The following is a 144,179-nucleotide window of genomic DNA, read 5'->3' on the forward strand; positions in this document are numbered from 1 at the left end:
ACCGAAACACTAGAGGTGGAGGAGTGTCCATATTCACCAAGGATATTCACACCTCCAGGCTAGTTGCCCAACACAATGCATCCGAAATTCTCCAGGTGCAACTTACACTAGGTAAGAAAGCAATCTAAATTGTAGATTGCTACACGTCCCCCACCATGCCCCATGATTCTCACTACACCTTTCTAAATATACTGGAAAATATTAAGATACAACCAAACACCCTATTACTGGGTGATTTCAACTACCCTGCCATTAACTGGGAAAACTACTCATGTACCAACACCATTGCCCAACGGTTCTTGGAATTCATAAATTCCAATGCCCTGGATCAACTAATCTATAGTCCCACCAGGGGCTCCAATATCCTGGACCTGGTCATTACCAACACGGGAAATTGATGCTCCACACCAATGGTCACCCCCTCATTGGTTAGGTCTGACCATAAGCTAATCACCTTTGACATCCACATCCCACCCCCACCCCCCAGTAAGGAAACATCTGTAAAAAAACTTCTCCAAGGCAAACTTCATGCTACTCAAGTCAGAAGTGACAAACTTCATGACACCCATGCAGATGGGAACTGAAAGTTTGACTGCCGAATCCTACATTAAAGCACTGTATGAGCACATCCACTTGTGTATGAATCGTGCCATCACAAATAGAGACAATATGCTCTCCTCCAAAAAAATGAAGCCAATCTGGTGGTCCCCTGTCATAAACAAACTGTACAACAGAAGGAAGAAACTGTTGCAGAAAAGAGGAAAATCCCAAGATGCAAAAATCTCCCTTACAGCCTCAGTAAGAAGCTGAGATCCCTCATAAAATCCTCCAAAGCTAGCTATGAAAATAAAATTGCCAAAGATTCCAAAGACAACCACAAGGCATTCTATTGCTATGTCAAAAATCTAAATGGCAATGCTCAGATCTGCTCTGAGCTACAACAGAATGGCATTAAATATACTGATCCAAGGGCATTGCCAATATCCTGGTAGATTGATTCAGTGCCAACTTCACTCCCCTCTCACCCCCTAAAGGGGCCATCTCAATACCAAAAGATTGCCAAATTCTGGAAATCACGGCAACACAGGTAAAAAACGCACTCTCCAAAGCTAAGAATACAACATCCATGGGACCAGACGACATCCCGGGCTGTGTACTACATGAACTACAAAATGAACTGGCACCTCACTTAAGTGTCATGTTCAATCATAGCCTCACCTCAGGCTTCATGCCCACTGAGTGGTGCACAGCTACAGTTATCCCACTCCACAAGGGGGATCCACCTTGGATCCTGGGAACTACCGTCCCATCAGTCTGACGAGCCTGATCTGCAAGGCCGTGGAACGTATTATCATGGAACTTATAGACAAAGACATTGGCAACCTTCAAACACTGGACCCCACCCAGTTTGGGTTTGTGAAGCGTCGATCATGTCTCCTGAACCTGATTGACTTCTTCAAATCAGTCTCCAAAGCCATGGAGGAGAGTAAGGCAGTCCACACAGCTTATCTGGACTTTGCCAAGGCCTTCGACACCATGCCCAATTCTGGAATCATAGATAAACTTACTAAGCTGGGCATAAATCCCTACATCACTCGATGGGTTGCCAACTAGCTTACTGACAGAACCCACACTTAAAAGTAGCTGACTCCAAATCCAGCTCCAGACAAGTGCAGTACCTCAGGGTTCAGTCCTAGGACCGCTCTTGTTTGGCATCTACTTCTCTGAAGTACAGACCAGCACTAAGGAACTTTGGCTATCAAAGTTCGTAGATGACAGCAAACTGGGAGCCATTATTGAATCCCCAAATGATGTGGATATTATACAAAAGGGCCTTACAGAAACAGATGCTTGGTGCCAGAGCCATGGGCTCAGGCTCAGTGCCAAGAAGTGTGTAGTTATCCCCTTTGGGAAAAAACATGTACCCATGAATTACCACATAGGTGGCAGTACACTAAAAACTGAAAGTGTGATAACAGACTTAGAAACACAGGTGGACAGTGGTCTCACCTTCGATAACCACGTTGCCACAATAGTCTGGAAATACTGCTATGTGGGACACCTCATCACTAAGGGCTTTTCATCGAGAAAAAAGGAGGTCATTGTATATATAGTTACTGTGTGTGGGGGTGTGTGGGGGGCATAGCCCCCCACATAGTTCAGATAAATATTGTTTTCTGCAAAGAGTTAGTCATTTCAGTTATAAGTATCAATGTGTATGTTTGAAATGTATGAAGTATGGGGGGCTTTGCCCCCCCCACACCCCCTAACTATATATACTAACTCCAGGATTGCGCTACAGTTGGGAAAAGGGCATAATGTTTTTAATTTCATGTATCAGTGTTATGAGTTTCGATCAAATGGGTTTTAGGTGTTTTGAACTTTAGGTGTTTTGGTCTCAGTCAAATGAATGTTGATCAAATGAACTGTCGACCATGTGAAGTAGACCTATATATATATATATATATATAGATATATATATATATATATATATATATATATATATATATATATATATATATATATATGCATATATATATATATATATATTTATACACAGAGAGAGAGAGAGAGCGATAAGTCATGACTGTGTGTGGGTATATCATGATTTACCCATGGTTGGTGTGGTTTAATGATGATGGCAAAACCTGGATGATCAAACAAAGCATTCTTCCATGTTCTTCCTTGTTTACTGATGTACTGCACACACATATAAGACTTACATTCCCATGCTTGCATAATACATCAATACAGTGCAGAGAAGCAATGGAGGACACAGAATCTCCATTGCTGTTTTTTTTTTTTTTGCCAAGGTTTTGCTAGGGACAGTGCAGAAGTACAAGGGAAATCAGGAACATTTCTGGTTCTTTAGTTTTGCAGAAAGTACTTGATTCTTCCCACATTTTGGTCTGTCTCTCAGCATAAACCAATAGAAATTCCTGACGATAAATGGTACTTTTTCAATTGAATTATACCTGGCATTTTAACAGGGGTGTGTAAACTTTTTATATCCACTGTGTGTGTGTGTGTGTGTGTGTATATATATATATATATATATATATATATATATATATGTATATATATATATATATATATATATGTATATATATATATATATATATATATATATATATATATATATATATATATATGTGTGTGTGTGTGTATATATATATATATATATATATATATATATATATATGTGTGTGTGTGTGTGTATATATATATATATATATATATATATATATATATATATATATATATATATATATATATAGTTATGTTCTGTGCTGCGATAATGCTCTCGGGTTCGATTCTTGGCTGGCGTGCCTTCTGTGTGGAGTCTGCATGTCCGCCCTGTGGTCGAATTCACTTTAAAAAAGACAAGCAGGTAGGTGGGTGTGCCTTCCTTGAAGGTTGGGTGCCAGGCTGGCAACTCGCCACCGTAAAAATTCACTGCCAGCCATTAGCAGACCGGAGTTCTGCTGTGGTGACCCCTAACTGGGAAAAGCCGAAAGAAAGACATTTCTGATCTTATAAGCCTTATTTCTGTAGTTTGCAGTGTACTGAAGATGTTCTAGAATGTCACACAGAAAAGTCTGATGTCAGTAATCGAAGCATTCTAGAACTTGCAAAATAAGATTAGTACAAACCCCAAGATCTTGTTAAGTCAGGAGAATACACAAGCAACGAGTTCTGGGATCTTTCATTAAAGAAAAAAATATTTGTGCACAGAAAATTTAAATAGCAACATCTGACCTTCAAAGTAGAGATGAGCTCCATGGGTTTTGACATCTTCAATAAATTCAGACTGGATGGTATACTCTGTGATGTAATTATTGTGGTTGCTGGAAAAGAGTTTAAGGCTCACAAGAATATCATGTGTAGCTGCGGTTCTTATTTTAGGTTTGTTATAAACTTCACAAGTGAACATAACAAATTAAACATTTTAGAAATCTAGTAAAGCTGGAAGCTAAATAAAAATTAAATTAATCTGAGACAGTAGCTTTGCCTCACAGTAGCTTCCTTAACATGAACTATGCAAAAGATGGCAAACTATTTCTAAACTTTTTAAAATTATAAAATCCTGTTATGAATAACATGGGAAATGAAACATCTGAATGTGAACTTGAGACAGTTTTCTTTCTTTTTCCCCCCTGCTGTTTTTACTGAATGTGCATATGGATGCTATAAAATCAATTTTCTTGACAGTTTTCTGAATAACATTTCTTTGCGAAGTTATAAAGAAAACTTTAAGGAACAAATTATTTGTAAACCGTATAAATTAATATTTTTCAGGATTTTATTTCTTTCCATTTCCACACTGAATTCCATGACAAGGACTTTGTGGTGAAACACTTTATTTAGCTTAACAGACTTTAAAGAATCAGGCATCTGTAACCCTCAAATATGTTAGTTATCTAGAACATTTTTAATTTCCTCACATTTATTGATAATTTTGCAGGGAGAAATGATGGTTGCATGTAGTATGGAAAGACATACAGAGCTTATTTGACATGTAAGTGATCCAAATAAAGGGCAACAGATGGACTTCTGATTTGTAATTATCACTGGGCATAACAGACAAAGCATGAACAATGTAAACAAAAGGAGATTCAATTTAAAAGGATGTTTTGTAAAAAGCAAGACTAGAGGTTTTGGTAGAAGCGGTTTGCTGTCTAGAGATACCAGATTCAGCAAGCGTGGCCCTTAATAAGATGAACACCCTGTTCAAGCCCCCAGCTGAATGTAGTAAGTCATTAACGAAGCATCTCTGAACTGACTCTTATTGGATGTCCCAGACAGCAGTCTCACATGTCTGAATTCCACACCTAACCAGTGGCCTGCACACCAGAGAAACTTGCAGACCTCCTTGAATCTGTTTTTTAAGGAGGATCTTAATTAGATTCAGTCAGCAGTGTCTGCAGTGGTTTCCCATATAGCTTGTTACAGTTCTCACTGTGCTGAAGCTATAGCCAGGATCAGAGGCTTAGATATGTACCTTCATAGGTTCATAGACATTTACTAGTCTAACAACCACAAGGGCCTTTTTAAGATTAGCCCTGCATCCCAAATTTCTGACAAGTTATGATAATCTTGATTAGTGTAAACAGGAGCTTGGGAGATGAACCACTTACAGGCTGCCTGCGTCCATTTGAGACATAGGTGCCAAACCAGGGATGAATTTCTTGTTCCCCATCCAATTGTCCAAGTTATAATTGAATTGGGTTAGGGAGGAACTCTGCTTCACGTGGATGTTCCAGAGAAGGGATACTCTCTGGGATACATGCAGGTGTTCCTATTTATATCACAAGCATGGTTTAATTCTTTAAAATGGGTAATTCTGCTGCTGTTTGTTTTGTGGATATGGTTGGATTGTTTATTTTTAAGCCATAATCGAGTCTTGTGATGTTTTTGGTGTTTTGTAGCTATGCAAGAGGCCCATCAGGGTGGGGTCTGGCAATGCCTTGTGTGACAGACATAAATCTCTTCTCAACAGCCTGTAAGAGACAGAGTACAGGATAGGACTTTGAGGCAGTCTGCAAAGGACATGTTACTTACGCCCTGTATTCTTTTAGTGAGGAGCCTCTATGGATGTTCTAATTTTTGGATGTGCCTGTTTAGGTACATACCAAAAGGAGCCTTGTACTCAGTGATAGGTCTGATAAATGCCAAATACAGGGGAATGATGACTTCCTTGGACCTAGATGCCATACCTTTGTTTATAAGTTGCACAGCATAGAATAATTTCCTTACTACTGTAGACACACGATGGTCAACGACTAGATTACTGTCTGTGTGTGGCCCATCAAGTCCATGACTACTGGGCCAACTCTTATGGGAGTGTTGTCAGTATCATAGTTACCAGGGGTGGATGACTTCTTGAAGGATACTATTATGCATATCCTGGCATTTAGTTTTAGTCCATGGCTCTGATATCAGTTATTTGTATGTGTCAGCCCTTCCTGGAGAACATTTGTGTTAGTAGGGGATTCTATGACTGCTACTAATTTTCAATCATCTAAAAATTTAGTCAGCCAGAGGCCATTGACATTGGCTTTGACTTCAGAGAAATAAAAGTCAAAAAGTAGCAGTCCCAGGACCAATCCCTGAGGGATTCCGCTTGTCACTGGCCTCTTTGAAGAAGTGGACTCACCAATTACAACTTCCTGTGTTCTACCTGTGAGCCAATTAACTATCCACCAGGTTACATAAAAGTTTATAAGTAACCTATTTGAGTTTGTCAACAATACCCAAGTTGGGTATTGCATCAAATGCCTTGGCCTGGCCAGGGTTGGTAGTGTGAACCATTTTGCCCTTATCCATTGCTTTGGTGACATTCTCAAATAAGTTCACCAGGTTGAGTAGGCATGACCTGCCCCTGGCAAAGCCAAATTGTGTTGGGTCAAGTGTCTGGAGGTTTCCTATATCATTATTGATAATTCTCATGATAATTCTTTCCATGGCCCTGCATATGAGACTAATGAGTCGTATGGATCTGTAGTTCCCAGGGTCTGTAGATGGCTTTCCTTTGTGCAGAGGGATGGCTGTTGTCTATTCATGAGGTATGAAGCCTGTTTGGAGGATATATTTAATTGCAATTTCAGAGATCCTGATAGATCATGTTTCATGCTACTTAGAAGTCATCCTGGGATATTGTCTGGGCCCATTGATGTGGTGTCCTTGGTCTTAGAGATAACATTAAGGACCTGTTATCTACTAATAGCAGGGGGAATTATATCTGATGGTATTTCCTGAGGGAAGGTTGATGGGGGAGAGAGAGGAGTAAAGTTGGAGCTGAATTTGTTGGCCAATAGATTTGCTATATCTTCTTGCTCAGTATAGGTGGCTCCATTAACAATGAGCTCTGCACACAATTGTGTATTGCCTTTGAGATTTCGGTCATAGCTAAATAATGCCTTGTGGTTGCCCTTGGTCTGGGAGGCTAACTTTGCCTCAAATTTGGCTTTGGTAGACTTTATTTGCCCACTGAACTGTTAGTTTAGTTTGATGAGAGTGCTTTTATCCTGCTGGGTGCTTGACCTCCTAATTTTTGCCATGATTTTTTTTTCCTTCTGTTATACAATCTGCTGATTCTGTGATTTCACAAGGTTGCCTGTTTTTTGAGTTTTTTCTGTACTTCTTCCTGGTGGGTACTACTGCCTCTATACAGCTGTTAACATACTTGTATAGGGTTTCTGTGAACAGTTCCCCATAGGCAGCATTGTTCTCAGGCTTTATGGGGGCTTGACATTTTTCCAGGTTGTCACTTAATAGTAGGAAGTTAGCCTTAGACTAGTTTCTGAATAGTCTAGGGTTATCTAGGGTTCCCGATCTTATTTTACTTCAAAGAAGATCATTTTGCAGTCTCAACTTACCAGAGAAGACATTACACTAGGGGTGTGCAACACTGTCCCTTATTGTTGAGTATCAGATCCAGTATGTTTGTACCCCTGGTGGATATATTGACAATCTTGTTCAGGGAGTCTTTGTTGTTTAGACTCCTAACACTAAGCAGTAACACCTTTAGATTTTTTTGGTTTGCTATGTCGGGAGTACTTTCAGTTTGACATTGCCTAAAAAAGGCACTTTTGGGGAGGACGATTTTTTAGCTAATATTCAAAAGCCTAGAGAGGAGAGGTACAGACCATCCCTGGCAAAGCAGTGTGCTCTTTTGACCATCTCCTTCCTTGCTGACAAATATTGCATCCTATTAGAATGACACAAGGAACTTATTCAATTATTAAACTCTATAATCTTCTGTTCATACTGTGGCATCATCCTTGGAGAAGGTATAATGCTGCTGAATGCTAGGCTCATATCAAACTGGGACACATATTCTGAGAGCTCCACGTTGTCTCTATTCATATAGCCTAGGGAGGTACAGCTCAGGTCCCTTACACCCACATGGACTATGACTGAGTCATATTAGTACTTGCAGTCCAGTGACCTAACTGTGTGCATAATGTGGCTGATCCTGGCCCCTGATAAGCAACTGATTGTGTTTTTCTCCTTACTCAGCCTGGTGAGAGGAACATCATTCTGTCTCAAAATGGAACCTCCAATGACCAGAATGTTGGATTGTGTGGTGGCTTGCCTTATGGGCTTAGACGTAGAGGCTCCATGAGATGTGGCTGTATGTGTTGATTTGGGTATTGTTTTGAAAAGGTGCAGCTGCACTGAATGGATTGGCTGAGGGCCTCCTTTTTTAAGAGGGCTCTCAGAAAAAAAACATCCTGGTTGCCAGTTTCAAGAAGGTTGGTGGTTTTTGGCCAGGCCTCTTAGGATGCCATTGATTTTCTCTTGATGAGAAGCTGACACCCATTACTCTGAACAGTCTTTATAACATCCCTGATATCTCTCCTTCTTCTTCACTGAGTAATGCAGGTGTGAAATAGCAGAATCCACCTCACCTCTTGAGGAATATGCAGTGCTTAAGAATCACATGTCCCCCCCTTCTTCGCAAGCTGTGTCATGACATGATGAATCCACCATCTAAGCTTCCATACCTTTGACACCATTCTGAGACAAGTCTATATTAATTCAGTGAATGCTTAAAAAAGCGAACGCTGATTTATCAAACCCATGTAAGCAAAAGCTTACAATACCGAACACTTAGAACAGCGATTTTTTCCCAGGGAAAAAAATCACTGTTCCAAAAATGAAAAAAAAAACAAAATTTTAAAACATTACATAAAGTGGAGGGCTTCACCCCCACCCCCCCCGACATGAGGGGCTGTGCCACCCACACCCCCCTACTTAAATATACCAACTCCAAGATCGCACTACCGTGACGAAAATGCAAAATAATGAAGGCGGCCAAGCGATTTCTTTCCCAGGGAAAGAATTTGCTAATATGCCATTTCGGTATTTTGCCATTTCATGCTTTCAAGTTTGATCAAGATGCATTCGAATGAATGAGTCTTCAATCATATAATAGGGAACGTCTGAGGCTGCCTGTGGGAAAGGTAAGTTTTAAGGATGCAATAGCATGGAGAGTCATAGTTTTAGACGTGGCCACATTTTGGCCCCATTGTGGAGCTTACAGGTCCTGACTCTAGGAAGAGGTCTACTAATGGATTATTATATCACAGAAGAGCTCTTGGAAGAGTCTTAGAATATACTGCTGAAAGGGGCTAGTCTGTCCCATATTTGGAAAAGGGATGGACTTTTCATATTCCATTTGGGATGTTAGCAGTTTCAGCCATAACCCGCCATATGTCCAGTTCTAGATGGCAAACCGTCTTTTTCCCTTGATGCTGCAGGGTTCCAGGACAGTGTCACAGTCACTGGATATGATGGATATTGTCAGACATTAAAATTAACAACCCCACAGGAGATTCCTCCAATTTTCTCTGTATGATATCACTTCTGCTACAATGGGGTGCCATTTGGATTTTCTTCAATGCCCAGAGTATTTACAAAAGTGCTTGTCATAGTGCCAGAAACCTTGCAATAAAAGGTCCTACCTTTTTTCCTCTGTCTGAATGACTAGCTGCTTGTAGTCTTATCTAAGGACTCCATGGAATCATCCCTTTAGCTGACACATTGATGGCTGCAGTCCTGGAGGTGTGACCATATCCTAGGAGCCATTGTCTTTGTCTCCTTCTCGGAGCATAGCCTTCATAGCTGCAAAGATGGCCACTCTGTCAGCAATTTCTGCCCAGGAAAATGATCCACGAGGGTCATGACCTTTGTCTGGATAAGGATGCAGTGCAGGTTCCTGGATCTGATTCTACTATGTCTTATGGGTCTAATAGCAACCATTTTCATCATTCTAGATCTAATAGCAGTCATTGTTATCATATCATTATTTGAATACCTGAGGATGTGATGTTGCAGTGGGCTATGAAATGTCAGTGGCTGCAACACTGCCACACACTCACAGATCTCTTCCTGGTGACAACCTTATCAGTAGACCTTAGAGCAGTACCTCTTGGGGGGGGGGGGGGGCTTTTCTTCCTACTTCCTAAGCTGTTATATGATGATGGGTGCTTCTCTAGTAGGGTGGGCAGCCCACCTCTGTTCTCACATGGTTAAAGGTGTGCACTTTCCCCAGACAGGGGGCTCAATTTCAGCCATTTGAAGCTTTCAGCTGTCTTTCTGGCCTTGGAGACAAAGATTCTATTAGGCCTCCCTTCATTTGGTTAGACAACCAGTCTGACATATGGTATCTCAATAGGTTAAGGGACACAAAGTCAAACTCTCCATGCGGGGGAAGTAATGCTAATCTGTCAGTTGTTCACAGGCATAGGCACTTCACTCAGAAGTTTACTTCCCCATGGATGTGAGTGAGCTGATGCACTTCCTGAGCCATTTCTCCAGTCTTCTGCTAGTACTTCAGATTCATAAATGACATCTAGTCCTGAACTTCATGAAGTAGGGCACTCCAGATGTTGTGACTTACTTGCTTCTCAGAAATATGATTTTCCTCTTTTCTGCTCAATGACACAAGGAAAAGGTAAGATAATAATGAGTATTTTGTTGATCCTGTGGCAGACGAGGTTCCTGTAAGCCTTCCCAACATTGATAGTGAATCTGAACTTAATTAATTTATTGTTAGCTGCTAGACTAGGCCTATTTGTAGAGGGTACCTGAGGGTGAAGCACCCAGTAACAGCACTAAAAAAAAATTGTAAAAAAAATAAAATTCATAAGAAGCAACGCACATGAAAGTATAGTAAACTTGCTGTTACCGCAGTTATCTGAATGATCACTACTACAGTAGCCTAAGAGATATGGGTTATTTCCTGCTGAGGATATAACAGCCAGCTTCCAAAGCTTCAGGGCACCTTCCATGTTTCAAACCATTAATAAGCTCAAGCTGAGTTGAGTAAAAAGACAGGTTTGCATGTTAAGCCATTTAGAATTTTCATTCAACAGAGAAAGATATGCTAAAGCCCTGAGAAGGATGATGCTAGGAAAATAAAAACAATAAATGGCTAGACCTTGGCATTAAAACATACAAAAACAAGGTGGGTCAAGAGAGGGAGTGGCTACTGCAGCAGTGGTAATTCGAACATCTACTGTTACATTTACTTACACAATTGTACTATGCTCTTCATATAAATCATTGCTGCAGTAGCCTAAGCTACATGGGTAGATTACCATATTTATACTGACTGGGAGAAGGAAGGATGAGGGTTCACAACCCCCTAGAGAATGGTTCTAGCAAAGCCTGTCTTAGACCTGGAGGAGGAATCTAGTTTATAGTTCTTTGTAAAAGTGTACATAGAGGACCAAATTGCTGTTTTTGGAATGCTTCTAAAATACAACCCTTTCCAAAAAGTCACAGGTGAAACCAAGGCCTTGGTAAGATGAGCCTTGACCCTGCCTGGAATAGTTTTGTTATTTTAGGTACAACAAAATTTAATAGCATGAGACAACTATTTGGAAAAGTGGGAATTGACATAGGTTGCCCCCCACCACCATTTTTTTACCTTTTCAAGAAAGAACAACAGATCAGAGATCCTGCAAGATTTTGTTGTGTCACGATAGTACCTGAATTGTCTGTGAACATCTAAGGTATGAAAAATCCGTTCTCTCTCATATTAGGTTCTGGAAGGTAGAAAAGTAGATGGAAAACTTGGTAAAAGGTAAACTCAGATACCACTATTAGCATAAATAAAGTACTAGTTCTTAAAGAAAGTCTGTCTGTGTGGAAAATAAAATAAGGTTGACCTACCATAATAGCTTGCAAGTCAGTTACTCTTGAATTAGGTCAGAGCACTGCTTTCCATGTCAAGAACCTCAATACAGCCTGATGAGCTGATTTAAATAGAGCAAATGTTAGTTAAAACACAAAATTAAGGTCCCAGTGAAGAGCCATCTGAATTCTATGAGACTTTATATGCAAAACCTCCTTCAAAAACATTTTTGCTTGAGACTGCATTGAAAGAGGAGGATCCAGTAGCAGACATGCTGAAATGATCAATAAATGAACCTTGACTGAAGAGAAAGATAGGTCATGGGATAGTAACTCACACAAATAATAGAGAGCCAGAGAAGCATTGGCCCTAAATTGGACAGCCATGGTGGTGCAGTGGTTAACATTGCTGCCTCACAGCAAGAGGTTCTCTGGTTCAATCCTTGGCTGGGGTGCCTTCTGTGTGGAGTCTGCATGTCCTCCCTGTGGTCACATGGGTTTCCTCCAGGTGCTCTGGTTTCATTCCAAAGGCATGCTGTAGGTGGATTGGACACTCTAAATTGGCTGTTGTGTGTGTGCCTTCTATGGAAGGTTGGGTGCTGGGCTGGCAACTTGACACTATAAAACTTCACTGCCAATCAGGAACAGACAGGTGATCTGCTGTGGTGACCCCTAACTGGGAAAAGCTGAAAGCAGAAGCATTGGCCCTAAATAGGTGCTGGTTCTTTTTTTTTGTCACCAACTAGAAAACCTTTTTCCAGTTACTAATATATGGTTGACTAGTAGCAGGATTTGTTGCCTCCTTTAATGCCTGCTGGATATTCTTATAAAAAAGGTTCCTATAAGGTATAAAGATTTTGCCATCCAGGCAGTCAGTTCTAGTTGTTATGATTGGGATGTAACAAACACCTCTGCTCTTGTGAGTAGATCCAGTCTGTGAGGAACTGTGTTAACTGCCTCTGGCCATTTCAAATGAAGGGAGAGCCACTGTTGCTTGGGCCAGAAGGGAGTCACTACAATGATTACTGGACAGTGCTTCTGAATATTCAGAATAACTCTGAATGTTATTGGAAAGGGTGAAAAATTATAAGGAAAAGTCCTGTGTAAGAAAAAGAAAAAGCATCTGTATTCCAGGCATGGGCACCTGGAACAGAATTCCACCATCTGATAGTTGAGAATGGAGATAAAAATCTATCTGAGGTATTCCTCACAACTGGTTAATTCTTGGATGATATCCTAATACAATTTTTATTCATGAATGCCTGTCCCTATCCTGCTCAGCTTATCTGCCGCACATAAAAGAAGAGCTAAGACAAACCAATGAAGGGGAATACCTCAATAAGGAGGGAGAGACCCCCACTGCAAAAAAAATAAATAAATAACTTTGATGGATTTAGGGTTTACCATGGTGGAGAGAATATTGTAAATAGTCATACTGACTTATTAGACTGTCCTTAGTTCTAAGGGGTTTCACTGGTTTTGGAAACTCACTGCTATAGCTTTTTAAACATTTACTTACCAGCAGCTAGTTGGGTCTATTTATTTTGCCTTGAGAAAAGGTAGCGGGGGAGCATTAAATCTCTTGGCCATCTTGGAGAAGGAAGGCATAAAAAATGAGAGAACCCATTAATCAGCATATGTCTTATCATCCTTCTTAAGGATCTCTGCAGCAGATGGTCCAAAACTGTCTATCCAAGGGAGAAATCAGAACATCATTTTTAACATCTTCTGGAAGGTTTTGAGAACACAACCACGCAAACCACATAACAGTTTCAGTGGCAACAGCCTTGAAAGTGGCATCAACAAAATCTTAAGTATGTTTCAAGCAGTGGATAGCCACTTGAGAAAGAGAATAAACCAGATTACACAAAGCAGAATTTCTCTTCAGACGTGGGAACAGATGCCAAAAAACGTTAGTCTAATTCACAAAAGAAGCGCACAAGCATAAAAACAAGCTTGACAGCTGAGAACTGCAAAAACAAGTGTTGCCGAATACACTTCCCCCAGTCTATAAATAGCCTTCTCACTCTTTTAAAAAGGAGAGGGATTAGAGTTAACTAAATGTTTTACAGCAGTTAGGTTCAGAAAAGTAATAGCTTGGTTGATTGTATAAAACTTTAAAGAAAAAGGATTTTTACATTCTGTATGCTTTTCTAGGGGACAGCAGATTGGTTGTCAGACAAGATACAGGCTATGGGAAAAACATCCTCCCAAGCAGAAAGAACAGAAGGAGTAGGAGAAGGATCGTAATACTTTCTGAGGGACAGAAAAACATCACTGCTTTCCTGGTAAAAAATCTGTTTAATTCTGGAAACAGAAAAAGAGAATCCTTCAAAGAGACTGACCCAAACTCAGTCTCTTCAGCATCAAAATCAGAAAGCTGTGGAGACATAAAAACAAACTGTCCCTTCAAAATCATTTAGAAGTTTAATCTCTTGAATCTCTATTTCTCTTTTATCAGAAATAGCCATACAGGAAAGGTTAAGAGCCTGCATTAAACCCTAAACTAAGCCCTTCAAAAAAATAACTCCTGCCCAGAGAAACCAAGGCAGGAGAGGGGTTTAAGTTTGGCATAATGGTTAAAGTATTTTGCCTTACAAACACAAGGTGCAGGGTTTTTTCTCAAATGGGATAATTGGCTAGGCTTCAAATAGCCCACAACAGCAGTTAGCCTAGTACTGACCTATGTACCTATGAACCTATAAGGCATATGTTTAATTATTTATTTTTGACAGGAATTTCTGAAGAAACAAACCCAGTTTTGCCAACAAAGACCTCCCTAGGATAGTGTTCTCTGTACCTTCTTCCAGGACCAATAAGAGTTTTTCTTCCTTGCCCACCAAGGGGACTCAACAGTCACAGTGAATATGTATAACCCCTGGTCCATGTCGGTGTAGAGACTACATCAGCAGGACCCAAGGAAAAGATGACTGATCCATGGAGCCAGATTTGGCCACAGCAGTCACCCACCTGTGACTGAAGCACTTTAGCAGCCTGCTTTGTTGGCAAACACTGTTAAACAATGTTGTTCTTTTGTGGCTGGAAGAAGGAAAAACTGAGAAACTGGTAGGTTGTTCCATGGTTAAGCTGAAAGAGGTGACTGATTCATGTGGAAGCCTAGCAGCACTGGTCAGTAAAACAGGTAAGCATTAAAAAAGTAACATTGCCTTGCTAAAACACAGTAAAAAAACACTTAACACTCACCTGGCCCCAAAAGTAAAATAAATACATTTTTTCTGTAGAAAAAGTAGTGTAAAATAAGTTTTAGCAAACTTTACCAGAAAAGTAAAAAAAAAGGGATGCTGCTGTTTAAAAGTAATACAAAGTGACATAACAGTCATCAAAATACTTTTTTAAAGCATTAAAAATTAACATTTGCCAGAAAAAGTGCAGTTTCTGTCATAAAAAGATAAGTGGAAGTTTTTCCCCTGAAGGGAACTTATCTGTCTGTCAGTAGTACAGTGACAGATGACTGTTGATCTTCAAAAGCCTGCAGAGGAGCACTGTCTTCAGTGGCAGGAAATTTTTGAATGGCATGGCCCCAAAACTTATTTTTAAGTCAGCTCAACTCAAGCTGACTAACTCTTTTGACATGTAGCAGGTGCCTTGAAGCTTCAGAAACTGGCCACTTATATCCTAAGCAGGATATAACTCACATAGCTTAGGCTACTGCATCAGTGTTCCATATGAAGAACACAAATGCAATATTAATATAATAAAATATGCATTGGAAAGTAATGCAGATGAAATATACTGATATATATATATATATATATATATATATATATGTGTATATATATATATATATATATATATATATATATATATATATATATATATATATATATACATGGACGTCGTGTATGTGTGTGTGTGTGTGTGTGTGTGTGTGTGTGTGTGTGTGTGGGTAATGAAATATGAACAATAAGACATAAAATAAATTGCAGTGATTAAAGAAAAAAATATAGTCAGCTGAGAAATTGAATAAAACAATACGTTTTATTTAGATTTTTTGGCCAAGTTAGTCCCACTAGGCCTATGACTTATTTCAGGGGAGACCTGTAGTGGCATTTACACAAGAGGAAATTTGGCATAGGTACTGTGAACATTTCCTTGCTGTTTTCAGTAAGTGCAATGGGATTTTTTACATCCACCTGATTTACCACAACAGACGGATAGGGCCATGTCATTTGAAGGAACACACACACACACACACACACACACACACACACACACACACACACACACACACACACACACACACACACACACACACACACACACACAAATGCAGGACCCTCTTTATACTGTATTGCAGTATCAGTACTGGAAAAATAAATCAAATTTCCTGTTGTGGGAATAGAACCCTCAGTCTTCTAATCTTTCAGCATCAAAGATGTATATGCCAGCTGTTGACCACTGGCACAGCATATATATTAAATAATACAGATTAAGTGTATTACAAGGTACTGGTTGGCTACAGCTTGTGGTTTGAAGTCTGCTTATTAAGACAGTGTAAGACTATGTCAAAGGCTTTAGAGAGGTTCATAAATATTGCTGCTGCTGCCTGATGTCATTTATCATGATTTTTTAAGAAGGCAGTTTGAATGCTGTAGCCTGTTCCACATTGTAGGATTGTAAGAAGATTGTATTTATTCAGATAGTTAATCATTTGTGAATGACATGCTCCAGTAGTTTGGACAGTAGGTTTAGGGTGTTGACTAGTGTGTAGTTTAGCTATTACCTTTGCATGTAGGAGCTAGGAGCTTCAGGCTCTCATGTAGGAAAGATATCTGTTTTTTCATAAAGTTATAGTTTCTCTATAAAAACAATGCATATAATGAAGGGAAGAGCTTCTTTCTCATTTCAGTGTATATAAGAGCCATGTTATGTCCTAGTTAAGTCCCAGCATCTCTGACAGTGGTTCGTTATGCACAGGGGCAGAATTTTCTGATATCTAGTGTGATGACCCACCACTACCAACCAGTAAACAAGGAGTCTCAATCCTCGCCACTGGCAATGGGGGGGCATTCACTGAGAGGCTAACAGGTACACACCCAGTATTTCCAGATGCAGCTCTCTGCATCAAGTGCAATTTCCCTTAAGAGCACACAAAGACCACAGTCAGTACGGGGCTGGTTTCTCCCTCTTCCTCCAGATCCCCAGTAAGACTCCCCACTGAGACAGCTATAGAGTTGAGATCTCAGCTGAGTGACCAAGCCAAAACCTCCAGCACCCCTCTCTGTCCAACCTATGCTTCGTGTCCCCAGACTATAATGTAGTTACCACTGCCACCAGTCACTCCTTATCAGCTACTTTAGGGCCCTTAACAAAGGGCGTCCAGTCTTACTGTGTAATATTAATATTAACACAAATGGTAGTTTGACCAACAGCAAGGCTATTAGGACTGGCCCACACAGTGTCGCCAAATAAATATGCAAGTACTCTCAAAACTTAAACATCTATACACAGATCAGTCACAATGAAATGTTTAAATATATTTAATAATAAATAATAAAAGAACAAGATAATACTAAATATATATATTCACGGTGGCATCAGATTTCAAAATCACAGGAAATTGTTAAAATAACATTGCAGTACAGGCTCACACAAATAAAGAAAAACAAAATCTAAACTAAGCTTCGTTATATTCCTGACTGTATCTAAGAGAATTATACTATTACCTAGTAACTTAATATTAGAGCAAGGCAGATATGGTGAATGTTTTTTGTCAAGTCCAAGACAGAATGCAGAATGCTCTGTCTCAGTAACAGACTTCTCAAAATAATATCTAAAATATTACTACTGGGATAGCTTGCAGTTCTCATGCAAACCCCATTGCTAAAGCTGGCAGTATTTAGCACCTACCTGTAAAAATACTCATACAAGGGCTTTTGCTCAGATCTTTGGCAGATGCTGGAAGTCATAAAACAATTACATTCTTTCAATCTTCCAAAGTAGCAATTAGTTCACCCTAGAAACACTATAGAAAGCTTCCAAGTACAGACTTTGTGTCTCTAACTGCACTGAAACATCTTTATGGCATAGCCTATAAAGTATAAAATAAAACACTTGCTCAAGGTCAAAAACCAGGCACTTTGTTCGTATAAAAAGCACTATTCAAGTTCGAATAATGGTAATAGTTCAAGTCTATTCAGACTAGTCCATTCAAGGTAATTACCACAACAATGGTGGCAATACAGCACATAAGAGAACACAAATAAGTCCTCAGCAATGAAATTAGTATTCCAAACTTGTGTTTCAAAAAACTTCCTTTAAGCTATTATCAGGTTGCAAGGAGTCTCTTCAGACCATGTATAATGTCACCTTCAAATTAAGAGCTCAATACCATCTTATACACTGGAAATAGCAAATTCCTTTATTAACATACGTCCGGTAAGCACTTTTGACAAGCGGCTTTTTCAAACCATTAAAAATACAGAATTACAGAAGACACCTTATATATATTTAAACATAATTAGTTAATGGGCATAATCAACAATCAATTAACTACATAAATGAATATACTATATAATGTAGTAAAAGCATTGGTAAAACAAATCAATCAAAACGCTAAATAAACCATCAAAATGCATAAAAAATTATGTATTTATAAATACTTTATATAAAAAACTTTATAAAAAGAGAACTCTAACAAATTTATCTATAACTAATTCTCCTATTCTTAAGCGCTGGTTTTAATGGAATTTTGTCATTGAGACCAGGATAAGAATGTGCTTGTAACCTAATAATCCAGCTAGTTTCTATTTGTTCAGTATGATTTCTGAGGTCACCACCTCTAATACTGGGTACATTGACATACATAACTAGAAATCTTAAATGTATGTGTATCATCATTCTCTAAAACATGTTTTGAAAGTGCATTAATATTAGATTTAGTACGAATTTGGTATGAATGCTCCCTTATTCTATCCTTAAGCCTCCTGTCGGTTTTACCGACGTAGAAGGCAGGACAGGATAGGCATGTAGCAAGATAAACTACATTACAGTTTGCATTAATATTAAATGAAAACACTTTAGATGTAATAGGGTGTATAAACATGTTAATAACAGAAATATAAGAGCAGAAATTACATCTATTACATGGTTTAGTGCCAGTATAATCAATACTTCCAAAAGGAGGTTCCTGACCAGGAAAACATAAAAGTCTATGTAAATTCTTCTTGTTTCTAAAAAGAAACTGTGGCTGTTCACCAACAATCGCCTTGATAACCGTATCAACTGTTAAAATATTCCAATGTTTATAAAAAATCTCCTTAGTTTGTTGAATATCTTGTGTGTAAAATAATGATATTTTCTGTTGTTTCACTTTATTTAAAGGTATATCGGTCCTAGCAGCCCTATAAAATTCATTGCCTTGTTCTGAGAAGATGGGACATGCCCTATTTAATCTAAGGCTCTCAATGTACTGAAAACCAGCATCAATTTCTTTTGTTCTATACTTCCTATCTACCAGTCTTTCATGTAAATTCCCTAATTCTATTTCAAAGTTAGTCTGAGCAGAATTCAGCCTGGATGCACAAATTGCTTGTCCCTTTATGATGTTACTAAAGACATAGTTAGGGTGCATGCTATGCCTATGTAATAAAGTATTTTTGTGACACAATTTCCTATGGATGCCCGTGTTAAGTCTACCATTACTTAAACTTTGAATAGATATATCCAAAAAAACAATATAATGCGTAGATACTGTCATTGTAAATTTAAAAAAATATGATAATGAATTTACCTGCCGCAAAAAAATTTTTAACTCTCCTTCACTCCCTGCCCAAAGAAAGAACAAATCATCAACAAAACGACTATAAAAACTGACGTATTTTTTAAAGTAACCCAGTTGGAAAAGTTTTTGTTCTTCCCATAGTGCCATAACCAGGTTGGCGTAGCTATTGGCACAAGATGTGCCCATCATGATGTGCCAATCATTCCCTATCAGTACATCTGCAGGGATATCCTCAAACACACCTATGTGCTTGCTTCCTTTTCCACCCTCCCAGTCAAGGTGAACTCTATCCAAAAGTATTTGGAATGGGGTCCCTCTTAAAGCTCTGACTGGAGTAGACTTCCCAAGCAAGTAGTCCTCCTCTTTAACCATTGCAGGCTTTACAGAGGTTAGGTCAGAGGGCATGTCTCTCTCTTACCAGTGACCTATTTCCCATCTACTAAGATAGGAAACTCTTGTGGTAGTTTGGCACCCTTGTTGTCTCCAGACAACTTACCACTGGCATTCTGTTATTCTCACTTGCTGTCTCCTCTACATTTTGTTCACCACCTTGCCTCCATGGACAGCTATATACTACATGGCACCAGTGGTTACATTTAAAACATTTAACCATTGATCCTGGCTGTGTACCTGAACTACTGGCTTCCCTTGTTACTGGTGTTGGGGCCATTTAGGCTGCCCACCATGGGTTCCCTTATACCCATGTGCAGCACTGAGTATCCCTTTCCTGTGCAATGATGCCCTACTTGCTAGGTACGGGTCTAATTTATTTCCCAACTCATCTGTGGTACTGCATTTCCTATCTGCCAACCACATTATCATGTCCTCTGGTAAAGTGCTAAGGGCTTGTTCCCTCACCAAAATGTCTGCCAGCTTTTCAAAAGTGATGGCCTGACACCGACTCACCCACCTATGAAAATAAGTGCTTAACTCAGCACTATAATCACACACACTTTCATCTGCCTTGCTCCTATGCTCACACAAGTTTTTTCTATCAGCTTCAGGTGTTAACTTAAAGAGCATTCCAATAAACAATTTTTAACTGTATTATAATTTAAGTAATCAGTATCAGACAATTTAGAAACAGCAGTTACAGCTTTACCATGGAGTAAGGGAGGGTCAGGAACCATACCCAGAGCACTTGATCAACATTATACTGTTTACACACCCTTTCAAACATATGAATAAAACTATAAAAATTATCACCGTGTGTAACTTGTGGAAGAAATTTACTGCCCTTTATTGACACTAGAATTCAATTATTCCCTTACCCGTTACTTCCATGACCCTGGCAAAGAGTCAGCATTTCCTTTTCATGTTGCCTCTGCCTCTCATTTTCTTCAGCTTACAGATGTTTCAGTCTCTGAAGTCTGCTGATTCTTATTCCATCTGTTTCTCCTTTTCTTCAGCCTCCAAATGCCACAATCTCTCTGCTAATTCTAGTTTCAAATGTTTGGCCACCAGTTAAAGTCTCTTTAACTCAGATTTTAAGTCCTCTGAGGAAAAATTGAACCGTCCATTTCCTGAGAATTGTGCATCCTTAAGACCAGTCTAGCTGTCTTTCTGGTTGCTAGTCTGTGATGCAGCTGTGGTAAGGCTGCAATAATTTCCGCTTTGGTCAGGTTGGTATGCACCAGTTCTTTGGCTTGGCACATCTCAGCCATCTGACTCATTGTCAGCTTGCCATAATCCTCTGCTGATATCCTTGCCTGCTTTCCCTGACTAACTAAGCTAACAAAGAATAAATAAAACTATTGTGATAGGAAACTCTGAAGGTTCACCATGTGGCTGCTTGAGAGTAAAAACAACTTATTTAGTGTCCACTGCTTACAGGCTACAGGAGTTCAGTATCCACACCACTGAATCACAATACATGATGTGGTGATCCCACCACTGCCAGCCAATAAGTATGTGATGTGGAAATCCCACCACTGCCCACCAATTAATATGTGATGACCCACCACTGCCAACCAGTAATGAAGTAGCCTCAGTTCTCACCATTGGCAACAGTGGGGGCCATTCACAAGTACATGCACAGTATATCCAGATGCAGCTCTCTGCATTAAGTGCAATTTCCCTTAAGAGCACACAGAGACCACAGTCAGTCCAGGGCTGGTTTCTCCCTCTTCCTCCAGATCCTTAATAAAACTCCCCACTGGCATAGCTATAGAGTTGAGATCTCAGCTGAGTGACCAAGTGCTCCATGTCCCTGCCCAAGTAGCTGACACACACACTCTTTGGGGTTTGATTTATATACACACACACACACACACACACACACACACACACACACACACACACACACACACACACACACACACACACACACACACACACACACACACACACACACACCTGGGGAAGGCCAGCATAAATTTACTAGCTATGCCCACTTCAGCACAGATTATAAGGCAGCTACTACTGCCAACAGTCACTCCTAATCAGCTACTTTAGGACCCTTAACTAAAGGTGTCCAATCTTACTGTGCAATATTAATATTAACACAAATGGTAGTTTGACCAAGAGCAAGGCTATTAGAAGTGGCCTACATGGTGTCACCAAATAAATATGCAAGTGCTCTCAAAAGTTAAATATCTCTACACAGATCAGCCACAATGAAAGGTTTAAATATATTTAATAATAAGTAATAGAAGAACAAGATAATACTGTATATATTCACAGTGACATCAGAGTTCAAAATCACAGGAAATATTTAAAATAACATTGTAGTACAGGCTCACACAAATAAAGAAAAACAAAATCTAAACTGAGCTTCACTATATTCCTGACTGTATCTAAGAGAATTATACTGTTCCCTTGTAACTTACTATTAGAGCAAGGCAGATGTGGTGAATGTTTTTGTCAGGTCCAAGACAATGCAGAATGTTCTGTCTCACTAATAGACTTCTCAAAATAATATTTAAAATATTACTGCTGGGATAGCTTGCAGAATGACATAATTTCTTGCTATCTGACTTCTAGTTTTCATGCATCCCCTCACTGCTGAAGCTGGCAGTATTTAGCATCTACCTGTAAAAATACTCATACAAGGGCTTTTGCTCAGATCTTTGGGAGATGGTGGTAGTCATAAAACAGTTACATTCCTTCATGCATCCAAAGTAACAATTAGTTCACCCTAAAGATAATGCAGAAACCTTCCTAGTGCAGACTTTGTTTCCCTAGCTGCACTGAAACATCTTTATGGCGTACCCTAAAAAGTAATTTAATTTCAGATATTTTTCTAAAGTTTGCTTGACTAAGGCTAACCTCCTATATTCCAGTTTCCACTGTTAAATATATACATTTAAACAGTTACAATAGTGCATATAGATTTATGTTCTCTTCCAGTAGGGCACACTGTGGATACATTTTAAACACAGCACTTTACAAATAGCTTTTCAGCACAATCATACCTCTCACCTGTATAGATTTTTGTAGAATGTCCAGATTTTTGCCTCATATTTTTAGTCTATTTCTCATAAAATTGTGGTTTTCTGGCAAATCATTGAGGACTGAAGTCAGAAAATAATGATGGCCATTTGAGTTTCATACTTCATACACTTTATTTATATTAATGAGAAACCTGTTATTCTATCAATTTTCTAAGTTTGTAAGAGCAATATTTAAAAATTGTCTCTATTTTTGGACCCTTGTCCCCCCATTATTTATGACATTGTCCAGATTTCTTGCTCTAAGAGGTTGAGAGATATGATACACATACATCTGTACAGAGCAGTTTGATACACACATGACATACAGTTCTAATATATTTGTAATGCAAGCGTCTTATATAAATTAGTTTGATATTCACAAATGACATATTATTTACAAAGTTCCAGCTAGCTGTACTAATAGTACCTCCTTTTGTCACATCTAGAATGAGTCCTGCATATATTTTTTCACTTCTAGACAGACCACTAGATATATGTGAACACTAGAACAACAACTAGTTTATCTTGTGCTCTGTGAAGTTCTTTGAACCCCCCCCCCAACTCTAACTTAAAAACACAAAAAAGTTTTACTGCTCTGAAACTCTAGGAAACTGTTTGCTACAAATGTAACAAGTAGCTTCCTACAGTTACAAGCCTAAACATTAAGCACTTTAGGTGTGGCCACAAGCACTTTACCACACCACTGGGATCTGCTGATCATACCTCCTAATGGTTTGTACCCAGGGCAACCACCCACTTTGCCCCACCCTAGCTACGCTTCCAGCTGACACTAGAAACATGTGCCAGTTATAAAGACTGATAGCATGCTCGCAGTCTAATGTAATGATATGTAGCCCACCTTCTATTATTCTTCTCTCCAAAGCTACTACAGTCCCTCTCATTACCATGCTTCAGTTACATATAGACAACAACCATTCACTCTTCTCTCATATAATCTGTCGGGAAGATACATTAAGGCACAAACGTTTTCTTTAACAATAAGCAAAAAAAGAGAAGAATTACATTCTCTTGTGAGATAATATTCCAGAGTATACAAATAAAGTTAATTAATATTCTAAAATGTGCAGCCTGATTGGGTAGAGCAGTCAGCATGTCCACTGTAAATCTAACATAACCGATAGTAAGAAGTACTTGCAGCTATACCTACAAAGAAACAAATAGCTACAGCTGTCATATTTACCATTCCACAAAGTGTAGAAAATAAACTTAAGTTTTACAAAAGTAGAAGAGAAACTTCCATACTTTCCAAAGCCAAAAAAAAAAACAAAACAAAAAAAAAAAACAAAACACACACACACATCCAACTTTCCACCAGGGCATCAGGAGTCTAAAAACATCAGTAAGCAAAGAACATCTCGAAGAACATGCAGATTACAGCCAAAAGAATTTACCTGTTTTTGTTTTGAATGGACACCAATTATTTCCTACTATTCATTGAATATTTATGTAAATGGTAGGATGCATGTGCACTTATAATTCCTGACATTGCAAAAGAGTAGCAGAAAGTGCAGTCAGAGTAATGTACTGTGCTAGTGTTCGCACATACAGATCCAGTAGTTGTATAACACATTCCATCTACATGCAAAAGTGGAAGAACATTAACATTTTTGTATACAATGACATTATTTAGAAAAGGTAAGAAACTTTTTGTTTAATAATGTCACTGTATAATGGTGACAGTTCACTTCTTTCTGCAGGTAATGCAAGATTTGCTCACAGCTGGCTTACTTTGATCACTCAGCCTTTGGCCTCCTGCTCAAACCACACCATCCAAAGGTAAATCCTGCATTACCCATACCTAAGTGTGGATTATTACTAATTATACCATGACCCCCCCAAAACGTGCACGCTGATTGGCCAGCGCGCCCGTTGTAAATCGAGTTATACTAATGGAAAAAGGTCCGGTCGCCCGGACTTTTTCCATTAGTATAACTCGTTTTAAACACTGTCTCGCTATGTTAAATGGGTTTAACATAGCGAGACTTTAAAATAAGCAACGGAGATCTCCGTTGCTTATTTTAAAGCTGTCCATGTTAAACCCATTTAACATAGCGAGATGTTAAAAACGGAGAAAGCAAGATCTCCGTTGCTTTTTAGTCTCGCTATGTTAAATGAGTTTAACATGCGAGACAGTTTAAAATAAGCAGCGGAGATGTCCGTTGCTTATTTTAAAACTGTCTCGCTATGTTAAACTCATTTAACATAGCGAGACCAAAAAGCAACAGAGATCTTGCTTTCTCGTTGCTTTACAACTCTGATGTACTGCGCAGGCGCAGTACATCAGAACTCCGCGGATGCCAGACATCTGCGGAAGGGCAGCAAACAGGCATTATACTATGCCATTATTTAAGAAAAGTAATAGTTTCTTTTCTTTAATAATGTCATGGTATAATAGCAATAACCCACTTCTGGGTGTGGGTAATGCTAAATTTACCCACGGTTGGCTTTGTTTGGTCCTCGGGCGCCCTCGATCAAACCACGCCAACCGTGGGTAATTAATTACCCACCAGGCGTTATTGCTATATTATACAAATGATTGGCTATTAGTATTCCAAAATGAGCACACTGATTGGCCAGCCCAACCAGCGTGCTGTTGTAAATCCGAGAATATACTAATGGAAAATGGTCCGGTCGCCTGGACTTTTTTCCCATTAGTATATCTCCTTTTTTTTTAACTTTTCTTTCTTTCTTTTTTTGCCCCAAAAAAGAAAACAGAAGACCTGAAATGAACAAGGAAGATGGTGCAGACAATAAGAGGATAATCAGGTGCATTCTGCAAAATTAAAGAAACTTACCTGATTATCCTTTTATTTTGTCTGTCCCGGCTCTCCTGAACGTAAAAAGTCTCCCGATTTCTTTTTTTATTTTTAATTAAAAAAAAAAAAAAAGCAAATTTCTTTCTCTGTCACTACCTCTGCACAGCACCGATTTACTGTGTAAGCATGGGAACACAAGTCCCATACACATGCGCAGTACATCAGAAAAAGCCCCAGGATACTGGAAAACCATGGAAGGGCAGCACGGAGGCATTATACCAAGATATTATTTAAGAAAAGTACATTTTTTTTTAATTAAATAATATCATTGTATAATAGCAATAACCCACGGCTGGGTATGGGCAATGCTGGATTTACCCACGGTTGGCTTTGTTTGGACATGAGGGTGAACCACACCAACTGTGGATAAATCCAGCATTACACCCAGCCGTGGGTTATTGCTGAATTATACAATGACCCCCCATTAATATTCCAAAACGTGCATGCTGATTGGTCAGTGTGCCTGTTGTAAATCAGACTTATACTAATGGAAAAAGGTCTGGTCGCCCGGACTTTTTTCCATTAGTATAAGTCTTTTTTTTTTGTTTGTTTTTTTGTTACAGCAACGGAGAACACAAGATCTCCGTTGCTTTTTAGAAAGTGTCTTGCTATGTTAAAGGAGTTTAACATAACGAGACAGCTTTAAACAAAGCAACGGAGATCTTTCTTTGCAGAAGGGCAGCATGGAGGCATTATACAATGCCATTATTTAAGAAAAGTTAAGTATTTTTTTCTTAAATAATGTCATTGTATAATAGCAATAACCCACTTCTTCGCCCTCGTGACCAAACCACACCAACCGTGGGTAAATCCAGCATTACCCATACCCAGGCGTGGGTTATTGCTTAAATCATATGCATCTTTTCTGTGTAGCGGGCAGTGCACTGAAGGTGTTCTAGAATGCTAAATTGTGAAATGGTGATATTATTAATAACAGCATTCTAGAACTTCCTAACCATACCTCTCAACTGTTCAGATTTTCACAGAATGTCCAGATTTTTGGCTCATGCTTTTGGTTTGGTCCTCATAAAAATTATGGTTTTCTGGCAAATCACTGGGATGATCTGAGGACTGAAGTCACTAAATAATGACATACATTTGTTTTTCACACTTCTAATCCTTCAGAAAATGTATGTTAAAACAACTCTAGCATCCTTCTAAGTTTATAAGAGCAATATTTAAAATATGTCCCTGTTTTTGGACCCCCCCCCCATTTAGTTGGGATTTGTCCAGATTTCTTGTACTAAGAGGCTGTGAGGTATGTGTTGAACTAAAGTTTGGCAGAGTCAGTGTCTCAGAAGGCAGCACAATTGCCTTTGCTGCTAGAAGGTCCAAAAAACATGTTTTTGTGTCAGTACAGATTAAGGCTGACAAGCTTTCAGTCATATGGGGTGTGATTCCCTCACCCTTCATTTGACTAATGTGTGACCTTGAGCAAGTCACTGAACCAAACAGTATTTTTGACACAATTGGGAATTTGGACTAGGTGCCTTAATGGTACCCTAGACTGCATGCCTAATAACTTCCTATGATCCTAAAGGTCATTGCAAACCGAAATATCTATCTTAGGAGAGCATACAAGTCAATACGCCTAGGCTCTTTCATCAAAGAAAACACTTTGTTGGCTCATCTAAAATATATAAATAATGGAAATGCCATTAGCAATATCTGGGCTTTGGAATTCCAAGATGGCTTCACACTGTTCAGGAGCATAACTTCAGCTCTCCCAGTGTGAAAACAGAAACTAAGAAAAATGAGTGCCACCGAAAATGTTTTTTTTTTTTTTGGTAAAATTCAGTTACTGGGTAGTAAATACACGGCCTGGATGCCAGAAAAGAATAAATTAGGAAAATCTGAATGAAAATAGACCAGAAAAGGTGCAGAGAAAACATATTCTGGCAAGGATTCTGCAGCAGTTCATCAAAAAGCAAAAATCAGTTCAAACTCAGTTAATTTAGAGGAAAAACTAAATCAAATGTACTTAGAGGTGATTAAATAAATGAAACATTGAAAGAATATATCAGTTCAAACAAAAAGGCTGAAAAAAATAGAAGAAACATCAACTAACCATTTGAATGAACTGATAAAACTGCAAAAATCAGAGGCTGACATGAAGAAAAAACTGGTAGAATATGAGCCCCCTGATTTACTAATCTTCCGTGCAGAACTATTCTAGTCCTGCATGGAAGTGGCCACTTAGGAGGAGGATGGCAGCGCGCCATGCATATTAATGAAGGTGTGCTGACCGACCTCCTAGGCATACACGGAGCATGTCCGAGTGCAGGGGGCGTGTCTGAGTGCAGTGCTCTCAGAATAAACACGTCCCTGCAAAGTAGAACAGCAGAAAGTGGAAATAAATGAGCGAGGCCACTCATAGGTGTCCGCATATGCCCACCAACAGTCCCCCATGTGTACAGTAGCAACAGTACATATCAGTAAACCGAAGAAAACCTGTTATATTGTTCTTAAATCTGAGTACAGCTAACCGTAGGTGCGCGGATATGCCCATCGCTTAGATACGGTTAAAGCAGCTTAAAAGGCTGAAGAGGATAACAAAGAAGATATATGCAAATGAAGCAGCACAGCAATAGTGTAGTGGGCAGGGCCTCCGCCTAACGAATAGGCATTCCCGGTTCGAGTCCCACAGCAGCACATACCATTCTCCATGTGAAATCTGTATATGAACACTTTTTATTCATTTATTTGCTGTATAACCTACTAAATAACATTTAAATGTGAACTGGAGTACTGCATTAAATACACATGTGAAGTGTCAGTGTCATAATGAATAAGGCACTAGTAAGCAGGTTTAAGCACAAATAAGCAGTAGTAAGCATATATAAGCACTAGTAAGCGTGTTTAAGTGCGTTTGCACAGGGGGTAAGCATTACCTACACAGATTAAGCAAAGTAGAAGCTAACTGAGTGTTAGAAACTGTAACCGGAGGTTGGCAGTGCTTAGCTCCATGCAAACCTATGCACACCTGCGTACAACTGCTTTAAAGTGCCTTAATCACTCTGTACCCAATGTCCCATGTTCTGCCCAGCAACAAGATAAACAGCTTCCACAAGGCTCGAACTCAGGACCCTGTACACTATAGTCACAGTAATTAACCACTAAGCCATCATAGCAATACATATGAATGAGGTATCAGCAAACTAATCCTCACCACTGGAAAATCAAACCAAACATGTGAACTGAATATATGTATAGTGTGATGTTGTATAACCTGCTACATAACATAAATATGTGAACTGGAGTATTGCAGTAAGCATAGATGTGAGGTGTTATTGTAATAAAGTGTAGAAGTCCCCAGGACCTCATACAGTGTATGTACACATGAATCATGGATACCAGACACATATATAACCTGTAATGAATAATAAATCACTGCCAAAAGTCAAATATAATGCTAATTAACTATTAAGCAATGCTAACTGCTGCACAGCTCAACATAGTAAGTGTAAGCAATGTGTAGGGCAGCCAATTCAATCTGCCTAGAGGTATACCTCTTTAAGCAGTACCAACCTTAGGTAAGCAGGTGTGTATTCAAAACTGGCCAATCACAAAAAAGTGTGGGAAATTGGCTGTATTTAAACCCCACAGGCGGGAATACTACCCATAACTGGTTGTAGCTTTCTACTGCAGGCAGAATGGCTGGAGTGGGTGAAGGCACTTGATTTAGAGCGCAGCACTGGGGCATCCAGGAGTCAAAAATCATGGTATGGCTCCTGGTAAAACATCACGAAGAGAGACTACTGCAGGGCCAGTACCAGGGCTCGCAGTATAAAATGGGGGCCTGGGACAGTCTCGCCTGTGACCTCACCAGTGCCACCGGTATCCCCTGGACTGGTGAGCAGGTCAGGCACCACCATGCTGACCTGAAGTGGCAGAGGGGGGATGTACTGGAACAGTGGATCCAGGAATCTCGGCAGATGCCTAATGCCCTAGTACTGAGTAAGTACTCATTCTACTAAGAAGGTAATAATTGCCTAGCATGTGTATACTATGGATAGGTATGGCTAAATATCACTGTATTTCTCTGGCAGCTGCAGATGAGCAGGGTGTGAACCAGCAAGCCCAAGATGCTAGGTTGCAAAGGCTGTGTCGCGAGGCAGGTTAGTCATTATTCTGCATGTACTGTCATAACAAATAAATATAAGAACCTGAGAAAGTGTCATACCAGTAGAAATAAAGGTGTCATAATCTGTGAATAAAGGTATAACCCCTGGAGTGCTTCTGTTTACTCTTCTTTCATATGTTGTTGAACTGTTGCATACTATAAACAGTACTGTTATATTAAGCAGTGTTACCCACACTGTGGTATGCAGATACAATGTGTAGAAAGGTCTGTATAACAATGTTGGAAGTGCCAAGAGGTCAGTCATATTGTATAACTGAAGGAGACTTAGACAGAAAAAATTAGAAAGCTTCACATCAATTCCCTGATAGCACATTGTCCTGTGATGTTAACTGTAAGTTTTTTGTCACACACAGCAGGGGTTTGAATCCCGGGAGTGCTAGTAAGTTATATGCATAATCATACACCACAACTGTACAGATTTTGTTACAATGTTCAGATAGAAAGCTGTATGCATAATTACACCCAACAACTGTACAGAATTTGCTAGAATGTTCAAATAGAAAATTGTATGCATATTCAAATCCCTCAACTGTTCCAGTCTGTCCAGCATGTCCAGATAAATGGCCCACATCACCAGCCTGGTACCCTGTTCCCCTGTAAAATCAGTGTGATGAGCCAAGAAATGTAGGCAGCCGTTAATGACATATAACTGATAGACGTGTACATAGTCAGAGAATGTATATGAACACAAACCTGTCATTCCAGTATCTCACCCAAAGTGTATGAGAGAAATTCTCAACATAAATTGCATTAACACCTGCATCTTGTCACACATGTATGTAAGACACAGGTCACGTATATAATAATCTATAAACATACCATTGTACAATATAAGGCCATTGGGTAGTGTAATAATACATGTAAGGGACAGATCACTGCAGTGACTAAGAATGTAGTAAAAACTACAAGGATATATTAGTTGTTAATTGAACTCTCTCTCTTACCCCTACCATATGTGTAAAAATAACCCAATGACACACCTCAATCGGTATGTATACACTCCAAACCTTTGTTGGGACATATGTCCTATCGGTTTATAAATATTCACATTTGTTTCTATGCATGTGCCATGTTAAAATACCCCCATATTGGTGGCCTGTTGCCATCAATGAAACCTGCATGCTGTTGTAATGGCCACTGTTGTTCCATATATGCATGTGTTCTGCTTGCTCTGCAACTGTTTTAAATCTGGTGTTTGGGTTAATGGGTATACCTATGCATGCTGTTATAACTAATCCTGAATGCTGTTGACTATTACTAACCCATATCTGTCTGTAAACTGCAACACCATAGCTCGTACGGGAAGGCCTGTCTCAGCGGACCCACCTGTCCCACCTCAGCTGGCCATGGCACCGGGCACCATGTCTGGGGCCCAGCCTGGGACCTCCTCCTCTGTAGGCCCTGCACCACCTTTGGGTGGAACAGCTGCAGGGGATGGGGCTTGGCCCCCCCTGGGAGCGGGGGCAGAGAGGAGCCAGTCACCCATCGTCAGGTCTGGGCCGTGGTGCATAGGGAGATGGATAGGGCTTTTTGAGACCAGCTACACCAGCTTGAGTGCCGAGTGGTGCAATTAGAGGGTGAGCCTGCCCCTCCTACACAGCCCCCAGCATGGCCACCTTTGGGGCCATGAAGGTACAGAGGAGACTGCCCATGGGTGGGAACCTCAGTTCCACTGTTTCCATTTAGGGGCTCATGGGCTTGTGACTTCCAAACACCCCTCCCCGTCCAAGATGTTTACCCCCACATGTGTCATATACTGCCCCTGTATGTGTCTTGTTTGTCTTGTCTATTAACCTACCCAACCTACCTCCCCAAATATACCTACGACCCCTCCCCAACATCCCACTCTCACCTGAAAAAAAAAGGGCAAGCTGTTCCCACAAAAAAATCTCGCCCCACACATAGCTGTCCATTTCACACATGTGTCCATTGGACACATGTAATCTGATCTAAATGGCATCACAATGAATTTATGTTGTCCTCACCCCCCCCCCTAGAGGTTTGAGTATCCAAATCTACCTCCAAATTCAGTGTATATGCACAGCTGTTGCTGTAGAAAAATGGGCAGCTCTGGACCTTCCCTACACCCTTCCTGCACATGCCTAGCTATTTTCCCCACTGTCTTTCCCTCTTTGTGCCCCTTTTTTACCACTTTCCTATCAACCCTTTTTTCTTTTCTTTTAAAAAAATTAGCGCAGGGCTAAGTGGCAGTACACACTTTTAAGCAGCAGTAAGCGGGTTTAAGCCTGTTTGCACAGGGGTAAGCACTGCCTACACAGGTTAAGCAATATAGCAGCTAACTGAATGTAAGACACTGTAACCGGAAGTTAGCAGTGCTTACCTCTTCATAAACCCGCTTACAACTGCTTTAAAGTGCCTTAATCACTCAGTATCAAACCGCCGGTGTTCTGCCCAACAACAAAGTAAACAGATCCAGCAAGACTCAAACCAAGGACCCTGCATACCGTAGACAAAGTGATTTACCACTAAGCCATGATAGATGCAAAGAAATTTGATGTTTTCAGAAACATATCATCCAGTCCGATCATGCAACAGTACAGAGAATATATATATAAACTAAGAAATGAACTTCGTGACAATAACAGCATTCACAAAATAGTAAATCACACCAACAACTCTTGTAGTACTTTAGCGCTTTTGTCTTATTTATTATCAAGACTTCTTCAGAAAGACTTGTTTCATAACAAAAGTGCTACAGTTGTTGGTGTGATTTACTATTTTTTGAATGCTGTGGTTGTGTCTTTCGGCTTTTCCTAGTTAGGGGTCACCACAGTGGAACTCCGGTCTGATAATTATTGGTAAGTTGATTTTTACGTGCGGAGTTATCAGCCTTGATGCACAACCTTCAATGAAGATATGCCAATTCACGCATGTCTCCACGCAGAAGAATTGAACCAGACAGCATCTTACTGTAAGGTGACAACGCTAACGCAGCACCACCACCACAGTTATTGTCACGAAGTTAATTTCTTAGTTAAAATTTCTTCTCTTCGTTCATTTTTTTGAGTGCGGTTAATTATATATATATTCTGGAGAGATGGGACATTTAGAGGATAGTTTACTAGTTTGTGGGCGAGTGCGAGTTGATACCATTGAAGGAGGTGAGGGAGTTCTAGCCAGCCTAGTTCAGTAAGTGAGAGACATTGGTGACTGTGGTAGGATGCTCTGGTGGCAAATTTGGCAATTTTATTGTAGCAGGTCTCGAGTTTATTAAATAACATATACATGTGACTACACATACACACACACAGATATATGTACAGTAGAAGGTGCGCACAATATGGAACAGCCACTATGCCTATGGTTAACACCTGAACAACTGGTCACTGCATGGGCCACCCATACATATGTCAATTGTTGCCTGCAACATATGCCCATAGAGAGGTCATAGGAAAGACACCACATACAGGTTTGTAGAAATGGAAAACCTTTATTTGTGTACTATTACAGTTCTATATGCCATGCCATACAGCTGTTCAGACACTGACAACCATATAAACAGAGTAGTGCAACCGTGAAACAGTTACACTAATACAGTAGTCTGTAAAGGTTCACAGCTGTTGCTGTCCAGGCCAAGCCCTTCAAATTGTACAATAGTGAAGACAGACTGGGCCACAGGATACCAAACAATCAACAGTATGTAATGCAGGTGTATAGCTCAGCAGCCTCTATCTACACTCTGTACAAACTCAGTAGGTGATAAAGACGTTATGTCATCAAATGGGTTGTAACTGTTACATAACAAGGCATAACTGACACCATCACAAGAACACTAACAAACAGAACAGTCTGTATGGCAGGAGGCAGTAGGCTTGCATTACCCCAGTTCATGTAAGTAATGTATATATAGGTGAAGTATATGGTACTGTACATCCAGATACCTTACGGCAGCTCACCCCCGATACCCCCACATTTTGTAACAGCCTAGGTCATTTATGATGTCCCCCAGACTCAGTAATACAGGGCCATATACCACTGTTACATACACTGGCCTCTGGAGTGCATGAGGACACACAGGTATTGTGTAGGTGATGCCCACACATATATAGCTCCAAGCCCACTGTATGTGTGGGGGATACAACAGCAGTGGACCGATGGCAGCAATGGCAGTGAGATATACTCACAGGCCACTACAGAACAACCCCGACAGCATGACATATGTGCAAAGTTTAGTATGTAGGTGGAGGACAGAGGCTGGAACACAGGCACATATGTGGAAAACTGTTGCCATACACTAAGCAAGTTGCTGGTTCACCAAGGTAAACTAGTATGTACACACACATGCCCTGTAAGACCAGTAGTATACAAAACATAACACAAATCTACTCACAGTCTCTCTGTTGTTCCTGATCCTCCTACAATTATGTGGCTGCCCTGAGTGTGCCGGTTCTCCTGTAAGAGGTATTGCTACCTTCTGTCTGTAACACTGATGCCCACACACAGGAAGGATGTCCATCACACAGGAAATGTAAAGGGACCACGCCCACATGATGTAAGGATTTATAGTGGGTGGTTGCCATGACAGTGGTAATTCGAAGTACTGCATATGTGTAATCATATGTATATGGCTATCTGGATAAGTATATGTACATATATTTCCACCATATGTCCTGGACATGGAGTGTAGCCCTACCTCAGCCCCTATAGTCCCAAAGTCGTAATGCAGGGGGATGTCAAGTATGTATAGCAGGTATATTAGTAGACTATTGCTACTGTCATTGGGATTGTCTTCACAGACATGGTGTGTGTGGGAGGACACATCTGCTTATATCATGTGTGCCAGTGGCTATTGACAGACTTCCTAAAGACATCATTGTAAAGTACCGCTGCTAGCATGGAATGCCCCTGTGGACTGCAGCAGGGATATTAGCCAATATATGTGGAAATTCTGACACACCCTGTACAGACCAGAGGTATACACATAAGCCCTTAGTGCACAACATGCGTACCATGCCTGACAATACAGATGTAGACAGCCATGTAGATGGGTATAACACATAACGACTGGTACACATTTGCCACCATAAGTTATACATTCACACACTCCTGTCTGGCCTGACACATAATGACCGCTGGTACAGGTGTACCATGGCCACATACTACCCACTAGATATTGACATACATCTGTACAGCATCCTACTGCTCTGTCTGACATACATGACTTGTAAGGATGACCCGACAGCAGTACATCTGGCAGGTATCTGCACATGACATCTCACTGGTTAAGTACACTAAGCTGTTAGGCATGTAACAATGCACTGTGCAGGCTACAGGCAGACTGGCTCAACACTGGCCTAATCCCCTATGGGGAAATGCAGATGTACCTGCATATATAGCAGGCTCAACAGGCATGTCACAGCACAGGGTAAGATACACCTGTGTGAAAGTGCATAACCACAACCAATGTGAACACAGCCACAGCCACATATGGTAAGCTAGCATAATATTACCGTATATGGCCTATCTGTTCTACACCATCCTCATATGTGCCACTCACAGACTGACCCTACATATACTGGGCTGCTACACAGTTTGGTCTGATGGCTGTCTGTGGTATGAGACATGTGTGTGTATAGCCCTACAAACATGTACGCCAATACAGTACCATACAGTGGGGCAGCATGTAACATCAAATAGGAGGGGAACTAGAACAATGACTGTACACAGGCTAAAGTACATATTAACAATACACACACTGTCGACATTCACCATAAGTACACAGACCTCAGTACTGTACAAACATTGAAAGAATGTCCAGGTTATGTCATGAAATATAACACCTACTGTACATAACGTGTAGCAGTCTGATATATCACTGGCTTATTATTAGATATGATTACACTAATTATGGTGTACAGCACATATGCACCACTTCCTGCACCACGTATGTACAAAGGTTGACAGAGGTGTGGTTGGGAGCACATACACACAGGGCCAATATTGACATGTTGCTGTGATAACCTCATACATTTACTGTTGTAATGGGGTATGTTGCAACATATTTCCTATGAGGGATATGAAGTCAGTAACTGTCACGACCTTCACCATCTACAGATTGCAATCCTCACACTACCTTCTGCAGTCCACAGATAGATGCTCCGTGCGTAACATATGAAACCAAAGGCACAACACTGCCCAGTCTGCAGATGAACCTGCAGATGGGGATTCTTCATAAACATGGAACTGGCATGGCAGGTACTGAGACATGTATGACAGCCATATCCAGACAAACTGTGAAACCAACATTACTCCAAATGCAGTATATCAGCACTTACAGTCTGTAGTCAGGTCCGGCACTTTCCCCTCCTGTTTGTTGCCCTATTTCCACAGTGTATGTTGTTAGAGGTAAATCCCCAATCCATCTGAGATGCTGTTTGCCAAACAACAGATCTAGTTCCTGTTCTCAGTGAATGAAAAGGGCCAACACCACCATGATGTTCCTAGGTATTGGAGTGAGTTTCCATGCAATTGGCTATGGGAATGTTACCACAGCTGTTCCACATGCAACCAGCTAGGGGAGGGCTGCAATTCATGCAGAGGCCATCAGCTGATCATGAGCTTCACTTAAAATCCACATGCTGCTGCCTAAGCAAAGCAGGTGTGGGTCTCCACATCCACCAGAGAGGGAGTGGGAGAGACAGACAGAGGCAAATACATGTCAGGGAGGGGTGGGAGAGAGGCAAATACATGTCAGGGAGGGGTGGGAGAGTAAAACTGAAGCATGTTTGTGTTACGCACCTACCAGCACAGGATATCAAACCCCCAACAACTATGTAGTGCTACCACAGTTCAATGCAGTTATTGGATGCACCACATGGGTTACCTGTTGTGGAGAACGCAGAACATATATGTGATGGTGAGTGACATCTGCAACAGGAATATGGTAGCTATACTGTAGGTGAAGTACACGTGGCTGTCTGCATGAACAGGTGCCAGCATCAACACAGCCACACTCTGACAGGGACACACACACATTTACACACCTGGCAGGGCCAGGAGTACAACTCATCAGTAGTGGGATTGCCACTACACATCACTGTGCAGGTATCACATGCACCATACTGGTCATACGGAGTTTGTATGGGCAAAGATTATGAGGAGGTGTCAGACATCAGACAGCATGCTTCAGTATGCCCATGGGGGTTGTAGTGAGTGTGGATGTGGACATATGCACCATACAACACACACACAAACACACAGGGTGCCAGTACTGACATGCATGGGTGCATGTCTGCACTGGTGTGTGGTGGTGGACTGTGCCAGCAGATTATACAAGGGTAGGCGATGGGTATACCTTGGCATCAAACCACATGACAATGGTCTGCATTGTGGCTCAGGGCTGTAGTTTCTGCATTTGCCCACACAGGTGGGTATTGTATCCCCCATCCAGTCACCTGGGTGACTATTGTGTGTGGCCAATGCTGTGCATCGCTTGCCATGTTTGTGTCCCTTAGTCCATGACATGGATGGTGTCCAGGATGTGCACACCTCCCACATGCATGTACAGTGACATGTGGAACTGTACCTGGGGTGTCTGGCCCATGTTGTGAACATAGATTATCATCAGATGTGGCAGTCTTGCCCACCTGTGGCAGGGACAAGTAATGGGCATCAGGTGTACCCAGCACCTACATTGATAACATGCTAACAGCATTCCCTGGTGTCAGTGGTATCTGTCCATGCAGGGCATGTTGTCAGACATGGTATGTATGTTGTGGGTCACATGTGAAGGCAGCACAGGTGGTGCAGATGTCCATTGGGGAGGTGCACTGTCTGCATGTACATGCATATTGGACAGATGGGGAGGGTGACATGCCCTCTGTAGCCCACTGATATCACTCCATAGTTACTATCAGTGGCCAATATGCAGTGTACTACCGACATATTGGCTGTTGCCTATGCATGTATGTGTGTATGAGACATGGGTGAGAGTGTGCTCTGGGAAAAACTGGGGTTGATAACTGTGATTGTCTGGCCTTGATGTCACATGTATGGGTATGCACCCCAGCCTCTTGGTTATTTCACAGCTGTTATCTCTGTACAGTGGACATTGTGATATGTACTAGGGCCACCATATAAGAATTTTGCAAAACCCACCACTCATTGGGCCCAGGTGACACACACACACACACACACACACACACACACACACACACACACACACACACACACGCACCTGTCATGTCTGGGAGTAGAACCCCTACCTAACTAATTTATTACACTACAGTACTACGCAGTTATAGTATGTGCCATGGACATTACTGGAGTACTCCTTCCCCAAAGGTGTATTTCACACTGAAGGACATCAACAGGATTACTAACGTAGGCCATTTGAAATGTACTGCGAGTGACTAGCCTAAAATGCATTGCTCCCTACACAGACAGTGAGACACACACAAAACATCCACAACTGACATGTGTGGGTATGGAACCCCTGACAGAGGTCTATATCACACTACAGCATGGAGCTGTTATAGGATGCACCATGGGGATTACTGGAGTACTCCTTCCCCAAAGGTGCATTTCACAATGAATGACATCAGCAAGATTACCAAAGTAGGGCATTTGAAATATACTGTGAGTGACTAGCCTATAATGCATTGCTCTCTACACAGACAGTGAGACACACACAAAACATCCACAACTGACATGTCTGGGTATAGAACCCCCTTGACAGAGGTCTATATCACACTACAGAATTGAGCTGTTATATGACACACCACAGGGATTACTGGAGTATTTCTTCCCCAAAGGCGCATTTCACAATGAATGACATCAGCAGGATTACCAAAGTAGGGCATTTGAAATGTACTGTGAGTGACTAGCCTATGATGCATTGCTCCATACACAGACATTGAAACACACACAAAGCATCCAGAACTGGCATGGGTGGAGATGGAACCCTACCACAAGTTCTAAATCACACTCCAGCAGTACGCAGTTACCGGACACGCTACAGAGATTACTGGGCTACAAACTTCCCAGAGGTGTAGTTCTAGGTGGGTGACATCAGCAGCCTTGCCAATGTTGAGTATATGAATTGTAAGGTGTGTAAGTACCCTAAAAAGCATTGCTCTCTACACAGACACGCACACAAACACACATACAGTTGCCAAGTCTAGGGTTAGAACACCTACCTAACTACTTTATCACACTATGGCAGTACACCGTTACAGGACACACTACAGAGATTACTAGGCAACAACCTTTCCAGAGGTGTATTTCTAGGTGGGTGACATCAGCAGCCTTGCCAAAGTTGAGTATATGAATTGTAAGGAGTGTAAGCATTGCTCTCTACACAATCAGACACATACAGACATGCACACAAACACACACACACAGTTGCCAAGTCTGGGGTTAGAATATCTACCTAACTACTTTATCACACTACAGCAGTACACAGTTACAGGATGCGCTACAGAGATTATTGGGCAACAACCTTCCCAGAGGTGTAGTTCTAGGTGGGTGGCATCAGCAGCCTTGCCAAAGTTGAGTATAGAAATTGTGAGGTGTGTGAGTACCCTAAAAAACATTGCTCTCTACACAGTCAGAGATAGACAGACACGCACACAAACAGTTGCCAAGTCTGGGGTTAGAACTCCTACCTAGCTAGTTTATCACATATACAGTTATGGGACATGCCATGGATATTACGGGGCTACAACTCTCCCAAAGGTGTATTTCACATTGGATTACCTCAGCAGGCTTGTCATAGTAGGGCTATGGGGAGGGCAGTGCATGCATGGGCCATAACCCATTCATGTACGGGTTGACACGCCACATGCGGGCACAGACGGGGTCATATGTCACAGGTACGTGTATACAGCTGCTAGATGACTACTTCCTTGTACAGTCATGTTGCACAGCTGGCACGTGCACCACATAGTCTGTAATGCTTACAAATACTGGTGGCTAGTATCTGCAGTGAGTGACATCTGCACCTCATGTGTTTGGGGCCCTTTGGCTGTGTGCTGGGTGGGACAGGCCTGGATGGCTCCTTGTCACAATGACCCTCTTCCACACATCTATGTATGTCTACCTTTGGCTTATTATAGTGTGTTGTCCAGACATATATGTCTGTATTCCTATCCACTGTGTGTGCAAGGCATGAGTGGTGCATACTGACAACTGTCTGCACTAACAACTGCAACTGCTAGATATGTCTGGCCCACTGGTGTTTGCAGTCATGGCCTTCATGTGTTTCAGTGTCTGAGCATGCCCAGTATGACCTTTCAGTATGTTGTAGACTGACATTGCCTTCATTTCTCTAAGTGTGTGAGCAAGCCCAGTATGGCCGTCTGTAATGAATCTGTGGATCATGTCCAGGTAGTTTGTGCTGCAGTGCTGACCATTGTGTTGTACACCAACAGGTAGCACGCTGTCTCTGCAAGGTATCCATTGCTCATTTGGCTTTGACTGTTACTACATTTCTGCATAGCGGGGGGGGGGGGCACACCTGACTGTTTCTACATTTGTACACAGGAGTGGGGGGGCACACCTGACTGTTATTACATTACTATTTAGGATGAGGGGGGCACACCTGACACTTGTACACATTTGCTATGACTGTACTGGTATGTCAGGTACTCCATTTCATTCTGTATTGCTAACTATCATGCTGACTAGAGGCATACCAGTGTACTACAGATCATGGCTTTGGTTGCCCTACATATTACTGTCTGCCTTCCTACCCTTCAGAGCTAACATTCCACTGCCTGCCATGCTGTGATCTGTCTGTGTAGGCCTCGGGGGAGTTAACCATAACTATCATTCTGGGGTCATGCCACAGGCTCTGTTTGGGTTTGTCTACATCTGTCCTGCTGGCTGAGATTGTTGTTGGGTATGTGAATCATCCTGACTGGTATGTGTGGGTCATATGGACACACATGTCACACAGCACATTTCCTGCAGTGGGCTTTGTCACCCTGTGTAGTACTGGCTACTATGGTGACTCCAGTATGTGTTGCAGATCTCATGGTTCCACTATGGGTGTCTACTGTTTGCTGCCATAACATTCAGCCACCCAATTCCCTTGCATGCTGACATCCTTACCATAGCTACAGGTAACAACACATTCTTCTCCATTTGGCAATTGGTAAGTTGATTGACTTACCTTGAGGGTGTGCCAGACTTGTGGATAGTGCTGGAGGGCTGCCTATGTTGGATGCACATAGTACACTCCCTATACATGGTTGAGCACAGGTAGTGTCATATTTGGCATCCCTTTTACTGTATGTGTGAGTCAGAGAGAGGTGTCCTTCCCTGGGTCCCTACTGTGTCAGTGCGTGTGCTATGCGTTGCCTCTTTGTCAAGGCCAGGGCACACTGGGCATGCCTCCTTCTGCCTACTGGGGCAGGCTCAGGCTGTTCCTGCACTGGGTCGCTCTGTGCCTGTGCAGGCCTTGACATTGGTGGGGGGCTGTGTGGCCCTTCCCCATGCTGTTCCTGCTGCAGCTGTTTCCGCAGGATAATATTGTGTAGCATAGCACATACCATAACAATTTGGGTACATGTAGCTGGTGAATACTGCAAGGCTCCATTGGATGTGTCCAGACACCAGAACCGTGATCTGAGCATCCCAATCACATGCTCTATTATATGTCTGGCCTGTGCGTGTGCCTCATTATGGCGTTGTTGTTCAGGTGTGTGTGCATTTCTGATGAGTGTCATCAGCCACGGTTCCAGTGGGTACCCAGCATCCCCCACTAGGTGACCGTAGGGGATGTCCAAGTTGGCAAATCTCTGTTACAGCTGCGTCAGATGCCACATGTGGGAATCATCATAGCTTCCAGGACAGCCAGCAGACACATTCATGATAATGCCCTGGGAATCACAAACAACCTGGCAGTTGATAGAGTGGATGCTCCTGTGGTTGATGTAGGCCCTAGCCTGCTCACCGGGTGGTGCTTAGATGCATATGTGTGTGCAATCTATAGCACCCACTACCCCTGGGTATTCTTCTATTTGGTGGAAGAGACACATATTGCTGGTCAACACCTCACGGGTGTTGAGGAAATATACATGCTCACTGGCATGTGTTGACATGGCATCCAGGAACTGGTGGAATACTCTGGATGCTGATGCCTGTGATATCCCCATGATATCCCCAGTTGCGTTTTGGGAGGTACCTGTGGCTAGTATATCTAGGCCTACACATACCTTGATGCCCACTGGGGTGGGTTTCAGTTTGGTATGTCAGGTGTGGCTGGCACAGCTCAACACTTTGCTGTAGGAGGTCTCTGTCCACCCTATAGTGCTCCACTATCTCCAGCTCATGTAGCCCTTGATAGCTTATCCTAGGTCTGTACTCTCTTCTCTGTCTCCTCACTGTGGGGTGTTTGGCAGCATTCACAGCCTCACCACCCTCAGCCTCTTTCACATGTTTTTTATGTTGCCTGCTGCAGCCCTTCTCATTTTGTAGGTTTGTTTGTTAAAACTTCCCCACTTGTATACACCAGTGGTGTGGAGTGTGGGAAAAACCAGAGGGGAAGGTGTTTGCTAAGTTTATAGTAGTGTTCTGGGCTGGGCTGGTCTGCTGCTTGTGTAATTGGCTTATTCTGATACATTTCACCTGCCAGCTAAGCTAGTGCTCCTTGAATACCTTCCTACTGCTGTTTTCCCTTCCCATTGCCTTCCTGTTTAAGCCTGTGTGCATGCTGTGCAAACAGAGTGCTCATATGTCGACACTGCTGCTATTTATTGTTTAACTTCTTTTTTCTTCCTGTAAAACCCAGTGCGCGGCGCACACATCCGCTTACACTTTGTAAAGAGTGTTAGGCAGGTTTAGACACACCCCCTAGCTTAGCTGTGCTATGCTAGGTGCAAACCCAAGCCACAGGGCTCCAATCCGCTTACAGTATGCCTGACACACCCACCCATGATGTCACCTACCTTCTAGTCTTGCACTCAGCTATTCATACTCTAACACCGTTGGGACCTGCCTCACATGCTGGGGAAAACTGGAATTCACTATCCTTCCCCTCATTTGCATAGGATTGCCTGCTAATGCATAGTTACATGTCTCACACTGAGCCTCCCTCCTTAGCAACCACTATTCACTGGCCAGGTTGTCTTCTGCCTGCCATTGACTTGCATGGCAGAATACTGATTTTAGTTAGAATGCTTATTTTAGGTTTATTTTATTATTTTCCCCCGATCCCATTTGCGTGCTGCTGCACTATGCTTAAACAGCCGAGATCAGCTTAAAATAAAATAAAGGTTGATTTTTTTTTATTTTTTGTATTGTTTGCAATGCCAATAGCCTTATACTTGGCCATTGGCATGCTTCCGCAATGATATGCAGCCTTTATTTGGAGCTGTCATAGCTCCGTTTTGGATTTTGGAGTACTGTACTCGGTTACTAACCGAGTACATTTCTGCATATTATGCTAGTCCTGCATACCCTGCTTCCTGCTTCTTGGATGGCAGATTTACCTCATTTGCATGGTTTTCACCTGCAAATGGGGTAATTTGCATATGGGGTCTGGGAACATGCAGCACTAGTGCTAGAGCGCCAACGCACATCAAACAAGCATGTACGTTTATCGCTCAGCCGCCATATTGGCAAAATTTCCTCTTACACTAATCATGCATGCCGTGCAAGCTTTTGAGAATCCAGGGGGAGGTTTCTGAAGAACTGTTTAAAAAATAGTACAGTTAGAAGACAGAGCACACAGAGGAAACCTGAGATTTTCTGATGTACCAGAGAAACTGGAAGGAACAAACTGTATTAATTTTATGAAAACACAAATAAGCAACTGTACTGGTATTCCACAATATTTTTTGATGCAGAACAAGCTAAGGAGGAAATAAAAAAGTTTATCCAACAAAAAGTGAAACAGAAAGCTGACTATGTTTCTTATTCTTCTGATGGTAACGTTCATAGAGAGACTTTGCCACTGAAGTGTTTTCCAATGTTCCAAAGGAAAATGCTTGAGAGATAGAAATTTGACTAGGAGAATCCGCAGTACCTTGGAGTTGAGCCACAGTCTGGTGCTGGTAGATGGAGATGAACAGGGAGAAGACTACCAGCTCTGAAATTAGTGAATAAATGGAAGACTATAAAGCATCTTTTTTTTCTTTTCAAACATCTTTATTAAACTAAATGTACACATATGACAAAGGCAATATTAAATTTATCTAAATGAAAAACATTGAAAATGATAACTTTAGTTGCAAACAATTTACATCACATACACCATTGAAACAACTGCAGTTGTAAACATTATACATCACTTATAAACCATCCAGTCATTGTCAGTTAAGCATTATATAGCTCATTCAAATCCTCCCTCTTAGACCTTGTTCCTGCTCTGCATATATTGTTCCCACAATTCCCATTTTGTTCTATGTAGTTTGCTCCTTCCCTTTTATAAAGATCCCAGTTTCAGTTGTTTTATCTCTGTCACTATATTCACTACTTCTAGTAAAGTTGGTCTAGACTTTGATTTCCATTTTCTAGTAATTGTTTTTTTTTTTGGCAGCCACCATAATTAGACTCAGCAGTGCTTTACTATGTTTACGCATTTCCGATTCTGTAGCATAACTCAAAAAAAAAATCATCTCCACAGTCAGTCCAATCTGCAAACCCAGCATCTTCAACAGAGCGGTCTGCATGGCATCCCAAAAGTCTGCCAGCTCATCACACTTCCAAAAAATAATATGTTCCCAGCTAACTCTTTATTTCCTGTCACACCTCCAACATTTGATATCCCTCTGAGGAAAAATTATTTGGAGTCTACTTGGGGTATAAAAATACCTGTGTAAATACTTCCAGGCAAAGATCCTAAATCTTCTCGACTTTGTTGCATATTTGGGAGATATACATATTTCCCCCCTTTGTCTCTTTGTAAATTGCTTATCCACTCTCTCTTCCCAATCCTTTCTAAGCTCCTCTGAAGTAATTATTCCTTTTTTAATGGTAACTTCTGTTCTAGACTCTATTAAAAACTCTACAAGTGCTGGTCTTTTATTTAGGAACCCGCTATTTCTTTCTCTTTGCCTATACTCTGATAGCAATCCTTGATAGGGAAGGCAATCTCTAACCTGCAGTCCAAATAAATTCTTGGCCTCTTCCCATTCTGCTACCTTTCCCTTTCTAGTTATTTGCTCCCAATACCTTGTCTTTTGCCAGTTTTCTCTAATAAATTCCATCCCCCTCTAGCTTATTATCTGTATCCCTCACCACTGTTAACCTTATTGGCAAAATCTCTTTTCTTCATTCTCGTGCTGGTTTGGTTTGCTATTTTATAATACTCTGTATGATTTTGGTTGTTCTTCTTAGGAGTCAAAGACTATAAAGCATCTTATCGCATTTGTGAAATATGGTTGCAAGACATAGTGGCTGAAAAACACTGGACTTTAGTTGACTTTATTAAACTTGTGTATGGACTGTAAAGCATATACCCCACTTTATATAATTAATGTTTATAAAGAAAATAAAAGGGGGAAAACTAACTGTAAATAAAACAATTTTTGTTCTTATTAGTATTTGTATAAAACATTTCATGATATAAAATGTATGTTATATACAGTAAAACAGTTTTGTGTAGTGTGTAGTCAGAAATATTTTAAATGTGGGGGCTCTTTTCAGTGACAACTGTATGTGTTAAAGATATTAAAGTAAACAAGTACTGTTTTAGTTGTAAGAAATATAGGTTTTACAATACAACAAAAGAAAAAAGCTGGATAAAAGCAAGTTTAATGTTCTTATGCTGTGATCTTGGGATACTGGGGATGGGGTGTAAAAGTGCACTGATTATATTATATGTAGAATTAGGATATTTTCTCTTTTTATTTTACAAGGGTAACTGTCTAGATTACTACATTTGGCTTAAGCTTGATTTTGTAATCACTTAAGCTTTAAAAATAAGACAAAATTATGAATGCCATGAAAATGCTAAGCTTCTTACAGCTGCAAAGATATTAGCTTTTTGTTTTCCACTGGCAAATGTTTAAGAGTCATGATGTCTGCAGCTAAGGGAAGCTATGCATTCTTTTCTGAATGAAATTTACAAACACTTATTGCTGAGTACATTTCCATGAAGACAAGCTGTCTGTAGATGCAAGCAGTTAATCTTGGGAATTATGAGTATTATTTGCTGAGGGAAATGCAAAATTTAAAGGTGCAATAGCAAGACGTTTAGTTAAAAAATGAAGTTTGAAATTATGGGAAGTGAATAAGAGGCAATAATCTTCATAATAGCCTTAATATTTTAATGCAGTTAGTAAAACAGTGTACAACTTAGTTTTATGTAAATATAACCAGTGTACTTTTCTTAGGGATAAAAGTTAATGTTTTCTGAAAGCATACATGCTGTTTTTTATATTGGGGGGAGGCAACAGACAGCAATCAGTGTATGTAGGAGGACAAGCTGTAGCATGTGCTTTAGCATGGATAACCTTAATTTTAGGTTAGATAATGCCTGTAGGTGGAGCCATCAATCTGGGGCAGTTGTTCCCTTCTGGAGATTTAAACTTCATGTTTAAAATATGTGCATAGTTTTGTGTTTTTGTTCCAAGTTAATAGGGGTGGAAGGTGTTTTGTATTTAATTTTTCCAGGTTTTCATTAAAACAAAAAGTCTAGGAAAAATGTGACATAGGTTCAAATGGAGATATAAAAAACACTGTACAAAAAATCAGCCTGACAAACATTAATATATGCATGTAACACAAAAGCTGGAAATACACATTAAAAAGTCATGTATAATTGATGGGAACAATAGCTTTTTATCATGGTGGTTATGCTGTTCATATTATCCTAGAATTTGAATGGCCTTATAGGTACAGACAAAAAGGAAACAGTATTGAATTATATTAAGAAGTGCAGAATGCAAATAGCAATGCTGCAGGAGACAAATTTGAAAAGAAATGAGCATGTGAATTTGACAAAGAGAGGATTTGAGAATGGATACTCAGCAGAATATCAAGGGCATTGGAAAAGAGGAGCAATTATACTAATTGGTAGGAGCTCAAATAGTGACAGATGAGAGAAAAAAGACAAAAATAGTAGATTTGTGGCAGTAAGGGGCTATTAGCTAGGGCAAAAGATTATAATGGTGTGTAGTTATATTACACCAAAAAGTGCTATTATAGAGCTTAAGAAAATTGTGGGAGAAATAATCAGTTTTCAGCAGGGAATATTATTTATGGGCGGGGACTGGAATTTGATGTACAGTAGTGAGGTTTCATCAGGGGAACCTAGAACGGACAATATAACAAAAGCGGATAGATTTCTGAAGACATTTATCAAAATATTTGGTATTGAAGGCATGAATTCAGTAGTAGGAACTCAAGACAGAATTTATGTATTATTCCCCAAACTACAATAACATGACCAGACTAGATAGAAATTATATTTCACAGGAGCATGGGTATTTAATTGAAAGCTTCAACACACATCCAATAACTACTTCTGATCGTGCACTAACAAAATCTAGGATAAAAATGCAGGGTAATTTATTAAAAGTAAGACATTGTCACTTTCGCAACTACCTATTAAAAAGAGAGGAATTTAAATGGGTAATGGAAATTATTACAGCATTATTAGAGAAAATAGAAGTATTTTTCGAAGTTATAGCTAGTGCCCTGGATAAAATGAAAATGGTGTTTAAAAATAAGGTCAAAATAAAAGAGAAATAGATATGGCTAAGAAGTCATAGAAATTACTTTGAGGAGCTGAGAAAAGTTAAGGTATTGCAGAATAAGTAAAGTCTCACAGAACATGAGGAGGGACAAATCCAGAGTGCTAAAGAGAAAATAAGGGAGTGTCTGGATAATATGCATGAGTTTAGAAAGATTGCAGTTAAGCAACTATTTTTTGATAACTCCAGAGCACAAAAACTTTTAGCACAACAGAACATTGAAAGGGTCATCTCTAAATTTATAGAACCTATAACAAGAAAAATAACCAGAGATCCTGTAGAGGTTTTAGAGCTATTATGGAAATTTTATGAAAATTTGTATAAATCAGAGAAATGTGGAAATCAAGAAAGAGTACAAATTGAAATATTTATGGAAAAATTAATTACTCTGAGGTTAGAGGTAGATGAGGCTCAACAACTAAAAGTTAAGATATAAAGTGATGAGATAAAAACAGTGATGTATAACCAATCTTCAAAAACAGTGATGTATAATCAATCTTCAGGATAGTCTCCAGGAGCAGATGGTATTCCTGTCGAAGTCTGGGAATTAGGAGGTAGGAAAGTTATAAAGATCTGGAAGATTTTAACAATATTTTAAAAGAAAGGGAAGAAGGTTGTGGAGGCTGTGTTACTTAAAGATGATAAGGACCCTTCAGACCCAGCTTCATATAGACCTATTTCAGTTTTAAACCATGATTATAAAGTAACTAGCAAACACACAAACAAAAACTGAAAAACCAAAAACGACTGCATCAAATGGCAGACGCTGGATATTGGACTCTTTAATACAAAACACCAATCTCATTTAAATAAGTTTGAGTGGTGGAATATTTGTAGTTCTGAAGAAGTTACTACAGGAATGAAAGCACTAAACTATTTGCAGATTGTTTTAAACTTTTTTAACTGTGTATATATTTTTTGGTGTTTTGTATTAAAGAGTCCGATATACAGCCTCTGTCTTTGGAAGCAGTAATTTTTAGTTTTTCATGATTATAAAATGTTTATGATATACTAGCTAAAAGAATGGCAAAGGTGTTGCCAAAATTGATAGATATGGATCAGTGTAGTTTTGTGAAGGGGAGGCAAACATTTGACAACATTAATAGAACAATGGTGATCCAGAGGGGAGAAGAATGTAAGATCCAAGCAGTGAAACTGTTTTTAGTTCCTTTAGTCTTGTATATGGGTGAGGCTTACTTTTATCAACCTGAGAAGTTGAGGACAATAATTAATAAAGAAATGAAGGAATTTATCTGGGGTGGAAAGAGGGCAAGATTTAAGTGGATAAGTTGATCCTTCCAATAGAACAAGGTGGTTTAGGTTTACCTGATTTGACAGGATATTTTAGAGTTACACAGTTAAGGCTCATATACATGACACAAGCAGGAGGTTATAATTCAAAGTGGAAAGGGTTTATGAAGAAGCAAGGTTAAAGTTCAAGAAAAGAGAAAGGGATAATGGAATTTGAAGTGAAAGACCTGTTTTAATATAGTTTTTAGTTGAAATAGAACAGATGCAGTTGTTAGACAAGGATAATTATAGTTTATATAAAATATTACATGCTAGCTATAAGAACCAATAAGAGGAGGTTAGAAAAGATTGGGAAGAGAGACTGGAAAAGTAGTTTACAAGAAAACAATGGGAAAACATGTATGGCTCCCAAGTATGCAACCAAATACAGAAGGTTTAGGATCTTTACTTGAAAGTGTTTGCATAGGTATTTTTATACCCCACATTAACTTCAAAGTATTTTTTCTCAGGCAGATAGCAAATTTTGGAAGTCTGATGGAGAAGAAAGAGATAACTGGGAACATATGTTTTGGGAGTGTAATGAGCTGGCAGATTTTAAAAATTACTACAGAGTACTCTATAAGGAATATTGGATGAGCAAATGACTGTAAATAAGGAAATTATTCTTTTCAGCTGGGTTACAGGATCTGAATTGCCTAGACATAGTAAGGCCTTATTCATTTTAATTCAGTTGGCTGCAAAAAAAGCAATTAATTGAAAATGTAAAAGTCTACACCAACTGTTTTTGACGTACTTAATATTATAAAAGAGATAAAAGAACTGGAAAAGGGATCGTTAGAAAAGGGAAGGAGTAAATTACAAAAACTCAATGCTAAGAAATGCATAATTGTACCCTTTGGGAAGTCAACCATCCTGGCTAATTACCATGTTGATAACACATCCCTAAGAATCATGCCAGTAGCCAGGGATCTGGGTACTCTCATAGACAATAACCTTACCTTTGACTGCCATGTGGCCACAGTGGTGAGAAAATCCTTTTATGTTGTGCAACTTATAAATAAGATCATGGCATCTAGGGAGAGGTCATTGTCCCACTGTACTCCACCCTTAAGAGACAAACCATAGGGTATAATGCTCCCTTTGGTATGTACCTGACCAGGCATATTCAGCCCTAGAGTGACATCAGAGGTTCCTTACAAAAAGAATACAAGGTATAATAAACCTGCCTTATGCAGAGCACATTAAATCCCTTTCCCTCTACTCATGCTCCTATATATTGCTGAGGGGTGATCTATGCCTGGCTTACAAGGCATCCACAAACCCCACACTTATACATCTCCTACATGTTCGTAAGTCAAAGAGTACCAGAAATAAAAGGTCTAGGGATCTGAATTTTGTCTGTGACTTAAACAGAACATGCTGGAGAGACACATATGTGTCCCAGAGACTGACCTCCTTTGGAACAGACTTCTCATCCATGTGAAGCTGAGTTTGTCTATTACCCAGTTAAAGCACAACCTAGACCAGTGGATGGAGAATAAGAAATTTACACCATGTCTGACACCCATGTCCCCTATGGACGCAGGTAGCTTATAAATGCCTGGCCCTCAATATCCTTTTTGGATACAGGACATCATTGTTCTTTTGGGAAAACATGGCTAGGCTTAGAAAGGCCCCCTGGGTTGTTAACCTAGTAACAATCTATGAATTTATGAACCAACAGAATGGTTTGAAGGGACAGATATATTTTGCAGAGGAGACTGCTGCTATGGAATAGACTTCCCATTCACCATTCACATAAAACAAAGTTCACTCTGTCCATTTTCAAGCATAACTTAGATCTATAGGTAGGAAACAAAGAAAATTTACCCCAGGACTTCCCATGTACTACTAATGGACAGATGCAGTTCTTAAATATTTTATCCCATGCATGGATCCCCTCAAATTATCTATGGTATGATCCCAGTTGTTCTCATTAGGGGTGATATATAATTAGAAACCATGGGATGGGTAAGGCCAATCTATAATCAAATGGTATAGGTTATTTTGAGCACAAAAAGGAAAATTGTCTAGGCTTAAAATAGCCCACAAGGGCAGATAGTCTAATACATACCCATGAACCTATGAACATAGAAGTAAATGGAAATTGTGGGAACAATGCATACATAATAATGGTTAGGAGGAGGAGGAGTGAGGTTTAAGGGAAGGCAGGAATTCAACAATTTTTTTATAATGTTGGATTGATGATAGTAGCAAAGAAAATATGTTATATATATTGTATTTAAATGGGGAAATGTTAAAATGGTTTGTTTTCTTTTCTGCTAATGTATGTTTGTTTATGTCTTAAGTGTTACTTTAATAAAGGTGTTAAAAATATCTGGGCTTCAAAAGCTCAGAATAGAGTTGTTGATGGAGACCATGGACTGTGACATCTTCACTAAAGTCATAATGGAGACCAAATGGAGAGATGATAAATTCAGCAAGCAAAGGAGAGTAGTATTGCTGGAACTGAATTCATCCTCATTTATTGGTGAGTACCTTCATGAGGTGAACCCTGTTTTACAAAATTTCACCAAGGTGACACTGATATATAGATTGTATCTTATAAGCAAATATCATAGACAGAAATAGATTAAAAAATAAAAAGTGCCCAATCCTGGTAGATGCACTGGTGCCAGGAATAGAAAAAAAAAATGACAGAGTAGAGGTTAGGCCAGGCTCAAACATGGAGACATTCCTACAACTGGGTTAGGCCAGGCTCAGGGACAGGATGGCTCCCCCTATTGCAGAAGGAAGTAATAATCCACAAAAATCACAAAAACTGACAGGCCAAAAAAGAACCATAAAGATGACAGAGGATAAGAATGAAATTATGTATTGTTACTATTATGCAAGAAGCCCTGACTTTCCGGACAGAAGATATACAAAAAGATTAAGAGAAAAATTAGATGAAATCTAATTCTAAATCTAAAACTTGCACAACAGGTTCATGAAAAACATTATATAGGCCAAGAAACCTTGGACTGTTTGGAAAAATAAGTGACCGTGGAAGTATGAAAATATAAAGAACAAATCTAGAGATTTTTGAAAGGTATAAAAAAGAAATATGGACATGTGAAAGAAAGAGAGATTTGATATGGTACAATATTTATGCAAAGGAGAAAGACAAATTAATTAATACAAAAAAGCAGCTCCAAAGATATTCAAAGAGAAATACAGCCAAAGGCACCCAGATATGGAAAATTCACAATACAAAAAATAAGATCACAAAGGAATAGCACAGAACAGAAGATCAGTAAAGTAGAAGTTAAACAGATAGAAGCTGAAGTTATGGAATGCCTGTGAAGTGAAGGATTTAGTGTAGAAAGTCAAACACAGGTTATGTAACAACATGATGGGACAATGATTTCCCCCATGTAAGGTGAAACAGGAGGAGCAAGAGACATCTGAAGATGAAATATGGACATGGGAAAGCAAAAGAGATTTAATACAATACAATATTTATACAAAGGAAGGAGCAAAAATAATTCATAGAAAAAAGCAGCACCAAAGCTATTTGAAGAGAAATACAGGCAGAGGCATCCAGATATGGAAAATTTTACAATACAAAAAAATAAGAAAACATAGGGGGAAAGGAGAAAAGATAATTAGTAATGGAGAAGTAAAGAAATATAAACTGAGGTTATGGATTACCTGCGAAGTGAAGGATTTAGTGTAGAAAATCTAACTGTGATAACATTACAGCATGATAGAATCATTTGCCATGTGAAGATACTTTGGAGCCTTCAGCAAGAAACCACTACAAAAGTTCAGTTGGAGTTGCACAGCAAGGGAAGGAACATGAAACTGTGGCAACTCTGACGCAGTCAGTGTTATGGATTGATAGAGCAGTGAGTTCCCATATGAAAGATCAACAGATGACAAAGTGTAAAGCTAAAGAGAATATGGTATAGGAAGATTTTCTGGAACTTTCTGTAGAATGCCCACAGGAAACAAAAAACAAAAAATGTGCCCTTAGTTTAGAAAAAATCTAAGGGAAGAATTGCTTAATTTAATGCAGATGGAGACACATATTAAGATCAATGAAAAAATAGACTACAGAAAGTCAGTAAGACCCCAAATGTTAGAAGTTTGATAAAATAAATGAACATAGTAATCAAAACTGTTCACAGAAATTCATGCAATATAACAGAAGTAAGTAGGATATATTACTGTGCAGCTAAATTAATAACAAATAAAGTCTTACCACAAAAACACAGGCCAGTAAGGGAAAGGAAAGAGAGAAATCAAATGCCATCATGAAGGTATCGAACAGAAAAAAATATAAAGCAATTAAGACAAGAAGTGTTACTGTTAGAAGAATACAGAAGAGGGAACAGATAAACAAAAATACTCAGAAAGATAGACATAATAAAGGCAATGTGCAGATCAGATCAGGATCTATCATACAATATTGCAAATAATAAACTAAAGGCGTTTATATCATGTTATCGAAAGATGAAAATAGCGAACGCTATTTCATCGAACCTAAAATATCTAAACCACATAATATCGAACATTCAGAACAGCAAATTCTTTCCTTGGGAAAAAATTTGCTATTCCGAAACACATACACACAACACAAGCACACCTAAAAAACATCAATACACACACATACACATAATCCTACAACTAACCCTACACTAAACTATACAGACACTACTATCTATCCACTTACCTTAACCCAAATCCTAACCCTAAGGTCCGTCACTATCGCACAGTCACCTAACCCGCACCCTAACCCTAACTCACTTAACCCGCGCCCTACTCACTTAACCCACCCCTAACCCTAACTCACCTAATCTGCGCCCTAATCCTAACAACCACACAATTGCACACTTACCTGAACCCAACCCGTAAATTTCTACCACAGCGCTGAAAATAGCGAAGCCACAGAACCGGCCAACCGAATTCTTTCCCTAGGAAAGAATTCGGTGTTCTGCAGCTTCACTATTTTTAGCGTTTACTCAAAACGGGTTGATGTTAGAACATTCGAAGTTTTAAAACTTCGATGTTCTGATATAGACCCAACTAAAGATATCAGCACAGGCAGAAACAATTAGAAGATATGCAGATAAATATAAAAGAATAGTATAAAATAAGCAATTTGTTGATGACCCAAAACGTTTTATAGAGAATTGGGAAACAAGGCAAAAAGAATAGTAACACCACCAAGAAAAGAAGAAATAGACATATTTTGTAGAAATATCTATGAAGATCATGCAGAGCATAACAAAGATGCTGAATGGAAAGAAAAAGTAAAAGAAAGAATAAGAAGTTTAAATGTACAGGATATGAAATGGGATGAAGTAACAGCCAGAAAAATTGAAACAAAATTAAGAAAAACTCCTAACTGGAAAACCCCAGGCCCAGATGCATTACCTCACTTTTGGATAAAAGTATTAACATTTTTACATGAAGATTTAGCCATGAGTAAGAGCTATTTATACGCGCACCCCAAACAGGTGCCAACCTGGCTAACAATAGGAAAACAAAACTCCTCCTTAAAACTGAACCTGCAAAATATTCGAAAAACTGCAGCCCAGTAACTTGTCTTCAAGGGATGTATAAATTATACACTGGAGTTGATGACAACAGAGTTTATAGTCATTTAGAAGAAAACTCAATCTTGGCAATAGAACAAAAGGGTAATAAAAGAAAGTCATATAAAACAAAGGATCATTTATTGTTAAATAAAGTCATAATGGAAAATTGCAAAAAAGGGAAGAATCTAATTAGGGTATGGATAGACAACAAAAAAGCAATTGACAGCATCTCACATTCATGGATAAAAGAGTGCTTAGAAATGCACAAGATGCGCTCTGCACTGATTGATTGCATTACAGTGACCAAGAAACAGTGGCAGACCACTTTGCAGCTAAGCCATGATAAAGGACAAATTATTATCCCAGGAATAAAAATTCAAAGGGGGATATTCCAGACTTTTGTCACCACTGCTCTTTCGTCTTGCCCTTAACCCACTAAGCTGTTTACTTAATGGATTAGGCCATGGTTACAGTTTGGCTCCCAGAAAACAACAAAGTGTAAAGACTTATCTTCTTTTTGTGGATGAGTTAAAACCATATATTTCATCAGATGAGGAACTGAAAGTACAACTGCAGGTGGTCAAAACTTTCTCAGATGATATAAGAATGTCATTTGGTCTTGTCAAATCTGCAAAAGCAACCTTTAAAGCTGGAAAGCTGCAATACCAAGAAAATAGTCTGTGACAGGAATGTGATATGAGCGAGAGAGTATATAAATATTTGGAAATTGATGAAGGAACAAAAAAGAAAACACGAACAAATGCAAATAAAACTCAGTTAGGAACACTTCAGAAGACAAAAACTAATACTGTAAACAGCCCTAACTTCTAAGAATAAAGTCTAAGCTATAAACCACTTTGTTCTTCCTGATCTAACTTAAAGTTCTGCGGTTATTGACTGGCCCCATAAGATATATCAGTTGGACAGGAAAACAAGAAAACTGCTTCATGCTTATCAAATGATTTATAAAAATAGGTGTATATCAAAATTATATATTAACCATTATGAGGGAAGTATGGGCATCCTTGAAACTGATTACATGTCTTGAGCTGCAGTCATAGGATTGCATACATAGCTGACCTCACAAGATCCAAACATAGAGAAAGTTTTAAAACATGAGAATAAGTCTAAGATGATTTCCCTGCTTAGTTTAGCAGAAGCATATCAGTCTCAAGTAGGACTGGAAATCAAACCAGAAGTAGTTAAAAATCAGACAGCAACTGAATGTGCCAAAAAACAAAATAAGGTGAAGGATCAGATGAGAAGGCAAGAAATGTGGAAAATGCATAAATACAGTTGCAAGTATAGAAAACTCCTGCAACAACCTTATGTCAATCAATATCTGACACAGGATAAGGAGAGGTGAATTTAAACCAGAAGACGAATGGTTAATTTTGGCCACCCAGGTTAGTGGACTACATACACATTGGTTTACAAAGTCTATTGAACATGTCGGAGAAACAGACAAATGCAGGTTTTGTAAAACATAATCAGAAACAATGGCATATCTTGTTGCTGGGTGTGATACACTAATGGAAGAAGGCCTATATACTGAAAAGCACGATAATGTGGCAAGACTGTTGCATTGGGGATTGTGCAAACATTATAATTCTGAAGTACCTGAGAAGCATTGGAAACATGAGCCACAAAGCATTATAGAAAATTATGAAGTTTATATCACATGGGATCACCCATTAACAACAGTTCAAAAAATAGATGCAAGAAAACTAGACATAGGAGTTCAGGAAAAGAAGACAAAAGTAACATAGATTATTAAAGTGACTACATTCAGTGATTACAGTGTCTTATGTACACAGAGTCACAAAAAGTCATAAAATACTAGGATTTGCAGGGAAAAATGAGGGCAATGTGGAAGAAGGCTACTCAGACAGTTACAATAGTAGTACGAGCAATGGGTCTCATAAAAAGAATTTACAGTTGTATTTAGATATGCTACCAAAACATGTAACTCCTTGTGAATTGCAGAGGAGTCAGTTCTGGGGATATTGTGGGTGTTGCAAAGAGCACTTTGGCTAGCGTCAAAGACTGAAACAATACTAATTTCATGAACTTTAATCAAACTTTGATTTAGGAATGGGATCCATTCCTGTCATGGTATTAGAAATCCAAAGGTCTTGGAGAAATTAAAAAGAGAGTAAACTCTTCGATGTGATTATTGTGGTTGATTGACAGAGTTTAAAGCTCATAAAAATATCCGGTGTAGCTACAATTCTTACTTTAGGTGAGTGTTCAGAAAAGTCCAAGTAAGAAACTGAAATGTCATAAAACTAGGGAAGTTGAAAGATGAATAAAAAGTGGAACCAGTGAATGTAATCCTCAACAGTAACAAGGATGTTTGAGGCATAAACACTGTATGCATTTCACTTTAGTTATGCATACAGTGTGTAGGTATAGAGTGAAATCCATACAGTGTGTATGCCTCACAATATCCTTGCTACTGTATTTTATTTTAGTTATGCCATGGGGGTAATACCCCCCCAAAAAAATAAATAGGACACTATCACAAGGAAGAAGCTGCCCCAACTTTAAAAAAGAAAGAAAGAAAGAAAACATGAGTGAGTACTGCAGAAAAATGCTTTGAGAATGAGTAATAATTTACAGCACATTTGGTGTTTGCACTTTATTTTATGCCACCCAAATTCATTATAGCAGATGAAACAGTGATGATTGATCATTGTGTAAAGTATAAATGTAGACCAGAATGTGGGAAAGCTGCAAGGAATCAAACCCATTTCCTTGTTCCCTGATGGGGCTTTCTCTTAATCCTTTAAGTCGTCCAAATACACTAAATGACAAAGACTTACCATTAGTTATCTCAGCAGAAGGGAGACATTCAGTAATGAGGCTGATGTGTGTTCACAGGTGTTGAGTGCTAATATGTCAACTATAGATTATGCAAATTTGTTTTCTTTGCCAGCAGCTTTACAGAATTGTTGTATTCTGTACTAGCTGGTAGAGCTGCCAGTCATGGTTGTCAGTGCTGCTATTATTATTATTATTATTTTTATTTTTTTCAGAATGAAGATTGTATTACTCCTGGCTTATTATGTTTCTATTCTTTATCTGTGTCCCTGCTAATGCTAGCTGAATCTGAATCTAGTGTGGTTTTCTTTTTTTGTAGTAATTGTGGATCATGCATTCATTGTTCCAGACTGACTTGCTCAACCTGCTTCTTCCATTTCTATTCCTCATGTTCACCACTTACAAGAAACAGGAAATAGCAGATTTGAAAATGTATAATGTGAACAGATCACCATTATACTTCTCAAGTGTCACCAATTTTGCCCCATAGTATTGCCAGTAATTTTACTTTTACACTTTTTATTACCCAGAAATGCAATTTGATGCATTACTCTTGTTATATTAACTCTTCAAGGGAAGTAGAGCACTATTTTAAAATTATCCCTAATTTTGAGTCTTTGACTATCATTATCTTTGAGTTTGACTAAGATTCAGAAAGAATCCAGAAGTGAGCTTTAACTGTTGTGGTAAAAAAGGCCATTTAACATGATCACAAATGCGATGATATAAGGTTATGCCATCTGTGCCAGGGAGAGTAGGACAGTGCATGTGTAACATATGCCAGCATAGCTAGCTGGAGTTTTTTAAAGAATTGTATGTCATTTGACTATCACACTGATTTGTAGAGATGCTTTTGTTACAAATATATCTTTAAAGTTGCTTGTGTTAAAAATGCATCAACAGTGAGTCCTTCTGGACAGAAAAGAGATATACATGTATCATAACTGATTAAATGTATATGTTTTAACAGAGAATTCTGAAAGGGAACAGGTTACTCTCAATCCAGCTAATTTTGAAAAATAGGTTGAAAATTAAATGGGTTGGTTTAGGCCATAAAAATTTTGTCTTACAGGTCTGATTGCAGCCAGAGACAAAAAATGTCTGGGAAAACCAGGACTAGGTATATTATTGTTTTGTCCTTAGGGGTGAACTAATTGCTGTCTTGGAAGGGTGGAAGTTTTTGAAATTGATTTATAGCTTTCAGATGCTGCAACAGATCTTAGCAAAGCTCTGGGTGTGTATTTTACCAGAGTCAGGTTACCATATGTGATGTCATTATATAACCAGCACTGACATTATTTTTTTAGATATTAGTGAGAGATATGATGTAACTCACATGGCAGCACTTCGTCTTCTGGAATCTAACAGGAAAGATCTGCACAGATATCTCACATGACCACACACCTCATTTTGCCTTGCGGTAGTAAACAACTCAACACACTTCATCTTGCTTTGCTTTAGTATGTAACCAGGGAACAGTAATTCTTTAGTCAGTCAGGAAACTATAGAGAGATTAGTTAAATGTTGTTTTTCTGCATCTGTGTGAATATATCCAGCTGTGTTATTTTTATATCTCCTGCGACTGAAACTCTGGTATTTATTGTAGCTAGATATTCAGTATTCTCATGTTTTCTATTTTATTATTTATTATTAAAATTTTCTATACATTTCTTTGTAGTTGGTCTTTTAGAGAATACTTTTAACATCTTAAGTGTACTTATATGCTTATTTTAGTGACACTATAGCTGCTCCTGAAAGCCTTGCTGCATTGGTCAAACTCTACCATTTGTATTAGTATTGATTTTACTCAGTACAACTGGGTACCCTTGTAAGAGCCTTAGAGTAGCTGATAGATGGCAGCATAATTACTTATAGTCTGGGCAGAGGGGGGCACAGCTGGTAAATCTGTGCCAACCTTTCCCGTGTGTGTGTGTGTGTGTGTGTGTGTGTGTGTGTGTGTGTGTGTGTGTGTGTGTGTGTGTGTGTAAATCAAATACCAAAGTGTGTGTGTCAGCTACTTGGAACAGAGACCCAGAGATCCAAAGTGGTCAGTGTGGAGTCTTGTTTGGGGCCTTGAGAGAGACAGAGAGTCCAGCCCTAGGTCTGGATTATGCTCCCTATGTGGTCTATGTGAAATTGTGCTCGGTGCAGAGAAGTGCATTGGAAAATACTGTGTGAATCCATTTTTGCTCCTAGTGGCTGTCCCTCACTGGTGTCAGTGGTGAGGATTGAGGCTCCTTGATTACTGGCCTGGAGTAGGGGCTGTCACAACAAAAACAGCAATTCAGAAACACAAAGCTGCATTGGGGAAAGACCTCATTTTTGGAAACTTTGCATGCCTGTGAATCATGCTATGACTTTTTTTCAATTAGTTTCCTTCTGTAAACTTCAGGAAGTTTGTTTTCCATTTTAGCTCAAATACATGGTTAGATATTCTTGGAGAGGCAAGAATATGATTCATGCAGTTATACAAGAAGAATTATTCATACAGCTGTTAATACATGGCTTTTTGTTGGTGGCTTATTATAGACAGTTCTGAAGTTAGAATTTAGAACCTAGTTTGAAAAAGGATTCAGTGTTCTTATTCATGTCGGTGTAAATCGGTATTAATCTCTGTAGTGGACCATGTATAATAAATTATGTTTTTTGGTATAGTTCAGAACAGCCTCAGCAGTATTATTTTATATTCAAAAATGACTGCCTTTCAAAGTTGTTCCTCTACTACATTCTGTACATGCTTCCTTGTTGTGTATACTACACAGCACACATGCTATATATAATGTCAAGAATGATAAACAATTTGCTACTACTACCTAATTTACTGCATAAGCTCTATTTTATGTCTACACACTTGAATATAGAGCTATGTAATTTTCTTTCTCACTTTGGGAAGTGTAAGACACATAATGTAATTTTTTATGTATATTTATTTGCATAATGTTCCTGTATTGTATTTCCCTTTCTGTTTGCCTGTGGCAGGATTATGGTATGAAGGGTCTATTTTGGATTAGTTCATATATCAATTTGCTAAATTTGAGGAAACTGTGGCTGAGTGTGAAGACAGGGGCTCACAAAATTGTTAGAAGTGTGAGTGGTTCCCTTGATTTTTAGAAGATGGTCAGCATCCTTATCTCTGCCATATTCTACATTATGGCCCATTTGCTGGCCCACAGATCACACCAAAAGATGATCATTCAGGCTGTGAGTCCCAGAAAATGCTCCTCCCACCCACAAGACATGAGATAGAAATTACTCCTTTGAAGCATAAGACATTTTTAGGATCTGTAGTCTTGCTTCCTATAGGCATCAGCTTTGTTAATGGATTGGACTGCATATATCTAAATGGCTTGCATCCAGGCTCAGTCTTTTCTTTCCATCTACTGAGTCAGATCAGTGAAAGTGGCTTGGTGGTTTGAATGTAGAAGTAGTGCATGCAGAGATGTACTGTCAGGTAGACCAGATACACTAGGCAGTGGTCTGCTTTTGTTGTATGAACCATACTGTACTTTACTAATGCAAATGTGAAACAGATTTAGAATAAATTACAATCCATTGTGGTCATTATTACTTCTTGTATTTATTTTATTATAATCAGACATCTGACTGAGATGTACTTAGTCAACAACATTATTATAATTGATGAATATGGGGTGGCTGTCTGTATGTATGTGAACACTGGAATAATTTACTCTGACTGACAACAGTGTATGTGTGTTTGAAATAGAGTTGATTTATAGTGGGTGTTTTTCATTTGATTAAGTTAATAAGCACTCTTCTGGCTTTGCAGGGCCTATGTATATACTTGTGTGAAGCAATTTGTAAAAAGGTAAAGGATGTTACTGTGACTATCATTTAACCACAATCAGACATCTGAAGTATGTACAGTTAATTATGTGGTTATAATTGCATGGCATTGGGCACTATCTGTAAATGAAAGTGATAGATTCTGGCCTGCTGTTATTTGCTTTATTTAGGCGGTCATTTTGTTTTTGCAGGACTAATATGCATTTGTGTGAAGCAAGTTGAAATACATTACTGAGGCTGACTACAGTGGGCTTCTGTGAACCAGATTTGAAATAAATTACTATAGGTATTTTTATTTATTGCAATCAGGCATCTGAGGTGTACACAGGCAACAAAGTGGCTTTAACTGCTGGGTATGCAGGCAGTGCCTTTTGAAGGACATAACTGACCCTGGCCTATTTGATTAAGTTAGGCAATCACTATTCTGGCTTTACAGGACTGTATATTTGTGTGAAGCACACTAGAATACTTTACTGTGGCTGGCTATAATGAGATTTTGTGAAACACAATTGAAATAAATTACTGTGGGCTTTTTATATTTATAATCAGAAATCAGAGGTGTACACTGTCAACAAAGTGAATGTAACTGGTGGGTATGGGGGCTGTTTGTGGTTGAAAATGAATGAACCTGAAATCATTTACTTAAGGTAAACAATCATTTCTCTGGCTTTGCAAGACTAATACGTACTTGCATGAAGCATGATGGAAGACTTTACTGTGGCTACTGTTTGTGTGAAAGAAAGTTGAAGTGCATCAGTGTGGCCATTTTGTCATAGTCAGACAACTAAGTTATATACTGAGAACGAAGTGGCTATAAAGTGTGTGTGTGTGTGTGTGTGTGTGTGTGTGTGTGTGTGTGTGTGTGTGTGTGTGTGTGTGTATGTGTGTGTGTGGTGTTTATGGATGAAAGTGATTGACTCTACTGCTTGCTTAGTGGAAACAATCATTAAACTGGTCTTTCAGGATTAGTAAGCATTTGCATGTTTGTGTAAAACAGTTTTAATTTACTTTTACTTTGGCCATTACTTTTTCTATTTTTAGTTGTCTAAACTGTGCAGAGTTAGCAAGGTGGCTATTATTTCTGGGTAAAGGTAATGCATGTGGATGAAAATAACTGCCCTGCTGTTATAATTAAGTTAAACAGTCATTAATCTGCACTAGTGTACATTTGTGGGAAACAACTTGTAGTACTTTGATCATTATCATTATCAACCCCCTTTTTCCAATTTTCCACATGGGGTTGGGTGTTGCATTAATTGTGAACATTTCTTTCAATTCAATGCTACTCTCCTACCTTCTCTAACATTCATACCTGACTGTAATAGTTCTTCTCTCACAAAATCCAGCCATCACTGTGGAGGATGTCTTTATTTTTTCTTGCCATCTTCCTGTCCCAAATTTTCTTTACCAGATTGTCTTTTGCTTTCCTGTACATGTGACTGAATGACTGTAATCTGTTCTCTTTGACCTACTCTACAATTGCGGATATGTAGGCTTTTGCTCCGATGTCTTAATTTCTTTTTCTCCCTCACAATGTGCCAACCATCTGTCTCAGGTGCTTCATCTTTATCACTTCTTGCTTTCCCAGCTCTGCTTTTACAGCTTAGGTTTCTGTATCATGCTGTACTGATTGCACCACTGTTTTGTACACCTTATTTTTCAGCTTCTTGTGGAATTCTTCTGTTACACACTACTCCAACACTCTGTCCTATTTGGCTGCAGCCCCCCCTAATTCTAGCTTTGACCTCCTCATTCAGACTCCCCTTCTCTAGGACTACCCCTCCCAGATATTTGGAACTGTTAACCTGTTCCAATATTTTCTTTTCTATCTCAGTTTTCAACTTATTCTGATTTCCGCTTTGCCTATGGGACAACTCTCTTATTTGTATTCAGTCTCATTCCTTGTGCCTTCAGTTTTGCATTTCATTCCCATATAATTTACTGAAGTTCTTGTTCAGAATCTGCTGTAATGCTATATCATCTGTGTACAACAGCTTTGTTGTCTGTGCCCTTCGACCTATTTGCTAATATAGTTCATCATCAATGTGAACAGAAATGGTCTCAGAGCTGAGCACTGATGCACACCTAATCCCACTAAGAACCCCTCTCTGAGCCTGAACACTGTTCACACTTATGTCATCGGGTCCTTGTACATAGCCTGCACTAATTCTACTACCAGTGTTTCTGGAAGCACAAACTACCACAGGACTGTTCACATCAGCTTTTTTGGAATGTTTTTATATGCTTTTTAAAAGTCTAGGAATGCTCAGTTGCACTCATCTCTAGATTTTTTCCATCTGTCTGTCTCACTGCAAACATTAGGTCAGTTATCCTGCACTCTAATGTGAATCTGAACTGCTCATCACTCACCTTACTTTCTAATACTCTGCATATTCATTTATCACTCTCTTTAGGACTTTCATGCAGCATGATGGGAGTTTGATACCTCTATTCTGCCCACAGCTGGGAATGCCCAGTTTGTTCTTGTTCACTGGCACTACAATGCTTTCTCTCCAGTCAACTGGAATACAAATTTCTCTCCATAATGCTACGATTACTTTCTGGAGCCAATTCTTTCCAAACTCACACAATATCTTGATCATAACTGTCCTGACCTCATCTGAGCCTTCTGCTTTCCCTAACTTAATTTTCTTTAGAGCTGTTCTTACTTTTTCTAAGGTGGGCTCTTCTTCCTCTTTCATCATAGGCTGTACAGCTTGTGTAGGGTTTTCTTCATTCAGAAGCTGATGGAAGTAATTCTTCCACCTGTCTTTAATGTCCTTTGATCTTGTGAACAAGTTGGTGGTGGTATCCATTGTGAAGGGTGTCTGATAACTATCTTTTTTATCTTTCTATCTTTGCCTTGCAACCTGATAAGAGTTTATTTTTGCCATTGGCTATGCCACTTTACAGAAGATGGTAGTGTGCCTCTGATACCTTGTTATTTACTATTGCTACTGGTCTCTTAGCCTCTTTTTTAGACAAGCAGTATTGGTTCTTAGCCTGGTCCATCTTTTTTGTCTCTCACTTTTTCCTGCACTCCTTCTTTCTTTTGATTACTTCCTGGACTTCTGCATTCCACCACCAGCTTTCCTTTTGTACCTTATTTCCATACCTGACCCAGCTGCATATCTGTTCTACAATCCTCACACATGCTGTTTTGAGATGCTGCCATTTTTCTTCCACTCCACCTATTCCCTCTTCTTCCAGAGGTGCCAGAGCCCTAAATATTTCCATGAACTCTTGTGCTTTTGCTTCTGTCATTTTCCACGTTTTCACCCTAGTCTCTGTTGACCTTAGAGCCTATGCTGACCAGTGTTTGCAGCTGATTGTGACCACCAGTGGTTTATGCTGTGGGAAACTGTTCACTGGGCATGACTTTGCAATCACTAATTCTGTCCTAGTGTCGGTAGTCAGAGGATGTCTAATAGAGTTGCATGTTGGTCACTCCTGTATATAAATTTGGGCCTGTCTCTCTTGCTGAACTATGTATTGGCCACCATCAATTCATTTGCCAGATAGAAGTCTACAATGGCCTCCCTTCTTTATTCCTGTCAACTCAACCATATGTACCCAGGCAGTCCTCATATCCTGTTCCATCTGTCCCAATTAGGGCATTCAGGTCCCCCATTATCAACGCCATCTCATGTTGTTCTGCTTTGTCTAGTAGGTTCTGTTCTCACAGACCTACTGTGTGGCATAGGCTAAGATTATGAATACCACCCCTGTCTGATTTCCACAAGTCTGCCACTAATTTTGATGACATCCCTGTGAAGCCTCTCACTCTCTACAATTTCCAGACTGTTTCTGCCCTAAACTGCCCCCGAGTAGTCTGATCTGCTCTTCCATCTTGCCTCTTGGATACAGGGAATGTCCAGTCTCCTATTTGCCATCATGTCATCCAGTTTCAAGCTGCATCCTATACGTGAACCTTTAATGAGTGTTGCAATCCCTACTTCATGTTTCACAGTTTGGTTTAAATACAACATTCGCTTTACACAGCTTTCCCAGGTAAGACATGATGGATAAATGGAGATCAGCCTGACAACCAGTAACTTATTGACCCAGGACTGCTGGACATTGTGACAGGCACACACTGGTCAGTAGAGGCACATAGAACCCCCTCCCACCATTCAGCACTGGCCTCAGGTGTATGTCAGAGTAGGTAGGATCCTCAACCCACACACGGTCAAATATCTGTGCCCATTTTTGGTGACATTAGTCAACATGATTAAATCACCTAAAGCCAATTTTTACATCATCAAGTGGTTAACCCTGGCATAACAAACAGTCTGTGATCTATGTTCTCCTATCTAGAGGATACTGCATTCCACAGCTAATGCCTAAAGAGGATGATCTGTACAGTTTGTCTCCTGATAGACACCACCTACATGCATTATGGTAGATGCTGACCATGACTCCACTCTTGGGTGTGTTTGAGGTACAAACATCCAACATGTTTTTGGAAGGTGGGAGGAACACTGCAGAGACTCAGGGAGAACATGCAAATTCCACACAGGCATTGACCGGAAGTCAAGATCAAACCTTATACCTTATGCATGGGACATAAAGACATTGACCATTATATCTGTAAACCTGTAGTATTTTGATGTGGCCATATTTTTAAAATGAAAATAAGACATAAAAGGTGTATATATAAAGTGAATAAAATGGTTGCAATTGATAAGTATGGAGTCTGTTTGAGCATAAAAAAATCACTTATTTTATTTGTGGCCAAACACAATACTGGAGGCACATACATTGTTGCCATCAGACATATAAACACAACATGCTTTCTTACCCCTACACCCAATACCCCCTGCTTGATTCAACTGGCCATGCTCTAAGGTGTGCACAGAAGGTCATTATAGCTCAAGTAGGGGCTGGATAGAGACAGTATGATTATTGTTTCTTTAACTTTCCTAATAATCCAACCTCTGAGTTGTACACTGAAGGTTGTCACAGCATTTCTAAGGAAAGTGTACTGTCTAAGACCAACAGTAAGGAATACTTTACTGTGATTGTTATTTTTGTCACCTTCCATACAGTCAAACATCAAGTGGTAAGGAGTCATGTTGTATGTGTCTGTCTGTCTACATGTGTTTGAGTATGTGTGTGTATGTGTATGTGTGTGGAACAGTAAAAAGCTGACTATACTACTGTGGTCATTTGTTATTTCCCTGCCATCCATGTCTAATATCAGAGGGGTACACAGACGGTGGCTGTCTTTTGTGAAATATGGGTGAGGAGGCACAAAGTGCATATGCATAACAGCAACAGCTTGAAATACATGATTGTGGTCTTTTGTTCTTTCATTGTCATCATAGTCCTTAACCACAGGGGTACACAGGAAATTACTATATTTTTTGGTGAGACAAGGTGGCAGTCAGTATTCCAAAATATGATTTACTTTTCCTTACAAACATTACTGCTATTCTGTCAGCTTTGAGCACTAAACCTTGAGTACAAGGCACAACTTATTTCTTCCTTGAAAGGAAAAACATGACTGCATTTCTTTCATTCCACGGTCAGGCCATCATTAGATCAAAAAGTTCGGAAAAAGCTATAAAGCTCTAAAATACCTCTTACAGCATCTAAAACTGCATGACTTATGGGAGTCTAGTGGCCTTATACCCCTGCTTGTTATAGTAGCATGAATCATACCTCTCAACTGCCCAGATTTACACAGAATGTCCAGTTTTTGCCTCATATTTTTGGTCTGTTCCTCATACAATTTGTGGTTTTCTGATAAATCACTGAGGACTTAAGTCACTAAATAATGACAGACATTTTGGTTTCATACTTCATATTGTTCAAAAAATGCATGCTAACACAAATCCTGTTATTCTACCAACCTTCTAAGTTTATAAGAGCAATATTTAAACTCTGTCGCTATTTTTAGTAATTTATCCCCTATTATTTTAGGCTTTGCCTGGATTTCTTGCTGTTAGAAGTTGAGAGGTATGTAGCATATATTTTTGATACTTTTATCCACAGAATGTGATGAAGCAAAAGCTTGAACACCAGCAAGGTGTAGAAAGTTCTGCAGAATAGAAAGGAAGAACAATTAATTTTAATCACAGTTCTGTTTTAACATGTTTTGTGTTAAAATACATGCTAAAAAGAATGATATCATTTTTCTTTTAATACTATAATAACATATATTCTTGATACCTAATCTAAAATAATAAGTCAAGTAGACCATCAAGGAGGACAGGTAATGGGACAGGAGAGGCTGTGGTAGCACTAGTGATGGAGCTAGGGGGGCCATCAAATTGGTCCAAATGTAATCCCATAGTTGCTGAGACGCTACTGTGAGTGTTGCATTAAAAGGATTTGTCTGAATAAGAAGATGAGAAACAATTAAAAAGAGTCACACTGCAGCACTTCTACTAAAAGCAAGTCTTGTAGGCATTTCCTTGTTAGACATATGTGGGGGCACATGGTATTAAAAGGCTTTCATGAGTGACTATCTGGATTCAATTCTGCTCGGGTAACATTTACCACAATGCACACAGGAAGATACTTTATATGCTTCCTCACCCAGGACAGATGAACTTTATGACTAAAATGTCCAGTTTTGTTTTATTATTTTATCTTGTAAAAGATTAGCTTCTTAGTGTACAATTACAAAGGGCCAGGTGGAGGACAGAACTTTGTGATGGGGGACTGATTTGGACAACAGTATGTAAACAGTGTGCAGGAAACACTATGATGATGGGGGGAATGATGTAGCAGGGTGAGCAGCTTGGGAGCTGGGAATACAAATTTTGAAAATCTTGGCTACGCTCTTAACAGTAGCACTGTTTTGTGGTAGACACATTAACAAATCATTTGAATGTAAGGTTGCAGCAGGTTTATTTTTTCCTCTATCTTTACTGAATGTATATATGGATATTTTAGAATCTATCTCCAGTCTATGCACAACGCTAGTCTGGCAGTTTTCTGCATAAGACTCCTTTGTAAAAAAAAAAAGTTACAAATTTATGTTTAAGTAAAAATTATTTGCACAACTTTATATTGCTGTTGCTATCCACTTATTCCTTAACATTTCAATCTACTTTTACCACTGAACTATGTGACAAGGAAATTGTAATGAAACTGTTCATTTGGCTTAAAGGAGTGCAGAGAGACAAGCATTTGCAATTTGAAGTACAGGCCAACACTAAGGGACTCTGGCTAACAAAGTTCACAGATGACTGCATGAACCATTATTGAATCCCCAAATGATGTGGATACTCTAGAAAAAGGGCCTTACAGAAACAGATGCTTGGTGCCAGAGCCATGGGTTCAAGCTCAATGCCAAGAAATGTATAGTTATCCCCTTTGGGAAAAAACATGTACCCATGAATTACCATATAGGTGGTAGTACACTAAACACCGAAAGTGTGATAAGAGACTTAGGGACACAGGTGGACAGTGGTCTCACCTTCGATAACCACATCGCCACAACAGTCAGGAAATCCTTCTATGTGGCACACCTCATCACTAAGGGCTTTTCATCCAGAAAAAAGGAGGTCATTGTCCCACTGTACTCACCCCTCATTAGACCCATTATAGAATACAATGCTCCATTTAGTATGTACCTCTCAAAACATCTGCAACAACTGGAAAGGCCGCAGAAATACCTCAGTAAAAGAATCACAGGCCTAAAGCAGATGCTCTATGCTGACCAACTTAAAAAACTCCAGCTATACTCTGTCACATATCGTCTACTCAGAGGCGATCTCTGCTTAACATACAAGGCCATGTCAAGCCTAGAGCTGTTGGACATGCTACATTTAAAGAAATCTCAATCCCTCAGAGCCACACGCTCCAGGGATCTAAACCTTGTCATCACAATAAACAAAACATGCTGGAGGGATAGGTTCCTGACCCAGAGACTCCTCAGACTCTGGAATAGATTGCCCATACATGTCAAGCAGAGTGCCTCTTTGGTCCTCTTCAAAAGGAACCTTGACGATTGGATGAAAGAAAGGAAATTCACCCCGGGGATCAAGTCAGTCGCCCTGCTAGACAGGGGTCCAGGGAAGTAAATAGTGTGGGAAGAAATAGCCAGGGAATTGTTATGGCTAGGCTTGTATAGGCCCTAGGGCTGATAGCCTAGTACCAACCTATGAAACTATGAACCTCCCCCAGCAAGTTAATTGTCAAGAATATTTTTATTTTCTCATACTTGTTGTTAATGGTATAGCAATGAAAACTAAGGTTGCATGTACTATAGAATAATATACATTTTCCACATAAATAGAGCTCATGAAGGCAGTAGCTTGAATTCTGATCTACAAGTAACTTTAAACATTAGGCATGGTAAACAAAACTAGAATCATGTCAATAAAATTAGATTACACTTTTAAGGACTTTTCTTACAAACCAGGAATATTGATTTAAGAAGTAGTTTTAGGCACTTGTGAATGGTTCCAAGTTTATGCAATCTATAAATGAATTTAGGCTCATTATTTACATTATTTTTCAACTTTGCCCTCACTGCCTGCCAACGATAAAACCCTTTGTCAGTCTATCAGCCCATTTGGTCTCATCACCAGGCAATAGCCGATGGAGAGGTGTCACAATCCAGACACCCAGTGGGGTGGATAAAAAGTTTGCAGTTTTTATTCCCTGTCCGATTTCATGGACACAGTTGTCAAGGTACAAGACAGGGATGTGCAATGGGCTATCTGCAAGGGGCATCCCAGTACTTCTGCAGAAGACATTTAAATCAAGCAGTCCCACCCCTCCTCTGCAGCATGACCAGTAGTCTCTCTGGTCTTTACTAGTTCAGTTGCACCACCCTGTGTGCCACCAAGTGCATACAGACTCCTGGGAGAGTGACGTGGGTTGCATTTTTCAGTCTTACCCCATCCTTGCCTGAACTCCTCCAGTATAGGTGCCACTAATCAAATGCTGGTCACCTGGGTCACAGGTAGAGCTCCATCTCTGCACCATGGAGCCAGGCAGTGCCTATTTTTAGAGAAAAGGCTTATGCTGGTATTAGTTTATTCAGCTGACGTGGATTTGTCCTCTCTTTTTATTTTGATTCTATTCGGATATTTTCGATGTATTTTAGGTTTTCAGTCTGTGGGTGGTATTGTTCTAAAACATGCCAAAAACAGTGAGTTTGTATTACATTATCATTATAATGCCATTTAAAATTACCCAAAACATTTTGACAAGACCATGCACTAAATATCTACTAAGCCCAATTATTTTATATATTATTTAATTAAACTCCTCATACAGACATTGTTTTAATCAAGGACTGCACTGTCTTTATCATTTTCTTGTACAGATTACAAATGGATGCCTTGTAAACCATTATCTTTATCTGAGTTTTTAGAAATGGATTAGTGAAGTTTGTCATTATGTACATGTTTTATCACCATGAGATGTTATATTAAATTACTTGATATAATGTTTTATCTCTAAATATTGTATATATTTGTGTGTGTGCATATGTGTGTGGGTAAGACTGAAAATGTGTGTGTATGTGTGTGTGTGTGTGTGTGTGTGTGTGTGTGTGTGTGTGTGTGTGTGTGTGTGTGTGTTTTCACATGTATATACCTACTAATACGCACACACACACACACACACACACACACACACACACACACACACACACACTCTTCTTTCTTTCTTTATTTTTGTTTGTTAACTGGGGTAGAACACTCACCTTTATGGAACTTTTATCAGCTTTAGCTTGGGGTTACAAATTTAGCAAATAAACAAACATATCAGATTTTACAAATAACAAGTAGGAGCAACTAATATAGCAATCGCATGGCATTACTTACTAGCACTGTCTGCAGTCATACATGTTTTGATATAGTATAGTAAATATTTCTAGCTATATGTACACCATGCGCAAGTTATAGAGAGAATACGATTTTATGGAGAGTGGTTGAAAGTAAAGTTTAGCTGTTGAGAAGGGTTGTATACAGCTAAGTTAGAGAAGATGGAAACTGAAAAAATGTAGCATTATATGATAGTGGGAAGATGATCTTTATATAGATAAATGCATGATATATGTCATTCCTGTTGCTCAATACTAATCTTGTTTTTAAAATGAGGCTCAGGATGACTCTATTATATTTAGTGGACCTCAAAGTTTTTTTCTATGATGTTAAGACTCCCTGTGACATGGTGCAAAAATGTGTCCTGTACAGGAAAATTATGCTTATTGCAACATTTTTCAAAGCTGTAAAGAGGTTTCTGTTTGAAGCTGATGAAGCAAATTTCTTTTGGTTTTCTGCAAATATTTAATTAAAAATGTAATACTGTCGAGATCATAGGCTCTATGCTACAAATAAACAAGAAAAAGAGCATCCGTATTCTTTGTGAGTATATCCCTCCAGGTAATAACTCTACAATAATTGAGGAGATTCTTCAATGGATAAAAGACAACCTCCCACAAGATACTATTCTACTAGGAGACCTAAATACTGATTGGCTAGCCTGCAATTCCAAAAACCCCACTAACTACTTCAATCTTTACGGATTCTCCCAACTTATTCTAGAACCTGCTAGAGTAGATTAAAAAAATCCCCAAAAGAATCTATACTGGATTGGACGTTAGTAAACTACCCAGAACAGAATTACCAAACAGGCTGCCTACCAGACAGCCTTAGTGACCATCTCCCAACATTCTTCCTACGCAAACGTATTAACTTACCCAAACCTACAGTCTTTAGACAAGTCAGGAATGATCGCAAGGTTAACCCTGTAGATCTCAACACTTCATTAAAAAAATGTAACTGGGAACCACTACGGTCCCTTGACTTGGACCAAGCAGTGGACTATTTTAATACTACTTTCACTAAGGACCTTGACCTAATAGCCCCCATAAGAACAATTAGAGCTAAACATCTCTCTGCCCCATGGCTTACTAAGTCCACTAGAATCCTATTAAAAATCAGAGATAAAGCTTGGAAAACATGGAAGAAAGACAACACAAGTCTTTCTAAACAAAACTTTCAACATCTTAGAAACCAGGTTAAACAGCAAACCAAGCTTGATAAACAGAACAACTACCTAAATATCCAAAACAAATAATCCAACAACCCTCAAAAGTTCTAGCATGCAATTAACTCCCTACTAAAACCGGGTAAAACCACCACACCCACTCCCACCTCAACCTCCACAAATACTGATAGGGAGATAGCCTCCAAATTCAACCAACACATTACTGAAACCAGTACTTCTCTGTCTACTCAACTATCCCGAAATAACTACACACCCATGCCAACTGCCCCCGAAAACTCTTCTCCCCTCATCTTCTCACCCGTCCCAACTTCTACAATAAAGAAATACCTCTTGAAACTGAAACCCCACTACTCTTGCAGCAGATGGTTTACCAGCACATTTCCTAAAAATGGCTGCCTACTCTATATGCTACCCAGTCTCAATCCTTATCAACAGCTCTATACAGGAATCATATATCCCTCGTCTGTCCCATTGTCATCCTGTCTCCTTTATCAAAGATACTAGAGAAATGCATACACTCTCAAGTCATGCATTTCCTAAACTTAGTCTTTTCTCCCCTACACAACATGGTTTCCACTCACACCATAGTACAACCACAGCCCTTCTCTCCTTCACAAACCTGGTTAACCACCATAGGAATAACAACAGATTTGTATCTGCTATATTCCTTGACCTCTCAAAAGCATTTGACATGGTTTCCCACTCCATACAAATAGATACTCTAACCTCTTTAGCCTTCACCCCTAACACTATTAATTGATTTAAAAATTACCTTTCAGAGCACCAACAAGCTGTCTAGTGGCAAGGAGTTTTATCACCTCTACTCCCAACCACCGTTGGTGTACCCCAAGACTCCATATTGGGCCCACTACTCTTTTCTATCTTCACCAACAACCTACATACCTCTACCCTGCAGGCCTCACTAATCCAATATGCAGATGATTCCACCCTAATCTGCTCAGCCCCATCTCTCACCATCCTACAGCAGCTCGCCCAAGAATCATTTGCCTCAGTAGAAAGGTGGATCACTAATATTCAACTCATCTTAAATCCTAACAAAACAAAACTACTTCTATTCACCACAAACAAATCAAAAACCTCTCCACTTTCCTTCTCTATCTTTTCCAATAATGGTACGGTCATTTCACCCTCCCTCTACACCAAGCTCCTTGGTGTCGAAATAGACAGCAACCTCCACTTTGACATCCATATCTCTCAAACTATAAAAAAGTATACAAAAAATAGGTTCCTTATATAGACAAAAAAACTTTCTATCAGATCAGGCTAAAGTCACCCTAGCTCAAACCCACCTTCTTTCTACACTAATGTATGCAGTCCCAGTTCCCACTTATCTGAACTAACAAACTTGAGTCCTGCTATAACAAAATTGACAAGTTTGCTACAAATTCCCAATTCAGAACCCATCACTGCATACCTCTTAGGAAACTGCAGTGGCTTGAACTTCCACAGCTACCACTCCATCACAAACTTGTCATAGCCTGCAATAACCTAAAACAACCTGACAAAACTCCCACACTAAAGCAACTACTGACCAACTACACTCCAAATCGCCCACTCTGCTCTGCCAATAAATCACTCCTCACTATTACTTCCACTAACAACACAGCCGGCAAAGCCCTATTTTCACACATTATAGCTAAAACTTGGAGTAATCTCTCCACATCCGTTCCTGCTGCAGCAAACACCACTCAATTCAAAAACACCCTTAAGGCCCATCTCATAAGCTCTTGGCTCTGTCCATGTGTCACATAGTCCTAAGCTCTGCTACCTCTGCACTATCTCTACCTCTCTTTTGTTTATGCCCAGTAAGCATGGTTCTTCCAAATGTGATCCCCTGACAAAGTAGTGTTATACTTGTTGTAATCTCTGTCTGATTCTCACTACAAACCGAATGTACATATGTAAATATTTTACTAATTTGAATAGTCTGTATTGCTCTCCATCTCTCACTAGATTCACTAGATAATACTTGTAGAACAAATGCCTTTTCTACATGTCATCATCATCATCATCATCTTCTTTCGGCTGTTCCCATTAGGGGTCGCCACAGCAGATCATCTGTTTCCATTTCTTCCTGTCTTCTGCATCTTGCTCTGTCACACCAACCACCTGCATGTCCTCTCTCACCACATCCATAAACCTTATCTTAGGCCTTCCTCTTTTCCTGTTACCTGGTAGCTTCATCCTTAGCATCTTTTTCCCAATATACTCAGCATCCCTCCTCAGCACATGTCCAAACCAATGTAATCTTACCTCTATGGCTTTGTCTCCAAACCTTCCAACCTGGGCTGACCCTCTAATATACTTATTCCTAATCCTGTCCACCCTCGTCAGACCCAGTGCAAATCTTCACATCTTTAACTATGCCACATCCAGCTCAAACTCCTGCCTTTTTGTCAATGCCACTGTCTCCAACCCATATAACATAGCTGGTCTCACTACCCTACTGTAGACCTTCTCTTTCACTCTTACTGGTACTCGTCTGCTACAAATCACTCCTGACACTCTTCTCCACCCACTCCATCCTGCCTGTACTCTCTTCTTCACCTCTCTTCCACACTCATCATTACTCTGAACTATTGATCCCAAGTATTTAAACTCATCCACCTTCACCACCTCTACTCCTTGCATCCTCACCATTCCGCTATCCTCCCTCTCATTCACACACATATATTCTGTTTTAGTCCTGCTGGCCTTCATTCCTCTTCTCTCTAGAGCATATCTCCATCTCTCCAGGGTCTCCTCCACCTGTTCCCTACTCTCACTACAGATCACAATGTCATCTGCAAACATCATAGACCACAGGGACTCCTGTCTGATCTCGTTTGTCAACCTGTCCATCACCACTGCAAATAAGAAAGGGCTCAGAGCTGATTCTTGATGTAATCCCACCTCCACCTTAAACACATCCGTCACTCCCACTGCAGACCTCACCGCTGTCACACTACCCTTGTACATATCCTGTACCACTCTTACATACTTCTATGACACTCCCAACTTCCTCATACAATACCACAACTCCTCTCTAGGCACCCTGTCATATGCTTTCTCTAAGTCTACAAAAACACAATGCAACTACTTCTGACTTTCTCTGTACTTCTCCATCAACACTCTCAGAGCAAACATCACATCTGTAGTGCTCTTTCCCAGCATAAAACCATACTGCTGATCACTAATCATCACATCCCTTCTTAACCTAGCTTCCACTACTCTTTCCCATAGCTTCATGCTGTGACTGATCAGTTTAATCCCTCTGTAGTTAATACAGCTCTGCACATCACCCTTATTCTTAAAAATCGGTACCAAAAAACTTTTTCTCCATTAGCTTCTCTCTTTGCCACGCACCTCATCTCCTTATACTCCTGTCTACTTTCTTCATCTCTCTGACAATCCCACTTCTTCTTTGCCAACCTCTTTCTCTGTATACGCTTCTGTACTTCCTCATTCCACCACCAGGTCTCCTTGTCATCCTTCCTCTGTCTGGATGTCATACCAAGCATCCTTCTAGCTGTCTCCCTTACCATATCTGCTGTAGTTACCCAGCTATTCGATAACTCTTCACTGCCACCCAGTGCCTGCCTTAACTCATTAACCCCGAGTACCTTCTCATGGCGCATCTGTGCTTAACACCGAGCGCGCCATGAGAAGATAGTAATTGCAAGCCGTTACCCCAGAGTGCCTTCCACAAGTGTGAGTAACTCTATTGCAGATTTCTAGCTGACCTTAATGTAAAACACGCTGAAATCGTAACTGAACTTGTAATTTATCTTATGCAGTTATGATTCAGCATGATTTTACATTAAGGTCACATTAAACTTTTAATTGAAAATTGCCTTCGAAAGTAGTTGATAAAGCAAGTGGTGGCAGCCAATCAGATTGTTGCAATCCAAGCCACCACTTGCAACACACCTCCATCCCGAACATTATTTTCTTTTAGTTTTTTATGAATAACTAGAGGGTCCAGCAGCAGGTATTTCTTTTCCTTCTGCAAATATTTGGCGATTTTACCTGCTACTGGATCCCTGTTTTATGTGGGGACTCATGTGTTCCACAGATGACAGAGCTACAAAGAGTTTCCCGGTTCAGCTTACAATGTGTTTCCCGGCTCAGCGTACAAGGAGTACATTTGCAATTACTGCATGGTAATGACTGCTTGAAGATAAACAATTAGTGTGAGGTAGTGGCTCTCTTCTATTTTTCTGTTAATAGCAGTACTTCATAACACTGTCTAAATGTTCATATGGTGTAGCTCTCGACTGTTAACCCTAGGATGAGTAGGCTTATCCACTTTGTGTTCTGCATGAATGGTTCTGCAATAACCACATTCCGATATTTTCCACCTGTTTTGTTGCACTGAAACAGATAAATCAAAAACATTTAGCTGTAGAATATTCACTCATCGGTCTGGTAACTCGACACGGTAAAAATAACTGTCAAGTCATTAGTGGACCCGCGATCTGATGTGCTGTCCCCTAACCGAGTCTGTTTTATATAGTTTGTTGAGCAGGAACCACAGGATGTTATAGTAATTGTTAAAATGTTTTAATATAACATTCTAGATATGTTTTGAGGTTAGAGTGCTGTGTTATCACTGTATAAAATGTTTCACTTAAAATTTTGTGTACACAGAAACTTTGTCTTTAACAAATCATGTCGCAACCAGTCTCCTAACATTAACCGGAAGGCAGTGCCATGTGTCCATATTACATTGCAGTCATTTGCCACTTGTTATCATGTTACCCTCACATGCCAACCCAGCAGCCGAAATAGCTTCCCTATTAATCCCCTTTTCAACGTGCCTCACCTGGTTGTGGGTGCCATATATAACATTGTAGTTAGTACATTGTGTGAAATAATGGAAAGCGAAATATTAAACTCATTGGAAGATTTGGGGTATGTATTTTCTATTGCGAAACTGATCTTTGGAATATTTTAAGTTTATTGTGCCCTGTCAGGCGTTGAACGGGTCGTAAGGTCTTGTTCCTCGCCCCTGCTGTATATATTCTCCCCATTGTTGCAGTCACAATTTTTTTGCGCTGGTAACAATAAAATATGTGTGAGGCTGTATGTCGTCAGCAGTATTCTGGTGGTTCGGTGTTTATCTGTGTTCGTATGACGTTTGCTTCTTGTGGCTATTTTAACAGTAGATTAGCTTGATTGCTTTGGTTTCCATTCCTTGTGGTGTTAACGCCAGGGGTGTTTCTTGTTAATATGAAATATTGTACAGTGTTGCAAATTGTAATTTGAACTGTATTGCTATTGATTGTGGTGCAAATCTGAGTGTCTACTTGATGTATTTTTTTATGTATGTTATACTATTAATAGTAAACTCTGGGAACGATAATGTTGCTATGCTTGTGATTTTCGTGTGTGCTTGGTCATACATCACAGAGGAAAGGATGTGGGTGGGGCAGATGAGTTGAATCTAAAACCTGCAAATGTCGTATAATGTTGATCGCTAAAAATGTTTTAGTATGTGTAATACGCTTTTTTTTTTACTTTGAGCGTTGATACATAATGCTTTCATGATGTAGTAATCACAAATGAGGTATTCTAAAACTGTGATTGTATCAATGTAATGGCACATGTTATGAGGTATTGCAACACCATACATTTTTTTTTTTGGAAAAAAAGTGTTCTACAGAGGTATGATCACCCAAGGGTTGAGGGTTGGCATAATGGTTGGCATAATGGTTAAAGTTTTAACTCACATTCTTATCAAGGATAAAGTGACTAGGCTTAAAATGGTCCACAAAAGTAGCTAGCCACGTATTTGCCAATAAAGTTGTAGTGCCAGTGTAGTCAGCCTTTATCAGACCCACTTTTGAGTACAGTGTCCCATTTGATATTAACTTTATCAAGGATGAAACAGTTGGAATGCCCTCAAAGGTTTTTCACTAGGAGAATCCAGGGTATGAATTCCTTGCCCTATACACAGCACATTAAGATCTTATCTCTGTACTCAGTCTCCTACTGGTTACTGAGAGGCAGCCTGTGCTTAGCATATAAGGCATCCTCATATCCAGGTGTGATGGATCTCATGCACATCTGCAGAACAAATGGCACTAGAAACATTAGCTCCAAGTACCTGAACTTTACCTACAACATAAATATAACTTTACGGATAAACCTGTATAGGTCTCAAAGGATTCCTGTGCTATGGGATAAGCTTCTGTCTATGTGAAGCTGAGTACATCTGTGACCCTATTCAAAAGAAACCTTGGTCATTGGCTGGGAAATAAAATTTGCACCCAGTCTAGCCCACATGTGTCTAATGAACAGATATTGACAGTAAGTAATCTCCTAACATAAGTCTTGGCTACCTCTTTACTAAAATACCCAACCATGTAGATTTTCAAGGAGTTTGGAAGACAAAACTGGTTTGTGTTGCAGGGCTATGCTTGTAAAGACCCTGGTGGTAGTTGGCGTAGTATAAACTTATGATAGTTTTGTAAATCTCTCTTTGACATTTTGAAATGCACATTATTAGTGATGGGATTTTGGCAGTTATAAACAATTGCACTTTATTCTGCTTTATTTTGTGCTTCTAGTTTGTGGCAGTTGACATGACACCCTGGCCCCATGTAGAAAATGGGGGAAAAGAGGGTTGATGATGATTTTGTGCTTTTAGTCTCAGTTGTGAGCACTTATCACTCCTTTGCCCACTTTGGAGGTACGATTATGACAGGGCTGTGACTCTAACATAGTTTCATTTTCATACAAAATAAAAAGGGTATAAAAGTGCATAAGTACATACATTCAACAAAGTTCTGTATAAAGTGGGGATTAGTGGCATGGTTTGTCACTTAGGGACTGCATGAACATAGATTCCTTCCATAGTGGTGGAAATTGTCAGTAGGGCTTTGATGGAGGGAATTTTTTTAACAGTGTGGTTTATTGTTGTGAAGGGGCGGCCTGGCTTTAACAAATTTTGTTTATATCACCAGTGCTAGATACATCAGGATTGTTTACCTAAGTATACATTTTGTTGAATTGATAGAGTAAATGAATGTACATAAGCAGTTAATGTAGATCAACATTGTTCAAGAGAAATCTTGACCTGTGGATGGGAGATCGTAGGTTTACCCCGGGAATCATCTCTGTGTCACTGCTGGACAGAGGCACAACAAACTAATGGGCACAGTATTTTTTCATATAAGGGGTGGTGTAAGCCACAAAACTTTGGGCTAGGCTTATAAATGCCTTAGGGCAGATAGCCTAGTATAAACCTATGAACATTCTCATGTTCTTATATACTTCATCCCTAGTTACATCTGCTACCTATATGCCTCCTTGAAAATTAACGAACATTTTTTTCTGCATTCATGTGCATATCAATGCAACTTTATTTTAGAAGAAGCACATAACAGATGACATGAAGGCTGCCAGAAAAGAACCAGCACAGGAATTAGAAATTAGTCTTTTAAAAGTGCTGACCAGAGACCTGTACACAAAATGAATTTAACCAAGAAGACGGCACAGGAGCGGCGGATGAATAAAACAAGCTGTTTTTAAAGTGCAAGAAAATGGCACCGGAATGGCAGACGAATAAAACAAGCTGTTTGCAAAGTGCATTCACTTGTTTTATTCGCCTGCCACTCCAGTGCCATTTTCTTGGTTGAAGAAGTTTGTTTTTCTTGTGTGTCCAAAATGAATTTACCCAGACAGTTATCTTGGTTCCGAGGCAATTCTTAGCCACTGACAGCTTCTTAGAAATGCATTGCGATGAACTCAGAACACTCAGCGCTAGCAGGTTCTTCTGTGCGGTAACATCTGCATGTTCGAAGGGTGAAAATACCCTGCAGTAGTAAGACTTCTAATGGCTAGGTTATCTCAGGATGAAGTAACTGGGGGTTTCCTTTACCTTATCCATGAGCTGCAACCATTTAGCAATGATGTTATTTGTCTTAGGCTGATGAGCTAAAATAAAAATATCTAATCATCATTTTCATCAATATTGCCAGGTTTTGCTTTATTTCCTTGGGACAACTCCAAAATCTGTACAGCAGAAAAATATTTTCTTTATTTTTCTCCATCTCTATGTCTCCATCTTATACACTCTCAGTCTATGTTTTCCCAGTTTGTTGTAGGATAATGGAGAACTCTGATTTTTCTATTGACATTGAAATAAAACAACATGCAGCATTTTTTTCTCAGGACACTTTAGTTCTGTCATTTTTTTTTTCTGGCAGTGTGAGATGTGTTACATCTTTTAAAACTATTACTTGTTTTCCTATACAGCTCCATGGTGACTGCTGTGTGTGTGGTAAGACAGTGGTGGCTTAGTTATAAAAGTGATATTTATAATTAAAATGTTCTTATGTATGAACCGTATTATAACAAGGTTATTTTTCTTTCAGTTTTAGAGCATAACAAGCGTGCGCCGTGCATTACAATAGGTTTCTGCTAACAGAATTACCAATATCCATTTGCCTTAGTTGTTTCATTTAAATAATTTTAAATGTAGTAAATTCAGTGCCAAGATTAAAGTATAATTTAGCGGTAATATAGCAATAACCCTATGTGTTGTCTACCTTTAAAGCACTGTAGGCTTGAAAGTGACAAGGCAGCTCAGACACCTAGCACTGGAAGCATGGAGCAGAAAACAAATGGCACCATACAATTAGCTTTATACATTTAGGCTGATGGTAGTAAACAGAAATGAGACTTGAGATTGTTGGCGGTGAAATTTAATGACCTGAGACTCAAGATTGTTGAAGATGCCATTTAACAGGAATTTTAACTATTCAGTTAAATGTACATTGTTGAATATCTTCAAGTATAAAGATGAAGCACTACAAAAATTATGGTGATGTAATGTATAGTTAGAAATCACCAATGGGAAAAATGACGATGTTTGATCCATAACGTTGTCAAGGGTCATTCAGGAAAAAAGGTTACTGTCAGGATTAGCAATCACCATGCAGTGGCACTCACTGGGGTGGGGTGGGGGGCAGTTACATTATCGATTACTAGCTACGTTTTCCTCTGTTTCATTTTATTTATTTACTTAGCTTACAGTAATTTGTACCATGGTGCCATGACCTGTTGTCTGAGCTGATCTATTTGTTAGAGTCATTGTGGTACAAATATGGTATAAAAAGCTCAGGCTTCAGAGATGATTATGATAATTTTTTTTTTTTTAATGTGTCCAGCTTTCAAGTGTGTACTTGAACTGGGAACAAATGACAGACTGTAAGCGCATCTCTTGTGCACAGACCTCTTCAAGTCACCACACAGATTCTCTATTGGCGTTAGGTCTGGGCTGTGGCTGGGCCATTTGAAAACTATTTTCTTCGAGTGAAGCCATGATTTTGTGATTTGGATGTATGCTTGGGGTCACTGTCATGGTGAAAGCTGAAATACCTCTTTATCTTGAGCTTTCTAGCAGACGCCTGAAGGTTTTGGGACAAAAGTGACCAGTATTTGGAACTGTTCATAATTCCCTCCACCTTGAGTAAATCCCCATTTCCAGCTGAAGAAAAGCAACCTCAAAGCATGATACTGCCACCACTTCACCATGGGGATGGTGTTCTTTTGGTGATGCAAACTGTTATTTTTGTGCCAAATGTCCATTTCGGAATTGTGGCCAAAAAGTTCAACCTTGGTCTCATCAGACCAAAACACATTTTCCCACATGCTTCAGACAAAAGACTGTGCATACCTCAATATTTTACTGAAGGGGTTGCTTGGGTGAATGTTTCAGGGTGGTGCATTTGTATACCTGGACATACTAATGAAGATGTTCCTTGAGGAAATACTTCTCAGGTTAACAATACTAACACTATAAACGTGTCCCTGGTTATGTAGAAATGTAGGAATGATGGATAACAGGGACAGTGCTGATCAATATATCCTAACAGGGACAGTACTGATCAATATATCCAAACATTCTGAACATATATTCTGATTTAATCTTTCTACTGAATAATGTCTGGGTGGTATGAGAGGCTTAATATTTTATTGCTGAGGCTTCAGTGGTGCGGTGGGCAGAATGAAGCACTTTCAGTGGTCCGAGTGCATATATCAACATTTTATTCAAGGGATCGCTTGGGTGACTGCTTAATTTTTTTGGTTGCACATACTAGGAAATGCAATTGATGTGTTTTTTGGCAAAACGTTTCATTTTGGTGATTGTGCATATTTCAACATTCTCTCAGCTGATCTATTTGCTAGAATATTGCAGTACAGATGTGTTGTAACAAGCATAGGTTTTAGTCATTGTTATTATCATTTTTTTGTTTATGTATCCAGCTTTCAGGAATCATTTATTACCTGTTAACAATATGCACATACTTTATTGAGGAAAACTGATGCTAGTTCTGTCTGAAGAAATGTTGGAATGATGCATAACAAAGAGTGCTGATAAATATATCTAACTGTTCTGCACGTACATTCTGATTCAGTCTTTCTTTCTGTTGAATAATGTTGGGGTGGTATGAGAGGCTTAGTTAAATATATTTTACTGCTGATTTTAGCATTGCTCAACTAGTATTTTGGATAATATTTCTACCCTTTTCCTCAACATTCTACTGAAGGGGTTGCTTGGGTGAAGTGTTCATGCTGGTGGTAGAACATACTAGGAAATGTTACTGAAGGCTTGTTTGGTAAAACATTTTATTTAGATGCATGTATACCTGGACATACTAATGAGGATGTTGCTTGGGGAAATAATTAATTGTGTATCAGGGAAGTACATGGTCTGACTGCTGATGTGACCACTGAGCAAAATAGTTGATTGTGCTATTTTGGTGCTTGTGCATACACAGTGCAAATAACTGGAGGGGTTAGTGGGGAAACATAGAAATTAAGTCTGAAAATTAAATATGGTTACATTACTTAGAATACAGCACAGAAATGTAATTATAGTGTAATATGCCAGCATATAAGGCATCACACACACCACTGACTAAGTAAATAATGTAAAATAAGCAGACAAGAAATCACTTCTGCTTGTATTATTCTATTTGTGATTAGTAGTTGCATGAGTGAGATAAAAGTTATCACTTGTTGACAACTGCCAGCATGGAGCTACCATATTTTTTGTGCATTTTTCCTGGCTTTGTCAGTCGTGTGGAATTTACGTGGGAGGAAGGGCTCAGTAATATGTAAGTGTTATACTATTTTGCTGAATTACTCAGGTGTTCTCCTTACTGATAATGAGTCTGTGTTACACAACAGCTGCACAAGGTAATATAATGAATGGCTAGTCAACAGGTTATGTGCAGCAATTATCACCTTTGTCTGAGCATGCATAACTTTTCAGTACTGAAAGGAAGGTCATTATCACATTAGCAATAAGTGCAGTTACAATACAGCAGTGAGTTATCACTTTTAGTAGAAGTCGTTATCACTTTGATGAATGCACAAGCCAGATTGTGTTTTTTCTCTATTTGTAGTCATTGCAAGCCACCCTCTCCATTCTTAATCAACTAGCTATCCTCCAAAACCTCTGATGTTTTTTATATATATATATATATATATATTTTATATATATATATATATATATATATATATATATATATATATATATATCTGTGCATATGTGTGTATATCGATATATATATGTATGTACATAATGTACTTGCACATATACACATACACATGAATATCAGTATGGTCAGGAAGGTTCCCCTTCAGAGATTTATGCCAACTTCTCTTGTGTTGGTGGGTGCATCACGGGGGGCATACCCAGCCATCCATGGATCTTGTGATTGACCTGGATTGCAGTTGGGAACTTGGAGACTCTTCAGTTCAGCCCCATTGTGCTGCTGTCCTAGGTAGAAATGGTCTCAGGGCTGCCACTGTGATGCAGTGTTTCCCCCCGGAAAAGGACACATGCAAAAAGACAAAGCCTGGGGCAGAATTAGTCTTTTCACATGTTGTCTTGGTTGAGCTCTCCACTTAGTTTCCCTCCCTTCAGGTGTAGTAAATGTATGTAGGTCAGGGTAAGACCCTTTACATTAGCTCCCCCCTTTGAGTCCTTATGACCATTGCCGAAAGGACACATGTACATGGAAAAGGTAGAGGTAAGGCAGAGTGCTGGCACTGCATGCAATCAGGAGTCATTGCTGCTACCAGCAGTCTGAGTGGGTAGCCAGCACAGGTATGGGACACTTCAGACACCCACGGCCTGAAGTCCCGTGCCTGTCCTAGGCATATTAGTGGAGTTGCAGTCCTTACTCTGTTTTTTATCTTTACATGTGCCCTTTCTGTGCCCCCTTGTCAGTCGTTGTGTGTAATTTTGTGTTTTCACGGGTGGTAGGTATGTACCTCCGCAGCGTCATCACCACTTATAAGAATAATGTAGAAGAGCTAACTGTAGTTTTCTTCGTTTCCCACTGCTGTAACCTGCCAAATCCTCACCTGCTACACTATCATCTATTTTTTCCTTCTCTCCTACTGTATGTTTACATAACTTCTTTCATCCCACTGCTGAAAGCTATCTTTCTATTCCCTTCAAATTCACCTGCATTTCTGATTGTCTCCTTTCTAGTCCACCTTCAGTTGGTTCTACCTGCTCCGTTCGCCCTGCGGGCTCACTCCGCTCCCCTCCCTACCCCCAATTCCCACCCACCCCCAGGGGTCCTCAACTTAAAGCGACTTTGACACACCCCTATACCAGCCATCCAATCCTATCGCTCTGCCCTATATCCAATACCCTCTCTCCACTCCCACTCCACTCCCACTTATCTCTTTACTTCTCCTTTCCTACTTCCTTTCACTTCTCCAGCCCACCTCAATCTCACCTTATCTAACTCCTCTTTCTGTGTTATTATTTCCTTTTATCTTAACCTCCCCTTATCTAACTCCCTTTTCTGTGTTATTCCTATCCCCTCTTTATTTCTCCTGGTTCTAATTCTAACCTTTCAGAAACACAACCCTCTATACTATCTCAACTCATACTTTCTCATATTCTGTCTATTATACTCCTATTCCTCTTACAATGGCTTCCTACCATACTACCCAGCTCTTAATCTCACTTCTACTTCTTTCCACCCTATGCTCAATGTACCTCCTGTCCTACTTTGAAAAACCACTTTATGTACAACACTGCCACCCTAGCAAACACACAACAAGATTTCTCCTTCCACTTAGACCATTCCCAAATATTTCTTCTACCCCTAATTATCATTTACCTAAATTCCATAGACTCTCACACCTCAACTATGCAGTGCATTCTGAGAACAAAACTAAAATTCAAACCCTTCTAATGATTAACCTCTTTAACAAACCTACTAATCCTTCCCTCCTAGATGGAGATATCCACCCTAACCCTGGTCCTACTTCCGCTTCTCCCCTAGTGTCTACACCTAAACCTAATAACACCTTCTTAATAGGCCATCTTAATATCCAAAGTATAAACAATAAAATACCACACCTGCATGCCCTCCTACATACTCAATCATTTGATATTCTCTGCCTCTCAGAAACCTGGTTAAAACCTACTACCAAAGATACTGAAATTATTCCCCAGGGCTATAGTATAGTAAGACTCGACCGTTCCAACCGTAAAGGTGGTGGTGTTGCCATCCTTTATAAAAATCATCTAAATATCACTACCCTTCCAAACTCTCCAACTCAAGACAACAAAATAGAAGCAATCATAGCTAAACTTCAATTAAATTCCAAAAAATCCCTTTATATCATCTGCATGTACCTGCCTCCTGGTAACAACATACCTATCCTTGAGAATTATCTCAGTTGGGTATCAGCTACCTATCCACAAGAAACTATTATACTAGGCGACCTTAACATAGACTGGAATAGCATAAATGCTGAAAACCCTTCATCTCATATCAACCTACATAGCTTTACCCAAACTATAACCTGTACAACCAGGCATAATAAACATAGTAATAGAGAAAGCATCCTAGACTGGATACTTATAAACAGAGTTGAACACAACTATAAAACAGGAACCCTGCCTGATGATGTTAGTGATCACTCTTTAACCTTCATAACTAGGAAAAGACTGATTGTACTATACCCCATATTACAGGAAATCGCTCCATCAAAAATTTTAATCCTGACCTATTTCAGACAGAACTTGGTTCATGTAACTGGAATGCCTTAAAAATACTTCCTCTTGAAAATGCAGTTATCCACTTTAATACAACTTTTTTATCTATTCTTGATAAATATGCTCCTGAACGTAGCATTAGAATTAAATCCAATTCAGCCCCCTGGCTCTCCCTTGAAACAAAAAAACTTATTCTTACTAGAAATAAAGTCTGGGCCTCATGGAGATCCCATAGAAACAACCCTGACCTTCTACACTTCCGTCAGCTTAGAAATTTAACTAAAAAGGCAGTAATAGCTGACAAAAAGAAATTCTACCTTGAACTACAGCAAAAACACCTAAATAATTCCAAACTCTTTTGGTCCTCAGTCAATAAGCTCCTCTCCCCAGGAACCTCTAAAACACCTTCCCCAATCAATGCTGACCCTGTTTCCCCCCAACAAACTGCAGATGCTTTTAACTCTTTCTTCACTGATACTATACAAGCTCTAGCTAAACAGCTAAATGCTAACAACTTCTGCCTACCAAGCAACATAACTAACACCTCCTCTAAATTCTCACTACAACCTATCTCTACAACGTTCATTTATAGACTCCTTCTTAAACTAAAACCTTGCACCCCTCTGCTGACAAGCTCCCTTCACTATTTCTACAAAGGCTGCCAAAGTTATCATATCCTATATCTATTCTCATAAATAGGACCATCAAAGAAGAAATCATCCTGATATCTGGAAAGCATCTCATATTATCCCACTTCATAAAGGTGGAAATTCCAATGACTATTCAAATTATAGACCAATTGCTCTCCTCTCACCCTTGGCAAAAATTTTAGAAAAATGTATTCATCATCAACTTGTACAATATCTGTCTCTCCACAATATTATAGCAGACTGTCAACATGGTTTTAGGCCATATCACAGTACTACTACTGCCTTGCTCTCCTTTGTAGATACCATTAATCAGAACCGTAATAACAACTTACTCTCTTCTGCCCTCTTCATTGACCTCTCTAAAGCATTTGATATGGTGAACCACACTTTATTACTTAAGACTCTTGAATCACTCTCTTTCGATTCCTCAGCCATTACATGGTTCAATTCCTATCTCACAAATAGAAAACAGGCAGTTCTATGGGATAACCATATTTCCTCTTACTTGCCTGTTTCCATTGGAGTTCCTCAAGGCTCTATCCTTGGCCCACTTCTTTTCCCTCTTCATTAATGATCTGCAAACAACAATCCCTCAAGCTACATGTATTCAATATGCTGATGATTCTACACTCATATGCTCAGCATCTTCTACTTCAGAACTAATCTCACGTACCCAAAATGTCTTTAATACTGTAGAAACATGGTTCTCCAGTCGTCTCCTCTTACTAAATGCCAAAAAAACTAAACTTCTTCTCTTTACCCCCACTTCCAGGTCCTCACCCTTAAACTTTAATATCTCCTCTAACAGTGCTACTGTCATCTCACCTGACACTACAACTAAACTGTTAGGTATTACCATTGATAATAATCTCTCTTTTGACCAACACATTAACAATTCCATAAAACTAGTCAACAGAAAAATAGGATCTTTGTATCGAATTAGACCATTTCTTACACCAGCTACTAGAACTAAGATTGCTCGTTCCCATCTTATGTCTACTCTTCTTTATGCCTCACCCATCTTTACAAACCTCAAGAAAAACAACCTTAACAAATTAGCCAGCTGCTACAATAGTATTGCTTTCGCTACTGGTAACCCTATAGAACCCATCATTGTCTTAACTTGAAACAACTAGGCTGGTTTGAAATTCAAAACTATCTTACTATCCATCAACTCATTCTGGCCCATAAAATACTGTACCAACCAAATAACACTCCTGTACTCTCACAACTCTTAATCCCTTATAGCAATCTTAACTCTCCGCTCTTCAAGTAAACTATTGACTACTTCTATAAAATCTAATAATACTGCTGGTAACTCCCTCTTCACCAATTCTGTTGGTACTAAATGGAATTTGTTACCTACTAGCATAACAATGATTTCTTCCCTGCCTCTTTTCAAACAAAACATTAAACGACACCTCCAAAACCACTGGCTTTGTTCCTGTAGTAAACCTGATTAACCTTGTAGTAAACCTGATTACCCTTGCACTACTACTTCTTATCTCAAACCATCTCTCTTACTCTTCTATTACTCTTTTCTCCTCTTATCTTTTCTCTTCTCCCTTTTCATCACCACCCTGCTTCTTTCCCTGCTAACTTTCTTAACCTACTTTCTCCACCCCTTGCCCTTTTCTCCCTACCCCACTCCTATTGTTCCACTTTCTTTACCTATTATCTTTGCATCCTGATCTCTAAGTATGTTTAATTTCCTGTATGATGTTGTATGGAATTTCTCTGTGTGTGGTACTAAGTATTTAATTTTAGACTAACTTATTTGAAGATTTTTGGAATTTTTGCTGTTTTTACTAACCTTTTCCTAAATGGCTTATCATCTATGTTTGATTTTTATGTATGTATACATTTTTTACTTCTGTGGAGCTTTTCTCCTCGGGCCTCTACTGAAAATGGAAATATGTCCAGCTAGACTAGCCCGGTCAACAAATGTAAAATAAAATAAAATAAAATAAATAAATAAATAATGCCCCTGTGGATAGGAGTGAAGCTTTGGATGGTCTAACCAGGTAATGCATTATGATATACATATATATGTACTTTTCCAATAGATCTGTCAAACATCAATAGTAATCTGTTTGCATTTTCTTTCCTGTGCAGGTTTGTCCACCTTCTGACACTGACATGGCTTCACGAGCAGGAGAACGACAAGTGAGAGTGTGGGTATGTGGCCATTCCTACATTCACTGAGCTGCCAGCCATGCCTCCATAACTGAAAACCAGTACAACTTGAGCTTCCCCACATCCAGTCTGAAGGTATACTGGACTGCAAGAAGAGGTATGCATTGGAGCAGAGTACTGCAGTTGTTGGAAGAGAAGTGTTCCATCTACCCTGAGCCCAACATCCTTGTTGCTGCACATTGGAAGGAATGATGTCATCAGTCAACCACTGGGAAGGCTGCGGTTTCAAATCAGAGCAATTTTTGAACACCTGCAGTCGTGGTGGCCACGTTGTCATTTTGTGTGGTCGGTGGATCTACAATCTGTCCTGACAGCATCACCACAAAAGATGTTCACCTGTTCAGAAGGGATGGCGTTCACCTAACTGAGGAAGGCATTGCCTTGTTATTGACTGACATCCACAATGGTGTGAGGAGAGCTATGCAGGATTGGAAATATGCAGCTTGTGAGAAGAATGGAAAACACCCATGACCAAGTAGGGACCAGTATGGTAAGTACAACTCTATTATGAAATGTGTTGTGTAAAATATATTTTTATGAGTTTGGCAAATAACTGTGGTAAGAAGCTGGTGAAGATGCTGAGAAAGAACTGTTTCAGGAGAGTGCTAGCATGTACAATCGAATATGTATTGTATGTGTATATGTATAATATTGATAGTTCCAACATATAAAAGAATTGGGCCTGTATGTTGGACACATGTGCAGATATCTATGTTTGTTTCGGACTTAGGTTATGGAAATTATGATTTTTTTTCATATTTTGGTAAATAACTGCAAGGGAGCATCTGAATGTGCTAAGTAATACCTCATTTTGAAGAGAGTACTGATAGTTCTAACATGGTAAAAGAATGGTGCCTTTATGTTGTACTCCTGTGCAGATATCAAAGTTTGTTTCAGACTTAGGTTATGGAAATTATTATTTTTTTCATATTTTTGGTAAATAACTTTGCAAGGGAGCATCTGAATGTGTTAAGTAATACCTCATTTTGAAAACAGTATTGATAGTTCTAACATGGGAAAAGAATGGTGCCTGTATGTTGTACTCATATGCAGATATCAAAGTTTGTTTCGGACATGGGTTATGAAAATTATGATTTTTTTTCATATTTTGGTAAATTAACTTTACAAGGGAGCATCTGAATGTGCTAAGTAATACCTCATTTTGAAGACAGTATTGATGGTTCTAACATGGGAAAAGAATAGTGCCTGTCTGTTGTACTCATGTGCAGATATCAAAGTTTGTTTCAGACTTAGGTTATGGAAATTATGATTTTTTTTCATACTTTGGTAGATAACTTTGCAAGGGAGCATCTGAATGTGCCAAGTAATACCTCATTTTGAAGACAGTATTGCTGGTTCCAACATGGTAAAATAATTGTGCCTGTATGTTGGACACATGTGCAGATATCAAAGTTTGTTTGAGACTTATGGTTATGGAAATTATGATTTTTTTCATATTTTGGTAAATAACTTTGCAAGGGAGCATCTGAATGTGCTAAGTCATACCTCATTTTGAAAAGATTATTTATAGTTCTAACATGGTAAAAGAATGGTACCTGTATGTTGTACTCATAGGCAGATATCAAAGTTTGTTTCTGACTTAGGTTATGGAAATTATGATTTTTTTCATATTTTGGTAAATAACTTTGCAAGGGAGCATCTGAATGTGCCAAGTAATATCTCATTTTGAAGACAGTATTGCTGGTTCTAGTTTGGTAAAAGAATTGTGCCAGTATGTTTGACACGTGCAGATATCAAAGTTTGTCTGAGACTTATGGTTATGGAAATGATTATTTTTTTCATATTTTGGTAAATAACTTTGCAAGGGAGCATCTGAATGTGCCAGGTAATATCTCATTTTGAAGACAGTATTGCTGGTTCTAACATGGTAAAATAATTGTGCCTGTATGTTTGACACATGTGCAGATATCAAAGTTTGTTTTGGACTTTTAGGTTATGAAAATTATGATTTTTTTTCATATTTTGGTAAATAACTTGACAAGGGAGCATCTGAATGTGCTAAGTAATACCTCATTTTGAAAAGATTATTTATAGTTCTAACATGGTAAAAGAATGGTACCTGTATGTTGTACTCATAGGCAGATATCAAAGTTTGTTTCCGACTTAGGTTATGGAAATTATGATTTTTTTCATATTTTGGTAAATAACTTTGCAAGGGAGCACCACATTGTGTGAAATAATGCATCATTTTGAAGACAGTGTTACTCCTTACATCATGGTAAAAGAACTGTGTCTGTGCACTGTACACACGCACAGATATCACAGTTTGTTTAGTCTTGTACGAGTATGAAAATTATACATTTCCAATACTTCTCATTATTATGCCCATATCTTTGCGAGGGAGCATGGTAATCACACAAATTATACATCATTTTGAAGCTGACATTCAGATGCACAACTTCTACACTGATATGTAGGCTCTCTCCGTTACAGGTGATGAGATATTATGCTTTGTTTATTTATCAATTATGAGAAATAATATACTAATCATATTTCTGTGAATATCTCATGAAAGGAGTGTCACACAGTTATGGTTAAAGTATCATTTTAAAGCTGACATTCATACTAACAAATTAAATTCAAATTGTATGGGTCTGCATGGTACATAGATCAAGATATTGTGCTTTGCTTTTCCAAAAAATTAAAAAAATTGCACAATATCAGCATTCCTTGCCAAATATTTCATTATGACTTTGATATGCACTATCAACATTTACACTGTTGGAAAGGTCAGTGTCTGCTGAACAACTTTCGCGGTTACATTTTTAGTGTAGCTCTTATAGCTAAAGAGTTATGAGCATTTGTTTTCTGTATAGTATTACAAATGGATTTTCTGAAAATGAGCTCAGGCTGCTCTGTTGTTCCTATGGTGGAATTCAGCAGGCAGCTTTTCCTGAGCTGCTCTGGAGTGAATGAGTTAACTCATCCCTGAACTCCACCTTACAATTACCCTTTTTCAATTTCCACCATTTGATCCTTGGTGCTGCCCTCACACTCCTCCTCCTCTTCTTGATCACCAACGTCATCCTACAAACCACCATCCTATGCTGCCTAACTACACTTTCCCCGGTCACCACTTTACAGTCTCCAATCTCCTTCAAACTGGCCCTCCTACATAAGATATAATCCACCTGTGTGCATTTTCATCCTCTCTTGTATGTCACCCTTTGCTCCTCCTTCTTTTTAAAATACGTATTTACCAGAGCCATGTCCATCCTTTTCGCAAAATCCACTACCATCTGACCTTCTGCATTCCTTTGTTTAACACCATACCTACCCATCACTTCCTCATCACCTCTGTTCCCTTCACCAACATGCCCATTGAAATCTGCTCCAATCACTACTCTCTCACCCTTGGGTACAGTCATCACCACTTCATCCAACTCACTCTAAAAATTTTCTTTCTCATCCATCGCACACCCAACTTGTGCAGCATATGCACTAACAACATTCATCATTACACCAGCAATTTCCAGCTGCATAAACATCACTCTATCTGACACTCTTTTCACCTCCAAAACATTCTTAGCATCCTGTTCCTTCAGGATAACTCCTACACCATTTCTCCTCCCATCCACACCATGATAAAACAATTTGAACCTACCTCCGATACACTTAACCTTACTCCCCTTCCATCTGATCTCTTGCACACACAATATACCAACCTTCCTTCTGTCCATCATATCGGCTAGCTCTCTCCCTATACCAGTCATACCGCCAACATTTAAAGTTCCAACCTTCACTACCACAGTCCTAGCCTTTCTCCTCTCTTCCTGCCTTCGGCCATGCCTTCCACCTCTTCTCCTCCTTCGGCCAATAGTAGCCCAATTCCCGCCAGCACCCTGTCGGCTAACAGTACTGGTGGCAGTCGTTGTTAGCTCAGGCCTTGACCGATCCGGTATGTAAATATTAACTGGTGTCCGCTTGAATTATTTGGCGAAGTTTTACGCCGGATGCCTTTCCTGATGCAACCCTCCCCATTTATCTGGGCTTGGGACCGGCACAAAGAAATGCACTGGCTTGTGCATCCCCAGTGGCTGGGTTAATATTAGTATGACTGTAATGTGCAATTTTTAATGTAAGTATTGCTGTAATGTGCTATTTGAATTGTTTGTACTGTTTCTCCATCTCTCACTATATACTACTAGTAGAACAACGCCAATTTGAATAGTCTGTATTGTCTTCCATCTCTCACTAGATAAATACTACTAGTAGAACAAATGCTTTTTCTACACTTTGTATAATATTAGTTTTGCTGTAATGTGCTATTTTTTTATGTAATTGGAGCTTTTCTCCCCGGGCCTCTGCTGAAAATGGACCTCGTCCAGTCAGACCTTCCCAGTTAACAAAAATAAAATAAAATAAATATTTCTGTAGTTATTAATCCTGACTTTTTCACTGATAATGTATGATCATTACATGACTAAGGTTTTCTGCTCTGGCCCTTTTTTCAATCAGTACTTTGTAAAACTATTTTTTAATATATTTATTTTATTATCCCTTGTGACATAGGCAAACTTACATTTATAGAAAAGTAATCAAACCATTCAAAAAGTTCACATTTACAAATGTTATACATCACAGCTCCATTAGACACCCTATTCACCAAAGCCTGAGTACTGGATTCATCCCAGCTGAATATAGGACAGCCACTGTCATCCCTCTACACAAAGGTGGAGTGTCCATTGATCCAGGCAGTTATAGGCCCATCAGCCTAACTAGCCTGATCTGCAAAGCAATGGAATGCATTATCATGGACCTTATAAACAAGGACACTGGCAACCTCCAAATGCTTGACCCTACACAGTTTTGTTTTGTCAAAGGGAGATCATGCCTGTAAAACTTGGTTGACTTCTTTGAAACAGTCGCCAAAGCCATGAATGAGGGGAAGACTGTGCACACTGCCTACCTTGACCTAGCCAAAGCCTTTGACACTATTTCCCATTCGAGCATAATAGATAAACTCTCCCAGCTAGGCATCAACCCATATGTTACCAGATCGGTAGCTAACTAGTTCACTGATAGAACCCACTCAGTCAAAGTAGGGGAAGCCACCTCTAGTAGTAGACCCGTAACGAGTGGTGTACCCCAAGGATCGGCCTTGGGGCCTCTACTGTTTGGGATATACTTTTCCGAGGTGCAAGCCAAAACCAGTAGTCTGTGGCTGACCAAGATGACTGCAAGCTGGGTGCTGTCTTAAATTCTCCTAGTGATGTGAACATCCTCCAAGAGGGCCTTACCCAAACTAATGACTGGTGCCAGAAGCATGGCCTCAAACTGAATGCCAAGAAATGCATTATTATCCCCTTTGAGGAAAATGTCATCCCCACTAATTATCACATTAATAACGTACTAAGCATGCAATCAGTCGTGAGGGGCTTGGGCACCCAGGTTGATAACAACATGACTTTTGACCACCACATTGTCTCTGTTGTATGGAAGGCTTTCTACATGGCCCACCTTATAAATAAGGGTATTTCATCCAGGAACAACAGGTCATAACATCCCTGTACTACTCCCTTATCACACCATTATCGAGTACAATGCCCTCTTCTGCATGTACCTTGCCAAGCACATGCAGCAGTTGGAGAATTCACAGAGGTTCCTGACCAGGAAGATCCAGGGTCTCAAACACCTGTCCTATACAGATAGGCTAAAAGCACTGTCCCTCTACTCAGTCTCATACAGACTGCTCAGAGGTGACCTGTGTCTGGCATACAAAGACATTTCAGACCCAGCCTTGATGGAGTTGCTGCATATCCGTAAGACAAACTCCACTCACACAACCCACATTCAAGGCCTTAACCTGGTCTGTGACATTAATAGAACTTGTTGGTGGGATAAATTTCTGTCCCAAAAACTCCCCGTCTGTGGAATGAACTCCCTCTCCATGTCAAGCAGAGTACCTCTCTAGCCGTCTTTAAGAGGAAGCTGGATGACTGGATGGGAAACAGAAAATATACCCTTGGGATCCTACCTGTGTCCCTGCTGGACTGGAAAACAGGTGCTGACTGAGGGAACATGGGCGAAATTCTTGGCTAATTTTATAAGGGACTCTGAAAACCTATGAACCTATATATCATATAATCAAATCAACATTACATAAATTGTTCAATTCCTGCCCTCTCTTAAACATCATTCCTCCTCCAAAACATTTTTTTCTGAATGTATTGTTCCCACAATTTCCATTTTTCTATGTAATTTACTCCTATCCTTTTCTAAAGATCCCACTTCCTGTTCATTTATCTCTGCTATAATATTTACTACTTCAAGTATGGTTGGCTTAGACTGTGATTTCCATTTTTAAGTGATTGCCTTTTTGGCAGCCACAATAATTAAGTTGAACAAGGCCTTACTATATCTGGGCAATTCAGATCCTGAATCTCAGCTTAAAAACAAAACTTCCTTGGTTAGACTCATTTGCTCACCCACTATTCCTGACAGAGTACTCTGTATGGAATTTTTAAAGCTTGCCAACTCATTATACTCTGAGATCATATGCTCCCAGGTACCTCTTTCCTCCCCATTACAACTTTGCCAGCTACCTGAGGAAAAATTCTTTGGTAACCATTTTTTTTTAAATGTGTAGCAATGATGTTCATTGGGAAGGGAGAAGATGATGAACCTTAGGATTTTGTTTTTGGTCACTTACAGTATGTGGGTTTTGTGGTAAAAGTAGGGCATTTAATGGTAGGCAATATTGTAATCTTAGCAAAAGAATATTATAGTTTGCTAGAACCTCCAAAAGTCATTCTCCATTGCCTACTGATCAGTGGCATAGCTTGAATTTGTGTCGCCTGGGGCTGTCTGAGTTTGCTGCCCTTCCCCCCTCACAAAATCATGGTCGAATGGGGCCCCCATACACAGCCATCCCTCCTGCAGCCATTCCAATGTCCCATTACTTGGCTATTTCACCCTATTTACCATAAACACTAATGTGCATACTGCTTTTCTTCTACAATGATTATTTGATTTCATTTAAAACTTTTATTTTACATTTTATAGCACAAACACTAATAGACATCTGCTAAACAAAGCAATACAGTGTCACAATGAAAATATACTTAGCATTAAAACTTCTCTGCCCTTGAAACTCACATTCATTGAAACAGCATTGGAACCCACACTCAAAGAAAATTTATCTGGCCAGTGGCAGATAAAGATTACCTGTGGGTGTTTTCAAATCATAGGCCCTTTGCCCCTTCCTGATTGTATTAAATTATATTCCATGTATAATATGCAGCACACTTCTTAGAGCACGTTTTAAATTTATTGTTTTGAACATTTTTTTCAGTAAGCAATGAAACAAAATACATGAACCAATAATGACAAAACTGCTCAATTCAGAACATTTCCATCATAAAAGTGTACTCAAACTTCCACAGTCCACCAGTATCAGTAAATATCTAAATAATTCCAGATTAAAGAGATCTGTAACTAATGAAGAGGTTGCTGCTAGCAAACAACTTTATATTTCATTGTTTCATCTACAAATAAAGTGCCTGTTGCCCTTGAGGAATAAATTGCCTATGTTACATTAAAAATGATAAGCTATTAATATTGCAATAGGGAATGGATGGCAAACTGATAACAGGTTCATAATTACTAGGTATCTCTGCCAAAGAAGACATTCTCAGGACTACAGCATCCACCCTCTTTAAAAGTACAACAAAGTACAGTATAAGCAATCCATCTACATACTATGGGAGTAAAACCCACAGCCTTCTGCATCAAAAGCAAGTATTTTACCTGTTGTGCTACTCACAACACAAACAGACTTGGCATAAGCAGCACTAAACTCTTCTCTCCCTGAAGAACTATGCAGCACAAGACATCTGGAAAAAAACAACATTTATGGGGGGGGGAGTAAAGTCCCCAAAAAACAGGGACACATTTTAAACATTGCTTGTATAATCTTGGTAAGTTGCTAGAATAATATGTTTTCTGTTACCATGCCTTTCCTGAAAGATAGGAAGACAAGATAGTAAGACTGAAACTTAAAAGGCTATCATTATTTAGTGAATTCAGTTCTCACTGATTTGCTACAAAACCACAAATTTTAAGAGGAACAGACCAAAAGGTTATATGAGCCAAACATTGAACCAAAGTGAATCACAAGTGGTGCACACACACACGCGCACACACGCACACACACGCGCACACACACACACACACACACACACACACACACACACACACACACACACACACACACACACACACACACACACACACACCAATAAGATTTCTGAGTGCTTGTTTAAATAGAGATTTCTGAAACACACATAGCTTTTAAAGTAGACAGACTGCTAATTACTTAATTATGCTTAGCCTTTGAATTGTACTAGTATCAAGTAATCAATTACTTAGCAACCATAATTGTCTGTGTATCTATTGGATGGAATGGCCTAGGGGAATACTATCTTTGTATTTAGTTCATGGTGTTTTAGTTGTTGAGTATGATCTGAAGAAGCAAAAGTGGTTTTGCGAAAGTGCTCATCATTTTTTATTAAAGTCTTGGCTTGTTTTATCTACTCACTTTGTTTCTGCTGCATTTTTTCTTGTTTTTTTCCATTGAGTTCTGCTGCACTGATGAAGCACTCTCTGGTCTGCTTAAAATAGATTTCTGCCATTAGCGGCAAACAGTTCTGCTCATGCACTGAATAAATAGTGCTGCTGCACTGATGAACCACTCTCTGGTCGCTTAAAAATAGATTTCTGCAGCTGCTGGTAAAATACACATACAATAAGCAGAGCCGTAGTGACACAGTTTTTCTATTTGATAGCATAAAATTCTTTTTTGTTTCTCTCACCTGAAAGACCTGCTATGGCATGTAGTTGGGTGCTGGGCAATTGTTGCACTGCTGCTATATTCCCTCCAAACAGTTCAAAATAACAGTCCAAATAACAGTCCAATGAAGCTGATGTCAGTCACACACACACCCTGTAGGTTGGTAATGCGTGGTTACATCAGCCATAAATTTAATGTTGTAATACAAATAAATAAATAAATAAAAAATAAAAAAATGTGAATGAAAGGGTCCACTTGGGAATTTGTGGCACCCCATTATTTTGCCCTCAAAACCTGTAAATACAGAGGAATTCGGTATGGTTAAGAAGTATGATCTGTGTATAAAATTAAAAGGACTAAAACATTTTACTGCTTGTATCTTGCTATCAATATCCATAGGTAAAAGCTTCCAGTTTCTAGTTTCTCAGTTTTTGTATTATCTTTTATTTAATTTCTTTCCACATACCCTTAGCTGCCATAACCAAGTCCTATGTAATCCATACTTCTAAATATTCCATTTTATTATGTCCCCATAAACATGGGTATTGCTGAACCAATTCATGCATGGGTATGGGTCTATATTAAAATACTGTCAAGGAAAATAGAAGTCAAACCAGACAGTTTATTAGTGGCAACCTGAAGAAGTCCTTTTTGAGAGGACGAAACCTGGGTTAACGTGTGTATTTGTGTTTTCTGGTTGCTGCTAATAAACTTTCTGGTTTAACTTCTATTTTCCTTGACAGTATTGTCAGTTTACTGGTTGCAAGTTTGGTCTATATTAAAATACCAAAACCTCACTTACGCGAATACCTAAACACCGACACATAAATAGAAAACTGCAAAACACCGAACGTCCTGAAGTGCGAAATTCTAAATATCAAACTGCCATAGTTGGCCAACCCCACTTCCTGCTATGTACTACCTACCCAAACAAAATAAATAATCCACACTTCCCCATATCTACACTTCACCCATATATCCCATATCCTAATCATTCAATGCACAGAAATGTATCTAACTATAAACAAACAACACCCAACTATGGGAAAAGTATAATTTACGTATAGATTCAGCTACACAACTATATTACTATACATACACTTAACATAACCCTACTTTTAACCCCAAAGTAAAAGTTGCATGTATTACTATGTATGCACTTACCTTAATCCGCACCCTAACCCTAAGGTCCGTAACTATTGCACATTTATGTTAGGGAGCTATACCGGATAAGGGCCAAGTATGACAATTCGATATTTTGAATTTTTTGCTTCAGGACATTCGGTGTTTTCACAGTTCGCTATTTATGTGCCGGCATTTAGGTATTCGCGTAAGTGAGGTTTCGCTATTTTAATATAGACCTGTGGGTACATACTTTATCTTTACCTAATTTGCCTTTGTTTTAGTTTCATTGATTTTGTATCCAAAAAAAGATTTGAAACTGCCTAAAAATGTTCCACAACACTGAAATGTCATTTTCTGGTTTTATAACATATAAAATATGTGCAAATAGAGCCAAATTTTCTTCATTATCATACCAATTATATCCTTGAATTTCTGAAGCCCTAAGTTTCTTTGTCAGTGGTTCTAACTATAATGCAAATAACAAAGGGGAAAAAAGACATCCCTGCCTGGTTCCCCTGCTCAAACAGAAATTATCAGAGAGGAACCCACACACTTTAATTTTCACTTTCGCTCCCTCATATATAACCTCCTGATCATACTTAAAATTTTATAAGGGAATGCAAATGATTCCATTGTTCTGCTCATAAACTCCCAGCTTACTCTATCAAATGTTTTCTCTGCATCAATACCTACCAACAGCAGTGTTAGTTTCTTACATTCTGCTTGCCTCCGGATCATCAGTGTTCTGCAGTGTTGTCAAATGTTTGCCTACCTTCCACAAAACAACATTGATCTATCAATTTTGGCATCACCTTTGCCATTGCTTTAACCATTATAGACATAAACACTTTATGATCATGGTTTAGGATTGAAATGGGCCTGTATGAAGATGGATCTGATGGGTCTTTACCTCCTTAAGGTATTACAGCCACCACAGCTTTCTTACAGGATTTTTGTGCTTCTGCTCCTCTTAAGATACTGTTAAACAAAACCTTCCATATCTTTATCAGTTTTTTCCCTCCTAGCTTCCAAATTTCCACAGGAATACCATCTATTCCTGGGGACTTTCCTATGGAATTGTTATGCATCATCGTTTTTATCTCATCTCCTCCTATCCTGTTAGTAATTGAGCCTCATCTACCTCTAACCCTGGCATATTTAATTCTTCCATAAACATTTCCATTTGTACCTTTTCTTGATTTCCATATTTCTCTGCTTTATACAAACTTTAATAAAATTTCTGAAATATTTCTAGTACTTCTACAGGATCTCTTGTTATCTTCCTTGTTATAGGCTCCCTAAGCTTGGCAACAACCCTTTCTACGTTCTGTTGCCTGAGTCTTTTGCTAAAAATTTTTGTGCTCTGGAGTATTTATCAAAAAAAAGTTGCTTAACAGCAATCTTTCTATACTTGTGTATATTAGCAAGGTAATCTCTTATTTTCTATTTAGCATTCTGCAATTGCTACTCCTCTTGTTCTGTGAGACTCCCCCTATTCTGCAATACTTTAACATTTGTCAGTCCCTCTAAACAATTCTTATTACTTCTTAACCGTATTTCGCTTTCTTTTATTTCCACCCTATTTTAAATTCCACTTTAATTTTATCCCACTCCTCAGCTATATTTTCAGAAGAAATTTCTATTTTCTCTAATATCTCCTGAATAATTTCCAACACCCAATTCCTTAAATTCCTCTCTCGTAATGCTTACATTTCTTAATACAAAAGCAGAAGAAAGAAAGATAAGAGGAAGGAGAAAAAAACGTTTTCACATACAGGTACAATTAAAAATACTTTGCTATAAAATATGCAGTTTATATTGTGAAAAATTTCATAGAAATACTGTTAAGAATGAAATTATTTTACTTACAGTTACCTTTTTTTTTCTTCTTCCCCTCCCCTCACAGTCCTTCCAAACATTAATGACATTAAGTGAGGGCAAATGTTTTTTACTTTCCCACAAGTTTAACAAAGCCAACAAAAGTCCACTCATCACTTATTCTTATACAAACGTATTTCACGAATGCAGTTGATGCTTTGCAGTCTCAATTTATTCACTAATTTCTATGTCGCTGGTCTTCTTCATGTTCTTCTCTATCTCCTAGCTCTAGATTCTGGTTCAATTCCAAGGTGCTCCTGATTCTTCTGGTCAACTCCTGTACTTTTATGTGTCTCTCAAGCATTTTCCTTTCGAACAATGTAAAAGGTTTCTTTGGCAAAGTCTCTCCATGTGCTTTATTATCAGAAGAAAGGGAAGTAGAGTCTCCTTCTGCTTGATGGGTCACTTTTGTTGGACAAACTTTTGCATTTCCTACTTAGCCTGTTCTGTATCAAAAATGACTTTGATCCTCCAGGAAAAAAATATTCTGAAGACAGCTGGATGCAGCAGCTCAAATCTCATACCTGCCTCTCACCATGCCCTGTTTACTGGAATAAATTTGTTTCTGTTTTGCCTGGTGCACAGTGAATAATCATTTTCCACAAACACTCTACTGTCTCCAACTTTGCCATTTTGCCACAGTTTTATTAGGATTAACTCTTTCTGCTGGTAGGTTTGCATTTTTACCAATAAAGGTCTTGGCTGTTTTCTCATTGTCAGATTTGGAGCATACACAAGGTGTGCTCTTAATTAACAGTTCCTTCTATAGAATACCAGTCCAGTTGATAATTTGTGCCTTCATAAAATTACTATAGTCTGTTCTTTCTGGTTTCTCTAATACTTCAGAAAATCACAGATTTTCCCTATGTGCCATGTCCTCTAATTCTACCATTTTTTGAAACAATTCTTCTTGAACAGTCTCATACTTAACTAGTCTTGTCTTCATTTTGATCTCAATTTTTATCATCTGAATATCTGTTTAAAGCTTCTTCTATTTTTCCATCCTCTTGTTATTTGAGTTGATGTACTCCTTCAGTTTTTCATCTATTTTAATCAGCTCTGAGCACATTTGAATTATTTTTCCTTCTAGATTACTGGAAGCCATGTCTTGCACCAAAGCTGGAGCTTGAACTGCTTTTTGATGAACAGCTGCAGGATTCTTGCCAGACAGTATTTTCTCTTCAGCTTTTCTAGTTGATTTTCTTTCAGGTTCTCTTAGTTTATTCTTTGCTGTCATCCAGGCAGTGTACTTACTAGCCAGTAACTAAATTTTACTCAAGATGACAACATCACTGGCTGTTGTTTCTCAGTTTCTGTTTTCAGACAGGGAGAGAAGATCAGTGTGTAGCATTTTGAAAGTCCAACCTGTTCTGGCTTTTAGCCTCTATTCAGGTTGTTGCTTTTGTCCCAGCCATACAATTCTGCAATTTTAAAAGAAAATAATCACTTGGAATCCTCAGTTGCTTGATGTGTCAGCAACAGCATTATTCCATTGCAGTCCACAGTATGGTCCTATATTTGATACATTGAGATTTATAAACAGCGATCAAACAGAGAAGCACTTACTCCTGACACTACTTCCCTTCCATGATAGGAGAGCCATACTATTACTTTTAAGTGGCCCTGAGAAGGTATAATAGCAATAATGGGGTTCTTGACCCCACCATGGAGGGTAGTACCTTTGGGGAAGCTTAAGCATCTTATGCATGATGTCTTGCCCTGATGTTGTGTTATTTCAGGATGAACCTCACTGTCATCACAACTGCTTATTACATGACCATTATTTACACCTGAATTTAGAGGCGATAGAAGGGGAAGAGTGCAAATGCTATTATGGTCTAGGATATAGTGACAAAGAGTTTGATGCTAATTTGATAGTGCAAAGAGAAGAAAAGTATGTTGTTGTCTTTCGACCTTTCCCGGTTAGGGGTCACCACAGCGGAACTCCGGTCTACTAATGATTGGCAGTAGATTTTGAGAAACGCCGAGGTGCCAGCTCGATGTTCAACCTTCAATGAAGGCATGCCCGTTTACGCATGTCTTTCGAACGCCCACCCAACCATGAGGAGGACATGCAGACTCCACACAGAAGGCACTCCCCGCACTCCAGCCGAGAATCGAACGGGAGAACCTCTTGCTGTGAGGCAACAATGCTACCGCTGCACCACCGTGGAGTAAAGAGAAGAAAAGTATGGTAAGATAAAACAAGAAAGGAAACTATGAGACAAAAGCCTCTAGAGTGGGATATGGTTTCATAAGGCAATATAGTGGACCACAGCAGCTTAGTGTTTATTTATTTCTTTTCATACATCCAAAAAACATATGCATCTAAATAAATGATGTACATCAGCATTCATGTTATTTTAAAGGAATAGTCTTCTATTGATTAAGGTGAAAACTGAATGGTAACGGTTATCTTGTCTACTATGAACCAATCATATTTCTTGAAATTTTCAGGACTTTGTTTACCAGTGGCTGGAGCAGTACAGAGAAAATGGTATATAACATTCCTGGAGTTGCTCCAGACATGATGAATGCAATCATAGAATATGTTTACACTAGAAGTATCTCCATCACAGTTCACAACGTGGAGCAACTTCTGATTGCAGCAGATCAGTTTGATGTGTTAGGCCTTAAAAAGGATTGCTGTAAATTTCTTGAGTGTCATCTATGCATAGATAACTGCATTGGAATTTATAGGTTTGCAGACTACTACTATTGCCCTGAATTGAAACACAAAACCCAACTCTTCATTCTTTACAACTTTGAGAAGATTGTAAAAGTATCTGAAGAACTTTTGCAGCTCCCAGCTTTTGAACTTTCAGAAATAATTGAGAAAGATGATTTGAATGTCAAGCAGGAGAATGTGGTCTTCAAAGCTATTGTAAAATGGATATCTGGTGACCCACATGACAGGAAGAAATATATGCCACTTTTGCTTACAAAGGTACATTTTTATAACAATACAGTTCTGTTAATTTGCTCCACTACTCTGATTTATTCTGCTGATAATGCTAACCTAAATCTGTCATTGGATATTTAAGTATGGAACAGTTCTGTTTACTGATACATCTTTATTCATGCAAAGTAAATTGTAACAGTCTACAGAATTGTTTATTCTTTTGTTTTAGACTATGCATGGGAAAATATGAAATAACACCAAATGGAATGAACAAGTGCTCAAAATAAAACAACCAACAAAATAGGAAAAGGAGCACTCAGGAAGCAACACCCAGCAGGCAGAAGAAAATCTGTTTAATAATCACACCAGATAAAATGAACCACAGCAGCAGTACACACATAAATGCCCAACAGGTTAGAATGTGTTTTCGTCAGGATAAAGACTTCATCAGATGAATGCATACCTCACAAATATAACCTTATTTATACTACCAACAATGTAAAACAGTCAATCAAAGGCTAATTGATAGATTTAAAAAATGCAAAATATATAATACTCATTCCTTAAAAAACATCCAAAGACAATAAATAGGAGATATAAATACATAAAACTTTGATTCATTAATAAAAATGTTGTAAATGTAAAACCGTTAAAATTCATAAAACCTTCATGAAAGTAAGGACAAAATGCAAGCAGTTCATTAGTCATGATAATGCCATCTGGTGGGCTAAATGAAAATGACATGCTATAACTCAGCTGATCTGAGCTTTAAAACAGAGGCCAGGGAGACAGCTTCATTTAAACCCGGCAATTTTGTAGCTTCAAGAAATAGCTGCCAGAACAATTCTCTGTACTCCAGTCTTGTCTCCCATGGACCCGCCCCCCCATGTCTCTTTGCACAACTTCTAAAATAAAAAAGTGAAAACAAGCATCTTGACATGCTAACTTACGTTTATACAAAGAATTGTTAAAACATTTATTCTTTATGTCATAGTCATGCTCATAAATCCTGGTTTTTAACTTTTGTTTAGTTTTGCCCACATAAAAAGAAAAACATTTTTCACATCTTGCAATGTATACAAGACCATTTCTGTTCCAATTTGCAAAGAGAACTACAAATCAATTTGTCTCTGCAAGCTAAATAAAATAAAAAGTTTCACCTTTATAAATAAAAGGACACTGAGAATGACCACATTTAAAAGTGCCCACCTTTCCTTCTTTATTTAAAGCTTTGTTTGTATTATTTTCTAAAATGTTTTTAAAATGTTTTTAATGTTCCACCCTTTCCTATAAATTAGTTTAAAAGGCTCATCAAAAATCCCTTCCAGGTCAGAGATGTTCTTAAACCTATTCCATTCTTTCTCAAGGACGTCCCTTATTATTCCTGAGTCACCACTAAAATCTATCACAAAAGCTTCATCCAAACCATTAGTTTGTAAATCTGCTCTTGGCTCCCTGCTTCTAGATGGGGGTGTCCCTGCCCCTAAAATGGGTGCAAATCTACCTTTCCTTCCCTCAAGAACTTCATGCTCAATGTCTTTTAAAGCTCAGATCAGCTAAGTTATAGCATGTCATTTTCATTTACCCACCAGATGGCATTATCATGACTAATGAACTGCTTGCATTTTGTCCTTACTTTCATGAAGGTTTTATGAATTTTAACTGTTTTACATTTACAACATTTTTATTAATGAATTACAGTTTTATGTATTTATATCTCCTATTTATTGTCTTTGGATGTTTTTTAAGGAATGAGTATTATATATTTTGCACTTTTTAAATCTGTCAATTAGCCTTTGATTGGCTATTTTACATTGTTGGTAGTATAAATAAGGATAGATTTGTGAGGTATGCATTCATCCGATGAAGTCTTTATCCTGACAAAAATACATTCTAACCTGTTGGGCATTTATGTGTGTACTGCTGCTGTGGATCATTTTATCTGGTGTGATTATTAGGTTTTCTTCTGCCTACTGGGTGTTGCTTCCTGAGTGCTCCTTTTCCTATTTTGCTGGGAAAATATGAAGCTACAACCATATTAAGAACACACTTGTCAAATGTTTGTATTTACTCTTGGCTAATGTAATAATTAGCTTACTGACTATCTAACTATCTGTAACAGAAATTATTTAAATTATATTCTACTAATGATTAAAGGGGTTCCATTTTAAAATAGCACTATAGAGAATGCTGTATAGTTGCTAAGCAGGAGTTTTCTGGCTTTACACAGCTGTTGTGTCCTTGTGTGGATATGAAGGCATATTCTGAGAAAAACAGGGTGTTAAATTGGAAAAGGTCTACTTCATGAAGCACCACAGGATTATCCATCAGATGAGACACTAAACAGAAGTCCCATTTGCTTGATTTGGTGGTAGCTCAGGTGGATGTAAATGATTCCATGGCACCTACTAAATAGAATAGGGGTCCTTTATTTATATACAAAAATAACTATTATTTACAAAATATTTACATATTTACAAATATGTATAAATATACACATATATAAGTATACACATCTGTTTGCACATATTCAGAATTTCCTTTAGTCATACTAAATTTGCATCCTTATTAGACACCCACTCCTTTTTCCATAACCACTATCTGATTTTACTTACTATGGTTCTAAAATCCATTCACCATTAAACATAATTTTGTTTATTCTTTCATTCCATAAAACCCACATAGCATAAAATAAATTTTTATCTATTATTTTAACATATTATTTACCTCTTTTGTTATAATATTCATATTTAATCATATCCGTGTTTATTTTATTCACTTTTTTTGTATCTTAAAAAAACGTCTTTACATAGTTTTCCCCATAACTTTTTTACTCTTTTGCATTCAAAAACATGTTCGTAGTTTCTTCTTCTTGACAATGTAAACATATTCTGTCACTTTCTTTTTATATGGCATATTTGCTTTTACTGGCAATTTAACTATTACCAGTCTCTACAAAAAATTGTTACAGTCTAATGTCTGATTATGCCATTTGCTTTTTATTTTATAGCTTTAATTTTTCATCTGTTAGATTTTCCCATGGTTTTACATAGTTAGATTTTATCATTACATTGTTATATCATACCTGTCTATCTTATTCTATATCATCAATTTTTATTTTCCAGAAAAATATTTTTCTTGGTACTATTTTATTTCTTTGTTTATGCACTCTTTTTCTCTTTTACTCTTTTTTACCATACCTCCAAATTTATCATACTTATACAGTTTTTCTACTAATCTCTCATCTTTTTTATTTATCCACTTTAACACTTTGTACAAATTTAATGAAGCAGTGTATGCCACTGGGTTAATTAACCCTAAACCTCCTTCTTCTTTATTTACATACAAAACTCCTCTTTTTACTGGGTTTAATCTAGACCCCCATATAAATGAAAAGGAATTGGCTAAATAAATACACTTGCTAAGTATGCTTTTTTTCCATCATTACTAAATTTATTAAATAAGCCTTTTTTCTGAATGATAATTTACATCTTCTTCAGAAAAGACGTTTGCTTTATTTCTTCTATTGCTTTTCCCCATTGAATTCTACTTATATCTTTATTCCCAAATTTTATACCTAACATAGAAATTTCATTCATTGTAAAATATATACCCTTATCTTTACCACATCATCCAAACCTTTACTGTTTCTTTATTTAAAGCCATTCCTATCATCTCTAGACACTTGTTTGTGCAAATGATTACTTCTTTTATCCAATTTTTGTTTTTTTGCAATTATTATAATGCCATCTGCATATGTTAACAGGATAGGAATGTTTAACCCTTCAGGTGTTATATACCCCACCTCCTTCATTTTGTAATTTACTTTATATACTATCACATTCATAATTAATGCAAAGATTATACAGCTTATTAGACATCCTTATATTACACCATACTTCATATGTACTTTTTGGTTTAACCAATCATTTACAAGTATTTTACTTTATTATTACGATACACTGACATAGATAATTTCCTGACTTTCTCACTTATACTATATTCTTTCATTATTACCCATAGGATTTAATGTTCAGTTGTGCCAAATGCCTTATTAAGGTCTCCTATTATGATTTTGTTTCTTCTTTTCTGCTCATAATATCATCTGTAATTTCTCTATAATTAATGATACTTGACAGCCCTTCCCCTTTATACCGTATATCTTATCTTCCATAATATTTTCCATTTTAGTTTTAAATCTCTTTTGTATTATTTTCATAAAGATCTTATAATCATTCTTATTCAATGCTCTTGGTCTCCGTTTTTTTAATTCTGTTGTATATTCCTTCTTTCATATCAATTTAAGTATTCAACTACATAATTCTTTATTTATAAAACCTCCTTCATGTAACCATTCATTCAAAATATTTGAAAAATATATTTTTTTGCCAGTCTATTAATACATTTTATACATTTCATACCCTATTCCATCTGGGCCTGCAGCTAAATCTATATCAACTTGTCCTAATACGTTATCTAGCTCATTTCAAGAGATCTCCTTTTCCAACCCTTTAGTATCTTTTTCTGTTAACTTTTTTACTTTCCATGTTTTTTCACTACCTTCTTTTTTCTTTTAAAATTTCGTGTACTTATTGTACTACACTATTCATAACCCTTTCCTGGGTTCTTTCTATTTCTCTTTTTACATTTATTTTATTTCTCTCATTACATTATCATCTTCCTTAACTAATCTGCTTAAGTAACACCATGCTTCTATTTTCCCTTGTAAAAATATCTTTACTTATATAACAATTCTTATATTTTTTCTTGATTTCTTTCATATAATTTTTTTTATTTGTCAAAGTACTATCATTATGTTCTAAATCTTCCACTGCATCATTATATGTTCTTTTATATGTTTCTTTCTCTACATTTCTCACATCATATTGCCACTGTAAAAACATTTTTTTTTATTTTTCCTTAAATATATCCACAATTTAGACCAAACATCTACCATTCAGAGCAATTTTTATAAAATGTTCTCATAATAATATGATCTTTCCATAACTGTATTACTGATCTTTTTCCTTCTTCATTCCATACTTTACCATTTTCTTATATCTCTAGCCATATTGCAAAATGATCAGAAAATAATTTTTCAACTACCTACCCTTCTCCTATAACTAAACCCTTCCAATACTATAAAATACTCTATTTCAGTTCTATGCATACCCCTTTTGTCAGTCCATGAATTTGTGCCCCAAAGATTTAACTTACCATATCTTTTTAACTTATGACATTTTTCTTATTTCGTTTCCTTTCTTTTTAGGCTTGCTTCTTAAATCACAGTTAAAGTTTCCTGTTATTATAATATTCATATTTATAACTACATAGTCTAAAATCTGATTAAATAAGCATTCCCTTTCTTTACAGTTAGTATAAGCATATAATGCTATAATTCTATGCACTTGTTCTTTCCTTTTTAAATCTACAATGGTTAATCTTACCATTTATGCTAGAATTACATCTAATATCTTTACTGTATTTCTACAGAATATGACTATTCCAGAACATGTCTAATTTCCCAAATTCCAAGTTATCTTTACTCCCCATAGTTTCTCTTTCTCTGTTTTTAATCTTTCTTCATTGTTAAAAATCATATGTCTTCTAATATAATTGCATCTGCATCACATGTATTACACCACTCAAAATTCCTGTTCTTCTTACTTTATGCTTAATACTACTCAAATTTACAGAAAGGACTCTAAATTTTTCAGTTTCCCTTTTCCTTAGATTCATGGCTTCATATGTTCATAACTAATTACTTGGTTACCTTTCTTAATAGGCCATTCTAAGCCTAACCAATTTTCCCTTTTACTACCTCCCAGATTATGTCTTCTTCAGCACTTATTTCAGAATCTACTTCTATGTGCTCTTTATTATTTTTTCTCATCTAATTCTTCTTCCATTTCTACTTCAATTTCTTCTCTTTGTTCATTTTCTTCTCCTTCTTTTTCTTTTTCCTTACTATTATTTTCATATTTGCAATCCATCCATAAATGTCCAATTTTATTACATTTGTAACATTTCAATTCACATTTTTTGCATCATGTCCCATTTCCCCACAAATCTAACATTTTCTTTTGTCACAGTTACTTATCAAATGTCCTTCTTTCCAACAAAATTAAAAAAAAAAAACATGTTTTGGGTTGTCTCAAGTATTTTATAACACCCTATTTCCCTCTTCATTTATCATGCTGGTATTTGAATATTTTTCACTCTTTCTATTTTTAATACAATGTTACAATCCTAGCCACCAGTCCATAAACCCCTTTTGTCATAAACTTTTGCAATGTCCTGTACTTCTTTATATAAAGCTTTCAGATGTCCTTTCAAAGTCTCTGTTTCTACCTCTGCTCAAAATTGTGCATGAATCTTCTTTTTTGTTTCTTTGTTAAATGCTTTTATCACATAAAGATGCCATGGGTTACAGTCTTTCTTTTTTTCATGTTCTTCAAGAAAATTTTCCATTGAAAAAACAGTCTCAAATATAATGTCACAAAATGTCTTTGTTAAGAGTAAATGATCTTACCTCGTGTGCTTTTACACCCAAAGGTGCTATTAAATTGTCCCACACTTCATACCTGTCCATTTTTTGTCTTCTTTATTTTGAATCCTTAACATGTATTTCCATTTTTCATTTTCTTCTGCCTTTTTTCTGCTACTCCAATTTTAACTTCTTTTTCTCTGCATATGTTTTCTTTTCCATTTCACCACTATTCTTCAGGATTGTCTCTGCATCCTCCTTTTGTATTTTGTCACTGTGCACTATCATTTCTTTAGGTAAATCATTCTGCAGCCCTCCTGACTGGTGGGTTATAATTATACATCCATCATTTGCTGACTCATCTCCCTCAAACAGGTTTCTTTGAAACATTTCCTCAGAATCTTGCACACATTCTCTGGTCTTGGTATTTGCTTTCTTCCTCATTTCTTTCAATACTCCATCTCCTTCTCTCTCCATCTACTCCCCTTTTCTTCTGGATGCCTCTGTGCCTGGAACAGAAACAGGAAGTGCTCCTCCGAAATGGGTCCTACTGACAACAGTAAAGAATATTTTTTTATTGGTATACATATATACAATTAATATTTTTACATATTTACATATTTTAATATCATTCAATACATTGATATTTCCATTTTAATTATTCCCCTCACTCTTTTACCCACAACCAAAACCACATCTTTCCAGTATTTTTGTCAATATCCATTTTACACTGTATCTGATTTCATTAAGTCTTTCATTCTATATAGTCCATGTTACACAGAATATGATTCTGTCCATTTTCTTACTTTCATTTTAGGATCTTGTCCCATAAAACATATACTCTATCATGTTCATGTGTAATATTTCAAAATTTAAATAAGTTTTATTCAAACCATGTTTACATGCTTCTTTCCACAGTTTTTGAATTCTCTCACATTTAAAAAAACACATGTTCTGCAGTTTCTAATTCTTTACATTTATTACATTTTCTATCCTGTTTTTTCTTATATGGCATATTTGCCCCACTGGTAATTTTCCCATGGACAGCCTCCACAAAAAAATATTGCATTCTTTAATTATTTTATAATTTCTGTATCTCATCATTATTGCTTTCTATTTATCTATTTATAACTCTTTCCATGGATCTACCAAATAAAAGGATATCATAACATTAACATACCATTCTTTTCTGTTCTTTTCTATTATGTTCTTTTTTAATTTCCACAATACAATTTTACTATAAAGTTATTTCATTTTGCCATTAATAACACTTTTGCTTCTTTTTTTCATTTCCATTTCTTCCCAAATTTCTCTATATTTACAATACATTATTGTTTCTGTCAAATCTTTATTATTTTTCATTATTCCTTTTAGTACTTTATACATACTTAAAGAGGCTGCATGCACAATTGGATTTATCAGCCCCAGTCCCCTTGTTTATTTTTCATATATAAAATTCCACTCTTAACTGGGTTCAATTTTGACCCCCCAAATAAATGAAAAAAATTGTCTGCATATTTTTTTCATATTTTATCATAGAAACATTTGCAATATAAGCTATTTTACCTATTATTATGGTGTTTATTAATTGTGCTTTCTTTTTGTATAAAAACCTATATGTCTTCCAGAATGTAATCATGCCTTTGATTCCTTTAATAACTGTATCCCATTGTTCATGTCTGTATTCTGTCCTTCCAAATACCATTCCTAAAATATTTATACTCTTTTCATTATATTCCAAACCTCCTATACTCCAAATCCTTTGCTTTTCCCTTTATTTACATTTAGACCCATTTTCTTCAACTGCGTACTCAGTTTTCCATTATTTTTTTCATCCAGACTTTATTTTTTTTCTGTTACATTCAATATCTTCACCTTAAGTATACATTTTTGGTAACTGCATCTCCTCCATCATTCTATATAATTCCTTACTTGACATTTTATTACTTTTTATTACTACAGTGTTCATGATTATAGCAAAGATCATACTGCTTGCAGGACGTTCTTGTTTTATACCACACCTAATTTTCTGATTTTCCCCAATCCAACCATTTACTTTCAATTTCACATAATTCTTTTCATATATTGATTTAATTAGTTGTAATTTTTTTCACTTATGTTGTATGCATATAAAATTCTTCATAATGCTTTATACTGAATATTATCGTATGCCTTACTGATATCACCAATCATGATGGTTGTTTTCACTTTTTATTAATAATATCATAAATTACTTCCCTTATTATTGACAATAGGTTTTGGCTCCCCTTTCCTTTTCTCCCAAACAAATTCTGATCATATAATCTTTCCATTTTATATTGTAGTCTTTTACTTACTATTCTCATGAAAATGCTATAGTCTGTGTTGCTCAGTGTAATTGGTCTCAATTTTTATTTCATCTTTATCTTCTTTCTTTAAGATAAATTGTATCACACGTGAACATTTCTTCATACTTAATTCCTCTTTCTAGCCACTCATTCATTACTTCTATGAACACCATTTTTGCCAGTCATTCATTACTTTATAGATACTGCATTCAATTCCGTCCAAACCTGTAGCTGGATGAATGTTAATATATTTCATGATCTCTTTCAACTCGTTTATATTTATTTTTCTTTCTAAATAGTCATTATCTTGCTTATTTCATTTTTGACCATTATAAATGTGTGCTGTTAAATTTTTTACTATATAAATCTAATACATATTTGTTAATTATTTCATATATTTCTCCTTGTTTTTTAACTTGTTTCCCTTCATTTTTTAAATTCTGTTATTATCTTTCCTTCTTTTACTATCTTACACAAGTATGGTGTTAATTTGTTTCCTTGTAAGTAATATTTTGCTTATATAACAATTTATTAACCTTATTCTGATGTCTTCTATTTAATTATTTTTTATTCATAAAATGATTTTTTAAGTCTTTAAATATTTTTGCTTAATATTTGATATTCCATTTTCCCTTTTCCTTTTCTTTTTTACACAAGCTAAAAATACTTTTTTGTATTTCTTTTTGAATTGAATCCACCATATTGTCCAAGTTTCATAATAATCTCTCATACTTATATGTTGTTGCCATAATTGCGTAATTTCTTTTCTTTCTCCTGAATTTAACTCCTTTTCATTTTCTCTTTTTATGCCTTTTCCTATTTTGATATATTCCTTATTTTTATGAATTCTTATCCAAATTGCCACATGATCAGAGAATTCATTATATATAATTCCTTTTTGTGTAATTTTTAGGCCTTCTGAAATAAAAAAAGAATCGATTTCTGTCTTAATTTCATTCCTTTTGTAAGTCCAGTCTTTATGTTCCATATTTTTAATTTTCCACTTTTCATAATTTCAATAACCATTTTAACATCACAACTTTTTATTTCTCAAATTATAGTTAAAGTAACTTGTCATTATTACATCATGTTAACACAGACATAATTAACAGTACTTTTAAACAGTTTCTCTTTCTTTTTTTGTCACATATACATATAAAGCTATTAGTCTATACACCTATTTTTTCTTCTCATATATACCACTGTTATGTGAGCCAGTTCTACTATTGTAATATCTAATATTTTTGTATTTCCTTGGCATAGTATACATATACCTGAACATGTTTCTTTGCCTACATTCCAAATAACGGTACCATTATAAAGTTCTTTTTCTGTTTGCACCTGTTCCTCTTCTGTTAACATTCTAATGTCTTCTAACACAATTACTTGAGCATCTACTGCAGCACACCATTGTAAAATACTAATTCTTCTCTAAATATTCTTCATATTGTTCATGCTCAAAGCTAATATTTTCAGCTTTATAGAACAGTTACTAGAATAATCTTCTTATCCTTTACCTTTCTTTTTCTCTGTTACCATTATATTTTTAAAATTTCTTTTTTTCTTTCCCTAACTCTCTGTCCTATTGATTTTTTCTTGCCTTTTACTAGATGCCAGTCTGACTCTTCTTCACTTGTTTCATCTGTTTCTGTTTATTTTTCTCTTTGTCTTTCCCTTTACATTTAAATGCCATTTCTATGTTTTTCTTGTTGTATCATGTGTTCTTGTACAACATTCTTTTCTAACTCTTTTTATTGTATAGTTTTATTTTCATTTTCTTGTATTTCTGCCTCACATTCTAACTATGAATGCCCTGTATTACCACATTGCTTACATTTCACTTCACATTTCTTTGCATTATGATCTGTCCGACCACATAAATAACATCTTTTTTGTCACATTCACTAATTAAGTGATTCCTCTTTCCACAAAAATAGCACATCTTTTGTTGTCCTCTGTAGCTCTGTAATAATACTAGGTATGTGTATCACATTGTCATTTTCCATTTTTTTAATTATTCCACATTCCAACCCCCCCAGTCCATAATCTTCTTTCATCATAGATTTTAGTAGCATCTATCACTTCCTTACATATTGTCAATAAATATTCTCTCAGTTTTTTTACCCCCACTTCAGTTCTAAACTGAATCAATCTTTTTTTGTTTGCCTGAAAAAGGTTGCACAACATATTCTGACCATGGAAAGTCTGCTTTCTTTTTTTCATGGGCCCCCAAAGAATTTTCCATAGCCTGGCCAGTTTCAAAAAAAGAAGTCTCAAAAAGTTTCTTTGTTAATTAAAATGAAAGCTCTTACTTCTTCTTCAACTTTTACTCTCAGAGGTGCAATACCATTGTCCCATACTTCATATCTTTCCAGGCCTTTCTCATTTTTACTGCTCACCCAAACAACATATTTTTTCTTTACTTCCTTCATCTCTGTCTTCTCCTTAACTCCTTCTACCATTTGAACACAGGACTTTTTTTCTGGAACCTTCTCTCGCTCTTTTTCCTTCTTTTTTCTTCCTTGTCCATTTTTTCCATAATATCACTCCAGGATACAGCAGTTACACTTCCTGGCTCACTCTGGTTAACTAGTTCCTCCAGATTCTCATCCAGCAACCCTCACAACTGGAGGGTTGAAATAACATATTTTTCTGCCATTTCTGCCATTTCAAACAGTTTTTTTCTGAAAATTTTCTTCTGAATCCATCTTGATCACTGCATTTACCTCCATCTCCTTGCTGATCTCCTCACCATCAACACACAACATTTTTCTCTGCTCCCACATTGCCTGAAAACATTTCTGGTAGTGATTCTACATTTTTTTCATCATCAACACATTTAACTTCCAAATTGCCTTGGCTCTCGGCAGCAATGTTTCAACCTGTTCATTCTGGCTGCCTCCACACCTGGACAGGAAACAGGAAGTCAGGATGTCTAACACCCAATCCCTTCCTCCTACTGCAATGAGTAGAAGAAGTTCCCCAATGCCCTAGCGAAGTTTCCCATAGTAGTATAAGTACCAGTCTTCCCTGAAAAGTGGCTACTAGTCTAGTGGTGCTAATCCAGTCAACAAAGGATAAATAAAATAAATAAATAAAATGCTGTTATAAATCAATAAAATGAAGTTATCCCAGTTTTGTGGCAGTTGCAGCTATTGACGCAAACTCACCAAATGAAGTATGGTGAAAGAACTGCACCAGAATGGTGTTTTATTATATGAGCACAGGAAATTAAAATAAGTAAATAAATAAATACCTCCTCTTTGGTTGATGAATGTTGCAAATGTTTCTAGTTTACATATTGTATAAGATGATGAAATTCAAGGCAACTTAATTACAGTGCAGGTAACAGCAGTTTAGACTGTACTGTGCTAAAGAATCAGTACACATATAAGGTGAAAGCTTTATAGAAGAGTCATCAACCATTTTTTATTATTATTGTTTTAGGTACGGCTGGCATTACTTGATGCTGAGTATTTCATGTGCGATGTCAAAAATAACGACTATGTGAGAGATAATGAGGCTTGCAAGCCTATTATAATAAATACCCTGAAAGTAATAAATCAACTCAACATGAGTGGACCTTCATACCTGAATTATAGGTACCTGCTAACTAGGCCCAGACTTCCAGATACTGTCCTCTTTGCTTTTGGTGGATGGAGTAAAGGCACTACCACAAATAGTATTGAAGCATTTGATGCTCGTGCTAATAGCTGGGTGAATGTCACATGTCATGGAGAAAGCCCTCGTGCTTATCATGGTGTAGTATATTTAAATGGATATGTATATCTTATTGGAGGGTGTGACAACAGGGATAAATTTAACACTGTCCGATGTTTTGATCCTGTAAAAAAGATGTGGCATGAGGTTTCATCCATGCATTCAAAGCGTTGTTATGTTAGTGTGACTGTACTGAATAACTTAATTTATGCACTCGGGGGATGTAATGATCACAGCTGCCTTAGTACAGCAGAGCGATATGACCCAGAAACTGACCGGTGGGCCTTGATTTCCTCCATGCATTATCGAAGAAGTGAAGCCAGTGCTGCTGCCCTTCACGGAAAGGTAAATAGTAATAATCATTCTTATTATTTTTTATGTTTTATAGAAAGAATAATAAGCAAAGAATCAGTCACCCACATATACAGAACCACACTGTTGTATTAAAATAATTGTGCCACAGAATTGTTTTCGCACAGTGCTTATGAAGTACTTATTTCCCAGGAAAGACACACTGACCAATTTATACAGTGTCCAAATTATTTTTAGAATCAAACTAGGCACCTGTGGGATGTGTTAAATTGCAAACTCCAGGAAAGTCATCAATTCAGATATTTAGTATACTACTTAGAGGACAGGCAGGGCATATTTCAGATTGGTAAAGCAGATTCTTATTCATTCTTAATCTACAGAACTGTGTTTATTTTGCTCACTTTTGAAATATTAGCAGCAGTGGAAACAACAGCATTTTCTTAATCTGACTATGATGTCAGAAATTTGAACCATTGTTATTAAAATCATTGTTCAAATGTATTAGCTTCTCTGTAAGGATGATTATAACATAGATTAAGCTTCATACGGTTTACAAGCTTCATATGGTTTAAGTAGATTTTTGTTTGCCAAGACTATAATAACTTATCCATTTAGTGTTAGATGAAGATTTTTACTAGAATCTAGCTGCTTTGTGTTTTGCTTGTGTTGATTAGAGTAAATAACTGCCTTACTAGATTCATTTTTGTTAATACAGGTGTATATATGCGGTGGCTATACTGGCTATGAATGCTTATCCAGAGCTGAAGCATACAGTCCAGAAACCAACCAGTGGAATTTGATAGCATCTATGACATGGAGACGAAGGGGATTAGGAGTGGTTACATATCAACAATGTATTTATGCGGTAAGAAAAAAAAATCTGGCAGAGAAAATGTACTTATTCTTTATTTTTTTGTATTCTGCTGGCAAATGAAATCTGAAGACTAATATCACATCTATAATAGAATTAATGTATCGTACTGAGAAGAATTAGGCAGCTGTTCAGAATAACAATCGTTAAAAAACATTTCGTTGTTCAAACCCAAGAAACTACTAAGTATAAAGAAGGCAGAAAATGTGTTGTCTGTTGTGTAGAATGGTTCTTCAGCATTTTCACTGTGAAAGAAGACACACTAGGGATATCGTACATGGTGAAAGACCACCAGAGGAGGAAATAAAAAAAATAATTACAAATAGGCTGAATCAAAGTAGAGCACTGAGAGAGGGGAAGTGATGAAGAATAGCTAGTTACTCCATGTAGGATGTGTAGCTAGATAAGTAGACTGAAGAGACCAGTGTTATCATGTTATTATACAATGCACTACCAAGCTTTTACATTCTATACTACCTTTAGTTCAGAAGGCCATAGAAAGAGAAGGATATATTAGTCTGGTGTGTGTGTGTATGTTTTATATATATATATATATATATATATATATATATATATATATATATATATATATATATATATATGGTTTCACTTCATAAACGCGAATTGTTGAAATATCAAATTTCAGCAATTCGTGTCCATGAAGTCGAAACCTCTAAATAATGAAAGTGCATAATCACGAATAGGACTATGTCGAATTCGCGCTTGTGCATTTTCGTTATCGTATGGAAGTGTTCGGTTGGTGTCTGCAGTTTAAGGTGAGTGAGTGTGCGTGAGTGTTTTTGTAACTTGCATGAGTGGGTCAGGGAGGTGGGGGTGTGAGTGTGATTTTTTTGTTTTACTGTTTGTGCAATCTTAGAGTTAGTATATATAAGTAGGGGGGTGTGTGGGCGGCACAGTTCCCCATGTGAGGAGTGCAGGGGGGCTTGCCCCTCTGCATATGTTTAGTGTAGATGTGTGTCTGCGGGGTGTTGTATTGTTTTTCAGTGTTTTGTGGTGTGGGTGTTATGTGCTGTATGCTGTATGTTCGATGTTGTGATTTCGTGGTTGTGAGGTGTTGGTGTTTTAATAGTTTCGACTTTATACTGTTGAAATGCTGAAATTCGATATTTCAGCATTTCAGCAATTTGAAGTGAAACTATATATATATATATATATATATATATATATATATATAGATAGATATATATATATATATGGATTTACTTCAATAAATTGAATGTCCATATAATCGAAATTGAAATTATATATGTGAGAAGATTGAACACTCACAAAAGTGAAAGTTCATGACGTCGAAACTTGTAAGGACAAAACACCTAGTGTGGATGCACAGACCAAATGGAGGTTTTCAATGTAGGTCAAGTAGCACTGACAAAAACAGCCCCTCCATTTAAACACTTCATTTAAGATAAAATGTTCCGTTTTCTACATTTTGGAATGGAAATTGCAGAACAGTAAGGATCAAGAAATTTACCCTTTTCTCCACTGTAGTGTGATCTTGCAGTTGGTATAAGTAATTTGCAGGGCATGGGGCATGCATGGGGATCTTGTCTGTAATGATTATGAGATGTTAGGATATAAAACTGCTCTACAGCAGCAATTATTTGGATAATTCATGCTGTTCCTCAGTTTATAAATATGAATGTCATATGTGAATTAACTGCATTCCTTTTTCCAAACTACAGGTAGGAGGCAGTGATGGAATCAATGAACTACATCGTGCAGAGTTCTACAATCCTCTTAAAAATATCTGGAGAACCATCTCTAGCAGTTTCATTCATCGTAGCAAATTTGGAATTGAAGTGATGGATGACTTGCTCTTTATTGTAGGTGGTGTCAGTGGCTTTACCACCATTTACCACGTTGAATGCTATAATGCAAAGACAGAGAAATGTTATAAAGCCTCTGATCTCGGTATAGGCCGCAGTGGTTTGAGTTGTTGTGTCATTCCAGGCTTGCCAAATGTTAGAGAGTATGCAGTTCCAAGAGACAGCTATAATGAGATTTAATTTCACCCAAAAGCCACATGTTCATATTCCACAAGTATATGTTATCTGTCTGGGCATCCATCAGTTATCCATACTGTTCTGTTTTAGACAATGCAATAAAAGAATAAAGTAATTATAGAAAACAGATGTCATGGTTTTCATTATAAATACATAGGCATCATATTATTGCAGACTACAATATATAAACTGTGTCATGCAAAATATTGTTTGTTTTAAAGAATTTTAAGTTAAATATTTATCTTAGGTTAGTAATCAGAAATATTAACAACACAGTCACTATGTTCCAATACTGAAGACATAGTCATGATTGCTAAAGTAACACATAGAAGTTACAGGGATTACAGCTTCCAGCCAGTCTCTTATGCAGGGCACAGTCTAGTTCCTTGTCAAGTCGATAGTCATCCAAGCTGTATCAGGCATAAGGATGACATAGATAAGCTCACAAATTAGTACTATTTTATCTGCTAACGTCAATGCTGACTATACAAACACCACTTTTTCAAGGTAAGATTTGATCAGAAATCTTCAAATAAATAAAAAAAAGTACAAAGTTCATCAGCTCCATTGAAAATTCTTAACACTACTGCTGTGGTCAGGACTTACATTTTCTCCTGTCATGCACTTTTATGTCTTAAAGTTTCTTCAGTCCCCAGACCAGCATAACTGCTGTGACCCAGTGTTATATATTGTACTTTGCTGGAATGTACTGACCCTTGCATGTCTGTACTTGCAGTGGAAATATAGCAGCATAAAAGGAATTATTGAGATGCATGATGCATTTATAACATCCTAAACTTAGTGGTCCCCTTCCCCTCCAAGCAAAAGGCCACAAAAAGAGAAGGAGGTTGTATTTTAGTTTGTGTCATGATACCAGCTTACCAAATCATTTTTATCAGTAGAAAATAGGGACTATTTTATTCAGTCCTACCTACTGCTATGAAGTGGCATAGTACTCTAAAATTGTGAAATACACTTATTCTGTCAGCTCAAGATGATATAATGTTGGTTTCACATTCTCCCTTACTGTTCTCTATGTATGAAGGGTGCCATTGTTTCTTTGAATCATGTTATTTATAGCCCTTCTCAGTAAAATTCATAACATTTTTAATTAAAGTATAATGCATTCTTTTTTCTTGAAGATTAATTCCTGTGTTCATATACAAAGAGTTTGCTGTTTAACAGGTATAACAGATACCTTACAAAAAATACAGTTCCTCATAATAAACAATTTTCAAATTAATGTTTTGATGTTAAAGAAACATAAAATAAAACTACAGATTATGATAATTTTCCTCTTTTAAACTGTCCTCATTCAATACCAATAAGATAAATTTCATATTCTACTCAAGTAAATAACAGATAATGAGAAACTACCATATCAGATGATCTTCAAGTGGGAGCTCCACCTGCAATGTATGGGAACCCCAAATACATTCTGACCTCCTACATGACTTTTGCAAAACTGTAGAGCTCATACATGTGTTGATTGATTTGTTCACTGCATCTGTGCTATACCTCTAAAGGGTATACATGCCCACAGCATCTGCAGCTCTTGACCCAATATGAACCAAGACTCTTTTCCAAGAAAATACTGAGAGTGTCAATGTTATAATAGTCTAAACTTTATTTTTTACAAGCACAGTATCCCACACGGATAAGCAAATCTGCTGGAGCATCCTAAGCTAGAAGGACAAGGGGAGACAATGCATGAAAATAATGCACCTCCTACAGTGGGATCACTTGAAGATCAACTGCCCTGGTGAAACTCAGATATATGTTACATTTTACTACAAGAAGCATGGTAGGTTGGAATAGTGAACAGAGTCCCAAAAATCCTGGAAGAGACAAAAGGAGCCTAAATGGCTGAAGAAGATCTTGTTGTTTTTGGATTAGAAGTCCAAAGTTTTGATATTACCTAAAGGTATACACTATTGATCTTTTTGCCATAGTACATAGATGGACAATGGTGGCTGTATTTCTAAAGCATACACTAGAAGGATCCCGAATTCCCTGACTTGGTGAAAAGTCCTATTAGCAAAATTCCATTAGTCTTCTGGTGGGAATGCAGTTATTGATTGATTTGGATAGAGTCTGTCTAAAATATATATATATATATATATATATATATATATATATATATATATTTTTTTTTTTACTTTACTCATCTGTGTTCTGAGCAAAATAAATGAACAGCTGGCCTATCTCCTGTACTTATGTACCTAGAAGAGCTGGAATCATAAATGATTATGCACATTCATGGTTTGAAGGATACATTATCCCCTGCTTTTAGCACCCATAAAGGATACAGGAAAATGAGTAGACTGGTTGATACAACAAAAACAGCTTTGGGAAAAGATGAGACAAGTCTGCACATAAGAGTCTATAACTTATAAATTGACCAGGATGAATCAAATGCCACAGGGAAGAGTGTTTTCCAGGTATAAACATCAGTTTTACTGAACTACCTGATTTGCACTATAGACATGACAGCATACAGACCATGACGTTCAGTTCTGTAAGACAGAGAAGGGACATTCACCAAAGCACAGATGATCATGATGGCTGTATATCTAAAGTATACACGAGAGGGATCAGACCTCCCCAACTTGGAATGGAATGCAGTCCTCTTTTTAGCACATAACAATATGTCAGGATGACCAGAATGTGCATCCAATGGTGGAGTAGCTGAGGTCTTAACAAAAATTTGCCAGATAAAGGTCAGACAAACTTGAAGATTTACAGACGGTAGGAAAACAAAAGAACTCTTAAACTTGTTCAAGAGTATATATTTGTTGCCCTGATTTCTTTGTTATTTCTTGAGCTAGCATTTCTCCTTCCTTTTTTGCACTGGACTGGACTGCTCTACCAGTTACATTTGTGTTTTTCTTAGTGCATTTAAGATTAATGCCCTGGGGAATCTGGATGCTGATCCATTTGCCTTCATGGAAACTGTGGCTTAAGACCTTCTACTCAGGATACTGGATGTCAGTAATGGTTCTGCTCAGTATTACAGTTGATTATTTCATTATTTACTTATCTTGTTTTCTCATTCAGTCACAGGTTTTACCATGGTTTATCATTTATGTTTGACAACTAAAATTTGCTAACTGTGTACTTTTGCCTTTGCTCAGTTTATTTATGTTGTTTTTGTTTTCTGAGTCTTCCTTTGCTGATTTTGTTTCAGACATCGTTTTGTTGGTATAATACTAATCTAAGTTAACAATTCTGCTGTTTAATTTTGCGACCCTTGCATGCTTTTCAGTTGACTGTGTCTGCTTTACATTATTTTGCCTTTTTTGCACTTAGACATTTTTTAAGATTATATCCTGATCTTTGTTTTGCGATTTCTATTTTTAGTTTTTTTTCTGTAAACATTGCTTTCTTCCAGTATTTTTTTTAAATATTTTGGCTTGTTGCTGCATGAATATTTTTTTAATATATAATTCACAGTTTTATCTATTATTCCCTTCTCCTTTTCTATCTGCCTTTTTTCTTTTTTTCTCGGCTTGATTTTGGGTTTATTTTGTTGCTGTTTTTTTCTGCTTATTTTCTACCATTCTTTAGATTTTCTTCTTCCATTTTTCTTGATTATTTTTGGTTTCTCAGCCACTGTGGTATGAGTAGTTTGCAGTTACTTTTGTCTGTCCTGTTTTGCCTAGGGCTCTTTTTGTGTACTTTATTGAACTTGATGAATTTTGTTACTCAGCTGTGCTTTTTTGCCTTCAATACATAGTACTCTGTTTTGGTTTTTTAAATGTCACTTTCAGCAAGTTCACATTACAATTATTTTACTTGTTTACATCTTGAATTGTTGGCACAATTTACATATGACTGGACCCATGGATGTTTGTAAGTTTTAGTGACTAGTGAGATTCCATCAAAGCAAACAAGCTATTATGGTATGCGTTTGTTGTGAGTTTCTTCCTGATTTGTTGGTTATTTTCATGATGTTTCATGTTTTTTTTATTGAAAGCACTGCAGCTGTATTTTACTACAGCCAGATGTTACTTTTCACCTTTCTTTTCCTGGAGATTTGATGCTATTTTACTTCTTCCAGTATTGTACAAATTGTAACAAATCTGTAATTCTCCTTTTACAATAGGTCTAGCAAAACTGGGGAGGTGATGAAATCTCAAGGTACAAAGGCAAAACTTTATTTGGTTTCAGTACCAGAGAAAGAAACTAAACTGAAAAGTCATGACACCTCAGAAGAAGAAGAAGAAAGAAAATTTACATATTTCAAAATCTGCTTCTGTTAATAATCTTCCTTTCACTGAACTGATAAAGCATTATAGTCATTACCGGTAGCTAAGGAGAAAATATTTGCAGAACCCAGTAGTATTAATACTACTTTGGTTCAATTAGTTTCTAGGATTGTTGAGTCTGCATAAGGATTTCAACCTGTGAGGATGATAATTTAAAAACAAAACTTGTATTGACTTATCAATTATGACACAGGCAAACTAACATTTATATATAAGTAATCAAACCATATTAACAAGTTCACATTTAAAAACATACACCACATATATTGCTATATACCCTATAATCTAAGCAACATTACATACATTATTCAATTCCTGCCTTCTTTTAAACCTCATTCCTCCTCCAAAACATTTTTCTGCATGTATTGTTTACAGAATTGTCATTTTTTGTATGTAATTTAATCCTACCCTTTTCTAAATATCTCACTTCCAGTTTTTTTATCTCTGCTACAATATTCACTTCTTCAAGAATAGTTGGTTTAGATTTTGATTTCCATTTTCACGTAATTGATTTTTGGCATCCACCAGAATTAAATTTAACAAGGCAATTCAGATCATGTATCCCATCTCAAAAAATAATTTCATTAGTTATAGTCATTTGCTCACCCAGTATTCCTGACAGAGTACTCTGTAGGGAACTTTTAAAGTCTGACAACTTATTACACACCCAAAATATATGTCCTCAGTTGCCTCTTTCTTCCCATCACACCTCCTTTTCTGTCTACCTGTGGAAAAATTCTTTGGAGCTTGCTTGGGGTATAAAAATACATATGTAAACACTTTCAGGCAAAGATCCTAAATTGTCTAGATTTTGTTGCAAATTTGGGAGACATACATATATCCCCCCAGTTTTTATAAAGTAGTCTTAGTCTTACAAACACAACTATTGATTTGTCATGCTTGAAGATTATGGTTTTTATGAAGAGGTAGTATGTTGCAGTCAGGTTTTTCACCTTTTCAGATGTCCAAAGTGTGACATTTCTTATGGAACTGTAAGACTTTGAAGGAGAAACCATAGCTGAATCTAGTGCAAAGAACTAGACTTAACATTTTTTTCAAAATAAAAGCTCATTCTTTTAAGAATTTTTTATTTAAACAAGAAACATATTTAATAAATTATCATGTATGACATAGGCAATCATACTTTTATATAAATGAAAACAAACCATATTTACATAATTTTAGTTGCAAATATTATACATCATTTATAATATATCTAGTCATTATCAATCAAATATTACATAGCTCATTCAAATCATGCCTTGCTTTAAACCTTGTTCCTCCTCTGCATGTATTGCTCCCACAATTCCCATTTTTTCTGTGTAATTTGCGCCTACCAATTTCAGTTGTTTTATATGTTACTCTATTCATTACTTCTAGTAAAGTTGTTTTAGACTTTGATTTCCATTTTCTATCAATTGCTTTTCTGGCAGCCGCCATAATTAGACTCTGCATGGCCTTCTTATGTCTAGACAATTCCAGTTCTGTATCATTGCTCAAAACATTGGTTCTTTAGTTATAACAATTTGCTCACCCAGTATCTCTAACAGAACAGTCTGCAGGGAATCTTTAAAGTCTGTCAACTCATTATGCTCCCAGAAAATATGTTCCCAATTACCTCTTTCTTCCCTATCACACCTCCAGCATTTGCTGTCTGCCTGAGGAAAAATTCTTTGCAGTCTACTTGGGTTATAAAAATACCTATGTAAACCTTCTAACCTTCTTTTCTTCTTCTTTTGGCTTTTCCCAGTTAGGGGTCATCACAGCGGATCACCTGTCCTCTCATGATTGGCAGTGGGGTTTTTATGGTGTCGATTTGCCAGCCCGGCTACCAGACCTCCACAGAAGGCACACACATTCACGCACTTATGCCTAGGGCCAATTTAGAGTGTCCAATCCACCTACAGCATGTCTTCTTCTAACCTTCTGTGTTTGATTCTTTTAGTTATCATGCAATATTTTGTATGCTCTACTAATTATTTCCTTTTATCATTCTTTTATAGTTTGAGTCATTTGTATTATTTCATATAGCATTAAGGTCATTCAGATACAAAATAATTGTTTTATTTAACTTTTACAGGAAAAAAAAAAGGTTATTACCTCTCTGTACTCCTCCCTCATTAGACCAGTAATTGAGTACAACACACCATTTGGTATGTACCTCTACAAACACCTGCACCAGCTGGCTGGAAAGGCCACAGAAATAGCTCACAAAGAGAATCCATGGCCTCCAACAACTGTCCTATGTGGACAGGCTCAAATCACTATCACTCTGCTCGGTATCATACAGACTGCTCAGAGGTGATCTGTGTTTCTCCTACAAGGCAATTTCAGACCCAGCCCTACTAGAGATGCTCCATATCTGTAAGTCTAACTCCTCATGCATAACCCGTTCGAAAGGCCTATATCTAATATGCAACATCAACAAAACCTGCTAGAGAAACAGGTTTGTCTCCCAGAGGCTGCCCCGTCTCTGGAATAGACTTCCCATACATGTCAAACAGAGTACCTTGCTGACCCTCTTCAAGTGCAACCTTGATGAGTGGATGGGAAACCATAAATTTGTTCCAGGGGTTCCACCTGTGTCCCTCATTGACAGGGGGGACAGGTACTTACTGAGGTTTCTTTTTTGGGGATAAACTGTTGGCTAGGCTTGTAAGGGCCCCAGGGCCATTAACCTAGTAACCTCCTATGATCCTATAAACCAACTGATGACTGAAATCACTAAATAATGACAGACATTTAAGTTTCAGATTTCATGTCTTTAAGAAAATGTAGCTCATGCAACCTGTTATTATAGCAATTTTAAGTTTAAAAGAGCAAAATTTTAAATCTGTCCCTGATTTTGGGCCTTTGTCCCCATTATTTTTGGCTTAGTCTAGAAGTCTTGTTAAAAGGTGTGCATTTTAGAGACTACAAACATATTATGCTATGAAAAATAAATTATATTGTCTGTCAAGTCACTTTACCTTAAAAGGAACATTGTTAGGTATAGCGCTACTAAGTCAGGTTAGCTTATGTGAGACCCTCCTGTAGTATGTTAACATAATATGGGGAGTCAATACCTATGAACATGGAAAACACCAGTATTATAAACATTTTGTTTATTTATTTTTTTTTTTAAAAAGTGTTCTTATTTTGCCACTAATACCAATTTATATTTAGGTGGCCAAATCTGTAATACTAGGAGGCACAGTAAAAGTCTGGAATCATGTCACAGTATTGCAGGGATGTACTACACATACACAGGCAGATTTAGCCACACAAGTATGAACAGATAATTGCAGTAGCATCTAAACACATTATTATTGTTTAAAAAAAATCCTACAGAGTTAATAACTGGTATGTACAGTACATAAGTTAACTGAAGTAAGTCATCCTGCTGAACATAACATTATTTTGAATAACCAGAAGTATTTTTGCTGAGTTGCCCTCTAGCATAGTGTTTGCTGCTGCTGATGTATATAGTTAGTGGGGCCCCTGAAATCATGGAGCCCTGGTGGCAACCCAAATCACCTCATTGTAATCTACCACTGCTTGACTTCAACTTCAGCCCAAACATTTTAGCTGTTATTCTAATTGGAGGGTTTGTAATGCAATGCCCTAGGTGGGGCAAGATCAGGGCTGCGGTTGTAACTTGGTTGAAATATGGTTCTGGGCTTCAGCTGACTCAGGTTTCCTCTAGTATAAGTGACTAACATGTCCTTGCTGCAGGAACAAACTGTGGATTTCCCTTCATCTGCCATCCACATGGTGTTGTAAGTATACTCTTGGTTTATTTTCTCCAAGTCTATTGGGTTTCTAATATCATGATGAGAATGAACCTTATTCCTATGTCAGGATATGATTAAAGGTCATGAAATTAGTATTTCATTCTTTGATGTTAGCCAAAAGTGCTCTTTGCAGCATCCCAATGTGTCCAGAGTCGACTCCTTCTGTAAGCCCATACTTGTCTACTATTATTCTGTCTGGGGTTTCTGTAGTCCAGTGCCCTAGATGGGGCAAGATCAGGGGTAGAGTTGCAATTTGCTATGGTTCTGGGCTATAATTGACTCAACTTGCCTTTAGTATGAGCAACTAACATATCTTTACTGTAGGGGAAAACTGTGGGTTCCCCATCATCTACCATCCACACGGTGTTGTAAAGATTCCCTCATTTTAATTTCTCCAAGTTTTTTGGGTTTCTAATACCATAAAGGGAACCCATTCCTAAGTCAGTGTATGATTAAATTTCATGAATTTGAATGTTAGGCAAATGTGTTTTTCCCGGCACCCAGAGTGTGGCTAGAACTGACTGATTCTGTAATTCATATAGATTTACATGTATTGGTAGCATATCTAAAAACAATTGTAAATTCTTTTTTATTAGACCTGTTGCTCCTACAACTACTGGAACTGTCTGGGTATCCTTCCACATCGCTCTCATTTTTGCCTGAAAATCCTGGTATTCTATGACTTTGTGTCTCTCTGTATGTAAGACACTGTAATCACTGGGTGCAGCAATTTCAATGATCAATGCTACTTTTGTCTTTTTTTCCTGGACTACTATATCTGGTTTTCTCACATCTATTTTTAAACTGTTGGAAATGGGTAATGTGGTACAAACTTCATTCTCTACAATGCTTTGTGGTTCATGTCCAATGCTTCTCATCTAGTTTAATATCGTAGAGTTTGCACAATCCCCAGTGCAACAGTCTTGTCACATTATTGTACCTTTCAATATACAGAACTTCTACCATGAGTGCATCACACCCAGCAATAAAATTTGTGACTGTTCTTCTTTTTATAGAACCTGCATTGGTCTGTTTATCCTACATGTTCAATGGACTTTGAAACCCAGTGTGTACGTAGTCCACTCTCCTATACCACCATTATTGACCTTTCATCTTTTGGGTTCAGTTCACCTCTCCTTAACCATTCCTGTGTCAAATCCTGATCAATATGAAGTTGATCCAAGAGATATCTGTGCTTGCCACAATATTTATGCCTTTTCCTCACTTATTTCCTTCTCACCCACCCTTCTTCGTCCATTATTTCTTGTGTTTTTTTGGTATATTCAGTTTCTGTATGATTTTTATCTACTTCTAGCTTGGTTTCCATTCCTGCTTGACAATGTGAGAGAAAATATGAAAAACAAGAAAGCTGAAACACGTAATGTAAAATGATTTGCGCATGTCGGAGAATGAGGAAGTGAGTATGTGGTCAGTGCACACGACTAAACTTTTAACCATGTCAGCAAATTTTTTTAAGCAGTAAACAACATAAATGAGCATGCCCAGGAATATGTGAAGCACAACAAAAATAAATGTATCTGCTTTATTGCTCACAATAGCTTATAAATCAAATTCCATTTATGTACCTGGATCATGCTTGATCAGTTGTTTTTCTCTTCTCTCATGAGAAAGTTAAATTTGTAGCAATCATAATTCTGTTTTTAAGGAAAATGATGACTAGGTTCTTGTAGATGACGTCAACTATATGTAATTAATATTGTGAAACATAATTATGTCTTAATGAATAGAAGTATTGAATTGTATTAACTCTGGTTGGTTGATGACAGTGGTCTGGTTGCTAAATGTTATTAATTCTGTTCTGAAATTCTATAAATTGATCTGAGTTTATTAGTTCAGGGAGATTTTGAAACTCCATCAAGACTATTTATTTAATTAATTTTTACTTTTTTTCCCCTTAGCAACACCAATATGAGTCTGCTAAACCAAACAGGAAAGTCATCTTAGACTTCTTCTCCTCATGTTTTAAAACTTTCATGTTTGGATCTGATGAGGTCAGCAGATATATATGCAGTCCCATGATTGCAGATCTATACATGTAATCAATTTAGAGATGGTCCGTACCTCCTTCAGAACAATGGTTTTTATATATTATTTGATAAGCATGAAGCATTTTTTCTTGTTTTCCTGTCCAGCTGATATACTTTTTGGGGCCAACCAATCACCTCAAAACTGTAAACGAGAAGAGGAAGAACAAAGTGGTTTATAGCCTGAACTTTATTCCTAGATGTTATGGCTGTTTTCAATATTAGTTTTAGTCTTTTGAAGTATTCCTTACTGAATTTTATTTGCATTGTTTCATGTTTTATTTTTGATCCTTCATCAGTTCTCAAATATTTATACACTCCCTCCTGGTCAAGTTCCTTTATATCACTTTCCTGTCCCAGATTGATATTTTCTTGGTAGTGCAATTTTCATGTGAGAAAGTTTTAAACACTTGAAGTTGTGCTTTCAGCTCCTCATCTGATGAACTATACAGTAAGTCATCTACAAAAAGTAGATGAGAAGTCTTTAAAAAGGTTTTTTGGGAGCTAAATTAAATAGCTTAATGGTTTAATTAAACAGCTTAAAAGGCAAGACAAAACAGCAGCAGTGACAAAGAATCTCCCTGGAATATTCCTTTTGAATTTTTATCCCTGGGCATACCGCTCAACTGTCCAGATTTTCACAGAATGTCCAGATGTTTTACTCAAATTTTTGGTCTGCTCCTCATAAAATTTGTTGTTTTCTAGATTTTTGTGGCAAATCATTGAGGACTGAATTCACTAAATAATGGCAGGCATTTGACTTTCAGACTTCATATCCTTCAGAAACTACATGGTAACACAAGACCTTTAATTCTAGCAGTGTTCTAAGTTTTATAACAGCAATATTTAAAATGTGTCCCTATTTTGTGGCCTTTGCCCCACCCCATTATTTTTGGCTTTGTCTAGATTTTTTGTGCTAAGAGGTTCAGAAGTACGTCCCTGAGATAACAATTTGCCCTTTGTCATAACTTAAATGCAAAGTGGTTTGCCACTGTTTCATGCTCACTGTAATGTAATTTATCAGTGTCAGATGTATCCTATACATCTGTAAGCACTCCTTTATCAATGAATGTGGGATGCTGTCAAATGCTTTTTTTGTAATATATCAGCACCATACTTAGATTCTTCTCCTTTTTACAATTCTCTATTATGGTTTTCTTTAGCAACAAATGACCTTTTATTCAATATGAATTTCTTTTGTTATCCTTTTATTCGATTGCCGTGGCTATTTTTCTAAATCACTATAAACACTGTCTCATACAGGAGCTCACTGACTTTCTTGTTGGCGCAGCATTGGGTTAATGGCACCTTACTGCTCTTGGGTGCTTTAATATCTGCGTTGATAATGAATTGGTGGCTCTCACTAAGGATTTTTACTGTATCATGCAAGGCTTTGGGTTTGCTCAGGTGATTACTTCAGCTCTACATAAACAGGAACATAATCTGGACTTGACTTTTCTGTTGGATATAAAGGTGTCAGACTTGGTGGTGAAGCATGTCTTATGATCTGACCTTATCCTTGTACATTGTGTCCTAGAGCTATCATATTTTTGTCCATCTGAGCTTCAATTGAGGGAGACACATTCTTCTAGTCATATTACATCTGAGAATTTTTCATCTATGTTACTTCAGCTCCTTTTGGAGGATGATGCTGACTCTCTAGATACCCTGGTTCCTGACTAAAATAAATAACTCTTCCCCAGCACAAGACTTGTTAGCTTTGAGCTGTTTACTTGTAAGTGAGTAATGTTTTGACTATAAGCTTTGTCAACTTTGATGAAAAGGGTGCAGGTTGGAACATCACTGGCAGTGCTCAGGCCTGTGGTGGACAGACTTGACCTGGACCAGAATTATGTGATATTCCAGGTTGAGATCAGTCATACAAAGGCTGTCTATCTGCCAGAGTTATCTCAGTAGTAGCTAACTAATCAGCCATACTCTTTGAGTGGTAAACAAGCAGTCCAGCTCAGCCTGACTCACCATTCATCAAGTTTATCATGTCAGAAATATGAACCAGAGCTCAGCTTTTCATTTGTAAAGCTGCTGTGATCAGATCCATGCATATTAATCCTGACCCATGGGATGTGCAATAATTATGGGCATGTTTTGGAATATATTTAAAGTTCACAATTACAATGAGCTCTTGACTATGATCTCAGGTATGCCCTCTATAACCTGCAGCAAAGCTGGGTCAGGCCAGCCTCTTTGTTCTAGGTCCAATAATCTGTAACATATTGGTTTCCTCTTTGAGGTCTGTTTTTTTTTTTGTTCCATTGGACTTCAAGGAGGTTCTCATTGCCAAACTAATGTTTGATTCCAATGCACTTGAAATTATTCCCCTAGTTCTAAGCTTTAGTTTCTTGGTAAAGTTATTGAGAATGTTATCTATATACAACTTGATCATTACCTCTAATCAATGGACTAATGGACCCTTCAAGTACTTGCTGCTTTGCATATCAGGCTCCACACCTGTAGAATCTACTTACTAAATGGCTAAGGAAGTGGTTTACACTGGCTTCCTTCCACAGGTTCTTAAAATGTGTCTTTTTGAGGTGACTTACACTAGGGGGCTAACCGTTTGTTTAAAGTTTCATGCCTCTGCTTATATTAGTTCTATTTGGTTTAAATAGTTTCATCTTGCTCATATTAACTGTGTTGTTGTAGAATGACATTCTATTTATCAACACTATTGTTATTAGCTGCCCTGGGTTGCATTCAAGGCACAGGCTTTCAAACAGACATTGCCTTTTAGACCAGGCAGAAGTCATCTCTTAACAAACCATTAAGGGAAAAAACATATAATTACAATTGCTGAAGACTTTCTGATCTTTTTCTAGACTTATGATTTAGTTTCTAGTAAGAAATCATTGCACGTTTTCATGTATTTTTTTTCTTTAGGTGACTAGTCTGGATTCTACAAAGTTTAGTATTTCATTCAATAACTGGTCAGATAAGTAAGTTATAAAGTGGTACCATGATCTCCCTGAAGTGACTAGAGATGCACTTTGTAATTAGATGAGATGAAAAATTCATTTCTGACTTTGGCAGACTCACAGTGGGTTGAAGTGTTCAATTTTATGGCTACCAATTTCTTCCTATATTTTTAAACATGTCATTTTTTTGTGAATTGACTGTTTATTTTGAAGTCATCATTTATGTCATTTTTGCCAAGACTACGAATTGAGACTTGTGCTATTGTGCTATGGAACTTGCATAAAGTAAGGTAAGAGTTCTGTTCTCACTGCAGTCAAGTGTGTGTGTGTGTGTGTGTGTGTGTGTGTGTGTGTGTGTGTGTGTGTGTGTGTCTCTAACCATAACATCAAGTGTGTTTCCTGCAGTTACCAGCCCAATCCCATGAATCAACAGAATTTTTGGTGGGAGGTTGGTATAATGGTTAAGGTGTTTACCTTCCAGATACAAAATACAGGGCTCATTTCTCACATGATGTAATTGGATAGGCTTGAAATGGCTGACAAGGGCAGTTAGCCTAGTACTAATCTATGAACCTATGAGCCTAAGTCTAATGATGCTACATATCATGCCATTAAATGTGGGTGTGTTACTCTGCAGTGTTGCATTTTTCATATATCATTTTAGAAAATGTTCATATCTTTTGTTGAATTAATTGTATTACCCATTTTGCAGTAATCAGTATATTTAGTTGGCTGTAGCTTTTTTTCTCTCCCAAGTTTACATCTGAGAAAATTGTTCAAAAAAAGAAGTAGCTCCACTACAGAGTCTAATAAAATTCCACTGGTATCATCTGTTGGGATAGACAGGTAACCCCCATCTTTATATGTGTCCTGTTGCTTAACCATTGCTTTATTCAATTAATTACACATGAATAGACATTTACTGCTACTGATGTGCCTATTATTCCATTTTATGGGATAATGTTGAATATCTTATCCAGTTTAAGGTAAGCAGTATATTATGTACTGCTGACTTTTCATCAGTTACTGCTGTTACATCAAGTAAGCTTCTTTTAATCAATCTTTAATAAAAAAATGTTTAAAATGTATATGATATCAGTACCTGGATGACTTACTAGTTCCTGTAAAACAGAGTGTGAGCACATATATAACTTTTCAAAAGTAGTACTGAGATTGCAAGACTGTAGTCTTTAATAGTAAAATAAAAAAATCAAAATGTGTTTGGTAAGATACAAACCGACTGTGTGTCCATACATTAAATAAAAAATGAATGTGTCCTTCAGCTGTGAAGCTAATAGAAGTTCATTAGGCCCCTCCTTTAACACTGGTGTGAAAGAGTTGAGTATTTTTGATGAGAAATTTGTTGTTAACTAAAAAACTAAAGAAACAATTCCATGGCTGTGGAAATGCTAGTGACAGAATGCATTTAGAACATGCATAGAATTACTAACACTTGATATAGTGTTGACACCTTATGTCCAAGATCTGTTATGTACATGGACATATGATGCATCTGCCTATGGTATTATAATGGTCATTTGATATGTAATGCTTTCAAATGAAGAAAATATCATAGCCTGGGTTTCTAGAACTCTCTACAAAATAGAAATATTCACAAATGTAGAAAGAGTCCCAAGATTTGATTTTGGAGTAAAAAAACAAAAATCAGTCAGTATTTCTGAACTACAAAGTTTAAACTTATTACATATCACAAGCTGTCATTACTATTATTTAAGTGAGTGTATTTATTTACTCACCATGGCAGCTGCATATATGCAGAGTTTTGTTGTATTACATCAGTATACAGCTACCAGACTGAATATAGGTTATAGAGATACAGATGGTCTCTCTGATATTTACCCACTATGGCAGCTGCATACATCCAGAGATGTGCAATATTACATCAGTGTATAGTTATCAGACTGAATATAGGTTATAGGGATGCAGATGGCCTCTCTGTTATGCCATTACCAGAAATTGCTGATAATGTAACTGAAGGTTTGATGGAATGAATAAATGCCTTTATGAAAGATCACTTTCAAAAAATGTAGAGGAAGTTGAAATAATGACACACATGACCAGAAACACACCTCTCAACCTCTTAGTGCAAGAATAAGGGCCAAAGGTAAAAATAATGGGAAGTGGGAGAGGGGGAGCTAAAGGCCTAAAATTAGGGACATATTCTAAATATGAAATTTATCTACATAGAAAGCTGTTTGAATAACAGATGAGAATACATTTTATGAAGGTTATGAAGTCTGGAACTCAATTTGCTAGTACTTAGTGACTGCAATCCTTGATGATTTGCCAGAAAAATATAAATTTCACAGGAGACAGACTGAAAATATGAAACAAAAACCTGGTCATTCTGCAACATTCTGGACAGTTGAGAGGTATGATCAGAAGAAAACCACAATTGTCATGAACATGGAGCTTCTTGATAACATTGGCCATGCAGAGTTGATGAAAGCTTAAAAGTGTATCAAAAGAGGGAACCTAAACTTTTAGTAGATAAAGGTTGTATAATTTGGGGAGGCAAAGTCACTATTCCATGAAAAATGAAAAGCACAGAACTGGAAGGACCGCATGTTGAACATGCTCATAGTATCATAGGATCATAGGAAGTATAAGACAATTGAGTTGCAAAACCATTTACATATCGCCAGTGCTTATCCTCATGCTACCCCCCCGCCACACACACACACACACCATGCTACCCCCCCCACACACCCACACCCACACTCAAGAACAGCAAAGCAAGTCTGTCTTGGAGTAAATGTACGAGTACCTATACAATCATCTGGGTTTAATTTGAAGGATGCTAGGGTTCCCTTTATTTAAGTCACAGATGACGTTTGCTCCAGAGGTGGGGTAGGTGTTGGGGAATACATTTGTCTCTCCAGACTGTTTTATTTATATGCTGGTGGAGATTTAAGACCCTTGTACTGGTATTAGTAGACTATCTGATTTGCAAAGATACAGGCAATCAAGGATGATGGGGTCCATAATGTTTTGAAATACAAGGTACAGCTCACCACACAACAGCCTTTAAGTAAAGACATAATGTAGCGCAAAGCATTTAGGCCAACAATCATCTTGGTTAGAAACCTCTGAGATCTTTCCTGCTGCTTAATATGTCTAGTAAGGTACATCACAAATGGTGTGTTGCACTCAGTAACTGGTCTAATTAGGGTTGCATAAAGACGGATGCTAATTTCTTTTGACCAGGACAAAATGCCAGATTTGTCTTAGAAGAGGGTGCGTGTTTATTTTTCAGGTCCTTTCATAATTAATGTATTCATGATAGTGCTTTATGCATTTCACGTCTCAGATTTTATTTATGTATTTACTCAATTATGTATTTACTTTTCATTGGCTAAGTTTGGTCCAATGGGCATAGCCTATTGTTGGTAAAACCCAAACTGATATTCATACTGACTGTGGGAACTTTGGCCAAGAATCAGAAGACTAGACAAATTATTATACTTCTTTCTTCTTTTATTTGTGGAATGTTGAGGAAGGAATGATAGCGGGTACACCAACTGGGGTACAGGAGTGCAGAACATTGCAGATGAAGCCATAGAGTTGCATGATCAACTTTTTCTAAAGACAAACGTCAGAGGACACATTGATGAAATTAGATGAAGCCCTAAAGTTGACTAAGTGACAATCCGATAGTGAATGGGAGATGTTCATGGAGAAAGTGGCCATAGGGTTAACAGAGGAGTCAAATAATATCCATAAGTCTTGGAACTATGAGAGAAAATTCTTCATCCTGATCAGACTATGTCAAATGCTCATGAGACACATAGTAATTAGAAAGCATAAGGCTGCATCTCATGTGGAAATACAGACATCAGCGTGACAAAGGATCCCATTATCACATACAGATATGGCCAGACACCAAGGAGCACAAACTTTGCAAATCTTTTGAAGAACTTTGGTTAAGATATTTGTTTTGCAGCAGGAATTATGTTGTCATAATAATTCTTAAGTCTGCATAAGTATTAGTGCAAACGATTGAATCTTTGCTTCACTGGAGACAGCACCATAATATTCCTTTTCTTTTGAAACTGAAAAAGTATTAAATAGATTTGCCACTTTTTTGAAAGTTAGATGGGCATTAATACATACTGCAACTTTAACATTGTAATGAGATTGTTGTCAAGAAGGCAGAGTTTTTTTTCACAATTTAGAAATAGCATACTAGTATTGAAAGATACAAAAACTGAATTGCCTGATTATTGTGACTAATATCAGAATAAGACCTTAGAAACTCTCTAGATGTTGTTGGAATACAGACTAATGGATAGGAAGCTTGCAGAATTTAAAGGTTGATGGTTTTAATTTAACCCATCCATCCATCCATTAATCTCCCAGTGATTCTTTGCTGGGTACCCCAGATGTGAACCTTTACCAGGTGAGCCCCTAAGTCTGGAGGAATTTGACCTGAACATCATTGTTTAAGCCTGGGAAATGAGGGATTAAAAGGGAATCAGCAAGCATGGTTCCTGGGACCCTTCGTTCTTATGACAGCTGACCAACCCTACTGTCAACATGACTCTGTTCCCATATGCAGGCTACAAGAGGCACAAATCAATGGCATGCCTGTGCACCATTGGGTTGACACCAAATCCAATTATTTTTTGGGGAACGGTGCCATTTGGTAAAATGTCTAGCCTAAGAAGAGATGCAGCATTTGTGATAAAGGATACTGAAAATGAATAATTGTAATCCATATGTCAGTGTGGGAAGAGAAGACATTTCTGGGGTGTCTTTCTTCAAATGTCTGAAGATGAGGGTTCAGAAAAACGAATCAGCGGTTGAAAAGGAGAAAACGTTCTTATTAGTGAGTGAGGTAAATTATAATAATGGTTTGGGTATATCTAAGTGTACTGTGAAAAAAGACAAGAGAAAATGAAAAGAAGTTATCACATGCATTTGAGAAATGGCAGGACTACGAGGAAGAGACTGTAGGAGAAGAATCCTTAGAATTAGAGGTGGTATTTCTACAGAAAAAAACTTTCTTCCTTTCTGTATGCAATGGAACTATTACAATCCAACTGTAACTTAAAAGATGGCAGCAAACAGCAGCTTTGGAATTCTTAGACCCTTAGTGCTGAGCTGACTGGCCTGGAACTGCTTTCATGCAAACACTATCCAAAGATAATGCTGCAATATGACCAAAATAATCAACTTCAATAATTGGCTTAGTTTTTGGTATGATTCGTTAAAAATAGCGTCTTTACATGTGAACAGTAAAAAGATCAAGCCAAGATGGCTGGCTGTACTGCAGTGGTTGGTTAATAACTAGAAAATAGATATAATTTAATTACAAGACATTAGATGCATTTCAGAAAAAGACAAGAGAAGTATAAGAGTTCAGATGGTAGAGAAAAAAGGATACATGGACTTTATCGTAATGCGTGCTCTGGAGAAGGACTTTTTTTGTTTAGAGGGATGGATATTAAAATTATGAATTTAAGTATGATTAAAGTAGGGTTGGTTCTGGTAGTAGATTTCTGGGATGAATGAAGGCATACTTATGCATAATGCACAGGTGTATAGTCAATTCTACAACCAGAACATAGGATGATTAATTTATACAAATAGTTATTGTTGAGTGCTTTTTTTGTGAATAATATTTTTTACAACAGACTTCATCAGAACATTAAACAAAAGAGAAGTTAGAGTATTATTTTCTGGGGTAAGAGTTATATGTATCAGAAAGGAGTGTTACATAGAGAAAAAGACTATGTTTTCTTTAATAAAAAATTGGATTAATTTGGTGAGGGGAACATATAAAACAGGCTTTGCAGACCACAGATCTGCTTAGAGCATCTTTTGTAGAAAGAAGAACAATATTAATGAAAGGTGAGAAAACGTATTAAGCTAAAGTTAGACACTGTGTGGTATATTTTCAAGTTGTTATGAGATGACTGCTGAATCATGAAGACCGTTTTATAAAGAATGGAGTAAAGGGTGGGAAACACTGAGGGAACATACAAAAATAAAAGGAGGAAGTTTAACAGAGAAGGTGCTGTTTAAATGGACATGATAAATGTGGAGTTAGCAAGAATTTTTTTTTTCTATGAGAGTTAAGGCTAGCATATCAAATAAACAGAGAGAAAATAAAGACTTGGATGATATCACTAATGTTTACAGTTATATCATTAATGTTTACATTTATATCACTAATGTTTACAGTTATATCACTAATGTTTACAGTAAAAAGAGAAGAAGGAAGAAAGGAAGGAAGAAGTTCTACATTAATTGCTAAAGTTAGTTAAACTGAGGGGTGGATGGAAGAGTTAAAAGATGAGGATAAGGAAGATAGCTTCAGAAAGATAAGATTTTCATTTTCTGATCTGCTTTTCAATTCATTTGTCTGTATCTGCTTTAGCTAATGACTTTAAGCCTATATTAATAATTTCAGTACATAATTGCACTGTGTTTTGCTATTTAAGTGATCTAACTGTTGGTATTAAACTCTAGTTTATTTCTTATGTACTGAGTGCATATTAGGCTAGTTCAGGACTAGTGTTTGCATGAAAGCAGTTCCAGGCCAGTCAGCTCAGCACTAAGGGTCTAAGAATTCCAAAGCTGTTGTTTGCTGCCATCTTTTAAGTTACAGTTGGATTGTAATAGTTCCATTGCATACAGAAAGGAAGATAATTTTTTCATTATCTTCTATATTTTATTATGCATTATCTTTGAACCTGCACACAGGTCCTTGAACAACAAGTTCCAGTATGACCCTGTCATAATTTATGCTGGTATCAGTGACTTGAGGTGTACCTTCCTGGACTATATGAAGAGAGACATGATAAAGCTCTCAGACTATGTGTTCAAGGCAGGTATGAGCTTAGCAGTGAGCAGCATTTTACCTTATCCAAAGATAATGCTGCAATATGACCAAAATAATCAACTTCAATAATTGGCTTAGTTTGTTGTATGATTCGAAGGGGGTCAAATATTTGTCATCCTGGAAGGATATGACTGACATTGCTTCACCTGGGATGTCCTGCATCTGTCATCCCTAGGATTTTGATTACTGGCAAAGACTTTCTCCACCCCACTGTCTTTTTTAGGCAATGCCAACCTGCTAAACCTACCAACATAGAGAAAGAAGCAAAGGAAAATATGAAGGTATTACTGATCAATCCTAGGAGCCTAAACAAGAAACTTAACTCTTTACGAGCCCTTCTCACCCTGGGGGATGTTGATGTCTGTGTAGTGACCTAGACATGGCTTAAAATGGGGGAGAACAACCTGGCTGTGCAGGGCTAAAATGCCTTCCATAGGTTTAGACCATCTACTGTGCAGGAGAGGAAAAATGATGGAGTGTCTCAGTCTTCATCCATAAGAGAGTTACATCAAAGCTGATAAAGCAACATGATGCATTAGAGCTTTTTCGTGTCAGAATAACCATCATAAAGGTCTCATACCATATTTTAGTCAGCTATAGAACTCCTTCTATGACACAAGAAAGCCACAATGCCTATCTCCAGGAACTAGAATCTGTCAGTATTAAACCCATTACTATTTTCCTAGGTGAGCTACGCTATTCAACACACTGGGAAAACTGCACCACCACTAGTGCACAAGCACAGAGATTACTGGACTTTGTCAATATAAACACCCTGAAAAAATTATTCAGAAAACCCACCAGGGGGAAATAGCATCTTGGATCTTGTCTTTACTAACATGGGGGCATCTTGCACTACCCCTTGCATATCTTCACAGTTTTTGGGTCTGACCATAAAGCAGTGCCTTTGAAATAAAATTGAAAACAAAGATTGCTTCCACCCAATGTACCTTTAGAAATTTCTCTAAGACAAGCTACCTACTCCTAGGGAATACATTGGGAAGCTTCAAATCCACACCAAACCCAGTTACTCCACTGAATATGCAGAAACATACACCACCACACTAGACCAGCATGTCAACAGCTGCATATATGTAGCTGTACCCTGTAGAAACAAGTGCAAGGCAAACCCCAGAAACAAACCCACATGGTAGAACCATAATATCAACAAATAAGCTTTGCAATAAAAAGAAGAGCATGTTGACCAAAAGTAAGAAGAGAGCCCTCAACACTGAAATAAACAAACTCAGGAGCTTAGTAAAGTCCATCAAAGCCAAGTTTGAGACTAAAAATAGCTACTAAAGACAAAGACAGTCAAATGACCTTTTTTAGTTATGTTCATAATCTCAAAAGCACAAAGCAGCAATGCACTGAGCTGATTGTGAATGATGTTGAAAACATAGCAAACCTACTGACCAATAAATTTAGCTCTAACTTTACCCCTCTTTCCCCTCCATCTATCCCTTAAGATATGCCTGAAACTTGCTTGTCTGTAGCTATCACATAAGACCAAGGTCTAAAAGTGCTTTCAAAAGCTAAAAATACTGCATCAATGGATCCTGACAATATTCCTGGATGCATCTTAGGAAGCATGAAGCACAATTTAACCACATCCCTAACAACACTATTCAATCTCATCCTCCATACAAGTTTTGTACCAAGAGAATGGAGAACAGCTACAGTCAATCTCCTCCATAAGGGGGGAACCTTCTACAAACCCAGGCAATTACAGACTTATAAGTCTGACCAGTCTCATATGCAAAAACACAGAAAGACTTATCATGGAATAAGTCAATAAGGACATACGGAACCTCCAAACACTGAACCTGTCACAGTTTGTGTAGATCAATATGTGTGTATATACCTTTAAGAAGCTATCCAAGGGCTTGCAGAAGTGTATAAAGACTGAGCACATGCGAGCCTGATTGCCATTTTGTAGTTAGTTGTTGAGATGTAAGTATGTATGTGTGTAAGCTCTGTGTGTTAACTAGTTTGTTCATATTTAATGATGCTGCTATCCATCCTGATGTGTGTGTATGTATTAAAGCATCTGAATGAAGCCCCAAGCCTTCTTGTTATATGTGTTAGAGATGAACAAATGAAAATGGTGTCAGAAGTGGTATGTCTAAAGGACATGGTATCAGAACCGGCATATCTAAAAAGGATATGGTGTTAGAAGAAGCATACTGAAGGGACATGAGGTCAGAAATGGCATGGCTGAAATGACGTAAGGCACTTGTTTACATGCTGATGGAATATACAGGAGTGGATCATTCCCAAAATGTGCAAACTTTGCAAAACAGGTCAGAAACCAATTTCAGGTAGTAAAACTTGCTCAGCACTAATTCCTTTTGCATAACATGAAACAAGGCATACAGAACATTCTAAATAAATGTTTGCATAAACAGATATGTACAATATTTATTTATTTATATTTATTTATTTGACATTTGCTTACCGGGATAGTCCGACTGGACACAGGTCCATTTACAGAGGAGGCCTGGGAAGAAATGCTCCACAATTAGATTAACATCAACATGGTAATACAAACAATAATATAACAGTGATAATTGAGGTAAGTACAGACATAAAAAGTCTCATATAATCCAGTCTAAACAATAAACAGTACATCAGCAGTAAGTGTAAATTTAGAAAGATAGAGTCTCATATATCAAAGCTTTAACATTGGATTAGTGAGATAGGATAAAAGAATAAAATAATCATATTAGACGTGACATATTATACAATTTCAAGTTGACAGTAAGATAAAAATATCATTATTATTATTTATTGATAAAAATATTTGAATTACTATGGAAAATGTTTGAAATAAAGTCCGAACTGCATAAAGCAAATAAAGTAAAGGGAAACAACCGCATTTTTTGCAAAGCATATGTATTTCATATTAAGCAAAGATATCCGAGTTATCAGAAGTGTATAAAGTGTTCTCATGTTTGTGCAGTGTTACAGTAAAGCTAGTTTGCAAAAGTACAGTCATTACAGGGCATATTTCACAGACTACAGCCATTATAGACCATATTTTGCAAATTACAGTATTTCGAAGAGTTTATTGTGCATTTGAATGTTGTTACAAGCTCACAGCACTGTTTGTTCATACATAATTACAAGGGCCATATTTCCAGTGTATTTGTATACTTTGTGGGCATAGCAGACGGATTACGAAAACCCAGTGCACTTGTGTTTGATAGTAATATTGCTGAGAACTGGAGAGTGTTTGAGCAAGAGTACATTTTCATGCAGGCTGCATTTATAGTAATATTGCTGAAAACTGGAGAGTGTTTGAGCAAGAGTACATTTTCATGCAGGCTGCATTTTCTGATAAATATGACTGTACAAAGGCATTTATTCTACTTCATTTAGCTTAATTTAGCTGGGTCAGAAGCATAGAAAGGGAACGTTCATTTGTAGATGCACACGCTATCTATACAGGAGAAGGAGAAAACCATCATATTGTTGTACTGGCTAAGTCAAGGGAGGACCCAGAGTGCTTAAAATGTAAATTTAGAGAAATGTGTAAACCCCAGACAAATGTTAAAATGGAAAGGCGTTTATTTTATACAAGGGATCAAAAGCCTGGTGAAACTTTTGCAGCATATATAAATGACCTGAGAAATAAAGCTAAAACATGCAAATGTGGTGACTTAAGGGATGAGTTGATAAAGGACAGACGTGTGTGGCATAAAAGATGGTACTGTGAGAAAGATTTTGCTTCGTGATAGTGATTTAACTTTGAATAAGGCCATTGAAATTTATCAGATATATGAGCTCACAGAAAAGCACACAAATATGCTTACAAATGAGGACAGCTCTAGAAGGCATATTGATACAACACATAATGATAGTATGTAGCACATTATTAAAAGAAACAGGCAATGCACATGGCAGCTGTAACCCCTGCAGCACTCACTGGTAAATCCCAGAACTTTCTAGCACATTTTAGACTTTGCACAGTCTCAGTGAAGAATAAGAGTGAATCAGCAAACAAGCATAAGGGTGGGGGTGAACAGGTGCCACCAAGTTTTATTGCCAACTGTGGTGGAAGCCATGAACCTAAAAAAGGAGAAATGTTTAGCTTTTGGTCAAATGTCATAAATGCAATAAATGAAATCACTTCAAAAGATTTTGTAAATCAAAGGGCCCATATTATTTTATTAAAAGGGAACATTTTAAGAAATGAGTTGACCAGTTAGACAGTGGCAGCCCTACTATTTATGTTGATGGTGTGTCACTGCTTCATGAAATGGTCAATGCAGTAGATCTGAGGGGAAAGAATGAAGTATTTTGTACTGTTCGGATAAATGGCAAACCCAGTTTTGCAAGGTGTGTGAAACGTGTTGCTTATGGAGGTGAAAAAATTCAAACTGAAGGCTCAGTAGTGCTTTCATGTTATTCTGCTGGAAGAAGCTGCAACTTATTATTTTATGTGATCAAAAGACACGTCCAGTCATTATTAGGGCTCAGAGACAGTTTGACTGCTTTCATTCAATAAGGAGGTTGACCATGTTAGTGTAAAAGACCACTACTCTAATTTTGACCAGTATATTTTTTCTACCTATTCTGATCTTTTTGAAGACAAACTAGGCAAACTTCCAGTTGTATACTCCATGAAGTTAGACCCAGACGTGAGCCCAGTTATCAAGCCAGTATGTAAAGTTCCAATAGCCATGCAGGACACGGTCAAAGCCGAGTTAGATAAAATGACGTGACAAGGTGTAATTTGTCCAGTTGAAACTCCAACTGAATGGGAATCTTCTATGGTGGTAGCTCAGATGACATCAGAATGTGTATTGATCCATGAGATTTGAACAAACCACTAAAAAGACCTCATCTTCCAATGTGCACAGTCAAAGAAGTTGCAGCCTTAATGCCAAATGCCACTATTTTTCTGTCTTGATGCAAAGAGTTCATTCTGGCAAATTCAACTTGGCAAAAAATCATCATTGCTCATCTACATTCAATAATCCATTTGGCAGGTACAGATTTTTGAGAATGCCATTTGGAATAAATTCTGCAAG

At 37.8% G+C, this 144,179-nt stretch overlaps 1 protein-coding gene across 1 annotated transcript; it reads left to right on the top strand.

Moving 5' to 3' along the window:
- The first annotated feature begins 3,772 nt into the window (after positions 1 to 3,772).
- Positions 3,773 to 119,259, top strand: LOC122787992 (kelch-like protein 10). The gene is made up of 5 exons (XM_044054919.1): positions 3,773 to 3,906; positions 103,071 to 103,560; positions 115,777 to 116,394; positions 117,077 to 117,226; positions 118,936 to 119,259. The coding sequence occupies exons 1-5, from the start codon at positions 3,773 to 3,775 to the stop codon at positions 119,257 to 119,259; spliced, it is 1,716 nt and encodes a 571-aa protein (XP_043910854.1).
- Positions 119,260 to 144,179: the final 24,920 nt, after the last annotated feature.

The sequence above is a fragment of the Protopterus annectens genome, chromosome 13.part0 (assembly GCF_019279795.1).
Source record: "Protopterus annectens isolate FY-2018-M chromosome 13.part0, PAN1.0, whole genome shotgun sequence".
In the NCBI taxonomy this organism is placed as follows: Eukaryota; Metazoa; Chordata; order Ceratodontiformes; family Protopteridae; genus Protopterus; species Protopterus annectens.

What these genes read in the sequence shown, in the direction of transcription:
- LOC122787992 (XM_044054919.1), top strand. Translation starts at nt 3,773, where the DNA reads ATGAGCTCCATGGGTTTTGACATCTTCAATAAATTCAGACTGGATGGT. An exon ending in AGCTGCGGTTCTTATTTTAG is followed by an intron (nt 3,907 to 103,070) that starts GTTTGTTATAAA and finishes TGAAATTTTCAG; the next exon opens with GACTTTGTTTACCAGTGGCT. An exon ending in ATCAACAATGTATTTATGCG is followed by an intron (nt 117,227 to 118,935) that starts GTAAGAAAAAAA and finishes TCCAAACTACAG; the next exon opens with GTAGGAGGCAGTGATGGAAT.